The 144,179-nt window shown below is 39.8% G+C and overlaps 2 protein-coding genes across 4 annotated transcripts; one reads left to right on the forward strand and one right to left on the reverse strand.

Moving 5' to 3' along the window:
* Nucleotides 1-2,474: 2,474 nt before the first annotated feature.
* Nucleotides 2,475-40,527, reverse strand: arih2 (ariadne homolog 2 (Drosophila)). Its single transcript, XM_028824234.2, has 15 exons — nt 40,376-40,527; nt 16,465-16,839; nt 15,916-15,983; nt 15,431-15,494; nt 15,124-15,271; nt 14,860-14,981; nt 14,615-14,724; nt 14,406-14,523; nt 13,768-13,818; nt 13,630-13,651; nt 5,589-5,740; nt 5,178-5,321; nt 3,504-3,572; nt 3,205-3,288; nt 2,475-3,086 (listed from the first exon to the last, which is right to left on the reverse strand). The coding sequence occupies exons 2-15, from the start codon at nt 16,708-16,710 to the stop codon at nt 3,015-3,017; spliced, it is 1,470 nt and encodes a 489-aa protein (XP_028680067.1). The 5' UTR covers nt 16,711-16,839; nt 40,376-40,527; the 3' UTR covers nt 2,475-3,014.
* A 7,323-nt stretch (nt 40,528-47,850) lies between these two features.
* LOC114668763 (mitochondrial carnitine/acylcarnitine carrier protein-like) lies at nt 47,851-116,417 on the forward strand. 3 transcript variants are annotated; one of them, XM_028824689.2, is made up of 16 exons: nt 47,857-48,135; nt 52,750-52,842; nt 54,732-54,859; nt 54,943-55,033; nt 55,148-55,265; nt 55,448-55,520; nt 80,577-80,833; nt 99,436-99,471; nt 100,645-100,781; nt 101,141-101,247; nt 112,773-112,926; nt 113,755-113,856; nt 113,936-114,010; nt 114,104-114,169; nt 114,270-114,408; nt 114,671-116,417. In XM_028824689.2, exons 1-16 carry the CDS (start codon nt 48,031-48,033, stop codon nt 114,793-114,795), a joined length of 1,806 nt encoding a protein of 601 aa, XP_028680522.1. In that variant the 5' UTR covers nt 47,857-48,030; the 3' UTR covers nt 114,796-116,417. The 3 variants fall into 3 exon arrangements, with proteins under 3 accessions (XP_028680521.1, XP_028680522.1, XP_028680520.1); XM_028824687.2 differs by lacking the exons at nt 47,857-48,135; nt 52,750-52,842; nt 54,732-54,859; ... (1 more) ...; nt 55,148-55,265; nt 55,448-55,520 and adding an exon at nt 80,083-80,242 and having other exon boundaries at nt 80,534-80,833; XM_028824688.2 differs by lacking the exons at nt 80,577-80,833; nt 99,436-99,471; nt 100,645-100,781; ... (5 more) ...; nt 114,270-114,408; nt 114,671-116,417 and adding exons at nt 57,412-57,521; nt 57,673-57,797; nt 63,041-64,154 and having other exon boundaries at nt 47,851-48,135.
* The last annotated feature ends 27,762 nt before the right edge of the window (nt 116,418-144,179 follow it).

Raw genomic sequence — 144,179 nt, forward strand, 5'->3', positions numbered from 1 at the left:
AGTCAGTGTACAGCTTGTATAACAGTGTAAATTTGCTGTCCCCTCAAAATACTAAACTACTGGCAACAAAAGCGAGTACACCCCTAAGTGAAAAATGTCCAAATTGTGCCCAATTAGTCATTTTCCCTCCCTGGTTTCATGTGACTCGTTAAGTGTTACAAGGTCTCAGGTGTGTTAAATTTGGTGTTATCGCTCTCACACTCTCTCATACTGGTCACTGGAAGTTCAACGTGGCACATAAAGATGGCCTAGGCTATAAGAAGATTGCCAACACCCTGAAACTGAGCTGCAGCACGGTGGCCTAGACCATACTGCGGTTTAACAGGACAGGTTCCACTCAGAACAGGCCTTGCCATGGTCAACCAAAGAAGTTGAGTGCACGTGCTCAGCGTCATATCCAGAGGTTGTCTTTTGAAAATAGACGTACGAATGCTGCCAGCATTGCTGCAGAGGTTGAAGGGGTGGGGGGTCAGCCTGTCACTGCTCAGACCATACGCCGCACACTGCATCAAATTGGTCTGCATGGCTGTCGTCCCAGAAGGAAGTCACTTCTAAAGATGATGCACAAGAAAGCCCGCAAACAGTTTGCTGAAGACAAGCAGACTAAGGACATGGATTACTGGAACCATGTCCTGTGGTCTGATGAGACCAAGATAAAGTTATTTGGTTCAGATGGTGTCAAGAGTGTGTGGCGGCAACCAGGTGAGGAGTACAAAGACAAGTGTGTCTTGCTTCCAGTCAAGCAAGGTGGTGGGAGTGTGATGGTTTGGGGCTGCATGAGTGCTGCCGGTACTGGGGAGCTACAGTTCATTGAGGGATCCATGAATGCCAATATGTACTGTGATGTACTGAAGCAGAGCATGATCCCCTCCCTTTGGAAACTGGACCGCAGGGCAGTATTCCAACATGATGACTGCAAACACACCTCCAAGACAACCACTGCCTTGCTAAATAAACTGAGGGTAAAGGTGATGAATTGGTCAAGCATGTCTTCAGACCTAAACCCTATTGAGCATCTGTGGGGTATCCTCAAATGGAAGGTGGAGGAGCGCAAGGTCTCTAAAATCCATCAGCTCCATGATGTCGTCATGGAGGAGTGGAAGAGGATTCTAGTGGCAACCTGTGAAGCTCTAGTGAACTCCATGCCCAAGAGAGTTAAGGCAGTGCTGGAAAAAAAAATGGTGGCCACACAAAATATTGACACTCTGGGGCACAATTTGGACATTTTTCACTTTTGTTGCCAGCTGTTTAGACATTAATGGCTGTGTGTTGAGTTATTTTGAGGGGACAGCAAATTTACACTGTTATACAAGCTGCACACTGACTACTTTACATTGTATCAAAGTGTCATATCTACAGTGTTGTCCCATGAAAAGATACAATAAAATATTTACAAAAATGTGAGGGGTGTACTCACTTTTGTGAGATACTGTAAATGAAGAGATTTCAGTTTTTGTTTTTAAATCAATTTGCAAGCATTTCTAAAGATATGTGTTTACTTTTCATTATAGGTCATTGAGTGAACTCTGGTAGGCAAAAATGGCAAATTTATCTATTTAAAATTAAATCTACAACAAAATAAAATGTAGAAAGTAAGTGGTTTGCAAATTTGATTTGACTGTGAGGTACAACGCCTAGAACATACAAAACAGAGGCTATGAAGAGTCAGGGACAGAGTACCCCCAATGAAGGCAGAAAAACCAAACAGCCTTGGGACAGGACCTCTATCTAATGAGGTCAACATTTAAAGCAATAATTTTAAACTGTGAATTGTTAGTAACGTGAGTGAAAAAACAGTAGATTTAAGACAAAAAATGTACACAAGAAATGGCACATTTGTAGGAGAAAAAGTTCAAATTTTATTCCTGACTCTGCCAAAGCCCTTGTTGAGAGACAAATGTGAAAACCATGCTGGATGTGAAGTTGCATAAGTAAACAGTGACCACTCATGTTCTGGAGATGAGACCAGTAAAATACAGGCTTAGTGCCTATGTGGCACTGCCATGGGAAGCAATAGGAAAAGACTCCTACCTACACTTCAACCAGCTCAGTTACAGGCAAAAAAACAAGAAAGGACGCTCATATACACTTCAGCCATCGTTAGCCCAGCCGTAGGGACATCCAGAAGAAGACAGGAGTTCAAGTTACACCTCAAACTGATCAGCACGACTTTAGGAGATAATGGAGAAGGAAGGCCTCACAGTTATAACTCAGCCACAATGAATAGCTCAGCTATTGACCAAAAAAAAAAAAAATGTTAATGGCTTTCAGTTAGACTCTGCCCGCATCAAAGCGAATAAATTAGGAAACAAATAATCAACTTGAGAAAGGACTCCTTAAAGACTGGTTCTGCATAGTCCAGACTCCCAAAACCCTCAGGTCATTGTGAATCCGAATAGCTCAAATGCAGGAAGCCTGTAGATTAGCTTACAGCTCAAATGCACCAGTGAAGAAAGCACTCTTGAGTCAAGACGGTCTTAAAAATGTGAATCTGTTATTCTATTTCAGTATTAATGTACAACCTTCAAAAATTACATCATTTTTATTCGATCTATTACTATTAACAGCCATTTCAAATAAGAAAGCAAACTAAGTAAAGCAGGGACCTGAAAATGCAGGAGGAAAGGAGGAGGAAATACGGCATATGGCTGAGTTGGCGTCTCCATGTAGACGAAGACAAAGTCTGAATTCCTTTTGCAGCATAATCTCCCTGCACCAGTGCCAATATAAGGGAAGTCTCTTGCATCCTGGCATATTTTGGGGAAAGACTCCAAACTGTGTTTTCACCAAAAAAAAAAAAAAGGGCGGGGGGGATGGGGGGTGTTTAGGGGGTTTTGAAGTGTTTTCAGGTTGCTACAGCACCTGGTCTCCAAAACTGCTTGAAAGCAGGTGAGGGAAGGGCAACAAGAATGTGCGAAAAGGTGAATAAAACAGTTTGTTTCTAGTATCCCCAGCCTGTCGAGGCTTCTCAGTCCCATCATTCTAAGCCACTCTTATCCTCACTTTTTCCAAGATCAAGTATCATGGAAGTCTTTCAGCAGCGTTCGTCTTCTTTGTTCTGCAATATGCATCTGATTTTCTAGATCCTGCAGAATGAGCAGAAGACAGATTGGAATGATTCAAATGAAGAGTAGGCACCACACTGACCAAAGAATTACCGGTACCAATTGCATTTTACAGAAACTATCTCATGAGAAAGCTTACCCCACGATCATAGCTGTCGGCTCGTTCAACCTTCCAGGATAAGTTTTCTATTTCGGCCTCAAGCTGGGCCTGCTGGTACTCAAACTGAATGAGGCAGACAAATCACAAAATATTAGAACTTCAAGTAAGTGGTAATGCATACTGTAGCTGCAATAGACAGAGAGCTGCTAATATTAATTTGCTGATATAACGTTTGCCAAGTTCAAAGAGCTGTTCTAAAAAACAAAACTAACCCCCTTCTCCCTTGCTGATCACACTGGACAATAACCAGTATGACAGTACACAAACCCTCATCTCACCAGCTTCTTCCTGGGACCAGATTCCATGTAGTAGGCATAGGGATATGTATACTGCAACGTATATCGACACTAGGAAAAAAGTAGAAAAATCAACAAAATAATGTTAGTAAAGGACAGTGCTTTTCCTTATGCATTTCTTCTCTTTTTAATGGTGTTTTGTTATGATACAGTATCTTGCAAAAGTATTAATTTCCTTCACTACACATCACAACTGGGTCACTTTTACACTTTCATGTAAACTCCAGACGAGCTTGCAGATGGATTATTTTGGGCCACTATCCTATAAAGGCCAGGGATACACAAAGCTCTCGATATGGCTGACTAGTCCTCCTCTTACTCCAGTCTTATCTAACAAACTCTGTAGCTCCTTCAAGGGATTGCTGGCCACTTTGAGGCTTCTCTCAGGTCTCCTCCTTGTTTTCACAAAGAGCTTTGAGGGGAAGTGAGTGGGTAGATTGATACACCTTACACTTCCTGACAAGTGTCCGCACTGTGACATCCAACCACTTTTGTGTCCTTTTCCAAATCTATGTTTTTTTATTATTATTTTATCTCTAGCTTCTTTAGAATGCTCTTTAGTTTTCATTTCCACAGTTGTCTTTTAATTTCACTATTATCCCTCTAAAGAAATACGTCACCTAAACATTATATTTTCTTTATATGTTGCTTAGCCTATGTACTTTACAGCTGCGGCCTAGCTAACATTTCATGCAGAACGGAGAGAAAGAAGACTGATATAACAGGAGTCAACCACCAGTATTCTATAATGGCAAACAATGTGAAAAACAACTACGCATAAATGAAAAGAAAAAATAAAGTCACATGATTCACTTACCTGTTATCCAAGCATTTGCTCAAAATGTGCAAAACAAGCGCATTTTTGATACAATATTGTTGAATATTTACTTCTAGAATTATAAACCTTAAACCTAAAGATTCATGGGAAGGACTTGATATGATGGGGAGAGGCGGGACATCAAGTCAGAAAAAGTCACTCCCATGAGTCTTTAGGTTTCTTGTTTATGTTGCCCTTGATTATTCCGGAAGCAACTATTTAACAATATTTTAGCAAAAAAAAGAAATCATTTTGCATGTTTTGAGCAAGTGAATGTGCAAGATTTCTTTTTTCCCTTTAACTTTTTCCCATCGTTTGCCATTGTACAGAACTGGTGACTATTGATTTCTGTTACATCATAAACATGAAATTAAAAAAAACACTACAAGCACATGGGGAAAGTTATGCATAAAAATATGTTTTAATTGTGCAGCTTTTTGCTAGAAAGTATAGCAGTTATGTTAACGGTTCACTGTTAGATGTCAATTGTTAGGCAACTGTGCCTTCTTTAGGTAATTGTTTTCACTTGGTGTCCAGGGTGTCCATAATACATTGAATACTGATGCAAACAAAAGATTTCTTTTTGTTTCCTCTTATGTTTTTTTCTTTAAAAAAAATGTAAATAGAAAAATAGTTTCAGCTTTAGTGCTTTTAAATACAAATATGAGAGAATACATTGTGCGTGTAGGATTTGCTGTTTGTTTGGTAAAATGAAAGAATTGGTTAAACACTTTTGCATGGCACTGTATAGAACTTGACGTTCATTGTGCTCGGTTTGCTCATCCACATTAGCTACTCTTTCGTGACCTGCCTGAACATGTGTCTAGTATTGGTTCTACCTTTGCAAGCAGCTTGGCAGCATTCTGCAGGTATTGCCAGTCAATCCAGGTGCCCAGGTTATTCATTACACGCTCCTGGATCTTCTCCTGGATTCGCTGGTATGTCTGTGCTTCCAACTGTAAGCTTTTATTGTGATTTTCCCACTGCATACAGGACAGAGAGAGGGCAAGAGAAGGAGAAAGAGGAGTGCAAAGTGAGTGAGAAATCTGTTTCAGATTAAACATCATGAGAAGCACAAATCAAAGTTGCACACATTATATTACTTGTTGCATACAGGAAAAAAAAAATCTAACTAAACAATGTGTTAGCCTTCATAAAATTTTCGATTAAGCTGCCAGATGTTCAAGGATAACCTGAAAAAATAGATTTAATCAAGTGTAAAAAGCAAGTGGTAATAAACTACTACCCACCCTTTCAAAGTAGAATAAATATTTCTTGAGTGCTTCACGAGCCTGCGCCTGCTGGCTCTGATTTACGATGTCAGGGTTTTCTTTGTACCGGCTACATTCATAATACTCACTGCCATGTGTCTTCCAATCCCCGAGACACATCCAGCAGAAATCTGGTAGATAAAGGCAGAAATGTAATCCATCAGTGATACAGTAACAACCAGAGCCAGGACCATACAACCTGTTGGCAATCAAATTAAATGTGCTGGGATAGCAGAAAACAAAGATAAAAATTAAGTCACACAAGACAAGTCCAGCTGGAATTAAAGAAACATTACACGAGTCAGCTCAAAAGCATATAATATCAATCAGACTCAAATCTGAGGCAGAATCTGGATTTCAGGCATATAAGACAGGCAAAATTTTAGGGAAAAGGCAGCAATCAGAACCAAAAAACAGGATCACATTTTTGATGTGAATAAAAATTCCTTGGTGCAAATAGAGGAATATAACAATAGTCAGTAGCAACAATACAAAGTATAGAATGTTATCATCCCCTTTAAAAATGTGTAATAGTAATAATACATTTATTTGTAGGCACCTTTCTAAACACTCAAGAATACCGAACAATAGATAAAACACAGACTATAAACAAAACTAAAATACAAAAATTAAAATCAGACAGAACAATTGTAATCAAAGAGAAAAATGAATGACACTCAGAAAATAGACAATTTCATTTAGACTTTTTCATTTTTTTTTTTTTTTAACAAGTGAAAATGGAATATTAAAACATGAAAATTCATATTACGTAAACGAACGCACCCCTTACAGTTGTACCTGTAAACGGCCTAACTTATCACCTTGTAACTCACACAACAAACTAATTAGGTCCCATGTGACTGAATAGTTCAGAATCAAAGCAGCTATTTATAGAAGATTTCACTGTTTGGAAGTGCATTTCAAAATAAAAGTTTGCTATGGTTAGAAATGTGCTTTCAAAACAACTTGAGATAAAGTTTTGGAAAGGCACAGGTCAGATGATGGGTATAAGAAAATCTTAAAGGCTTTAAGTATCCCATGGAACAAAGCCAAGCTCATGACTAAGAAATGGAAGATGAATGGCGCCACCCAGACCTTACTCAGATCAGATTGTCTTTCTAAACTGGGTGAGATAGATAGATAGAGATAGATAGAGAGAGACAGAGATAGATAGACACATAGATAGACACATAGACACTTATGACTGATCAGAGCGGATACTGGGAGGTAAATGCAAACACAAAACACAGTCATTGTGTGAATATGACAATTATCACATCCACTCCACCTATCTGGCCTGTATTGAAGGGTGACAAAAAAGCCACATTAAATTTTGTTTGTCTAGTAGTAAGAAAAAAACACCTTCAAGATTTGTGGCAAGAGATGCTATGGTCAGATGAGGTAAAATCATTTTAGTTACAATCCAATATAGAACGTTTGGTAAAAAAATGAATACATATTATTATTCAAAGACAACCATTCCTACAGTATAGCATGGAGATGGAAGAATCCTGCCATAGAAATCTTTTTTCTTCAACTGGGTACACCTTTCAGGTGAGAAGACGGATTGCTGCAAAATGCAAGAAAACCTGCAGCCCTCAGACAGAACTTGGAAAATGGGAAGATGGCTGACATTTCAACATTACAATGACCCAAACACATCGCCAAAACAATAACAGACTGCCAGAAGACCAGAATTCCTGCCTAAATCCATCCATCCATCCATCCATTTTCCAACCCGCTGAATCCGAACACAGGGTCACGGGGGTCTGCTGGAGCCAATCCCAGCCAACACAGGGCACAAGGCAGGGAACCAATCCCGGGCAGGGTGCCAACCCACCGCAGGACACACACAAACACACCCACACACAAAGCACACACTAGGGCCAATTTAGTATCACCAATCCACCTAACCTGCATGTCTTTGGACTGTGGGAGGAAACCGGAGCGCCCGGAGGAAACCCACGCAGACACGGGGAGAACATGCAAACTCCACGCAGGGTGGACCCGGGAAGCGAACCCGGGTCTCCTAACTGCGAGGCAGCAGCGCTACCACTGCGCCACCGTGCCGCCCTCCTGCCTAAATCCCGGAGGAAATTTTTGAAATTACTTGAAAGAAAAAAAAAAAAAAAACATGAAAATAACCCTCATGTTAGGTCTGCAAAGTAGGTAAAGATGCATTTCAACAGAAACAAGGTTGTAATTCAGGTTAAAAACTGGGTAGGAGTGATCTCATGGCCAATTAATTTACTCATTTGTTCAGAAATTTTGCAAAGTTTTTTTTTTTTTTTTTTTCCAAATAAGCCTGGAAAAAGACTAAATTTTATTTATCTTCTAATGCAAAAAAAGATTAACTTTTGAAAAGGCTTGATGACTTTCTATACCAACACGGATGTGAACTAAACGGCACTACACCACAGATATACAAAGGTGTATACACAAGTGCCTTGAGCATGGGAAAGGTGCTATATAAATAAAATGTATTATTATTATTGTATTTAAGAATAAGGTGGATGTGCAGGACTGCAGTAACTACAGGGGGATAAAATTGATGAGCCACAGCATGAAGTTATGGCAAAGAGTAGTGGAAGCTAGGTTAAGAAGTGAGGTGATGATTAGTGAGCAGTAATATGGTTTCATGCCAAGAAAGACCACCACAGATGCAATGTTTGCTCGGAGGATGTTGATGGAGAAGTTTAGAGAAGGCCAGAAGGGGTTGCATTGCATCTTTGTGGACCTGGAGAAAGCATACGACAGGGTGCCTCGAGAGGAGTTGTGGTATTGTATGAGGAAGTTGGGAGTGGCAGAGAAGTATGTAAGAGTTGTACAGGATATGTACAAGAGAAGTGTGACAGTGGCGAGGTCTGTGGTAGGAGCGACAGATGCATTCAATGTGGAGGTGGGATTACATCAGGGATCGGCTCTGAGCCCTTTCTTATTTGCAATGGTGATGGACAGGTTGACAGACGAGATTAGACAGGAGTCCCCGTGGACTATGATGTTTGCTGATGACATTGTGATCTGTAGTAATAGTAGGGAGCAGGCTGAGGAGACCCTGGAGAGGTGGAGATATGCTCTAAAGAGGAGAGGAATGAAGGTCAGTAGGAACAAGACAGAATACATGTGTGTGAATGAGAGGGAGGTCAGTGGAATGGTGAGGATGCAGGGAGTAGAGTTGGCGAAGGTGGAGGAGTTTAAATACTTGGGATCAACAGTACAGAGTAATGGGAATTGTGGAAGAGAGGTGAAAAAGGTAGTACAGGCAGCGTGGAATGGGTGGAGAAGAGTGTCAGGAGTGATTTGTGACAGACGGATATCAGCAAGAGTGAAAGGGAAGGTCTACAGGACAGTAGTGAGACCAGCTATGTTATATGGGTTGGAGATGGTGGCACTGACCAGAAAGCAGGAGACAGAGCTGGAGGTAGCAGAGTTAAAGATGCTAAGATTTGCACTGGGTGTGACGAGGATGGATAGGATTAGAAATGAGTACATTAGAGGGTCAGCTCAAGTTGGACGATTGGGAGAGAAAGTCAGAGAGACGAGATTGCGTTGGTTTGGACATGTGCAGAAGAGAGATGCTGGGTATATTGGGAGAAGGATGCTAAGGATAGAGCTGCCAGGCAAGAGGAGAAGAAGAAGGCCTAAGAGAAGGTTTACGGATGTGGTGAGAAAGGACATGCAGGTGATGGGTGTGACAGATCAAGATGCAGAAGACAGAAAGATATGGAAGAAAATAATCTGCTGTGGCGACCCCTAACAGGAAAAGCTGAAAGAAGAAGAATTATTATTATAATAAAACTATGATGTCTGTCATGAAAAATTGTACTTAATCAAATTACAATGGCAACTAACTAAAGTCCTCTTGCACTATCAAGCCAAACCGGTAGTAACCAAACATTTTTCCTTGCAGGGTGATTTTATAAAATATACAATAGTATGGAAATCTCAATTCCAATATCACTCATACCACTAGATTTTCAGAAATGTATTTAAAACAAGGAGGCTCAGAATTACTTTTTGGATATTGCGCTCTTTATCAAGGTGTTACTAACGTGAACAGTGCAAGCAACTATAACTTAATTTTGGACAGGGTGCTTCTGTCCATGCACACCTAGATATATGCAGGAATAAAATTATATTTAATAAGTTTCTGCTTGCATGGCTGCTGCTTCCCCCAGACTCCTTGGATCTAATCCCATACTCAGCTAATGGTCATGTTGAGTGTACACATTCTCCCCATTTCTGCATGGGCTTTCGTTCAACATTTTTCCAAGAATGTGCAGGTTAGGTTAATTGTGGATTCCAAATTGTCCCGGTATGATTATGCACGTGTGCAAGTGCTCCCAGCAATGGACTGGTGCCCTTACCCAGAGCTGTTTCCTGCCATATGTTCAAGTGTTGCCAGGGAATGCTTTGTCTCCCCCGTGACACTAAATTGGATTATGCAAACCTAAGAATGCTATGTAATGGCCAAGAAAGGCTACAACTGATCATCTGTGAAGCATCATTTGAAAACTGAAAATGTTTTCATGTTTTACACCTTGTTAGCTAAGCACAATTAGCCAAAATAGATTACTTTTCTCAGTAATTTAGGCATACCAGCATTTCAGAGCAGTAACCCGATCAAAGGCAGAGATCAATTTAAATTGAATACAAACAAAAGGTTCAGTATGGAATGTTCCATACAGTACTTTCATGCAAATTTCACTTTAGAGATACAGTACCACAGGAAACCATTCAATGGAAGATTTTACAATATAATACAATCAATTATACTATACAGTAACATACAAACAAGTACATTGATTTATACTATTTACACAATTGAAGTGTAAAATGTAGAGGAAAGTAAATGAAGTGAACAACTTAAATAATATTTAACTTGAGACTAAACACATTGGGCCAAATGAAGTAAACAAGCTGCACAGATACACAAGTGGTACAGGGATAGCTTAACGCCTCTGTGTATATCGACCTTTACATAATAAGATGTGAGTGCATTTCTTTCTTTTTTTTCATTATCCAGCATGTACTCTGGTATGGCAAACAAAGTGTTAGCTATTTTCACTTATTGATCTCTTTAGTGTGTGAGAGCATGTTGCATGGGTGCGACTGCTTGCATGTACAGGGTGAGCCAAAAAGATGTACCACATTTCAAACATTTATTCTACAAAAATGCTACTAGATAAAATAAAATTTAAATATGACACAAGAAAGGGTATACAAAATAAGATTTTTTTCACAGTGTTTTAAAAACGATGTCTTCAAGGTGGTGGCCATCATTAGCGATACACTCTTTGAGACGATTTCTGAACGGTCGCATGACTCGTTCTGCCATTTCAACAGGAATAGTGGGGAATATCATCCTTGAGGGCTTCGAGGTTTTGAGGTCGGTGTGTGTACACCTTTGACTTGAGATAGCCCCACAAGAAGAAATCGCACGGAGCGAGATCAGGCGAATGTGAAGGCCACCCGACGTCACCATGCGGAGAGATCACCTTCCCTGAGAAATATCTCCCACAAATCTTGCATGGATCTCCGCACCATCCTGTTGAAACCAGGCATCCACCAAATCCATATCTTCCAGTTGGGGCCGCAAAAACGTCACTAGCATTTTAATGTATTTTTCAGAAGTGACAGTGACCGTTGCTCCTCCCCGACCCCCCTCAAAAAAGTAAGGGCCTACAATGCCAAATTCTGCTACGGTGCACCAAACTGTAACACGCTCACTGTGCAGGGGTCTCTGATAAAGATCACAAGGGTTGGTTTCAGCCCAATAGTGAAAGTTTTGCTTATTTACACAACCAGTCAAATGGAAATGTGCCTCATCGCTGCACATGACAATGAACGGTTTGCAGAATGTTCATGCACAACTCTCTACGGCTCTCCCAGTCTCTCTCAGTGAATTCCTGAACTACCATCATTTTGTATGGATGGAAATTAATGTCTTCATGCAAAATCCTCCTCAAAGACATGTTGGAAATGCGAAAGGCAGAAGCATGTATGCGCGCTGAACGTCTAGGAGACGGCAAAATTGATGCCCTTACAGCTTGGATGTTTTCAGGTGTTCATACAATCCGAGGACGGACTGGAGATTTTCAATTCAATGTTGTACCCGTCCGTCTAAATTTAGCCACCCACTGAAGAATTGTTTTCCGATTTGGGAATCACCGTTAGTAGGAATGCTGAAGTGCATTCGAAAGGCGTGTTGCATAGTGATGATGGGTTCGTTGTTTTTGAAGAAAGGCTTTGAAAGCATGGTGCGCACCGGACCAAGGCATATTGACGACTGAAAACTACAAGGGCTAGTGCATCAAAGGAATAGTGCATCAAAGGGCCCCCAACCCACTCGGCTGCCTCTACCTCCCGCAATTATCTTGAGAAATGTGGTACTTCATTTTGGCTCACCCTGTACTTCCATGTGTGCTTTCAAGCATTCACGGTTCAGGAACATCATTAAGGTTTCCAGTAAGGTAAGCAATACCACCCAGAGTAGACAGGACATGCTGTCATAACCTATACCTCCTCCTTCATCCTCAATTCAGAAGCTGAGTGGCCAGATGAAGAATGACCCAGTTCCCGCTGAAAAGCCTTGCTCCTTCCTGGACAGCAATATAAAAATCTCAAGGTCTCTGGTAATTAGGTGTTCAGAAAACGACCAAACATGGAGGACGGAATGATTCCCCAACTCTTTCTTTAAAATGGCTGATGCACTCGCATGTGCATTTTTCTTTCCTTTTAGATTTTAACAATATTACACTGGGGATTACCAGCCGGTACCTCAACCTTTTTCCTGCCTAATGATCATTTTTCTGTTTTTTTTTTCCTCCTAACAATTCGCTCATGTATATTTAAACTAGGGGGTTCCCCCCTGCTCGCTTTGCACCTCTGCCATTCACATTGTGAAGAGGGGGCTGAATGCACCCCCCCCCCCCAAGAAGACACAGTCGCTCCTCTGAAACCCCCTCTTAAACTGTGATACAATGGGAAACAGAGTTTTTTTTTTTTTACCTCCTCTTTGCTCGATCAGCTGCTCGCTTGCTGCTGCTGCCATGCCGCGTGATCTACATCTCATGCGGCACTTTGAACATTTAAAAGCCTGTAAAGCAGCTGTCCTACTCTTTGTGTTTTATTTCCGGCCCCAGGCGTGGTTAAATCTTTTGGCACAAAGTCCCGGTCTTGCGGGACGTGAGTTCTTGATATTTTTTAGTTTACAATTTAAAAATGGAATAAGAATCTGAAAATTTAACAACATCACATTAAAGTTTGATAAACTCTGAAAAGAATGATACCAAACATTTATATGTAGGTTTTAAAATAAGGCCGATTTAAAGCGTAACAAAAAATGTGACATAAAAACGTCACCATTGCACTTTAAGACTTAGGATTTTATATATACAGAGTAGATAATATATCTCAAAAACTATTCATGTAAAACTTTTACAAATCAATGGACCTCATCCAATGACTGCAAAAATTACAGTTAAATTAAACAATTTCTTTGTCCAGTTTTCTCTGGACATTTTTAAAGGATATGGAGAGAAGTACTGGACCAAAAACAATAGACCTGGAGTTTGTAAACGTGTTTGAAAAGGATTGATTTTTTTTTTTTTTGCTGAACATAGGTTACCGCAGACACACACACAGCTCAACTTTTTGGTCATCATAGAAACAGAATCTAAATTTAACTTAACACTGAAATTTTGACCCCCGTCACCAAACTACCACATGGATGTAAAATGTCCTGCAGTGTAAATACAGATTTAAGCATATTTAGCTGTGTGAGCAGTGTGTGGTCCCTTTGGCATTAGTTAACCTATTTTCATAAAAGAGCTGCCAAGGTTAATTACTGCAATTAGGTTGAAATACACATTAACTGCCATTGTAAAAATTGCCCTCATCCGGTTACAATATAGAGAATCTAGAGCAAACACTAAATAGCAAAAGACATGATTCAAAACACCTTAATTAAAATGAAAGTAACTAAAGCATGCACACAGTATTAAGGGAAGCTACTCACCGTGCTTACACTTGGAGCATTGCTGTAATAGAAGACAGGGTAGGGAAGTGGGGAAAAAAAAAAGACCTAATCAGATCTTGAGGATTACAGTAATGAGAGTGATTAAACATATTCCCCAAGCAAGAAACCTTCACTTACCATATGGTTGCAACCTCCATTCTTCTCAATACAAATATTGCACTTTGGACACTGAAACATCAAAATAAATTATTCAAACAGATGCAAAAACTAAAAGATTACCAGCTATGTAGTCAAGAGCCAACCATTTTATGCCTTATATCATATTAAACCTCAACAAAAAAAAAAAAACATTCTGAGGAACACCCTGCTAAACTCAGTTATCCATACACTACAACACTAGTTAAGAAATCACGTACCATTTTTAAACTATCTACACTGCACCTGTCCCATCAAAATCCTCATCTATTTTGCCCTTAATCTGAACTTCACACCAAGCCATGAACCGTTATAACTTTACACTCTGTGTATTAAGAAACAAGACTCCCATTCAAACAAAACAGCTTTAAATGAGCCCTGCTATCTAAGCCAAACTACTTTAAATTTTCACTAGCTGATCAGACGTGGACAGCAATATAAGTTCAGTTATTATTTTAGAACTGACAGAAAAATAAAGAAAAGGCATAGTTAAGCACTTCAGAATTTACAGTGAACACAATTAACATGCAATACACTAAGGTCACCCTCAAACCCTAGACCCTTGCTTTTCCAAGGCATAGGACAGCCCACCCCGAAGCACATGCGCAGTAGGCCCATACATCTTTAGTGTGTGCGCTGATGTAGTTTGCTGTTTCAGAGTCATCTGCACATTTTGTCAGCCACTTCCGTATTGTACCACAGTCTGTGGGTGCGTGATACATCTGTCGGCACTTAAAACTGAAAGACAGACAGAACAAAAGTAGGCTCAGTACAGGGCACCTTGATCCCAATATAAGCAAAACAGACAGGAAAGCTTTTGAATATCTACCAAAAAACTTCACTGCAACGGCTGCACTGTACTCGGCGGGCTCGGGGTTCTTGTACTTGAATGACAATGGGACAGTCAGCACCAGGGCACAGCTGCAACTGGAAATGGCTCTAAGAACACAAATAGTTGGAAAATAGACAAATTCACTTGAAATCACAAATATTTATTATATGGTGACACTTGAATAACCAATTTGATCCATTTTATTAATTAAACAATCGTTCTTATTTAATTTTCTCTCTCACCTCAATATAATCCCTGAAGAGGTAACGGCGGTATTTCTCTCGAAGCTCTTCACTGGGTAACAGTGGTAACACAAAATCTTCAGGCATCCTCAAAGGACACTCCTGAGCCATGCATGAGATTCCTGTATGAGTTGATAACAATCATATTAGATCACAGCACAAAATTGTGCCAGGTGACAAGGGTCCTTTGCCACTTTCAAGTTCCATGGTTTTGCCAGAGTCAGACCCTACAGCACTACATGCCACCCAGTGACCCAAGCTCACCTACGCCTACCCCTTCCTTCACCAATACTGTTGAGTGCTGCTCCCAGCAGGCTTTGCAGAAGAGATGTTGACATGCCAGTGCCAGTAGATTCTCCTTACGAACGAGCTGCAAACACACACCACAGAGCAAGGAGGTGTGAGAGGCAGCCTGTAAAGAGAATATTACAGATTACCATGTTGCAAGCTTACATCTACAGCTTGCAGTATATGTATGCGCTCATAAACAAAAGCACACCCCAACAACAAGCTCCCAGCATAAACATATGAGCCTGAAGAACTAGAGATATGGGAAGAGAATCCTACTCACTGGTTTGCAGTTGCAGGGCTGCACTTTGGCTTCCAATAACAACTGTGACGAGCTGGACTTGTGCCTGAAATGTAGACAAAGTTACTCCAAGAGAGCCTCCAGGATAAAAACAGCATGACATTAGGTATAAGGGAAAGCAGCCAGTCCAGAGGTACCAATAGAGATCAAGGTTACTGTGTAGATGTATTCTGGCACCATGTGCTGAAACGTTCAGAGTAGCCTCAACACTTCAAGGATGTGCCAAACTTTAATGATCATGCCTTCTCAAATGTGTTTGACATAGAAAAACTTGGAGGTTGATGTAGCATTTACAGGCAGACATTTTTTTAAGTAAGCAAGAGTGCTTTCATCAAAAAAAATATCATACCAAATATATTACTGATGAAAGGTTTCCTTGCGACCCTGCCCCTCCATGCCTGCTTAAAACACTCCAACTGAATCATAGGCAAACATAAAGCAATTGGGAAGCAGTGTACTACTCTTACCTTTCCAATATATCTGCCACCTGCCAGTGGAAATGCACCAGTACAAGTTTAGCAACTGCAGGCTGCACCTGGAACAAACAAGTAAAACAAATATTTGAAAAGAGTCTGGTTATACCTACCCAGTAATTTCCATCAGGCTTAATGGATAAAGCAGTAGACTACAAAGACTGTTCCCACTCAAGATCGATATTCTCCCAACACAAACCCGTCAGCTAGAAGGGTAGGTCACTAACCCAAATGAAAATGTCACAGTTTAGATCTTGATACAAGAAAGAAAAAAATAAAGGAAAAATAAAGATTGATATTGTGAAGTTCCTAAACCAGCTAACAGCTCACCACACAGAGTCATTTCCTGAATATTCCTGCTGGGGCTCTACACAGCTTTGCTACATAATGGGGAAACAATGGACCAGACCTTGGGAATTTGAAAAAGGCACCTGCTATCCCCCATAGGGAGGAAGCCATGGATCTAAAATCATCAGGCCACCCTCATTTACTACCCATTCTCTTTCCAGCCTCAATGAACATAGAGAGTGTCATGCACATTACCTTCAACGCTGAAGCCACAATGTTAACTTGTTCATTTAGGACTCGCTGGCTTTCCCTGTAGGTCAAGCAGGTGAACTGATACTCCTCTGGATCAAAAGCATCAGCCCCTTGCTGCTCCACATCACTGGCCACATCTACATAATAATCTTCAATGTCACCAGGGTCTTCCTCCTCTGCGTCATCATAGTTGGGATCCAGGTCTTCCTCATTGCTGTCAGAACCTTGGCTGTTCATGTCCACGGACATGACTTGACGTCTACTCTGCAATCAGTGACAAACTGTACTCCTATAAGGATTTCAGTTTCCAGAGACTCCAGAGTTTTAGTAGACAGCAGCCCTGAGAAGAGTAGCCTTAAAAGTCATTGGGGTAGCAAACTGAAATAGAAACAGCATAAAATATTAAATTACATTTTTTTCCAATTCTAGCACATTTCATAGTGTTCTGAACAAATCAATACTAACTTCCATCTCAGTAGGAATTTCTTGGTGGCAGCAAAGATGTACAATTTTCAAAAAACATACACTGTTCCTACACAACATGAGGGACACAAGTTTAGCTCTGTGTAAGAAACAGTTAACTAAATCCATAAATGTTCAGATATAACTCAGATTTAACCACTCCACATGACACCATGCTCCAGCTAACATCAGACCACCCAACTTTTTACATTCTTCCGTCCCCAGTGATGAGCATCTATCTTTGTTCATATTTCAAATCATGAACTTGCAAGAGCTTCATTCATTGATCTCTTCTGTTGATCCCAATTCAGATCACTCGTCTGAGTTCTGCCTTTGTGACCAGCGTGTTGAACAAATTATCACAATAATCATTGCTAATAGCCTTTAGGTCATTTAAAGAACATATGAATCGCATCTATAAACCAAAGGAAAAGCATCATCTCTCTTCAGTTTTAAGTAAAATTAATTAATTCTTTTAAAGTAATTTGGTACTCGAGGAACAACATTAAAAACAAAAAAAATAACCTTTTGACATTTCTGTCCTAAAACTCACAGGAGCGTTTGTCAAGGAGTTGAAGCACACTCTGAGAGACAATCTCAGCTCAATTTAATTTATTCTTAGTACAAGCTCTTTCAATTATGAGCCAAACATACAATAAATTGAAATTTTAATAACTTTGAAACACTAAAAATAAACCTCATGCAACACATTAAATATAGGGTGCTTTCCATCCAAGTTTGAACTGTTCTGGGTCAGATACATTCTGCAAAGGATTAAGCTACAAGCAACCAATAACAATTTAATTTGGACAGAAGACCTCTAAAAACAACAACACATCTGTTGCAAACCAAGTGCCATAACACACCATAAAAAGGAAAAAAAAATAAAGAATTCATAATGGAAAATCAAGAAACATTACAACTGTTAATTAAGCTGCAATATATGAGTGCAATATCAAATATGCTTAGCAGCTTCTCTAACAATTGTATGCTATTCTAAAATAACTAATCTTCATCCTTGATTTAAATGCTGAGACAGATACTGTACATCTTCTCTAATATTGGACAGATTACTCCAATAGTGCCCATTGCTAAAGTCTCTACATTCTACACTAGCTTTATTTATCCTTGGAAATTGAAGGAAGCCTGTATCTCTTAGGACTGTAATGTACATTGTGGAAGGCATGCATGACTTTCAGGTGCAAGTGGCAAGAGCTAGAAATGTCAATAGCGGAGAAGCTGAACATATACTGTAGTGCAGGCAGCAACTTCTTGAATACAGAAATATGTACACAGAATTTGATGTGAGAATTATGAGCCAATCTTAGGCGTTGTTGAGGTAGTAAAAAGGGAACAATGGCCGTTGCACAACCTTGCAGATGTGTCAGCAATAATAAGATCAACTAAGCAAAACTTACATTTCTATTAAAGCTGTTTTAACTATTGGTTACAACTATGACAGACCCGATTAATAATAATATTTTACTGATTCCAAAAAGTTCAACGTTTTGCTATTAAGTTAATGTAGTCCACTGGACAAAAATGAAGGAAGTAATTTGTGTATGAAACAGGCCTAATATAAATTAAAGTGAAAAGAGATTCACCATGGTTTATTAATAAACATGCATGCTCTTGCATGAGAATAAAAATTAGATTGTTAACAAAAAACAGTAAAAGTGAAAATCAGTCAGTCTGCATGGATTACTCATTAGTATTAAAAAAGACCTCTATAAAGGCCTGTTTTAACTACCACTACAAATTTGCAGATAAATTTACCTGTGACTTCAATTTATAATAACTTGACAAATAAAGAATGATACATGTCTGACACAATTGCACTTACTATTGGTAGCAGTTAGTCTATAGATTACTTCAACAATAAACTATAAAAAATCAGAATGCCAACTGAGCTGTCAGCTTCAATATTTAGTGCTATAGTGCTAGTTGATGAGTTACATGAAAACTCCAATTACACAAGTCATATTGAAGAGAACATTTTCTCTCCGAACAAAATGTGCCAAGACTGTGGTTTGAAATGTAAGAATTACTAGGGGGCTCTGCACCCTGCTCGCTTCGCTCTTCAGAAGAGTATGCGGGGCGCGGGAGGAAAGACGGTTTGGTCCTTGGTTACTACAGATTAAAAACCAGTTACTTGAGTATTTCATTACAACTGTTTATTTTAAATAACAAAGAATAAAAAGCAGTAAAAAGTAGAAGTAAAAAAGTAATAAAAAGTTAAATAATTACATATTATTGGTATTATATTATCCTCTAACTTACATTATATAAATGTTGCTTTTTTGAAATTCTGTTTGCATATCGAACGAGATATTCTTCTCTTTTTCATGTATTGGATGATTCTCTCTGTTGTTGATTTTTATTATATGCACCTTTTTTGTTCATTTTCTATATTTCGACGTTCATTATCAGCTCTTGCCGCTCTTTTCTATCACGATCTAAAATTCATCATTCTTGAATAGATAATTTGCTTTGCCCTTATCACCAACTGCGTTGAAGGGCGAGTTAGCAACACTGAGAGTGTCACAGGGTGGTACGGAGACAGGATGTGTGCAGTAGGAGTAATGATTGGGTGAACGGTGTGGAGGGGAGTGGTCAAGGCTGAATACGGATTACATGACGCCAAACGTTTTTAATATAGTAGAAAGATAAAATTCATTCAGCATTAAATTTGCTACTTTAAGCATTCCTCAGAAACACAAAAGACTGGGTTATCTGTAGCTATGAAGCTGAAAAATTTGGTTATTATTATATGTGGGTTGGTGCCCTGATAGGCCTGTGGAGAATTTTGAGTAAATATGCCATTACTATGCAAAACAAGCAGCAACTACTATTGTGAATAAAAGGACATTAACATTGAAAATATTTTATAAAATACAGGACAGGAAGTAAATAGCTACTGACTACTGCAGTGATTTATTAGGCTGGCCACATTATGCTATTATTGCTCTAAGGTTATTCAAAACACTGTAGCCACTTCTGGAGCTAAACTTAGGATTGTTTCCAAGTTTCTACCATAATGTCTGTTTTCCTTGATACAATGTCATTTTCAAAATGTTCTTTTCAGCATACAGTATTAATGATTACTTTTCTTAGCAATCACACGCCACAAGCCTTCTTAAATATCTCAGGACAAATAAAACTACCGTGGAATGCACTGATTTTAGAATAAATTACTTGCCAAAAACAGATATATTCCATTGGTCTGAGTGTTCAAATCAAGACAGAAGACTCTTATTTTAGCTTAATTTGTTTTTGTGCTACTGATGTAGGGGTATTTAAAATGTTGTGAGCTTGACCCTTTAGGAGAAACACTATTAAAGTTGAATACTGTATGTTTTACTTCTCTGCATGATCCCATGAATATTAATACATGTTACAACATTCACAAAGCTCTTTTTTTGTGCCACTCAAAATAGTTTCGTCTTGCTTCTCTAACAACAATTCTGTCATTGGACTAGCACCTTCACCACTGACCCAATTGTTTGCCACCTTCAAATTGGAGGACAGGTGGCAGTAACACAGCACCCTACCTGAAGAACAATGTGAGTGTGGCATCTCTTTGAATTTAGAGTTTTTGAAGCCTCTCCAGTGTAACTAGAGGACATTATCCTGAAGCAGAAAGGGGACGGTGAAAAGCTTTGCACACCACTATTATATAAGCTAAAGCAAATCAACATAATATTGATCAGTTATTTGGAACTTTTATATTGATCAGTTATTTGGAACTTTTAAAGTATTTTAAATCGGTATAGACTTCAGTCCAAACATCACAAAACATAATGTACATGATCTTGTCGATACTGCCTTGAAACTTGAATTGCTTGCATGCTGAACAATTGCCATACTGCCATTGGTTTTTGTTGTCATATGGACTCTGGGTTACATTGATGTTTCCAGTTCCATCGCTAATTATGAAACACTTCTTAAATTTCTCCCAGATTGAATGTATTAGCTTGAGATTCTTAGACCACTAGATATGATGATGCTCATTTTTGGAGTCAACATTCTCTGCTGAAAAGGAACAGACCTGCCTCGCGATTCAACTGATCAATAACTAATCTTTAAAGATGATTATCTCAGGAATCAATTTTCTATTATAAGCTGCTCCATGGTGGCAACATTTTCATCTGTTGTTTAAGTCAATGGATAGCCAAAGCTTGGGCCATCTTCATGAGACACCCTGCTACAGTGGAGTTCTGCAGCATATTTAGGGGTCTTGTCCTTGCACACTAACTGTAGAGGTTTCAGCCTTCCAAAAGTATGGTTCTGTAGTGTTAGAAATTCAATGATGGCATAATATATGATTATCTGATTTCTGGCATGCTGACTTGGTTCTGAAACAATAAGTATTTAAATCACAAATGCTAGAAACTCATTATTCACACATTTTAGTATACAGGAGCTAATCCTTGGCCACACACAAAAACCACCAGAGTAAAATATCCTTTCCAGATTCGGTCTCAAAACCTTTAATCACCCCTTTAAACTGGGGGCAATGTCTGTAATATGGTGATGTATGGCTTTACTACAAAATCAGTTATGTTGGCCCTTCTGTCCTCAGTAGCAAGACCTCAGAGTGGACAGAGGCAGCATCACACACTCATTATAATCAAACAGAATCTGATCTTAGCATTCAACACAGTAAGCCATGAAATCTCTCTATTATAGAAAAAAATTCTTGGAAGGAGACGAGACATGATTTTCTCAGAGAGACACTTTCACATCCCGCGAGATACTGTCGGACACATTTCTTGTTGAGAGAAATAAACGATATTCACTCACGGTCAGTTATATGTTGCGTTGTCACAATGTAATTCCTAATAGAGAATCAAAATTCAATGTGATATCAATGAAAAGGCAAAAGCGAAAAGAGATTGAATGTATGGACATAGGTGATATAACAGAAGTGCGCTGTTCGAGATGCAGATCACACAGCAGCAGCAAACCAGCAGCTGATCGAGCAAAGTGGAGGTTAAAAAAAAACAAAAAAAAACTGTTTCCCACTGTATCACCGTTTAAAAGGGGGTTTCGGAGGAGCGATTGTGTCTCCTTGGGGTGCATTCAGCCGCCTCTTAACAACGCGAGTGGAAGAGACGCAGGGTGGGCGGGAGGGGTTGGCAAGCAAACCTAGTACTAATAAAGGGATGGTCAGTCATTCGGCATACAACGTTTATTTTTATAACCGTGAAACTGAGAGGTTTAGTAACTTTGGAATCTCCACAGTTGTCATCTGGCTATTGAAAAATGTATTTGTACTTAATAATTTATTTACATCAAAACAATTAGAAGGTTTAACAACCTCATTTATATATATAAGAGCAAGTCAGTTTCTATTTGTTGTATGAACTGCTTGATGTTTTGTGATGTTCCTGAATGATACTTCATGTTTTAAGCATTTTAATTTTAAAAATTTGTACAATGATCTAACCTCATACTGTGTATATATAATGTTACATTCTCCTCCATTCATTCATACAAGGTCAAGAGTCAGCAGTTAAATAAAAATTGTTCTCATACAAGCAAGGACACACGCACACACACACACACACACACCAAGTCTTTGAGGAGTATAAAGAAAACTGGAGACCTATAAGAAACCCTCATTCAGTTATTAAGCAAACATACTAAATGCACTCTTAACAATGACCATGCCGCATTAATATTATCTGTTACGTGAAAACTGTTACTTTTAACTAATATTGGCAAAGTTAACTTCATGTTTCATGGTCATCACTCGCTACAAGAGTAATGAACAACAGCCTCCATCCATCCATCCATTGTCTCCCGCTTATCCGAGGTCGGGTCGCGGGGGCAGCAGCTTGAGCAGAGATGCCCAGACTTCCCTCTCCCCGGCCACTTCTTCTAGCTCTTCCGGGAGAATCCCAAGGCGTTCCCAGGCCAGTCGAGAGACATAGTCCCTCCAGCGTGTCCTGGGTCTTCCCCGGGGCCTCCTCCCAGTTGGACGTGCCCGGAACACCTCACCAGGGAGGCGTCCAGGAGGTATCCTGATCAGATGCCCGAGCCACCTCATCTGACTCCTCTCGATGCGGAGGAGCAGCGGCTCTACTCTGAGCCCCTCCCGGATGACTGAGCTTCTCACCCTATCTTTAAGGGAAAGCCCAGACACCCTGCGGAGGAAACTCATTTCAGCCGCTTGTATTCGCGATCTCGTTCTTTCGGTCACTACCCATAGCTCATGACCATAGGTGAGGGTAGGAACATAGATCGACTGGTAAATTGAGAGCTTCGCCTTGCGGCTCAGCTCCTTTTTCACCACGACAGACCGATGCAATGCCCGCATTACTGCGGATGCCGCACCGATCCGCCTGTCGATCTCACGCTCCATTCTTCCCTCACTCGTGAACAAGACCCCGAGATACTTGAACTCCTCCACTTGAGGCAGGATCTCGCTACCAACCCTGAGAGGGCACTCCACCCTTTTCCGGCTGAGGACCATGGTCTCGGATTTGGAGGTGCTGATTCTCATCCCAGCCGCTTCACACTCGGCTGCGAACCGATCCAGAGAGAGCTGAAGATCACGGCCTGATGAAGCAAACAGGACAACATCATCTGCAAAAAGCAGTGACCCAATCCTGAGCCCACCAAACTGGACCCCCTCAACACCCTGGCTGCGCCTAGAAATTCTGTCCATAAAAGATATGAACAGAATCGGTGACAAAGGGCAGCCCTGGCGGAGTCCAACTCTCACTGGAAACGGGTTCGACTTACTGCCGGCAATGCGGACCAAGCTCTGGCACCGATCGTACAGGGACTGAACAGCCCTTATCACGGGCGCCAGTACCCCATACTTTCGGAGTACCCCCCACAGGATTCCCCGAGGGACACGGTCGAATGCCTTTTCTAAGTCCACAAAACACATGTAGACTGGTTGGGCAAACTCCCATGCACCCTCCAGGACCCTGCTAAGGGTATAGAGCTGGTCCACTGTTCCGCGACCAGGACGAAAACCACACTGTTCCTCCTGAATCCGAGGCTCGACTATCCGACGGACCCTCCTCTCCAGGACCCCTGAATAGACTTTTCCAGGGAGGCTGAGGAGTGTGATCCCTCTGTAGTTGGAACACACCCTCCGATCCCCCTTCTTAAAGAGGGGGACCACCACCCCGGTCTGCCAATCCAGAGGCACTGTCCCTGATGTCCATGCGATGTTGCAGAGGCGTGTCAGCCAAGACAGTCCTACAACATCCAGAGCCTTGAGGAACTCCGGGCGTATCTCATCCACCCCCGGGGCCCTACCACCAAGGAGTTTTTTTGACCACCTCGGTGACCTCAGTCCCAGAGATGGGGGAGCCCACCTCTGAGTCCCCAGGCTCTGCTTCCTCATTGGAAGGCATGTTGATGGGATTGAGGAGGTCTTCGAAGTATTCCCCCCACCGACCCACAACATCCCGAGTCGAGGTCAGCAGCGCACCATCCCCACCATATACAGTGTTGACACTGCACTGCTTCCCCTTCCTGAGACGCCGGATGGTGGACCAGAATCTCCTCGAAGCCGTCCGAAAGTCATTCTCCATGGCCTCCCCAAACTCCTCCCACGCCCGAGTTTTTGCCTCAGCAACCACCAAAGCCGCATTCCGCTTGGCCTGCCGGTACCTATCAGCTGCCTCCGGGGTCCCACAGGACAAAAGGGTCCTGTAGGACTCCTTCTTCAGCTTGACGGCATCCTTCACCGCCGGTGTCCACCAGCGGGTTCGGGGATTGCCGCCACGACAGGCACCGACCACCTTACGGCCACAGCTCCGGTCAGCTGCCTCAACAATAGAGGCACGGAACATGGCCCATTCGGACTCAATGTCCCCCACCTCCCTCGGGAAGTGGTCGAAGTTCTGCCGGAGGTGGGAGTTGAAGCTACTTCTGACAGGGGGCTCTGCCAGACGTTCCCAGCAGACCCTCACAACACGTTTGGGCCTACCACGCCTGACCGGCATCCTCCCCCACCATCGAAGCCAACTCACCACCAGGTGGTGATCAGTTGACAGCTCCGCCCCTCTCTTCACCCGAGTGTCCAAGACATGTGGCCGCAAGTCCGACGACACGACCACAAAGTCGATCATCGAACTGAGGCCTAGGGTGTCCTGGTGCCAAGTGCACATATGAACACCCCTATGCTTGAACATGGTGTTCGTTATGGACAATCCGTGACGAGCACAGAAGTCCAATAACAAAACACCGCTCGGGTTCAGATCAGGGGGGCCATTCCTCCCAATCACGCCCTTCCAGGTCTCACTGTCATTGCCCACGTGAGCATTGAAGTCTCCCAGCAGAACGAGGGAGTCCCCAGAAGGTATGCCCTCTAGCACCCCCTCCAGGGACTCCAAAAAGGGTGGGTACTCCGAACTGCTGTTCGGTGCATACGCACAAACAACAGTTAGGACCCGTCCCCCCACCCGAAGGCGAAGGGAGGCTACCCTCTCGTCCACCGGGGTAAACCCCAATGTACAGGCTCCAAGTTGGGGGGCAATAAGTATACCCACACCTGCTCGGCGCCTCTCACCGGGGGCAACTCCAGAGTGGTAGAGAGTCCAGCCCCTCTCAAGGAGATTGGTTCCAGAGTCCAAGCTGTGCGTCGAGGTGAGTCCGACTATATCTAGCCGGAACCTCTCAACTTCGCGCACTAGCTCAGGCTCCTTCCCCTTCAGAGAGGTGACATTCCACGTCCCAAGAGCCAGTTTCTGTAGCCGAGGATCGGACCGCCAAGGTCCCCGCCTTTGGCCACCACCCAACTCACACTGCACCCGACCTCCTTGGCCCCTCCCATAGGTGGTGAGCCCATGGGAAGGGGGTGAACAACAGCCTAATGTTTCTAAAAGTCCAGTTAAAGAGACAACGATCAATAAAAGCAGCCACGAACAGGAGCTGAAATTCTTACAAGCCACACATGCTGGCACAGCCCCTCCATACCATGTTAATAAAATGTTTGCTTTTTTACATGTGCATCTGCAAATCATGAAGCACTTATGACAATTTTGCAAGGGTCATGTTTGAAGCACTAAATCGGTGTCCTGCACTACAAAAATATTGTGAGATGGGTCTTCATGCTGCAAGGACAGTTGTACGAAATGGGAAGGGTTGAGGTGCTAGGGTGAGGGATAGTGTTTTCATGCCAAACAGGGAAAGGCAGAGTGGTGAGAACAGCAAACAAAATAAATAGTAATAATTCATTTTATTTATATATAAGCACCTTTCAAGGCCACAAGGATACCTTACAAAAGTAAAAGAGCAGACAAGGGTGGAGGAGTGGCTGTGAGGCTAAGGATCTGTGCTGGTACCCAGAAGGTTGCCGGTTCAAATCCCCATCACTGCCAAAAGAGATCCTACTCTACTGGGCCCTTGAGCAAGACCCTTAACCTGTAATTGCTCCAGGGGCGCTGTACAATGGCTGACCCTGCGCTCTGACCCCAAGGGGTATGCGAAAACTAACAAATTCCTAATACAAGAAATTGTATAAGGCGAAATAAATAAAGAACAAAATAAATAAAGGGGCAGGTGTACTTGTTTTATTTTTCTGGAAGTTTTTATTCGGTGGCAGCAGCAGTGTACCAATTATATTGTGCCATTCAAAAAAAAAAAAAAAGCCAGTCAGCACCAATGGAAAAACCTGGAAAAGCGTGATTGTCAGAGTATTAAGTCAGGGACCACACAATCTGTCTACGTTTTTTCTCTCAATTACAGATGCAGGAATATTTTAATAAAAGTTTCCTGAACATTTTTGAACGTCATTGTTTTATGTATTAAACCAGCAGCCACGTAAGATTGAGATTAACTGTGGGACAAGGTGTGCTGATTGACGAGATTCTTTAAAGTGCAGGTTTTAAACAGCAATAAAAGTAAAATCGGGATTATGATAGTTATTTTCCATTTGCTTCAATTGGAAGGTCTTAGTATTTAACAATCTCAGTTTTACGAGTAAATTGGACGGAATCAGATGCAAAATGACACTTTTTGGGCATAGAAGAAGTGTTTGGAAAAACTGCTTCAAGTAAACTTGTAAATCAAAGTACAGAGTAATGGTATTAAAAAAAAAAACCGATATATTGTGATATAGTCTGCCTGCAAGTTTTACTAATGAAGATAAACTAACCATTCAAAATTCTGAAAAGGCTGATCATGGAAGTGAAGTACAAAAGCAGATCTTCAAAATACTGAAGCTCTGCATAGCGCTTCTGGGGTAACACGATGCCAATATTAGTGTGGGTAAAACAAATAGTACTTTTACATTTGAATGTCAGCTTTTGTCTTTGAATGAGACCTTTTTTTTTGTTTTTTGTTTTTTAAATAAATCCAAATTATATTCTAATAGCAACATTCAATGTGACAGTCCTAATACAAGTTCTCATTTAGAATAAATCATATCTAAAGTGTGTTGTGCCTTTGATAATGTTTTACCAAGGGCAGTTTATCACTTTATATCAAATACTAATGGAACAGGTTTTACCTCCCTGGGACAATGGAATGGAATGGAATACGCATGTTATGAAAATGGATTGATAACATTAGACATTCATTTCTGAGACATAAACAGAAAAAACATTTCAAATCTTGCTCTTTTTCACATAACATGCAAAGTATGTGAATTAAATACACTTCAATAGATCCACAATGTCAAATTTACTCTTCTGTGTTGAACTGATTCCATAAGTACACCGTCGCCCACATATCCTATGGCATACCCTGACACTCGCCTTCTCAAAAATGTGACTACATGTTGCGTCGACATGAACCCTGAAAAGACCCCTATGACTCAGGCCAGTTTGTAACTATATACTTTCTGAAAAGCGTTCCCGTTCACTTCCAATTTGAAAGTTGCCAAATACCTGAAAAAGTTAAAAAATGTGAGGGACAAATATCTTGGCGTATGGAAGAAAACATCTAGCAAGAGAAGCAGCAATGCTGGAGGGTAAAAACTGCCTGCATTTCAATGGATTGCATGCTACAAACACTGGCAACTAGTGTTTTGGCATTTACCTGCAGAGTGACGGGATGCTGAAGTATAAACTGCTTCCAATGGCATAGCCCATAGCACATAAATCAGCCTTAATGTAAGTACAAGGGCTATCTAAACCAAAGTAAAATTACATAACATTCTCAAACCCACTTAATCCAATTCAAGGTTGCAGCAGTAATGTGCAGCAATGTAGGAAACAGCTCTGGGACAGCCCATCATAAGGTTCACTCACACACACACACCCAACACTTATACAGGATCAATTTTGAAACACCAGTTTACACAGCATGGACATCCTTGGGGACATGGAAGAAAAATCTACATAGACATGTGGAGAACGTGCAAACTTAATCAGAGCTGCTCAGCATGTAGCCCTCCAAAATAAATTATTTACTTTGATATCCACTCACATATAGAACTAAGAAAGCAGATTGAAGTCCTGCTGAAATTATATTATCCAACCCGCTGAATCCAAACACAGGGTCACGGGGGTCTGCTGGAGCCAATCCCAGCCAACACAGGGCACAAGGCAGGAGCAAATCCGGTAATTCAAAGTAACATCATACTACATAAGTTCAATTTTTTAATTGTTACTAAAGGGCTTCAGTTAATTTTAGAGATGATTTTTAAATACCCTTTTAGAGATATAAAGATGCAACTGGCTTTAACCCCCTTATGAATCCCTGTGCTTGAAAATGTAGACAGCAAAAGCAAGGGGCATGACTTCCTAATATTTCCAGGATAAACGATAATACAGTAGCAGGCAGACCCTGAAATGATTTACACACAAACATTAGTCACTGATTTTAGCATACAAGTAAAGATGTACCATTTAATATCGCAACTACAATTTTAATCACGATATCCTTCTTGGCCTTGGACACTACTCTGGAAGTAATGTGCCAATGACAAATCCAATGTTAGACATTTGTAATATTCTGACACTACCAGTAAAAATATGTAGTACTGTGATTTGTTATGGAGTATCAATACAGTTGTTGCTGACTAACAGTATCAGCTGGAGGAGAATGAAATCTACAGCTATTTGTTTTATCAATTGCTTTCCCTTATGCTTAAAATGCAAATCATTATTTAAAAGGTGCACATTTATATATGTGTGAATATATTTTACATTGTTTTTGGTGCTATAATATACAAACAAATTTTAAAATAGTGTACTGTATAGCACTCCGGGAATTTAAGTGGTGCTGCACTTTATCAGAATAAACTTTAAAGAGTTTAATGTAATTATGCAGGGTCAGTGAAGTCACACCCACATGACTAAAACAGGCAACTAGCATATCCACGCCTTGGTTCCATCCCAAGTGAACTTCCATCTGAAAGAAGTCACTTACACTCACTTCCCACCCGTTCCTCCTGGCAAGGGCAACACAGTGGTGTAGTGGGTAGTGCTGCTGCCTCACAGAACTAGCATCTTGGGTTCAGATTTCACCCCCATTCATTGTCTGTGTGGATTCAGATCCTCTCTTTGTCTAAGACAGTGCACTTGACAACTATGTGTAAAAGTGTTGTTTGGAATGCTGGGATCTTTAGTTACTATTCATAGATTATGACCATGTGTTAATATATTGACATTCATCTGCTGCAATTTCACCAACAATGTCAGGCTGCTTCATTACTCGGGGCACCCAGTGAAGGAATTTAAATGGCAGTTTGCAGTCCTTGTCTTGACAAGTAACTTCTGGGTTTGAGAACTGTGTTTTCAGTTTGGTTCATTTTGATTATTAATTTGTGTACAGCAGAGTGCTCTATGCCGTGCTAAGGTACTTATTTTTAAATTGCATCCAGTTCACATTTCCTTGCTTACTCTAGTGACTGATCTGTGTCTTTTGTTTCTTTGATGACCAATTTCAGTTTCAGTCTTTTTCACAAGTGCTGCCCTCTTGTTTTGTCTTACCATTGCTTCAATACTTATAGCTATGCTCAGTCAGTTGCTCGAAACACCAGTGCTATTCTGCAACAACGCAAAATGACAGCACTCATGTGCATCCCACCTCAAGTAAAGTCCAAGAGTCTACCGAGCAAGTCTGTAGATATTCTTCTCCAAGGAGGTACACTTGTTCTTGACTGTCTTGTTCCTCAACATGTGTTTTCACTACATTCCTGTGATTAATGGAAGACGTCTCTCTTGACTCACTAACCGGAGAGGGCATAATGCAGAAAATGTTGCAACCTCTTTGATAAGCCTCTCCCTTCTCCTTTGGCCTATGGAACTGTCAAACTGCAGTGAACAGAGCAGACTTCATTTTAGCACTTGCCACCCAAAGTAGACTCCAAGTTGTGGCACTGACAGAGACGTTGATCAGATTTGCTAAAAAAACTTCTTCGGCAAGCTACTATCTTCTATTGCTGATTATGGCAGTCCACTTCTAATCCCTAGGGACATGAATATTCACATGGACACTCCTTCTACTTACTTCCTTTCCCTTCGTTCCTTTTTCGGCCTGTCACAGCTCCACACCCCACCAACTCAAAAAGCCGGCAAACTTCTGGAACTCATTCTCTCATGTAACTGAACACCCAAAAATACAACCTGCAGTCCACTACATACATCTGACAACTTTTTCATTCTGTTGTTTCTGGTTCTTCCCTATTTCCTTCTGCCATCACCTCTGCTTTCTTGCTCTCTCTCTCCCACTCATTTCTTTTACCTAGTCTCCTCTGCTCTGCTCTCCCTCCTTCTGACCACTTCACTTGTCTTAACACCAATGCTGCCACTAAAATACTATGCCCAACTCTTGCTTTGGTACTGTCTGCCCTCTCTCCACTAGGCCTGCGAAAAAGAGACTCCTTCTCATGACTTTCTGAAGCTCTACATAGTGTACAAAGCTTAGCGAAGCTGAAAGGAAATCAAGGAAGTCAAATACATAATTATCAATCTCTCCTATCTTCCTTCTCTTCTGCTACTACCAATGCTAAGGAAAATGCCTTTCAAAATAGGATTAGGAACACTTCTGATACTGTTGGCTTGTCCTCTGCTTTCCCCACAACCCTATACTTTATTAACTGTTGATGACTTTGCAACCTTTTTTCAAGAAAAGGCAGCTGTCACCAACAGTCAATGCACATGACCACCACCAGCCAGCTTCTACCTCCTGAAAACACCACAACTTTCCCCTTTTTCTCTCTTCTCAACCACCAGATCCTCTTTGCCACCCTCTCTTCTTGGAAAGATCCTACCATGTGTCCTGGCATGGAGGGATGTCAAAGGTGCACCAGACAAGCACTGGGATAACCCAAGGTTCAGTGTTGGGCCCTCTCCACTTCTCTCTACACCTCCTCACTAGGTCTTATCATCCACTCTCATGTTTATCTTATCTATCATATGCTAATGATTCAGAGCTATATGGTTGTTTTCTCCAGAGGACCAGACAATATCAGCTAGAATCTCTGCAGGTCTTACTGATATTGCGTACTGGATGAAGGAACGCAATCTCCATCTCAACCTGGCATCGACAGACTTTCTTGTTATCTCAGCTTGTCCGTCTATTCAGCACACCATCTCTATTCAGCTTGGCTCACTATTGCTAACACCCACCAAGATGCCATGTAACCAAGGAGTGGTGTCCGATGACCAGCTGCCCTTAGAGACCATGATGCTACAGTCTCTGTGTAAAATATCTGCAAGATCAGAACAAATCTGATGGAATATGCATCAAAACACCTGGTCCAGGCTTTGGTGTTGTCACATCTAGACTTATTGCAACTCTCTGCTGGCAGGAATACCGGCATGTATCAGCAAGCTGCTGGAGACGATTCAAAATGCAGGGGCACGCCTGGTGTTCAACCAACCAAGGCAGGGACATGTCACTCTTCTCTTCAGACCACTACACTGGCTTCCTGTAGCAGCACGTATTAAGTTCAAATCCTTGATGCTTGCCTACACAGCAGTTTGTGGATCTGCACTTAAATATGGAGACAAGGCTCTTCACTTGTGAAGATCAATTTTGTGCCCTTGTCCTGTAACACGTTTCCCCGAACAATCCCCAGACTTTGTTAGCGGCTTTGGATGAAAGTGTCTACTAGACAAATAAATGTAAATGTAAGTATGATTTCCAAAATAAAACCACATCTCTAAAAGTGTGTGCTGGACAGTGATATGATTACCTTTACATTAAAGGATATGTTTGATATTTTTTTAAGTCTAAATTATTTCTTCACAATTATGATATATATTAATTTTGCCACATAAAACTGTGTTCCAAAAATAATTTTTTTTAATAAATTTTAAAAATACCTTGTCTGTTCTTGTAGCTTACAATGGGGCTAAAGAGTACATGGGTCCATAGGCAAATGAAAAAGTCTTAAAATTTACTAAATACATCCATTTCTCAAGCCAAAAATGTTAGAGAGTAATAATCCTCATCTTCAAATTACAAACATATTGCAAAGGAGAAATATGTCATGTTAAGAAAGAAAAAAGACAAAAAAGCAGAACAATGCTGTGACGTGTTCATTTTCAAAGGAGACTGTGCATTCGTCTTCATCTGAAGCATCTTTCAGGGTCAGGGGTGTAGATTCACCTTCGAATATCATCGTCAAGCAAAGCTCAGCTACTAACTTTATTGAGTGTTGATCCCTAGATGTAAACTGTCATCTCTGTTCTGCAGACAACCAGGCAATAATAAGTGAAAAAGTCACACTTATGTTTGCTTATATTCTTTCACTATGGAGAAGCTCATTTCATTATTTCACAAAGTATTTCCAGCTGCCACTGGATGCATGAGCTTCAGTGAGAAAGAATATTTTAATGACAAAGGAGGTGCTAGAGACGCAGGAAAGGAATTAATCACTTTTTGCAGACTGCTGGTGAGGTATCCCTAAAAAGGACTTTCTGGTATTGTTCAGTGGCTTCTTCCACCATGCTCCCAGCTGCTTCATTCCCTTTGTCCGCTCATTCACATCACCTGTCTCCACATCACTCCACTCGCCAGAAGTCAGAGGCAACCCATATGCCACTCTTTCCCCTGGCTCCTCACGCCAGCTACGCATGAGGTCCAATGGACTCTAGCAGCCAAGAGATGCACCCAAGGTGCTCTCTAAATGTTGTGTCTGCATGTGACCAGCAGCCAAACCTCCGTACCACAACCGCCACCACCGCTCCCCAGACCCCAACGTTGCGGCCGACACTGCCACTCCATGAGCTACTTCAATGCCAGCATCTCCAGGGTAGTAGAGAGCTTTCATTCCTGCCTCACACAGAAAGGGTCTGCATGAGTTTTACACGTTCTCCCATTACAGATTAATTGGTATCAATGAACATCAGTGAGTTTACTTACTTAAACACATTGTCCTAAGTTATTTAACTACCACGCCATCAGCAAATGGTGACACATTGTACATTAAAAAAGTCAATAATTGGTTTGAATTGCCTTAATCTGCCCTATCGCACACTCCATCTTTTTCATTTTTTTATTGTGCATGTGCTGAACACGCTACATAAACTGATGCAAAAACTAAGCGCCGCAAAGGAAAAATAGTCATATGATTTGAGCAAGCATCTGTCCGTTATTACAAGCCATTGACAGAACAGAACTGTCTAGAGTCATCAATTACCACTTATCTGCAAAAATAAACCAACTATTTTTTGTGAAATGACGGCATTTGACCAAGCCATTTAATCCTTGCCTGCAAAGTGGGCCTAAGCTCACAATAATATAAGTCCAACAGGACATTATGGACAAACAAAAGAGAGGGAAACAGTTTCTAGGTTCCCTAAACCAGATATTCAACTAGCTCCTCATATGTCATTTCCCACTTCTAGATGTAAGCAGAGCTAATAAGCATAATGACCTTCCCAGCGCATCTCTTTCAAACTGTCTTAATAAAGAAAACTCAGAACTACCACAAACATTTGCCTATGATAGCATTTAGAATGTAGGAAAGGCACCACAACAGACTAGTAGGTAGAAAAGTTGAGATTAAAGTGCATCCAAAAGCACAGACAAATCAAAATCAAAAGTTTAAATTATCAAAAAGGCCAAAAAACCATGGCATGCTTAACAAAAGAAGCTCCATGGATCGAGGTATTGTATTAGTATTCTCTGCTTATTACGTGGAATCATCTCTAGGACAAAACGTCTGTCACTGTGGATTGCAATTTAGTGAAGCATTTAGTGGCGCTCTGTCACAGGAAGCCAATCCTAGCCCTGGTATTCTCTGTGCAGCCTTTGCAAATTGTCCCACATGAACAAGGGTTTTCTTGAATGGCCTCAGACTTCTTTATACATCCTAAAGTGTGCATGTTAGTAGTGGCCTAAAGTTGGCATGTTGTGAGTGAAATTTCAGAAATAAAGCATTACTGCATCCAGTGTTCCAAGGAAAATCTTGAACTTATTAATTCAGTCTGGGACAAATTTAAAATGTCTGCAAACTGGAGATATAACTTGAATACATCACTATAACCCATATTATCAAACAACAAGCAAATAATAGAAGCATTGTAATTCACTAACACCAAAGACCTTCAAATTTCAAACCACTGTTGATAATATTGTTTATATGATGTTGACGATGTAGTCCACATGGTTTACATATATCAAGAGGCTCATTTGCTATTCACAGCAGTTAGCCAAGGAAAAGATGAGGAAAGCTGTTAGTCACTCCACCTGTACTTCACACTAACACAGCAGAAGATGCAAAACAGTTTGAGCAGCCCTCATACAGTCAGTTACGGCTACCATGAATGCACATAGTGTATATGACATTTGTTGTGATCATGAGCACCAGGAATTAAGGCGATAGATAGATAGATAGATAGATAGATAGATAGATAGATAGATAGATAGATAGATAGATAGATAGATAGATAGATAGATAGATAGATAGATAGATAGATAGATAGATAGATAGATAGATAGATAGATAGATAGATAGATAGATAGATAGATAGATAGATAGATAGATAGATAGATAGATAGATAGATAGATAGATAGATAGATAGATAGATAGATAGATAGATAGATAGATAGATAGATAGATAGATAGATAGATAGATAGATAGATAGATAGATAGATAGATAGATAGATAGATAGATAGATAGATAGATAGATAGATAGATAGATAGATAGATAGATAGATAGATAGATAGATAGATAGATAGATAGATAGATAGATAGATAGATAGATAGATAGATAGATAGATAGATAGATAGATAGATAGATAGATAGATAGATAGATAGATAGATAGATAGATAGATAGATATAGATCTTTGTGAATTTCCCCTTGGGATTAATATACTCCAGCAGCAGCATACTGATACAAAAAAAAAAAAAACCATTAAATTAAACAGTAATAAAAATGTAGGTAAAAACAGACAATAACTTTGAATTATGTTAATGTTTAGCCCCCCCACCCCGGGTGGAATTGAAGAGTCGCATGGCCATTTATGTATTGCAAGTGTTCCGGTCGATTCATGGTGAATGGGAAAAAAGGAGAAAGGCCTATTGTTTTCATTTATGAAATAACCAGGAAAGATATAAAGCATGAATAAAATAATAACTAAGCAAACTGCATCTAGGTGTCCTCGCAAAAAAATGAGTACCACCCTGGATATTCACAATATTTTCTTCAATAAATTAAAACTGAAGTACATAAACTCAGTGACATTGTCATCCAGTCAACATTAATGACAGCTCATAGATAAAATGCACACATAACTAGTATCCAGTCGTGAGGATGTGTGCATTTTTATTTGTTGTATTATACAGATTCTACCATGCATAACAAATAGTTTACAGTAAAATATTTACCAACATATACTATTTACTTTCTCCACGCAGAAGACGTGTGTATCTAGCAGTATACTATATCTACATTCATGGAGTTGATTTTGTGAACTGTACTTTTTTATATAAATGTTACTGGTCAATGTTTAGTGATTTTTTGTTCATGTTCTTATGCTCTCCAAATTACCTTTAAATTGCTTATTCCTTGTTAAAATTGTGTGAAATAATTTACATTATGCGAGTATGTTTAAATTAAAGGTAAAGTTTAATGAACACTAACATATAAAACCTTATGAACAACAGGGTGAGCCAAAAAGAAGTACCACGTTTCATAAGTTTATTCTACAAAACCGCTTCAAGATAAAGTAAATTTCATTATGACACAAAAAAGGGCATACAAAATCGATTTTTTTTCACTGTGTTTTAAAAATGATGTCTTCAAGGTGGTGGCCATCAATAGCGATACACTCTTTGAGACCATTTCAAGGGGAATAGCAGCAATTTCGTGGCGAATAGCATCCTTGAGAGCTTCAAGGTTTTGAGGTTGGTGTGTGCATACCTTCAACTTGAGAAGAAATCGCACGGAGCGAGATCAGGAGAACATGAAGGCCACCCGACATCAGCTTCCCTGGCAACATCTCCCACAAAACCTGCATGGATACCCATGCCGTATGAGCTGTTGCTCCATCCTGTTGAAACCAGGTATCCACCACATCCATTTCGCCCTGTTGGGGGCTGCAAAAAGTTCTCTAGCATGTCAATGTAACATTCTGATGTGATGGTGACCGTTGATCCCCTCTCCTCAAAAAGTAAGGGCCTACGATACCAAATTCTGCAACGGCGCACCAAACTGTAACACACTCACTGTGCAGGGGTCTCCGATGAAGTTCACAGGGGTTGGTTTCAGCCCAATAACGAAAGTTTTGCTTACTTATGCAACCATTCAAATGGAAATGTGCCTTGTCACTGCACATGACAAAGACATGTCGATGAACGGATTGCAGGATGTTCGCGCACAACTCTCTACGGCTCTCCCAGTCTCTCTTAGTGAGTTCCTACACTACCATCAACTTTGTATGGATGGAAAATAAGGTCCTCATGAAAAATTCTCCTCAAAGACGTGTTGGAAATGAGTAAAGCAGAAGCATGTGTGCGCACTGAACGTCTGGGAGACAGCCCTGACAGCTTGGATGTTCTCAGGCATTCGTACAGTCCGAGGACGGCCTGGAGATTTCCTGTTCAATGTTGTACCCGTCTATCTAAATTTAGCCAACCACTGAAGAATTTTTTTCCGATTTGGGACGTCACCGTTAGTAGGAATGCTGAAGTGCGTTTGGAAGGCACGTTGTGTAGTGATGGTGGATTAATTGTTTTTGAAGAAAGGTTTCGACAGCAAAAGCACGGTGCACGCCAGACCAAGGCATGTTGCCGACTGAAAACTACAGGGGATCGCCTACCAAAGGACCCCTACCCCAACCCACTTGGCTGCCTGTACCTTGCGCAATGACCATGAGAAATGTGGTACTTCATTTTGGCTAACTCTGCAAAATCTTAATTTATTTTTCAAGCATTTACACATGTACTGAACCCTCCATAAAGCAAGAAATATTTACTTGGCTATTTCAATCTACAGGTTTATCTCTAAAATAAGAATAATAATAATAAACATTGGCTATCTTGTACATTAACTACTAAACAGATTTATTGAAAATAGTTAATTTATTTGTTACCTCTATACTAGAACGGAGTCAAATAAGAAAACTCATTCCACACAATTAGCACACTACATTACTGTAACAAGTGTTGTACTATGACATACACCTTCGGAGTTTATAATAGGCCGTTAGTTTTTATTCTTTCCCCACAAATGTGCATCTTTTGACTTGCAAACAACAGATGTGTGTCAGTGTGGTGCCTGCATGCAACTGCTCCGTGCAATGATTCCCTTCTGATCCCTGACATGCATTAATGTCCTTACAATCACTGATTCAATCAATTTTTATTTGCTTTGCCATTTTTTCATTCCTGTGTGACATTTAAAATGCAATCCATAAAAAATCCAGGGGTGAGAGCAATAACACAATAGAATGGCTGTAGTTTTGAAATGCCTAATATAATATTAGAATGGAACAGCTCTTAATATGCAGATCAATGATAAAACATACAAGCATCTCGACAAAAATTATTAAGCTTGAAACATACAAACTTAATATATGGTCAGTGTGTCTGTCACCCTTTCATCTCCACCAGTAGAACTCGCTCGTTAATACATAGCATTTATACATTCGGCAAGACAAACATTTCAAAAATGTGTTGCTAATGGTTTGATGCTCCTACAACCCAAAAGTAATTAAAATGAGAAGTCTGCTAAGTTTTACCTGAATGGCATGTCTCTTACTTATTCCGTAAAGCAACACAACAAAATGGAGTAAATTACTAAGCAGACATAGGCATCTTCAAAAAGTGTGATGCAGAAAAGAACTCTCTATAAGGCCAATTATTCATTGGTATTTAGACCACCAACCCCAGCTCCTGGTCAAAAGGCCGAAGCCTATACAGCAACATAAGATGCATGGAAGAAATTAACTCTCAACTGGGCACCTATCAAGTATGGTGCACAACAATTTAAAATCATTAATTAATCGAAAATAAATGAAATGTGGGTAGAAAAACCGCCTCAAAGAGAACACTCAAACTCCACGCAGACAATGCCTGGGATGAAATCTGAATCCACAATTCCGAAGTTGAGAAGTAACTAAGTTAACAACTGCACCAATATGTCATCCCCTTGAAAAGCAGGCATTGTTTGTACTGCACATCAAACAAATGTAGACTGAAGAAAGATGGGTAAGAAATTCAGCTGAACACTGTGTGCTGGTGACCACATTAAAGTGACAATGCTCTAGTTGTAGAAGGCACTTTGTCAATCACTTTGCATAAAATCACAAAATATACACATTAAATGTTCACATGTAGCACTGTCAAAATAAACTGTACAGTATTAAGTAACAGCAGGTGAACACTTTAATTTTTTTATTTGAGATACTTTGTTAATCCCTGAGAGGAAGTTGTCATTTCGCGTGATGAGTGTGCAGTGTTACACGTTTTGTCCTTGTTAAATACTGAAATTCTATTCACTATGATACATGGAACGCAAGTTAAGAAATACAAATGGGACAGAGGAAAAATATGAGTCATTCTAGTTAAAACATTATTTTTAATAAAAGGCTTGCTATAATTCTACCCAACTGTAACTTAATTTTCCAGAGTAAATAAGACGACTGAATGACTAAACCATGAAAGGAAAGGATGAAGCACGTCCAAGCCACATGATTAAAGTCTTAAGAACATACGTTTGTTTTCTATATGACTTGTTAGCTGCCTGGGAGTTTGATGCAAGGACCAATGAAGCATATGCTCCATAAAAAGAACAACAGGTGCATTAGACATTCAATGGCATTTTACAGATTCTAGGGGTAAGAGAGCACCTAAATCTAGTCAGTATGTTTCCACGGCCATAATAATGGTAAGTTACATTATTCAGAATGTTGTTCTTTGGTTATTTTGTCTCTTCGCTATTTGGCTTCTTGCCCTGCCTTTACATGTTAGTGGTAGTTCTTAACTCCTGTATGCTTATAAACACAGGTGCTGAAAGACCATTTACATTTTTGGTATTTTCCAATACAATCTACATGGAAGTACTGTGCCCATGCGTTAACTAAGCTGCATTTGGTACATGCCTTTTTATTTTTTGTGTGCCCTGCTATAACTTGGACAGTGTCATGTTTAAGGTTTTCATTTTGGTACTTTTTTTTTCCAAAACGCACTGTAAAGGTTTAAAAAGGTTATGACAGGAAAGACTTTCTAATTCAAAGTAAGAAGGGGAAGTTGTTGTCCAAAAAAAAGGAACCCTGGACCACATGACCTGTTTTTATCAATCGTTCTTGACAGAGACTCAAGAGAAAGCCATGCTCCCATTTTTCGCACTGCTGTACTAGCAATAAGGTCACATCCGTCACAGAAATTGCATGACCTTCCACTTCTGTCGAGTTCCCTCCCCTCTAGAGATTTTGCTCCAAAGATCTCACACGTCTAACCACCCAAAGCTCACTCAGTCCATGGCATCACTTCGAACACACTATCATTTGAACTCTGCATTTCATAGCTCTCTAGTCCCTATCAGCTTCTCACATGCCGTCATTCATACCGTCTCGGTACTTCTACATGTACACAGGTTTAATCTCCGAGACGAGTAGCCCTCTAGTGCAAAACTGAGCCCATTTTAAACTTTATCTCAATCTCAACTGCACAGCTCCATTACTATTTCGGCCCACCTCTCGTTATTTGGACTAAATTCCCTGTGGACAGGTTTATAACATTTTCTCTCCTTCAAATTCAGCATTCGTACCTGTAATCGCTAGGTTCCTCTGATTGATCACCAAGGCTAAACGCCGCTGACCCCACTTTTATACACAAGTGACAAAATCAGCACTGTTCTAGTTTCCGGCTGAAAGGACTTCTACTAGCCTAATCTTCGGTCCTTTCTTCCTCAGCCAGGAGAGCTGAGAGCAGACGCCAGGGCCATCCCCCACTTAAGTCTCCCGGTCTGGCACGTAAACAAGGCCGCCCGATACCATTCGCCTCCTACATCTGCTGCCCGCTTGTCTCTGGCCAGGAGCCTGACCTGCGGGCTGAACGGGACTTAGCACTCACCGCTGCTGTCTGTCGGCGGCGGACAAGCGTTCACTTGATCCCAGCTCAACGCGTTGAGCTCTCCTCGGTCTGGCAGCCGATCCGCCGCAGAGGGAATACCGGAACTCGGCACTACTGCCGTTCGTCACATCCGGAGGGCGGGGTGTCCAATGGAGAAGGCGGGTTTTCGAAGGCAGGCGACGTTTACGTGAATTTCTAGCAGTGGAATAAGGAAATCAGCCATACGGAACACGTGCGTAAAGCAACTTTACGGTCTTATTCAAGGCTATTCCAATTCAGCAGCGCTGGGAGCAAGAAATATGCTTGGACTGAACATCAGACTCTGTATATGTAACAATAATGACATTAAACAGCAGCACATCGCAGGACCCCTCACAATGGACCAATTTATAATCGCTAGTTAAAATATACAGGTCCTTTTTGGGGATGTCGGAGGTCATAACCGAAATGCCTAAGGAAAACCTACCTTGGCTTTGGGAGAGCATGCAAAATCCACACCGCCAGGCACAGAATTCACATCCAGGGCACTGGAGCTGTTAGGGAGTGGTACTACCTACTGCACTGCTGTGTTGCCATACTGCACACATGTAATACACAGTTAATAAACTATCCATAGTTCAGTAAAAGGCTGAGCAGAGCTGGAGACAATTGTGCTAATGCGAATAAAGACTGAGCACCAGTCATTTTCACTACTCATTCACAAAGTTAAGAGGACTCAATCTGGCAAAAAGGTATTTGAAAGAAAGAAAAGTGCAGTAACTGAAGAAAAAAAACACACACAGGGTGTGAACAAACACACTCCACACAGATAGAGAATGACAACTTAATCCATTCCAAACACAGTGACATAAATTCACTGCAGTCCACACTAAGATGGGGTGAATGAGCATATTCATCACAGAGAATGACAACTCCATTAACTCCAAACACACTGACAGTCGTCCAATAGATTTTACATTTTCAGGTGCATATTTAGATTAGTCAGTTAATCTAACATTTACAATTTTGATGTATGCAAGGAAACTGGAATTTCTTCAGAAAATCAATGCAGACGTAAGATTAAATTCTCAGCTTCAACAAAGACAGTGACTACGTTGGATCATGAACCCAGGAAACCCAAATCAGATAACCTTATGTGACATAACTTGATTGTCGTCAACATACTTTATCAGCCGTACCACCTGCACTTCAGAAGAGGTAATCCGCCTGAAGCTAAACATGTTTGCGCCTGGCCAGTACATGATTGGGAGACCATCTAGGAAAAGCTTGGGATGCCGCTGCAAGAGTTATTGATGAGACCAACGGGGGGCTCTTATCCTGTGGTCTGTGGGTGGATCCTAATGACGGGGACACTATGCTGTAAAAATTGATGCCATCCTTTGCATGAGATGTAAAACGAGGTTCTGAATCTCTGTGGTCATAAAAGGTCCCTGGGCATCTTTCAGAAAGATTTAGGTGTACCCCAATGTCTTGGCTAAATTGCCCATTACAGCCTTGTCCATTCAGACCCCCTAATCATCCCCTGTCCCTTATTAGTTAACTGTCTCTCTCACCCTTCACCTCTTAATAGCTAATGTGTGATGAGAAAACTGGCGCAAAATGGGTGCCATCACATCATCCAGGTGAGTGCTACACATTGGTGGTGGTTGAAGTGGCTCCCCACTCTCTATATAAAGCACTTGGAGTAATAAGAAAGTACAGTACTAAATAAATGTAATGAATTATTAACTACTATTATTGTTAACCAACTCAGGGTAATAGGTGACCAAAGACTATCCTGGCTGCAGTACATTACAGGACCAACACAGAATCAATTCAGAACAACCAATTATCCCAACATAGACGTCTTATGGAATGGGTAGGGCTCTAAAGTACCTGGAGGAACAACTCCCCACCCAAACACTCCCCCAGGGAAAATGTGCCAACCCCACGCAATGTATTTAAACCTAGTACAATGGATCTGTGAGGAAACACAGCAAACTATTATTCCACTTTGCCAAACATAATGAATTGAATTAAGGGGGTTGATAATAGATAGATGGAATAAATTTAAGTGGAATTTTTGTTAAACTTCACTATTCCATACTTTATTATGGGGGAAATAGCCAGCATATAAAATGTAACTGTCAATGATTTGCTTATCTGAAATACATATATAATATATAAAGCTGAATGTGTGGTTGTGTGTTTGTCTGATATGCACAAAATACAATAAAACCATTTGACTTGACATGCTGTTGAACCTATCTCTGCCAAACTATGCATAGATTCTCCACTTTTACAGGAGAAATCGCAGGTTATGCTTTAGTTCAATATTTAACCTGTTCCCCAACCTCAGGCAGCACTGCGTATCCCCCACCTGTGTTTGTCCAGAATGCAAATCCACATCATTGAACTTATCTCCTGCAAATTTTGCACAGATTGCCAATTTGTACCCACACCCTGGGTAATGTTGGTACCCTAAATACAACTCCTTTTCTAAAAAAGATGAGACAGAGTGTAAAATGCAAGTAAAAACAGAAATCAGTGATTTGTAAATGCTCTTTTACTCATATTTATTGAAAATGGGACAAATACAAAATATGTAAATAAAGTTTAAACTAATAAATGTAATGAATTTTGGTAAATAAACACTAATTATAAATGTGATGCCTCATAACACATTCAAAAAAAGTTGGGGCAGAAATGCGTTTACCACTGTTATATCAGGTTGGGTACTGAAGACTCTAATTGCTGTAATGTTGAAAGTGGATTTTTTCCCATTTTTTTTCTTGATATAAGACTTCAGTTGCTCAACAGTCCAGAGTCCTCATTGGCATATTTTGTGCTTCAGAACACACCACATGCTTTCTATAGGATGCAGGTCTAGACTGCAGACAGACCACACTCTCCAACTGTGAAGCCACATTGTTGTAATAGGCGCTAAATGTGACTTGGCATTGTCTTGCTGAAAAAAAGATGTCATCTAGATGATAGCACAAGTTGCTCCTAAATGTGTATGTAGCCTTGAGCCTTACTGGTGCCTTCACAGATGTGCATGTTTACCCTGCCATGACCACTAATGCTCACATATACAATGACAGAAGCTAGTTTTTGAAATTGGTGGTGGAAAAAAAGGAATATCTGTCTTCTCTTTGGCCTGGAGAACATGATGTCCATTTTTTCCACATATTTCCTCTTTGTGTCCAAAGCAGTCACAAACATTTCTTGATGCTGAATGATGTATGGCTTCTGCTTTACATAGCATAGCTTCCTTTCATAGATGGTGCAACAAAATGTGTTTAGTAACAATGCACTCCTGAGCCCATGTGTTTGCATCCGTTAAAGAAGAATGAAGGTGTTTTTATGCCGTGCCTTCTGAGGGCTTAAAGATCAAAGACACTCAATACTGGGTTTACGCACAAAAATGTCCAGTTTACACGAAACTGTAAAGATGCAAAGATTTGCATTGGGTGTGACAAGGATGGATAGGATTAGAAATGAGTACATTAGAGGGTCAGCTCAAGTTGGACGGTTGGGAGACAAAGTCAGAGAGGCAAGATTGCGTTGGTTTGGACATGTGCAGAGGAGAGATGCTGAGTATATTGGGAGAAGGGTGCTAAGGATAGAGCTGCCAGGGAAGAGAAAAAGAGGAAGGCCTATGAGAAGGGATATGGATGTGGTGAGAGAAGACATGCAGGTGATGGGTGTGACAGAACAAGATGGAGAGGACAGAAAGATATGGAACAACATGATCCGCTGTGGCAAACCCTAACAAGAGCAGCCAAAAGAAGAAGATTAATACATATTGAGAAAAAATAAAATTATACAGAAAAAATATGTTGGCTAATTTTCTTTTTTCTATTGAAAACTTCCAATCAAGTCAATCAAAGCATTTTTCAGATTTGGGATATTTACATTTTCCATTATAAACTAAACTAAAAGGGAATTTGTGTTTATGTTGATGAGTGAGTCATTGAGTAAATCAGTCAACTGTGCCTTTTATATATATATAGGTAGGAGAGAAAGAAAGCAGGTTAGATTTATGCTCTGTAATTTTCAATAATCCTTGTATCTTGAAAAAATTATATTTTTTAGTTTAATGTAGCAAGTGCATTTGAGTTTTAATGCATAACTTTGCCAACTTATAAACCTTGTTTATAAACTGAAATTCATCTCTCCCTCCAAATAATTCTGAAAACTCTGCCTGTAGGCAAACAAGAAGCATCAACCCTCTGTTCACAAATTGTCTTTCACTGTGGTTAGCACATTTGTGCAGTCGTTTGTGGTATGACCCATAGATTCATAATCCTGGGTTCAAAATCAGGGCAGGGCACTACTTGAGTATAAATTGCACTTCTTTCCTTGACTACTCGGATTTACCTCCAAGTACTCCACCTTCCCTCTCACATCACAAAAGCATTTATGTTAGGTTTTCTGATAACTCTAAAATAACCCACTTTTTTCATTAATGTGATCTGAGATGAATCAATGCCCGCTATGTACCCAATGCTGCCAAGACAGCCATTGACTTCTTGCAACCAATATTGGAAAAAATGGTACATAAGATTGATGGATATGTGTATTTTATAAGTGATTCATATTGAGCCCTGGATTCAATTCCTGAACTGACTGTCATGTCTGTAGTTTGCATTTTCTCCACGTGTATATAAGGAATTTTTGTATGCAGTCAGGTTTTATCCCGCATCCCAAGATCAGATTGACTATCAGCTTTAATTTGTCCAGGTGTCAGTGTGTGCCTTGGGGTGGGCACACTGTTCAGAGATCGCTCATACCTGATGCTGCTGGGATATGCACTGTCACTCTGTGACTCTACATTAAATAATGAATGTAGTTACTATAATTATACTTAGGTTAAATATTCAGCAAGCCAAAATGTACAAAAGTATGCAAGTATTTAAGAAATGTAAATATGAAAGATGTAGCCTTAAGCAAGAAAGTGGCTCACATTACTTTGCTAAAACCATTCTGGTTGGGAAGCTAAAGTGTTTAAGAGTGAAGACTGCATAAGACATACACAGCCTACAAGATGAATACTATATTAGTTCAAACACATTGCAATTTATTGTTATTTATGCAGTGGGGGACTTGTCTCTAACCAAAGATTTCTGGCTTGTGCCTGGTAGTGCTGTCTTAAGGTCTTCTCTGAAGATAAGTAGAACAGGTCAAACTAACGGCGAGGAGACGACTGTTTAATAATGATAATGCTAGAACAGTGACTCACTCGCTTATCCAGATAATCACTTTACCTATCCAGTTTCCAAAAAACAAATGCATGGACTGAGTGGACTTGTAAAAATGGAAAAAAATGCACACACTTTTCTTCACCTATTCACCTTCTTCTATATTTCAGAAAATACAGCAAGTACTGCTTGGTCCATAACAGCCCATTTAGAAGGAGTGTCAAATTCAGATCCTGGCAGACACAGTGGCTGGTCATTTTCATTCCAGGCACTTTTTATATTTGAATTAGAATTACTGCTGCCAATTGAACATACTCCTTTTTCTATAATTTTAAATTGACTTGCATTTTAAAATTAATTTTAAAACCTTAACTCATTTTTTTCCTGAACTAATAGCCAAACAATAATGAGATGGAAAATGACACAATAGACAACAACCTAACTCAGAGGTCTCACGCCTCCTAACTTGAAACTAATTTTAACCGTTAATGAACCGTTATTTAATTCCATGACTTGTTAGCGTTCTCATTCTGGCACACCATATATTCGCAAAACTGCTTTTATTTTTTCTGAGAGTAAGTCAAACATCTTGTGGACCAGAACAGTTCAGTATTTCCCGGACACTCAATATTTTTCTTTTCAAATATTTTATTGAAATACATGGAATAAAGTTGGCTCTGTTATTATGTTATTTTTTTCTGCTGATTAAAAAAAAAAACTAACGATTATAAATTTAAAAAAAGTATAAAAATCTTATTTACTGTATTCTTGTATGATCACCTCAAAGCAAAAGGTGGGAGAGTCCCCTGTGAACTCCTGATCACGCTGCACTTTGCACTGCCTATCCAACTTAACAAAAGGATAACTGTCTGTGTGTCCATTTAGCTGCTATGTCTCTATGCATCACAAACATTTTTAGTAATAAAATGCATTTCACTTGTCATTCGAATACATGGCGCATCACAAACATTAACACTGCTTTTACAAATCCCATACCAAATGGCTTAAATCAGAAATATATGTGCATCGCATGGTGCACTACAAACGTTAATTCTGAGGTCTACAGTGATTACTTACATTTCAACCCATCTTAGACAGGTAGAACAGCTAGCTTTGCATAAAGGTTACAGTTCTCGTTGTGTGATCGGAATGCAACACACGAAAATGGCCATGGACCACAAATGGCCCAGGACCTACATCCTGCATGAACTCATTGGTTCCTGAAAGCAAAGTTCCTGCAGTGGGAAAACGCCCAGTGTTGAGGTGACATTATTCTGGCCTCTTTTCATGAATACTGATGCACACTTGTAGTTATTCAGATATAACATTTACACTTCAGTCAATATAACATAATGTTCAAAGAATTTAAGATTACACATTTCAAAAATCACAAAATATACTGCGAGTAAATCTTAGGTGTATTTTGAGTATAATGAACAGATTTCCTTACAGAACCGTTTCCTGTCTTGCATCCTACCTTCACCTCTTCACAACATTGTGTTGCAACTAGAAACTGGATGGATGGATGGAATCTATACAACACGCTACAAAGTGTTAAGACTCTTGATCGTCTTTGCAACGCAATAAAGTAATAAAAGATTACTATTGCACGTCAAACAAACAAATGCACCAGAAAAAATTGGCAAGATAAAGGATAGCTTTAGATGACTATACCAAAATGTCGCCTGTACGAAGCAAGTGAAGAAAAGTCCTTGCTTATCCATCCATTTTCCAAACCCGCTATTCCCCGAGTAGGGCCGAGGGGAAGCTGGAGCCTATCCCAGCCAGCTTATCTTCTTCAATAACCTTTGTCCTGCAAAAGGCACACGGAAGGCTTGACAAACATGTTTTCGATTACCGAGTTAGATTTCTACAGTCAACAATAAACCTCCGGTTACAAAAGGATGCTAAGCTTTCCACGTAACAGAAAAGTCCGTGTCGAAGCAAGCAAAACTAAGAAGAAAAACACTTTTTCACTACGTGGTGCATGCGGTTCTTTAACTTCCCCATACTATTACTTTGACTGAAACTAAGAAAGAGTATGCTGGAAACCCACTAAACAAATTCATAATCATCATTTATCTAGTAATCTTACATCATAATTGTATTTCTTTTAAAATGAAAATACAATGGAATTCGTTATAAATTTTAAAAGTCGATAGCAACTCAGTTACTTCACAGAGCTGCCAATTGTCGATATTATAATACGGGTTGACATTTAGAATTCCCAGCATACAATGCGAGCGCAGGAGTTCCTGCGTCGGTGGCGGCAATCAGACTAGGGGAAAGGTGAGCGGAAGTGACATCAGGCGGTGGGTGTAACGTGATCTGCAGCGCTACTGGACTCTTGGACGCTCTGGATTTTTACCGGGAGCAAGGAACGTCCTTCCTGTCCAGTGCAGTCCCGAAGCACGCCGTGACCGTTCAGATCTGTTTCTTCTATCTAGAATCTTGAAACCAACTGTCTGCAGAATGGCGAAGCAACCTCAGCACATCAGTCCCCTCAAGAACTTCTTTGCCGGTGGCTTCGGGGGTGTATGCTTAGTGTTCGCAGGTCACCCGCTGGACACTATCAAGGTGGGCATGGAGTTAAGCTGAAGACTTTCGAGCGCGGCGAAGTTTTGCTCGTGAGAAAAATGCGTTTAATATGAGCAGTTTATATGTGCTGTAGACAGACGTGTCTTTGCATTGACTAATTCTGTAATATAAACACTGACGAGTCATGAAAGTGGGAGGGTTTTCGTAAGGTATCTGTCATCGCCAGGAATATATGTATTTATTTTGCAATCCAGTTAGTGCTTTATTTATTATCGAAAACAATAGGAGCTATAGGTAACTGATTTGTATGTCATAAGCTGCATTGTCTATTAAAGACATGGTATTTAAATAATTTACATAAACAATTTTACACGTCATTGATTTTTTAGCGCTCTTATTTTTACCATTTAGAACGATTTTATAGTTGCATTTTTGTTTTAAATGTGTTAATATTAGGAGTGGACTTCATCCATCTCACTGCATGGCACTTGTATCTCCCATAATTAATAATAGATTTATTATACCGTCTTAGCCGTACTTTACTGTACTCGGTTCAGATGCATGAAATGGTTGTAAACAATAAATAAATTGAGGCTTGTATTTATGCTGCGAAATAGCATTACATGAATAAAAACAATAACAGCTGGCACATAGGCAGTGGCGTGCGGTGAGGTTCATGGCTGGTGAGGCACTGACTCCTTCAGAGTCAGATTTACAAATATATGAACCCTAAAGAGTAGCTTATTCACTATTCGATTGGCAGCATGCACATTGACTACTGGTTATGTTTCATATCTCATCAGCATTCTTTACAAACACATAGGTAAGGTACATATTTGGATAAGAAAGAACGTTACATTTATAGCGGAGAGAGCGCATTTGCTCTGCACCCTCCATGTGTTCTAAATTTGCCGTTGCACTTTCACAATTCATACTCATTCAATACAAATGAAAGCTTAGAGTGGTGTACAAACAAAAAACTTTCAGTTTTGACCTTAATTGAAATATTTAGTTGTTTTTAATTCTGACGTTTTATTCGTTTTTTTTGTTCAACATAAGGATAACAAGAAAAACAAAAGAATATTTTATTTAAGGTCAAAATTTACCTTTTAAATACTGGATTTTTTTTTTCTTAGTCAGATCCCATTATTTATAAAATTGAAAACCGTTTATGGTCTCACCTTTATTTGTAAAGGAAGTCCATGCGCCTATCCTTCTCCTCGAAAATCTCTGTCAATTTCTTGTAAAAGTCCTCCTTATTTTCCATTAGTTTTAAAAATCTTAATCTTCCATTTTGGCAGTTAGTCAGAACAAAAATGAAAAATAAACGCACTACACTTGACTTTCTGATATCGCTAACTTATTGGCGCCTCTGGGTAGAACAACAGCAGCAACGAGCACCTGTTTGGGTCACATGCGCCCCCTTCACTGCAGCACGGTACTGTCTGCCTCACCTTGTGCCTTTTCAGTGTGGTTTTATGTCCGATAAGCAAACACTAAATATGTCGCACACATTCATTAAAGATATTAGCCAGGGTGTGTAATAAATGTGTTTGTAAAAATTATATTGGCGACGTATAGAGAGACAGCAACAGGCAGGCGCTAATTGCAGGCATCAACCCAATGTGTGTGAGGAATAGCGCAGTCTGAGGTGAGGTGAGGCAGGTCGCTGCCGCACTTCATGTTTCTCCTGTGTATTTGAACAGGAAATGTGCAAACTCAACTATTTTGACTATAAAAATGAACAAAGTTATTGGAATCATACAGAAAACAAATTTATAGCACAAACCAGTGGACAGATTTATTTTATGTTCTCAGTGTTAGTTTTTTTACTTTTCATGATGACAGGTGAGGCTCTGACTGCACGTCCCTGCACATAAGTTTGTTTTGTTTTTTTTAAAGTCCTTTTTAATAAAAATATACATCATTTTTATTTAGTCATTAATGATTTGTTTGTCATTTCAATCTTAGCTGTTCTAGATTGTTACTAGTAATCATTGTCATATATCTTCATATCAAATGTTGAAATTTCTTTATGCATTTTTCCTTTAGTACTTTTCATGTTCATATCCGTCACATATGTGGTTGCAGCTTTCAAAGTGAAATGCTTTCAAATGCTTCTTAGCATGAATGAAGCTATTTAAAATAAAAATTGGACAGACCTTTACAAAGAAATAAAAATTGCAGCACATTATTTGTGAAATTGAGTGCATTATACTGTATCACAAATATGCCGTGGAGCGGACTCTGCATTAAAAATCCTGTGAGAATAATTAAAAAAAATAATAAAAATGAAAATTAAAGAACCAGAGAGAATAATTTAAAAAAATAATAAAAATGAAAACATTTCCTTTCAAATGCCTTTGGGAAAACTGTAACAGGAACTCACTTAATTATAAATATTGAGACAAGGGGAACTTTACTTGTATATCCCTGGTTGAATTTTGCACTGTGAGCATAATATAGTTAAATGTATGTTTCTTTTATGGTATGCTTTTGAGCCGGCTTCTAGGTCTGTTTTGAGTTTTAGATAAATCGGGTTTTGCTGGTTGATGTAAACACTATCTAAAATATTGTACTTAAACAGGCTGATATTATAATTTGGAGGACTATATTTTTTCTGTACCATCTTTTAGTTGTTTTGGCTTAACTCAATAACCAGTTTTATGAAAAGCAAACAACACAATGTATTAAGCAATTGAAATTTAGCAAAGTTAAAGTGGAAATGGCAAATAAGGTTTTCCCAAAATTGTTGCACTTTGGAATCTACTTTTTTGCCTCAGATGTGAACAGTATTAGTGATAATTGCAAAATAATATATAGTTGATTTTGTCCATTATCAATAAACACTAATTCATAGTCTACATAAACACATAAAGGTTTAATGTGACCTATCATAAACGGCAACAATTACTGATAATGCCTTTATGTTCTGAAATATTGCCAAAGGATTATGTTTTTACTCACAAATCCTACAATTGTATGCTGGGGTACAGTATATTATTCTGAACGTACTGACTTCAGCAGGATTAATTTATTAAAATACAGAATAAGTTATAATTTAGTGTTGATGCCAGTGTCCACTGGGTGCAGAACCAACATAATAAGATTCTGTCAGGGCAGGAAGATCATTTTTCAGTTCTTCCTTGTATTTAAAATAAGTTGCAAAAATGCCCTTTTTCTAGGCATCAAAATGCTTCTTTGATTACGTTAAAAAACGTGCACTGCAAAGTGTGATTCAGAAAGTTAAATGTATAAAGAATTTTGAAAACTACAGTGTTTCTAAAAATCACAGGGGTGAGGTAATATTTATTATGTGTATATGCCTACCCATTTCCAAGCTGTTGGAAAATAATCTGTTAAACTATTAATTTCCACTTGTGGTTAAATAGTGTCTTTATGTGTAAAACGTGAACAATTAAAGATCTCATTACTGCATGAGTATTTAATGTGTTCTGTTTATTTTGTTCAGTTTTATGATAAACAAGAAAATCAAGCATGTTGTGAATATAGATCTCTAGTTATTTCTTGTTATATCTATTTCTAGGCCTATAACCCTCTACGTGTATTATTCAACTTGTAATATGCATTAGTGTCTACATGTTTGATTTCTGTTTTAACATTTCCAAAAAGTCACATCATTTGCTTTCTGACCAGTGGGTGATTTCTGCTTTAACATTTACCAGAAACCGTGTCATTTGCTTTCTGATCAGCAGTACACTTGATATACCTTATTAACTAGATGTCATCTGTGCAACTTTACAATTTATATAGTCTTACCCAAGTCTGGTAATGTGCTGCCTAGAGTAAAATATTTTGCTGCAAGGATCATGTTACTGTTTGCTTATCACTGCTAATTACAAAACTGTTAAAAAAAGGATACAGTAGATATAAGCTGCGCAAACACCTGTGGTTCTGGCTATTCATATTACCAGCAGCAAATACTATGTAATTGCTCATCTTTGGAAGTATTGTAGCATGCAGCCTCCTAACCCAGCACTCTTTGTATTGCTAGTTTTATAATCAGATCATCAGTAGAACTGGAGCCTTCTCTGGGACTGCAGCAAATTTATAGTATAGTCTTAAACAGCTTTACTTCCTTGGTGTATGGTGAATACCCTGGTTTTTAATCATCCGCATTGGTTGAGTTTTATGACCAGTTTCCTGGATAACCCTTGTTGGCCTTTTTACCCCCAATTTCTCTTCTATCATCCTCTATTTTAAATTGGTGATGGTTGACGTCGGGAAGTTCATTCAATTATAAAAGTCTGCTCCAGTCCACCCTGGTTTTCAATCCACGTGTTTTATTTACAGTCTATATTAACCTAATTGTTTAACTTGTGCATGAGTACTATGTTTCTCAAAGTTTGCATAATGTACAGACGCTCCAATTCCAGTGCTTAAAGGATACGGTGACTAACTTGTGTAAAAGAGTTTTGTCTAGTAAAAGCAGTGTTGCCATGTTTTATTTTCGTGACCTTTTGGAAGTCTTTGATTTATCATTATGCCCCTGTAGATCAGCAATCAAACACCACAAGGCATGGCCTGTAAAACCAGATTAGTATAAAATATAGCAGAAGATGTTAAACTTTACATTAGTATATAATAATAAAATAAACCATAACAGTCATTTTAATGGTGGGCTCTTTCTAGGTTCGTCTGCAGACACAGCCAAAGGCAGGCCCTGGACAGCAGCAGCTGTACTCTGGAACATTTGACTGTTTCCGAAAGACCTTGATGAAAGAGGCAAGTTAATTAATTAAGCTTAAAGGCAAAATATAAGAAATCATTTCATGTTTCATTCTCTATTTTTATATATATATATATATATATATATATATATATATATATATATATACAGGTGCTGGTCATAAAATTAGAATATCATGACAAAGTTGATTTATTTCAGTAATTCCATTCAAAAAGTGAAACTTGTATATTAGATTCATTTATTACACACAGACTGATGTATTTCAAATGTTTATTTCTTTTAATGTTGATGATTATAACTGACAACTAATGAAAGTCCCAAATTCAGTATCTCGGAAAATTAGAATATTGTGAAAAGGTTCAATATTGAAGACACCTGGTGCCACACTCTAATCAGCTAATTAACTCAAAACACCTGCAAAAGCCTTTAAATGGTCTCTCAGTCGAGTTCTGTAGGCTACACAATCATGGGGAAGACTGCTGACTTGACAGTTGTCCAAAAGACGACCATTGACACCTTGCACAAGGAGGGCAAGACACAAAAGGTCATTGCTAAAGAGGCTGGCTGTTCACAGAGCTCTGTGTCCAAGCACATTAATAGAGAGGTGAAGGGAAGGACAAGATGTGGTAGAAAAAAGTGTACAAGCAATAGGGATAACCGCACCCTGGAGAGGATTGTGAAACAAAACCCATTCAAAAATGTGGGGGAGATTCACAAAGAGTGGACTGCAGCTGGAGTCAGTGCTTCAAGAACCACCACGCACAGACGTATGCAATACATGGGTTTCAGCTGTCGCATTCCTTGTGTCAAGCCACTCTTGAACAAGAGACAGCATCAGAAGCGTTTTGCCTTTGGACTGCTGCTGAGTGGTCCAAAGTTATGTTCTCTGATGAAAGTAAATTTTGCATTTCCTTTGGAAATCAAGGTCTCAGAGTCTGGAGGAAGAGAGGAGAGGCACAGAATCCATGTTGCGTGAGGTCCAGTGTAAAGTTTCCACAGTCAGTGATGGTTTGGGGTGCCATGTCATCTGCTGGTGTTGGTCCATTGTGTTTTCTGAGGTCCAAGGTCAACGCAGCCGTCTACCAGGAAGTTTAAGAGCACTTCATGCTTCCTGCTGCTGACAAACTTTATGGAGATGCAGATTTCATTTTCCAACAGGACCTGGCACCTGCACACAGTGCCAAAGCTACCAGTACCTGGTTTAAGGACCATGGTATCCCTGTTCTTGATTAGCCAGCAAACTCACCTGACCTTAACTATGGGGTATTGTGAAGAGGAAGATGCAATACGCCAGACCCAACAATTCAGAAGAGCTGAAGGCCACTATCAGAGCAACATGGGCTCTCATAACACCTGAGCAGTGCCACAGACTGATCGACTCCATGCCACGCCGCATTGCTGCAATAATCCAGGCCAGAGGAGCCCCAACTAAATATTGAGTGCTGTACATGCTCATACTTTTCATGTTCATACCTTTCAGTTGGCCAACATTTCTAAAAATCCTTTTTTTGCATTGGTCTTAATTGATATTCTAATTTTCCGAGATACTGAATTTGGGACTTTCATTAGTTGTCAGTTATAATCATCAACATTAAAAGAAATAAACATTTGAAATACATCAGTCTGTGTGTAATGAATGAATCTAATATACAACTTTCACTTTTTGAATGGAATTACTTTGTCATGATATTCTAATTTTATGACCAGCACCTGTATATATATATATATATATATGTGTATGTATGTATGTATGTGTGTACTGTATGTGTATATATGTATGTATGTGTGTACTGTATGTGTATATATGTATATGTATGTATGTATGTGTAATATATATATATATATATATATATATATATATATATATATATATATATATAAAAATACATTTTTAATTTTTTTTTTTTTTTTGTCATTTCTTCAGGGATTGAAGGGACTGTATAAAGGAATGGCTGCCCCAATCGTGGGAGTCACACCAATGTTTGCTGTTTGTTTCTTTGGATTTGGTCTTGGCAAAAAATTACAGCAGAAATCCCCGGATGATATTCTGTCGTATGTATCTTGTAAAGTATATTTAGGTGGCCTTCACATACTTCCCAAATTTTTTCTATCTCTTGAATCACTCTCTGTTCCAGGTACCCTCAGCTCTTTGCAGCTGGTATGCTTTCTGGTGTGTTCACAACAGCCATAATGGCTCCAGGTGAGCGGATAAAGTGCCTTCTTCAGGTAAGGGGTTGCGGGAAGGTGAGCTACAGCTCATGGTTACACTGAATTTTTGTTGGGGGTGGGGAGTCCTGTTCACATGGAGCTAATGACAGAACTTTGATCTGAAATTTGCAGATTCAGGCTGCTTCAGGTGAGGTGAAATATGCTGGACCAGTGGACTGTGTAAAGCAGCTATATAGAGAATCTGGAATGCGGGGTATCTATAAAGGAACTGTGCTTACATTAATGAGAGGTGAGTCGGTATAGTTAATATATTCAGATAAGTGATGAGTATGCCTAGGGTGCATGATTGTAAAATGTCTAAGATAAATGATTAAGCTATTTAATATTAAAGTGAAATTAACTTATGAAAAATACATTAACCAGTATATTTAGTAGATTAAAACAAATCCAATATTTTCTTATCTCTTTTAGATGTACCGGCAAGTGGAATGTACTTCATGACCTATGAGTGGCTCAAAAATATTCTTACTCCTGAAGGCAGAAGGTCAGTCCTGGTTTTCCCCTTGGTCTGTCTTGGTTGTGTTCACTTTGAATTTTGAGTATGGTAGTGACATCTCAGAAATTTAATAAAATATTCAGTTTTGGGGAAGACTAGAACAAAATAATCTGCTAGACATTTTCAAGACATGGTGCTTAGCCAGCTGCTCTGATGATCATATTGTGTAGCATAGAATTGACAAGGCCAAATCAACATTTCTAGTGTATTACAAAGTTTGAATTCCATATTTTCCTTGGCTTTTTAGTGACATACAAGGCCAGTTGAGACGGGAGATTTAACAGGGATACAGAAATTCTGCAGCATACACCACCACAAGCACCAACACCCCCAAACTACATTTATGACTGAATGGTTGAACTGCAGCTCAATCCCACACTTTGGTCAGCTTTATACACCTAATAACAAGGTATAAATCAGAGTTGAGCTGACACCTCTGCAGAGACTGCTTCAGACAACAAGGCAACCAGGTGATCATTAGTCTTGGAATCACTAACTGAACTCTGCCTAGATGTGATGGACAAAATAACACATCTATAAGCAGGCACTGGATATGTAACTGGAAGGGACCTTGATACAATCACCAGAGGTTAGTCCTTCCTTTAAAGCTTGTTGCATTCATCTCTTTGGAATTTTTGGGGGCCTGAAAGCTTAAAAGATGTTTTCTCTTTGGGAGTTGATAGCTGACAGTCTATTCTGTTTGTGAGCTGACATCTTGTGATGTGCTCTGTTTGGGGTGGGAAGCCATCCACTCTCTGTGAGCAAAGAGCTCACAAACTTTCTTTGGCCTGGAAACTACTCTCCATAGAGCCTTTGAGATGGATACCTTGAACTAGATCTAGGATCCAGTCTGTCAAGCCAAGCTCTGCCAGTGACTAGGCCAGTCTGAGAATCAGCATTACTTCAGGAAGGGAACTTCAGTACCTATCTTGCGTAGGGCTTTTTTTGCAGAGGGCACAGTAAGGATTCTAACGTTGAGCTGAGGAAAACCACATCATACCACAAACAAAGGACCATGTAGCAAAGAAAGAGTGCGCTTCAACACAGAGTCCTCCACTTCAACCCAGAGCAACAACACTCAACTCCACACAGTATCGGATATCATCCTTAGGACCTTTGTATCGTAAAACTTTTTTTATCTGTGCCAAGAATAATTAGAAGTCTGAGTAGCCAGTAAATGGACAGCCTCTTCTGTGTTACAGTATATGTTTGTATGTGTTGTCTATCTGTGTAATGTCTTCTATATTGATATATGCATTTATCACATTTCCCTAATCCTTGTGTTTTACCAATAAATTGTATTATTGTGTTTCGTTAAATGAGTGTGCTTCCATTACCATGATGTATCCTCCTACATAGATACCAAGGAAAATAAAGTGTAAGACTCTTGTTAAATTATTTTATTAACTAGCTATGTTACCTGTCTAAAATGGGATGCAATCTAAGCAGTCAACATAGACCTCAGTGTTAATGTTTGCAGTGCACCAGGCAATGCATATGTATCTGCTATATGCCATTTGGTATGGGATTTGTAAAACTAGTATAATGTCTGTGAGGCGCCATCTATTGGAATGACAAATGCCATGCATTTTATTACTAAAAATGTTTGTGATGTGCAATCTTTTAGAATGACAGAGACATAGCAACCAGACGGACATACAAACACCCTTTTATTAAGTGGGATTACTGGAATTGACAAATGCAAAACTAATATTTAATTAACTGATTTAATAACATGAATTAATCTTTTATTTTTTCTCACATCATGTACAATTTCCTACATTCATTTGGCATCCCTGATAAAGATCCTTCATTTCCTACACTAGCATGCACTGTCCCCAGTTAAGGAAGACTTTCTAACTTATGGTCTCTTTTGCAGTCCCAATGAACTTAGTGTTCCCAGTATCCTATTTGCGGGTGGTATGGCTGGCATTTTTAACTGGGCAGTAGCCATCCCTCCTGATGTATTGAAGTCCCGATTTCAGACAGGTAAGTGAGTTGTTTGCAGACAAGATTGGTTGGATGAGAGTAGAAGTGCTTTTCTGATGATGAATTTTGGGAAGTAATGTATTAAAAACGTTTTCTCTGATTATTGCTCCCTTATATGCTGATTATTTATTTATTTATTTGTTCTTTAAAGCACCTGAAGGAAAGTATCCCAATGGATTTAGGGATGTTCTGCGAGAACTTATACGTGAGGAGGGTATCGGCTCTTTATACAAAGGGTTTACAGCTGTAATGTTGAGAGCCTTCCCTGCTAATGCTGTAAGTATTAACCTGCAATAAAGCAATTGATCCAAGAGTATTTATAAAAAAAAAAAAAAAAAAAAGTTAAGCAGTACTTCTGTCTCATGCAAGTGCAGTGATCCCTCGCTATATTGCGCTTCGCCTTTCGCGGCTTCACTCTATCGCGGATTTTATATGTAAACATATTTAAATATATATCGCGGATTTTTTGCTGGTTCGCGGATTTCTGAGGACAATGGGTCTTTTAATTTCTGGTACATGCTTCCTCAGTTGGTTTGCCCAGTTGATTTCATACAAGGGATGCTATTGGCAGATGGCTGAGAAGAAACCCAACTTACTTTCTCTCTCTCTCTCTCTTGTGCTGCCTTTCTCTGATCCTGACGTAGGGGGTGTGAGCAGGGGGGCTGTTCGCACACCTAGACGATACGGACGCTCGTCTAAAAATGCTGAAAGATTATCTTCACGTTGCTACCTTCTGTGCAGCTGCTTAGTGAAGCGACATGCTGCACGGTGCTTCACATACTTAAAAGCTCAAAGGGCACGTATTGATTTTTGACTGTTTTTCTCTGTCTCTCTCTCTCTCTCCCTCCCTGCTCCTGACGGAGGGGGTGTGAGCTGCTGCCTTCAACAGCTTTGTGCCGCAGTGCTTCGCATACTTAAAAGCCAAACAGTCCTATTGATTTGTTTGCTAGAGATTGTTTTCTCTATCTATGTGACATTCTATGCTCCTGACACGCACTCCTTTGAAGAGGAAGATATGTTTGCATTCTTTTAATTGTGAGACAGAACTGTCATCTCTGTCTTGTCATGGAGCACAGTTTAAACTTTTGAAAAAGAGACAAATGTTTGTTTGCAGTGTTTGAATAACGTTCCTGTCTCTCTACAACCTCCTGTGTTTCTGCGCAAATCTGTGACCCAAGCATGACAATATAAAAATAACCATATAAACATATGGTTTCTACTTCGCGGATTTTCTTATTTCGCGGGTGGCTCTGGAATGCAACCCCCGCGATGGAGGAGGGATTACTGTAATACCCATAGAACTAATGTTGATATAGGGCCCTCCATTTTCTTAAAACTGCTATATCAGAAGTGTTTAACTGATACCTCTTTTCTATTGACCATCTTTAGAAGTTGTTTTTTTTTCTCTCTTGAACTGAATTGAATAGCTTTTCTAATACATTTTATATGTGTAATATAATGCCTGTCCCATTTTCCTCTGTTTTATTTATATATATATATATATATATATATATATATATATATATAATATACATACAATGGAACCTCCGATCACGAACGTCTCAGAACACATACAAATCGGTTTACGACCAAAAAGTTCGCCAAACTTTTGCATCTGTTCACTACCACACACTCTGTATACGAACAAGCCAGTTTCCCTTTCGGTTTGTACGTGTTCAGTCTCTCCCTGTGCAGTGAGCAAGAGAGAGAGGCACACACACACACACAGGCAGTGCGAAAGAGAGAGAGAGACACACACACACACACACACAGGCAGTGCGAAAGAGAGAGAGAGACACACACACACACAGGCAGTGCGAAAGAGAGAGAGAGACACACACACAGGCAGCGTGAGAGAGAGAGAGACACACACACACACAGGCAGCGAGAGAGAGAGACGCACACACACACAGGCAGCGCGAGAGAGAGAGAGAGACACACACACACACAGGCAGCGCGAGAGAGAGGGGGCTGGACGCATAAGGTAGGAAGGCAGTTAAAGAATGCACTGGGCTTGATTTTGTTTTCACTTCTGTTTACAGCGATCAGTTTGTAGCGTGCATTGTTGCAATGTTAATTTTCTTGGTGGTTTATTAAATTACGGATTTTTTCAAATGTTCATGTTTTTCCCTGTGCTTAAAACTCATTAAAAAAAAGTGTTTTTAGCCAGCGTTTGGTAGCGCTATAGTGCGAACTATTGCAGTGTTAGTTTTCTCTGTTGTTCAAGGATTTCTCAGTGTTATTCAATGTTTTACATTTAGTTTACTATTGTGCTGTGCATTCTATGGTTTAATTAACTATATTTGTACTTACAACTAATATCAAATAAGACCATGGGCAGTAAAACACTCAATCGTGTAAAGGCTTTGAGCACACACAGATCCAGGGTTCTCAGCGCATATAAAGCGTATAAGGACAATACGACTAAGCAAAGAAGAAAGAGCAGCGTGGAGAAAAGAGACTCAAAAGCGTTGAAAAGAAATAAATGCAAAAAAGAGAAAAAGAATAATCTAGGTGCAAATTCAGAAAATAAGGAAAGTAATTATCAGCCCGGAACAAGTGGAATTGAAAAAAAGCACATCCAATCAGGCTCAGAATTTAAAGACAAAGAGTAAAAGGCAAAGTAGAACTTCATAAAGACGTTCAAAAACGTTGGCGCTATACACATGCAGAGCAGGTTAGAGATTATGAAATCAGTGGAATTCAAAAGGTTAAAAAAAAAAACGGCGCGATACACATGTAGAGAAAGTTAAAGAATATGAAAGCAGGAAAATTAGAAAGTATATAAAAAAAAAAGAAAGTAAAGATCGCAGTAGCGCAAACAAACAGAAATTATTACTCGAAAAAAGGGAAAATTAATCACTACGAACCAGGTGTCATTGGGGAAAAAAAAAAGCAGGACAAAGCGAGGTCAGAAATAAAAGACAGAGTAGAAAACAAAGTAAAATGTCATAAAGAGGTTAAAAAACAAGGGGGCCAAACACATGCAGAGCAAGTTATAGATAATGAAAACAGTGAAATTCAAAAAACTTAAAAAAAAAAAAAAAAAAAAAGTAGGCGCGAAACACATGCAGAGCAAGATACAGAATATGAAAGCAGACAAAAATGAAAGTGTCAAAGCAAAGAAAGTAAACATCGCATTAGCGCAAACCAAGAGAAATTATTACTTGGAGAAATAACGAAAGGGCATATAGAGATCGAATATATGGATATAGGTGATACGTCAGAAGTATGTAAATATTATAAGGCTTTGAAGTTTAAGTCAGAGAATTTCCAAAATGTGGTTTACCTCACATGCATTTATTGGTTACTTTGCAAAAAAAATTATTAACTTCTGATGATGTTGATTGTTTTGTCTGTGCTGAAATTTCAAACAGAGAAACCTATCCTGAATTATGGTACAAAGGCATTAAACACATATTTCACGGACCTCATTTAAAAGATTCAGCATGTTGGGACACGAAAGATTCCATATATTGTTTTTAACGAAGTTCTGAAATAAAAGTGAAACTAATGTAATAGCAACAATTCAAAGAAAAAAAAATCTTATAAGTGTGTATCCGGAAAAACCAAACACGGGGGTTGGCAAGCAAAGTGAGAGAGAGAGAGACATGAGATATATATATACCTAATGTGAAAGGGAGTTTGGTGTGAGAAAGAATATATTTAGACTCATTGTCTCTCACAGTTCATCATTGTGAAAATAGTAGTGCCAGATTTAAAAACCACAAACAAAATCCCTGCATTTAAGTATTTGTATGACAAAGCAACATTTTTAATAGTAATTAAATGAATATGTCTGATTTATGCTTTGTAGGTACTGAATCTATGTTACAGTCAGAATGTGGAGATTCACCTTGTCAGCCCTCCAACCTCAAACTCTTACTGAATAAAAAAAAAAAAAAAAAAAACACACGCACACACATATGAATTTAGTTGGTCATTTTCGGCTTAAACAAGTGAGATGCAATTGGCAATGAACAGATGATCAGCCCTCTACTGGTTGAAGCCAGTATTTATTAGCAGAAATGTGTCATATTTGCTTATGTACAATCAACCAAACAAAACAATTCTTACCTCCAACAACTTTGTTCCAAAGCTTCTGACATAACACCTGTTTGGCATAAAGGAACGTGAGTGGTTTTAAGCCCGTCCAGAAAGACTGGTACAGATTTTATTTGTAATTCTATTTTTAAAAAGGTATTCATTACTAATGAATGTCTTGTGTGCCCATAATTGAAATTTGAATGTTTCATAATAAAAATCAGTAATTAAATGTGGATTCATTCTGGAGGTTTCAAGTATGTACCAGTATGAGTTGTACTTAACTTGCATTACTTTTCTGTTTTCATAGTAGTGCTAATTATTTATCAAACTTTCATATGTTATTTAAAGCAAAGAAATAAATTTGTTGCAGCTCAGGCTGGAATGCCTTTACATTTTATATATAGAATAACATTTTTTGGTTAAAGCAGGGCAAAATCCGTGCATGTAAATCACGATGTGCTTATTGCTTCTGTGTTGTTGCTTAAAGGACATGTGTCCATTAAGCGAATGCTTTAGGTGCTTCTTAAAAGCACACTTCTTTCCAATCCATTTTGGGAGTTCCCTAGATTACTGTCCTAACTCTCCTTCTAGTTTACAGCTGCACTGATCTTATCAGCTAGTTTTGTTAGGATGGAACTTCTGTCTTGGGCTTGAGTCTAATGGAAGTACTAAACATTTTAATACTATTTTACAAGTCAACTCTCTGCTATTTATCTTCCTAGTTTTCTGCTAATCCGTCTCCTTGGATAAAAACATCTGCACAAAAAAAAACAAACTCTAACATAATTTATACTAAAGAAAGAATGCTATTGTATCCTTTGGCAGCACCCGGAGAAATAGCTATTAATGTATTTTGGTTGAAAAGACCTGTGTGTATTGTGATTAACTAATCAAGAACAAATTCAGTTGGGTCTCTTCTGTGTTAAATTCCCACAGAGGCTTAGTACCAAGTGTACATAACCTAGGTTTTCTTTTGATTAAATTATTCTTTATACAAAGAGTATACAAAAATCATTTTGCAATGAAGCATGAATCAGCCTTTAAATGCCACCTCCTCTGTATTGAATATAAGATGGTAATGTAAAAAAAAAGTGACATAGTAAAGATTGAACTTGCATTAAGAGATGAAAACTGAACTTTTCGGTTCAATTTTGAATACTGAAGATATCATAAAGATTTGGATGTATTCAAAATTTTTGATATAAATGTGCCATCCCTCTAGATGTATTTTTTTTTTCTTTTAACTTTCTGCAGTTTTTATGACTTTCATCATCTGAGTGGCCACCACAACTGCACTCAGTATTTCCACTGATGTCTTATCAATGTGTAAAACATGTTCACCATTTATGTTTATGTTTCTTACCACGTGCTGTACTATAATCCTGTCGGTTGGATTTTGAGGCTTGGAGTGCAGCTATGTAGCATCTTGTCTATCCTTTGTTCACTTACATTTTTTTTTTTTTTTTTTGTAGGCCTGTTTCCTTGGGTTTGAAGTTGCCATGAAATTCTTGAATTGGATTGCACCAAACTTGTGATTGATCTTGGCTTATTGTAGGACGAAAAGCTCATAAATATTAATAATAAATTCCTAAGAGTTTTATTCTTTAGACAAAAAAAAAAAAACTGAAATTTTAATAAGTTTTTGTTGAGCCTGTGAACTGCTGTGATCTAATCAAGGCATTTTAGAGCAGTCAACTTTTCAGCTTGAGAATAATAATCATACCTCTACTGTCCGATGCTGGCTCGGAGAATGGAATGAGATTTTATCAACAAAACCAAATGTGAAGATACCTTTGCCACATTAATAATTTCAAGGTGCTACTTAGGTGTGCCTTCTGCGAAAAATTATCTGCAGTTCAGAGCAGAGTGGCTGGTCCTCTCTCTCAGAAGCTGGGTTCTTTTGCCTCATGAACCTTAATTCCTACAGTTTGAGGGTCTCATTAGCCTTTTGACTGGAGATCCAGCATTGGTAGAGAATAATGGTCTTCTACCTGATTATAGCTTCTGAACCCATTATCATGTGTGGACTCTTAACTTCAAAGACTGCATGGGATTTTGGTACCTTCAGATGGGATTTGAATTCTTAGATGGCTCTGGTTTAGTTGTCAGTAAGCTGTAATGGGATTGGTTGTTTTTTGTTTTGTTTTTTGTTTTTTTTCCCTTTTTGTCCAACAATCCAGTTCAAGGGTCCCAGTGCACTAATTTTTTTATTTGTAAACAACTGCCAGCATTGGAAAATGAGAGAAAAGCTATGTGTTTAGCAGAACTTGCCACAAGCCCACCTTGGCTTGGATTTTGTTCATAGTGTAGCGCACTTAATTTTTCTACCTCAGTCGCTAACGAGACCTTTAGACATGCTGAACCAGTCCATTGTTTTAATTCCATCCAGCAGATGTCCAAACATACCAATGGTGCCAGTTTAAACTTGCCAGCCTTATAATGCATGTACAAGCTGACGAGTACTGTATGTATTTTTGAAGCGAAGGGTCACAATATTGGAAGAATCCAGCTAAAAATGCATTTTAATGTAATTTCTAAAATCTAATTTCTTCAGATGGATTGCTAAATAAAACATGTTCTGTAGAATGTGTGTTGTTCTTTTAAAGATATGTGAGAAATTCCTACCTTGCGATCAAAGGAGATAGTTAGAATTTTAAATTGAGAACCTAACATTTTTCATAGATCCTAGCAGTCCAAAGATAGTCACATTTGGTCTGCTATAACTAGAAAAGAAAAAGTAACCAATGGATGCTATGCTGGGCAGGCGTTGATACTATATTGTTACTACTGTTACTGTAGTACTAGGGTGTTGTACCGTGTTAGCCATTATGAATGTAGAGAAAAGCCAAGCAAAATGACACCATTTATTGGCTAACTAAAAAGATTACAATATGCAAGCTTTCGAGGCAACTCAGGCCCCTTCTTCAGGCAAGATGTAAGCTTGCATATTGTAATCTTTTTAGTTAGCCAATAAAAGGTGTCATTTTGCTTGGCTTTTCTCTACTGTTACTGTGAAAAACATTTTGTTTTTCCCCATCTAGTGGCATACTCTTTCCACACAAAGTTTAAAGGTTGTGTCTACTTACATGGCAAAGCAAATCTGATATATGTAAAATTTCCAGCAGGAGCATATCACACTTCACATGTGTTTGAATGTAATATCACTTACTTTACACTGTGTTCAGCAACTCAATATTTTCATTGTTTTCAATTATTTAAATTCATAATTGTGATTTAGTTGATATGTTGCCATAGTTTTCCGCAGCGGGTAGACTAAACCTCTCCCCCTTCCTTTATCATTTTTTTGAGAAGAGGGAGCGGAAAGGAGCGGTCGGATCTTTAAAGAGGAATGAACTTCTTTAATGCAGTTTTAGGCATTGAATTAGTTTAATATCTTACAGAATATTTTTCTAAGTTGCCAATTATTTTCTGTCAAGGGGAATATTCTCTTTTTTGGAGTATTTTCATGAACCAAATGAAATTTCATTTACTTGGAGTCCTAAACTACAGACTGTGAAAGTTTTATGTTACTTGACCAGACAGTTCCAGTCCTGTACAAGCCTTTTTAATTTCTGTAATACAATGGCAGTCCTGCCTTTGAGATCCTGTATAGTACAGTACAATATAACTTATTTTTGTGTAGTGTTCTTCACTGAGTGCATGTGCCGCTTTGACCAAATTATCAGGTAAAATGCAAGTATAGTATACTAACTACTAAATATAGAGTTAGTACATGTAAAGGTACGGATTTGTTAAAGCAGACAGAAAACAAAGTTGAAACTAATTAACATACTGTAAATATCTGTCCTTTCATTAATTGTTGAGCTGTGGTTGGTTGACAATGGAAGAATAGTGCAATGACAAACCATTGTTACTATCACATTCTGTTATTAATATGGAACATATTGTGTAATGTGAAGTATAACAGCAGGCTGGTATATAGACTGAAGTCACTGTATATGGAGTTAAAGCTACAAGAGTGAATATCTATACACCGAAGAGAGCAAGGCTGTTTCACTCACTTTAAGGTCTACTGTGTGGATGTCAGAGTAACTGAAATGTTGTAGTTGACCACAGGAAAAATGGAATACAGAAAATTCCTTCTGCTTCAGGTTGAAAAATGTTATTTGTTTTTAAACAAAAGGAAAAAAAAAATTCACAGTGCCTTAAAAAAGTAGTTATCCCCTTCCAGATTCCCTCTATTATTGCCAGTTTTTGAAACTGATTCCTTTCAAGTTGTCAACCAAAATCTGATATTAAATAATGAACACCTGAGCAAACAAATACCTTTAACTATTTACTACATTTATTTATCCAAATTGCTCCATCATACTTAACTAGCTTTGCTACCCATCTAAGACAGTTTTAAATCTAAGTAATCAACATAGTCTTCAGCATTAACTATGCAATGCACGATGCAAAGCACATGTCTCTGTAATATGCCACACATCCACTTATCTTTTTATTAAAATGAGTAACTGGTTGTGTCACTTTTAACTTTTATGACTCCAAACATGTTTCCTGTAATTCAAAATCCATCTTTCAAATTGACTACTCTTCCTTGCCAAACTACTTTAACCTTCATTGATAGGTTTTCAAGCAAAAACTGATCATACCAGGTTTCCTCATGGTCTCTGTACTCTGTGTTTATATGCGGACATTAATGAAGCCAGTCCTAAAACTAAAGTTTTCTTTTCAGTGATTCTAATATGGACTTGCTTTTCTATTTTGGATTATTGATCCAAAGTAGCTTCACCTGATGAATAAATTACATTCTTCTAAAAAATATTCTGATACGAAGCAGAATTCATTATGGGAAGTCATCTCTAGGTTTCCAAAGCAGCAAAGCCTTCTTCGCCATTGTGCTGCCATCACCATGTTTGATTGGTGGTATGATATTCTTACCATTTAAAGGTCAGTTTACTTTATACTGGACATAATGAGACTCGTATGGTCCAAAATGTTTTACTTTTGTCTCATGTGTTCATAGAACATTGTCTTAAAATGCTTGGGAATCATCCAGAGGATTCCTTCCAAATGAGAGATGAAAATTAGTTTTTTGGTTAGCAGTGGTTCCAAAGTTGATACTTTCCATTTTTGCATACATGTCCGGATGTACAGTTGTGAACACTGATTTTTGCAGCGTCATTGGGCTTTGTAGCCCTCTTCAGACTAAGATACTTGATCAAAAACTGTCTTCAGGAATATTCAGTTTTGTGGCTTTATGTGCTTATTGATTCTTTGTGCTCTCAACTCCACTCTGAAGGTTAAAGTGAAAATAAGTGATTTTTATATTGAACATGTTTTGCTGTAATTAAACCTGACTGTGTTTAGTCAGTCGACATTGGTTTAATTGAGTTAATTTACAGTGCATCCGGAAAGTATTCACAGCACATTACTTTTTCCACATTTTGTTATGTTACAGCCTTATTCCAGAATGGATTAAATTCATTTTTTTCCTCAGAATTCTGCACACAACACCCCATAATGACAATGTGAAAAAAGTTTACTTGAGATTTTTGCAAATTTATTAAAAATAAAAAAATTGAGAAAGCACATGTACATAAGTATTCACAGCCTTTGCTCAATACTTTGTCGATGCACCTTTGGCAGCAATTACAGCCTCAGGTCTTGTTGAATATGATGCCACAAGCTTGGCACACCTATCCTTGGCCAGTTTCGCCCATTCCTCTTTGCAGCACCTCTCAAGCTCCATCAGGTTGGATGGGAAGCGTTGGAGCACAGCCATTTAGACAAGGATGATCAGGGGAAACAGGATGCACCTGAGCTCAATTTTGAGCTTCATGGCAAAGGCTGTGAATACTTATGTACATGTGTTTTCTCAATTTTTTTATTTTTAATAAATCTGCAAAAACCTCAAGTAAACTTTTTTCACGTTGTCATTATGGGGTGTTGTGTGTAGAATTCTGAGGAAAAAAATGAATTTAATCCATTTTGGAATAAGGCTGTAACACAACAAAATGTGGAAAAAGTGATGCGCTGTGAATACTTTCCGGATGCACTGTAACTAGGAGCAATTAGTTTTCACACTGTGTCACATGGTGTTGGATATTTGTTCTTGATAGATAAATTGAATAAAAATTGTTGTTTTCATTCAAGTGCCCTTTAATAGTAGAATTTTTTATAGGTCTGAAAACTTTCAATATCATGTATCTGCAAATCAGAGCACTGTAATTGTTTTGTTTTTTTGATCAGTTATTTATTAAATGCAGATATGTCAGTTTAAAGGGAATTTTATTTTACTTTTTAGTCACATATCGATTTTATAATAATGCCTACTGACATGAAAATTTAGTAAAACGATTAAGAAGAATAAGTAGAAATCAACTTTGGAGACATAGCATTGATGACAGAACCCAATATTAAATAAGTAAACAGTGGCTATAATAAGTTTGGAAGTCTTTCATAAAGCATATCACAAACAAAGACGACTTGAGGCTGAGTTTACTGTAATTGGCCATTTCTTTTCAGAAACAACTGATTATGTTTTACAATATCTGTGAACACGGGACATCTAGTGAATCATGTTGTCCAAAAGAAGTATTAAGATACTGGAAAACAATTATAAAATACAGGGAGGAACTGCACACCTAAAACTTTGTACACAGTATGGTGAAATTTCAATGCAGAACAGTACATTATGATTGGACTATTAATTAGGAATAATAAGATTTTTGTCTCGCCTAATATTTTTAAAACCAGTTAGATATTTGAAGATGCTACTGCCAACATTAGCTGGAATTTTGCTCTATATAGGTTTGGTTCACTACATGAAAAAAATGCTTAACATTTGTCTGAAATATTTATTATACAATTGTTTGCATATATTTTCTACATGTGAAGCACAGGCATGTTAAACTACTCAGGGTCACACAGTGAATTGCAGGTGAAAATTGAACTGGCAGTCTTGTCATTTAAATGCCAATGCCTTCACCAAAAACTTGTCTGTGCCCTTCCCACTCTTAACCTTTCTCCATCCATTTCCTGTTTATTTTCATTGAGCTATATATATATATATATATATATATATATAGCTCAATGAAATATATAAAATGTGTATATGTGTGTGTATATATACTGTATGAGGTATATATATATATATATATATATATCTTAATCACATTTTTACATATGGAATGTTTGCTAATTTCCGGCCTACATACATTTTATATAAAAGCAGTTTGTACAGTAACAAAACTCTTGGACAAATGTGGTAAGAGCCTATTGATTTGTTTTTAATCTTTTGTACAACAATAGTATCTATCATTTTACGGTCTCTGCATACCCAGAATAATATTAAAAACGTGCTAAGCAATAAAATTAGATATGACCAAGCATCCTGCTGCCACCCAGGAATTAGCTTCACAGGCTCTTCACCATTTATCTAGCCTACTTGTCCAACTCTCAAATATCTCTTTTCTCATTCAGCACTTTACCAGAGTCGATACTGGGTCAAAAATAGAATCCGTATGCCTTCAGGTTAACAGCGCCAGCTCTCCCACAATGACATGCTACAAAGTACTTTTGATACCCATTTAACTTTTTTTTTTTTATCCATTTTAGGCCATTTCCCTTTCTTTTGTCAACCTGCGTCACTTTCATTCTTGGTAAAACTTCACAGCCAGCAAGTCCTCCATACTTTTAAACCATGAAGCACTTTTTTCATAGATAATATCCAAATCTTTTCAAAGTTCTTTAATATTCTCAATAGCAACTAGCATTTTACTGATCTCTTCACAAATGCACACTTCAAACTGAATGTAAATTAAGCCATTTCAGTTCCTGTATTTTTAATGTCACTTTACCATTCTTAATGTACTGTACTTCTCTCCCTATGTTTTAAACGTTTCTTTCATGGCTGTCCTATTGTCGAACTGGCATTGAACCTAACCTTCACCTTTTGACCACTTCATTGCACTGCCAGGATAAACAGAATGCAAATGATGGTGGCATTGCTGCCATGTGCTTGTAAAGCTCTAGAGTTCGCATTGGTGGAGTTTTTTGTGTAGGCATTATAGCACTGTCTTCTCTTCTCCTTACTAATTTACTGAGGAAATCTTTCTAACATGAACTAATAGTTCATGTTTCTCTGTAGCTGTTTAATTTCCATGACAGAGCTGTACTGTTGTTACACAGAGCTAACATTAAGGCAATTCCATTACTTTAAACTTATAGGGGCTGGAGCTGAATATTCTGTTATTTTCCAATTGCTATTAATATTTAGCATAAAATTGTCTTGCATTATATGAAGTATCCTCCTAAATATGCTCCATTATTCTTCAGTCATCTCGACTTTTGAATTGTCAGTTTTTTTCTTTTTGCAAAATGCCTTTGGAAATATAAATTTAATAGTTTTGATTTGTACCTATCTGTTTTGTCAAGTCAGTACACTTTGAAACCTAATATTTTATAGTCACTGGATTCTAAGAGCTAAATGAATTCTAAATTCTGAATTTATTCTGATTAAGTACAAAAATATTATAGTTAAAACAGAATTTCTCTGTCTCATTCATAATCTAAAGTCCTTTAGGTTTTTTTTCCATCTGAGAATTGTTATGCTATCACTACTTTCTGTGTTTATATTTGTTGCTGCCTTGCTCAATAACACCCTTATTTACCTTCCTTTTTAAGTTTATAAATGTTAATTAAACACACACACGTTATGCACTTTACAAAGAAAATTAAGCAGCTTCCTCCATGCTTATAAATATGCAGCTAAATGTACTGTGGAACGTGACAATAAAAACACATAAATAATTACATGCGTATTGAAATGCTTTTTGTTGCTTATTTCCTGATGTATTTATTTATCTCTTATTTATTTCAGTGACAGCACACACAACATGAAATATGCAATTAAATGAAAACTGTCATTTTCATCGGTGAAAGTTGAGAGGGTGGGCGCTAGCAAATACTGTGTTGTGATTGGTGAATCGTTGGTAGATGGGATGCTAACAGTCACAACTTTGCTCAAGGCAAGCAAAGAGTCCGTTCTAAGTTGTGACTGTGCGTCGGTAGCACACAAGTGGAAGAAAAAGTCGACTAGAATTACTACACGAAGTAGCTACTTTAATTTAAGAAGCACGGAATTCATTATCCTCTCAGGTGTCTGCATCTGACATGTGGTGTCAGCCTATAAATGTAGTACTTAATGGCCAAAGGTTTATGTGCATTCAACGGATGATTTAACAATTAAAACACAATACTAGCTAGAGCCCACACTCTCAACTTTGACAAATGGAAATGACAGTTTTCATTTCATTGCATATTTCATGTTGTGTGTGCTGTCACTGAGATAAATAAATTTAAGAAATAGATGAGTTCTTAAAGGATTAAGCAACAAAAAACATATTTCATGACACGTTTAATTATGCATGCTCACATATCATTATTTCTTTCCACATTTCACAATACATTTATTTGCATATTTATTTAACTTTGTTTGAAATATTCCTGCATACAGTGCATTAGAACCCATCCCTTCATACCACATATTATTAAGTGTTTCCTGTATTATATCATTAAATTTAAAGTAACTGAATAGTGTCTGGATTTTGAGAGGCCGAGGCTTGTGTTTTGAACTGTTCCTGCCATTTCTGCATTGTTTTAATCTGTTCACGCTTTTTGTTCTGTGTTTTGGCATTTGGACAAGAGGTGAAGTTGCTAGGAAGTGAAGTTGTTGCAGACATGCAAAACAGTGCCATTGCTGTAAATGTAAGTGACAAACACAGAACTCTACTTGGAGAACAGTGTCACTGAAACATAAAACGAAAAGGTATACAAAACAAGAAAATAATAATGAAGAACTTTAAATGGGGACAATAAGAGTATCTGTTTTTGGCTTTGTTTGTTCTCTTATTTGTTTTGTCAGTGTAACCTACCAGATAAACTGAATAAGGTAGGAGTTCCCAGAAGAATCTTGATTATGGCTTTTTGTGTATGTTACTAAGCTGGCCTGGGCTCATGGAGTGTCAGCTACACTCACTGAGCAAATTACTACAGTAGAAACACTACGCTAATATTGGGAATGGCCTACTTTTGCTCTCAAAACAGCCTCAGTACTTTGTGGTCATGGCATGGATTCCAGAAGATGTTGGACACATTCCATTGAGATTGACACAAGTTCTGCAGATTTGTCCGCTGCATATTCATGCTGCGTTTCTCCCCTTCTGCTACATTCTAAAGGTATTCTGTTGGATTCAGATCTGGTGACTGTGAAGGCCATTGAAGAACACTGAACTCATTGTCACATTCATGAAACTTTTGGTTTGTGACATAGTGATATTATCATACTGTAGGTAGCCATTAGAAGATGGGTAAATTGTGGCCATGAGTGAAGGCCATTGAAGAACACTGAACTCATTGTCACATTCATGAAACTTTTGGTTTGTGACATAGTGATATTATCATACTGTAGGTAGCCATTAGAAGATGGGTAAATTGTGGCCATGAAGGGATGTACATTGTCAGCAACAATACTCCGATAGGCATGGCATTCAAGCAATGGCTCATTGGTACTAACGGGTCCAAAGTGTGCTGAAAAAACGTTCTCCACACCATTGCACCTCTACCACCAGCCTGGACTGTTGACATAGGGCATGTTGGGTGCATGGATCTGTGCTGTTATTGCTAATTTCTTACCCTACCATCTGTTTGCCTCAGCAGAAATCAAGGTTTATAAGACCACACTACATTTTTCCAGTCTTCAGCTATCCAGTTTGGTGAGCCTGTGCCTACTGTAGCCTCCGCTTGGCTGACAGGAGTGTTTTTTTTGCCGTTGTAATTCAACCTCCTCAACATTCAATGTGTTGTGCATTGTGGGATGTTTTACTGCACACCACAGTTGTACTGAGTGGCTATTTGAGTTAATGTAGGCTTTCTGTCAAACCAATCTGGTCATTCTCCTCTAACTTCTCTCATCAATAACATGTTCCTGGTCACAGAACTGCCACTCATTGGATGTTTTTTTGTTTTTCATATGGTTCTGAGTAAACTTTACAGACAATTGTGTTTGAAAATCCCAAGAAATCAGCAGTTATAGAAATACTCAAACCAGCCCATCTGGCACCAACAGTCATACCACAGTCCCCTCATTCTGCTATTTGGTGTGAACATTAACTGAAGCTTCTGACCTGTAACTGCATGATTTTATGCATTGCGCTACTGCCACATGATTGGCCGATGAGATAGTTGCATGGTTAAGCAGGTGTTCCTAATAATTTGCACAGTGAGAGTATATTCAGCCCAATTAAGCTATCCGCTCCGTGAGCAGTGGTAATCTGATTTTGAGGAGTCAGCTGGATGTTGCTAAATGGCAGTTGTTTAGTGCTGTTGAGCCGGCCATTTCAATTCTCCTGGCACTGTGTCCCAATTAAGTCAAACCAGCCAATCACCAGGTGGCATTTTTGTTTCCATTCAGCCACTTATACAGCAAGGTGACTGTGGTCTTGTGCTTCACACTGTCCGTCAACTCTAAATCCCTAAACAAATGTGCTTTTTGCTATTTGTGCACCTGACTCTCCGCCTAAGCACCATCTACTTGCCTTTCTCTTAGCTGTGTAGTGTGACAGTCCACCTCTGGGCAGTAACTTGTTCTTTGCATGGTGTTTACAGGCAGTCTGTCTTGCATAGAAAAGCAACTGTCTCGTCTATATGGCCAGCCATTCCTAACAGAGTCTTGTTTCTGTTTACGGTTTGTCTGCCGCCCTGCATGGTTAGTAACTGACTGTCAGTACAGCCCTCTTCAGACAGCTATGCAAATGCAAATGTGTAGCAGGGAGGAGATACCTCACCTTGTAGGAGGACGTACTAGCTAGCTTCCTAGCTTAAATGTTTGAAATAATGGAAGAATCTGAGTCCCTAACCCCCAATTTATTTAGTCTCAGCACCTGCATGGATGGGTATGCTTGTGTCTGTCCTGGTGTGTGAAGTGGCCAACATGGGACCCTGATCTACTGTATGTATAAAGGCTAAGCCACTACAAAGCAAGACTGCTAATATCAAATTGTATATGGGAACACTCTTTCTGTACATACACTTTGAAAGGTTGCTTTAACACTATGAAACTTGACTAAACACTGGTGATTTTGCTGTGTACTACATGGTAAGGTGGGCTTCAGCAGTTCTGACACGATGGCAGTCTCAGGTTATAAACAGGTGCTGTGTACAAGTTCAAACCTGATAGTTTCTCCCTTCCCTTCCAGACATAACTGGATAAGCGAGATGTCTTCACTCCAGGATAGTATGCAGGTGATAAATGCAGTAAACAAACAAACTTGACACCAACTTATAAAGAAAATGAACAGTGGTATTTATTTTGTTAAGAAATAATTACTTTGTAAGAATATTCTTTACAGCAAGCTTTGTTCAAAATATAGAATATGTTTTTTTTTTTTTTAGTTTTTCATTACCAACATACCTACCAACTTAAACCAATTACTTTACGCAGATGGCTTGTTTAATACGTTCTTAATGTGAATCTGTCCAATATTTAAAGAGAACTGGTATAATTGTCTATGTACAGTAATTTAACTTGGCCTTTTAGAGTAAAAGAGAAATGATTTGTTCATACTTTCCATTTACAAATGAGAAGAGTCACTGGAGTGATGTCATCTGGTTGACAGGGTAACGTTTAGAGGCAAACTCTAATGCAATCCACAATGAAGCAGAAGCACTCAATGCTCACTCAAGCTTTCATCTCCAATATACAGCCCAGTCCATCAATGGAACAAACAATGAAGATCCTTATCTTACTGTGACAAACACTTATTGAGTCTCTAACAACTATGTAAACATTCCTTTAAAGCAGATAACTAGTGTGTTCAGTTCAGTTCAGTTCTTGCACATGTAAACCATTTCAAACCGTTCCATCTTCAGCAAAACCCTCTGAAGTTCGCATACCAGGAGAAGGTGGGAGTGGAGGATGCCATCATCTATATGTTACACCAATCCCTCTCCCACTTGGACAGAGGCAGTGATGCTGTAAGAATTATGTTTCTAGACTTCTCTAGCGCCTCCAACACGATCCAACGTCTGCTCCTTAGGGACAAGCTGACAGAGATGGGATTAGATTCATACCTGGTGGCGTGGATCGTGGACTATCTTAAAGACAGACCTCAGCATGTGCGTCTCAGGAACTGCAGGTCTGACATTGTGGTCAGCAACACAGGAGCGCTGCAGGGGACTGTACTTACTCCGGTCCTGTTCAGCCTATATGCATCGGACTTCCAATACAACTCGGAGACCTGCCACGTGCAAAAGTTCGCTGACGACACTGCTATCGTGGACTGCAGGAGGAGGAGTATAGGAACCTCATCAAGGACTTTGTTAAATGGTGCAACTCAAACCACCTACAACTGAACACCAGCAAAACCAAGGAGCTGGTGGTGGATTTTAGGAGGACCAGGCCCCTCATGGAACCCGTGATCATCAGAGGTGACTGTGTGCAGAGGGTGCAGACCTATAAATACCTGGGAGTGCAGCTGGATGATAAATTAGACTGGACTGCCAATACTGATGCTCTGTGTAAGAAAGGACAGAGCCGACTATACTTCCTTAGAAGGCTGGCGTCCTTCAACATCTGCAATAAGATGCTGCAGATGTTCTATCAGACGGTTGTGGCGAACGCCCTCTTCTATGCGGTGGTGTGCTGGGGAAGCAGCATAAAGAAGAGGGACGCCTCACGCCTGGACAAACTGGTGAGGAAGGCAGGCTCTATTGTAGGCATGGAGCTGGACAGTTTGACATCTGTGGCAGAGCGACGGGCACTGAGCAGGCTCCTGTCAATAATGGAGAATCCACTGCATCCACTGAACAGTGTCATCTCCAGACAGAGGAGCAGCTTCAGCGACAGACTGCTGTCACTGTCCTGCTCCACTGACAGACTGAGAAGATCGTTCCTCCCCCACACTATGCAACTCTTCAATTCCATTCTCCACACACATTGCTCCCACAAGTTCCTCAATCCAATTGAACATGTAAATCACAGACTCTGACTGAGCACCACAGTAGACCAGCTCAGCTCCCTTGTTTCCAAAATACTACACTTAAATATTCATAAAAGAATACAGTTGAGCAAATATACTTACAGAAGTTTCACATGACCATTCGTTTCAGAACCTGGCATATCTCTGGCATTCTGTTTTTTTCACCTGGATTAAGACATGTAAATAAAGTCCTGCTTTTGTCTGTATGTTCTCTGAGGCTGAGTTCTTGTTAATCCCATTTAGAAAGAAAAAATAAAGCTGAATGATTATTAGGTTATAACATCTTACTGTGAATATTTCCATGCTTTGTCTAGTATTTAAATGTGCATCTTTTTCATTCAAAAACAAAATAATTGAATAAGCATAAAGAATTTTTTTTAGTATTTCTTTCACCAAGCAGGACTTTCCAATATACAGTATATATACACATAATAACCAACTACTGTGTTTCAGGCTCTCCTTCAAATGTTGTCTGCTTAGGTAGAGATGGGTTAATGTATGTAGTCCACAATACACCTCTGGTCACTCCTTAGAGACAGACATGAGTTCCTGTATGGTGGCTGTAAGACTTCATGAGGTGTCTAAGAGTGTTAAAACATTCAAAGTAAAAAAAAATAGTTTTAAGGATGTGTATAATGTGCCTGAAGAGAACCTGAGATAAATATCTCATGCTATACATTTGTCTTTTGGACTGAAAGTAAGCAGAATTAAATGAAATTTTGTTAGATAGATAGATAGATAGATAGATAGATAGATAGATAGATAGATAGAGATACTTTATTAATCCCAAGGGGAAATTCACAATTGTTATTCTGTACCTACAGTTTAAATGAGTATTAATCAGAATCAAAAACAGCTCCCAGTCAAATTCAAAACAAGAAACAATACAAAAATGCAATTAAGCTTTTCAAATCAAGGTTATGGTCCACAGCTCCTCTTTGTTCCTCAATGCCTTTATGTAGATATGCTGTACAGATCAAAAGAGGAAATACTTATATTCACTCAACTATTTGGCTGCTTGGCCTTGAAAATCTGAAGTCAAAACTGTCTAATCATATCTATGTGCTGCACTGACAGAGTGAGAGAGCAGGAGAACAAGGTCATTCGCAACATTTCAGCCATTGAAAATGAAGCTTCAAGCCAAGGAATCTGGGTAGCAAGGGCAAATGACAACTCCAAGCCAATTCTAGCAAGAAATCTCTGCAGCTGCATGTGTCCCTGTGTTTCCCTAAACATTGTGCTTCATTTCCAGTTAAATGTATTACAAATCATACTTCCATGTTACTCAGTGTGAAACTCTTTACTGAACCTTTCACGGCATATCTAGATTGACATCCTGCAGAGATCAGGCTTACACAGCATGAAAGTCTTCATTAAAGCTCTTGCTATATCTTTATATACCTGCTGCTTGGAGTCTGCTCCACATATGCTCTGTTTGTCTTACTTTACTAAACCTCTCGCTCTCTTGATCCATGCCCTGCAGTGATCACTCCCAAACTGCAATTGGACTTTTTCATGAAATCATGCATTACTTTTCTAGATGCATACTTCTTGAAGATAACCTTCACAAAAGCTCAGTGTGCTTAACTCGGTGCCTTCCAGGGATTTAGTTCTCCACAGCACTCGGCGTGAAGATCTCCACTAAAACTGTTAAGTCTCCAGAAGCATGTCTCTTAGAATCTACTTCACAGCAATCACTAAATGGCCTTGACTGATCAATCTTCCAGTATTCTTACAGTGAAGATTTTCAATGACGCTCATAAACCATCTCACTATCTAACACAATGCAGCAATCAGTCCTTACAGTACAAAAATATAAAAACACTTCAGTAAAACTCAGAGTGCATATGCACTGATCATTTCTTGTCCCACACCACAGGAGCATTAGTTTTTCACTAAATTTCATTGCATTCCCAGATGCATTCCCTGTTATCCTGCTCCTCCATGACACACAGTCTGCTAACACAGCTTTGTACATATTTCACTGCAACTTCAAATTCATACTCTGCAGTGCTAATTCCTCCACAGCATAGTGTGCCTCAGTAAGTTAAATGCTTCACTGTGTCTCTAGATCCAGACCATGTAGATATCAGACTCCAAGGAGCAAATCTCCCATGATATAATTTACATCAGTAACATTTCACTTAAGATTGTAATGCCTCATCCTGCATCCTAACATCAATGCATTGTAGACATGGGGTCTTAATAGGACACGTCTTTCCATTACAATCACTTTGGATTCAGATTTTCACTAAGCAGAAGACATTCCTCTCCAGCACAGTGTATGTCAGTTCATTAATCGGTCCCACTGTTTTCAGTTGTATGCAAGTTCTCATCCCAGTCACCACTGGTCTCTGCTTCTTCACTACACACATCTCACATATACAAGACACGTCAGTATATACTCACTGAGAATATTATTAGGGATACTATACTAACACTGGGTAGGGCCCCCTTATGCTCTCAAAACACCCTCAGTTCTTCACAGCATGGATTCCACAAGATGGTGGAAACATTCCCCCAAGATTCTGGTCAATGCAGCCATGATTGTGTCATGGTGTTTCTGTGGATTTGTCAGCTGCACATTTATGCTGCACATCTCTCCTTCTACCTCATCCCAAAGACATTCTCTTGGATTCAGATCCAGTGACAGGGAAGGCCATTGAACACTGAACTCATTACTATGTTCATGAAACATGGGACATTATCATGCTGAAAGTAGCCATTAGACAAGGAGTAAATTGTGACCATGAAGGGATGCACATGGTCAGCAACAATACTCAAGATAGGCCTGGGCATTCAAGGCGATGATTAGTTCATATTAACAGGCCCAAAGTGTACCAAGAAAACATTCTCCACACTACTACACCACTACTACCAGCTTGGACTGTTGACCCAATACAGGTTGGGTTCATGGATTCCTGCTGTTGGCACCAAATTCTGACTCTGCTGTCTGTGTGCCTCGGCAGAAACTGAGATTCATCAGACCAGGCAACATTTTTTTCAGCCTTCAAATGTCCAATTTGGGTGAACCTGTGCCCAATGGAGCCTCAACCTTCTATTCTTGGCTGACAGGAGTGGAACCGGATGATTGTCTTCTGTTGTTGTAGCCCGTCCAACTCAAGGTTTGAGGTGTTGTGCATTCCGAGATGCTTTTCTGCACACCACAGTTGTACAGAGTTGGTTATCTGAATTTCTGTCAAACCAGTCTGGCCATTCTCCTCCGACCTCTCGTGTCAACAAGGTGTTTCTGTCCGCTGAACTGCCAATTCACTGGATGTTTTGTGTTTCTCTCATCATTGTGAGTAAATACAGTCAAGTCACCGACATTACATTTTTTTCTATTCTGGTGTCTGATGGGCTGGCGCCCTGCCCGGGGTTTGTTTCCTGCCTTGCGCCCTGTGTTGGCTGGGATTGGCTCCAGCAGACCCCTGTAGTTAGGATATAGCGGGTTGGATAATAGATGGATGGTGTCTGATGTGAACATTAACTGAAGTGCGTGACTTGAATCTGTAGAATTGTATGCATTGTACTGCTGTCACATGACTGGCAGAGTAGATCATTGAATGGGTAAGCAGGTGTACAGGTGTTTCTAATAATTATCTCAGTGAGTGTACATCCTCCTGCAGCTCCACATATCCAAGCCCATTACTGCCCATTGTCCAGAAGTAATGCAGTGGCTAAGAACAATATGCGTGGCCACTGAGATTAAGTGTCTTCCGTATTTTCTTTGCCTTGCCTTTACAGTATATAACACTTGAAACATATGCAGTTAAGAAAGCTGTTGTATGATTCTAACATCCATCCATCCATCCATTTTCCAACCCGCTGAATCCGAACACAGGGTCACGGGGGTCTGCTGGAGCCAATCCCAGCCAACACAGGGCACAAGGCAGGAACCAACCCACCGCAGTGATTCTAACATTTAAGGTAATAAATAACTATACTACCTATAAAAAGTCACTTACTAAATTTTCCAAATCCTTAATTATACACTTTTTTTCACTACCGGAGAGATATTATACATAGCATATGTATGTGCACATATCGTATATGCAGCAGTCTTTTATCATGGTAATTGAAATCTCATCTTCCCTTTTGGCTCAGAAAGCTCTTGCGGTGATCACAGCTCCGTTACCCAGCGTGCAACTCGCTGCTGATTTCAACGACAGTTTAAATCTCGTAAAGCGGGCATATTTCGCCCACGCTTTTTGTGGCAGTTACAGCTTGGATGAAATGTCACGAATGGCACTAATTCAGAATTGTTTAATAAAACAAAATTCGTTGCAAGCACTGCCGCTTTAAGATGTGCTAGAGTTATCCAAAAAAGCACATGGCGAACGATGTTGCTAGCATAAACGGGTTATAAAAGCGGCACCCGTAGCGTCACTTTTGTCGCCTATCGTTCAGTCCCGCCCTCTTCAGGGTCCCCCCGAAGTGTCAGAGTCATGAAGACGATTGGCGGGTTTCCTTTTAACGTGCGACGGTGCCCCACCCCCGCGTCGTTGGAGAACGCCGTGGCGAGCTTTGAGCGAGGCGAACCGAAGTTGAACCGAGTGATTCCGAAGCTTAACGAGCGAACAATCAGAGGCTGCAGAGCGGGCGTACCAGCTGCCGAACTCCCGCCTCCGCGTCCACAGAACTCAAGTCCCAAATCGGATCCGCGGGGTGAGACCGGGGCGTGGGGGGGGTTCACTAAGTGTCAGCTAGGAGGGTGAGGGGCGAGCGGGGAAGAAAGCGTAAAGCCAGGAGTGGTCGGAGTGGACCCTTAGAGAAGCAGAGCGAGAGAGAGAGAGAACGCGGGGCGCCGGGCCGCCACTGGGGGGAGAAAGGCACGAGGGAGCGGCTAAGAGAGCGGCCCGTGCAGGCAGCTGCCCGGTCGAGCACTGCTTCTGCTTTTTGTTGCACAGGAGGCCTTCGTACTTTGCAGGCCGATAAGCTGCCGTTCTCCTTTTCTAGGGGCGAGGAAGGAGTTTGCGACGGTGCGCCGCGGGTCTGGGAGGATGAGCATCGAGATCCCGCCGGGGTTGACGGAGCTCCTACAGGGCTACACTGTAGAGGTGCTCCGCCAGCGCCCCCCTGATCTGGTGCAGTTCGCCATTCAGTACTTCACTCGGCTGAAGGAGGCGCGCACCCACGACGACTCCAGCTCGGGCGTCAAGAGCCATGTGAAAGGGGTCGTTTTTGATGGGGAGCCCATGCAGACTGAATCCAATGGCGATGAGGAGGACGAAGAAGACGATGATTCGGACTTTGAGCGTGAGTATAGTTTAGTGTCCTGTCTTCCTTTCCACCTTCCGCGGCAGTACTCCCACTCTTGGGTTTCCTAAAACTGTGAAATGATTGCCAGTCGCAGCCTTTTCGTACAGAATATATATGCTACTGTTCAGTGTTCTGCCTTTCTCAAATCACTGTCCCATCACTATTACTCTCTTCTACCAGAACTTGAACACTGGCTGACAATACCATCCTTGCCGTTTCAACGTCCGTATCATTTTTTTTGTATTTCTAGTGGTAGCCCCATTCATCCTTTCTGGTCATCTGTTTTTAACTAAGTCCTGCATCATTCTGTCCGGTTCTGCCCCCCCCTGCTCTTGAACTTTAACCACACCCCCTTCATCCACCTAAGTACTTTTTGTCAACTGTCCTTGACCTTTGAACCCTGCTTCTGCTTCCAACCACACCCATCTCTGTCTCCTGATCCTCTCTTTTCATCAAGATTTCCACACAATTTAATGACTCCAAATGGTCAGGGTAGTTCAGTTTTGGGCAAGACACCTTCTAAGCGTGTGCACGCTTGAGTAGTCGGTGCAACCTAAATTTTTCCCACTCTTCTCACATTCTAGTGAAAAATGCATTGAATGCAGCTGCACTCCTCTCAAAAAGCTGTTTTTATTGTTTTTTATTTTGCAAGTCTTCTTGTGTGTCCAGCTTTACAATTCAAAGGTGTCCATTTGTTCCAGTTTTTGCATTACTGTAGTATGTCCCTTGCATGTTTCCATTGTGCTCAGTTATTAGTTAATTCCACTTTGCTCACTGTGTGGTGTCTTTTTATTATGTACATTTTGCAAGGCAAAGTTAATCAATTAGCCATTTCAGCCTGTTGTGGCCTAAAGGACCAGATAATCAAATTGAGAGACAGTAAGGCCCTTCATCTTGACCTTTTGGCTGGTAGTTTTTTTTTAAAAAATACTATTACAGTAAATCCTCTCTGTGGCTTTTTAGTGAATTTGTTTCCGTGTTCACTCGCAGAGGAGCAGGGGGTGTGGCTTTATGCGCTTCAAAGGCTATGTGCACAAATGTTCAGGCATGTGATAATTCAATGTTTAATACAGTTTCTGAAATTCTAGTTGGTGTGGTGAGACTGCCTGTGATGTGTTGCCTATGGCATATTTTAATTGTGCAAGGTGTTAAGGAATATAGCAGTGGAAAAGAACTGAAGACACAAAAGTGAAAAAAATTCCGTCATTCTGGTTAGCCTATCGAAGGGAAAGGCAAGAGGTGTATCTCCTCTCACTCTCTTGGCACACCTTCAGAGAGATGCTAAGTAATTTAAATGTGGGAATACCCTGTTAAACTTTCACATTATGTATGAGTTGCTTAGAAACATATGAGCTCTTGTGTTGCGGCCTCCCCCCCCCAACGGTAGTCACCCACCCATCTTAAAAATGTGTCTGTCTGCAAATCAGAATTGAAGAAGTGACGTCGTAAAGTAGAGAGGTGGGGCTCTGGCAAAGATCTAAAGAATAATACAAAAAAAAAAAGGGTGAAGTGATTAATGTTTTCCACAAGCATGTATTGTGAAGCAAGGGATCTTGGAATGTGTCAGGTTCAGGTCCTCTGCAGAAGCAGTATGATGTATATTCATTTTTGAAAGTCTAATTTACTTTTGAGGGCCTGGCTTATTTACTGTACTGCTCTAACTGGTGTGTAGACAGTCTTCTTTTTAGTCTTTTTATACAGTGCTCTGTGCTTTGCTGTGTTTCTAATTTTCTTAGAATGTTTGATGCAAATTTTTAATGTTAACTGTGTATTTGGCAGGCTTCTTTACCCAACAATTAATATATAATTATATTATTTTTAGTGTACAGGAAGGTCAAGTGAGTTGCTCGTGGCCAAACCGTGAGTCAGAGGTTATGGCTGAAACAACAGTCTTGTGATTTTAAAGTCCAGTCTCGTGGCCGTTATGCTTATCTACAATAATTTGTTTGCAGCTGTTTTCTTTTTTTCTTGAGACCCCAAAGGTTTACTTCAAATTGTTTTCTTAACTGTATAATATATTAGGGATGATTAAAAACAAGAATTTTGCACTCTGCACACTATAGTTTCCCAGTCCTGGGGGAGTTATAATTTTCGAATTTGGTTGTCCATAGTTTAGTGGTAAATGAGCAAGAGCAAGTTTATTGAATAAATATGTTGTGTTTTCGTAACCCAAGCCAGAAAATAGACAGATCCAGGTATTATAGATTACGCTCCACCTAGACCTAATAAATGATCTGGTGATTTAGTATACCTTCCATGGCAGCATGTGAAACCTGGTTTTATTTCTGGTTAGCTTCTTTGTTTCACTATAATATTAATATTAATAATCCCAGGAACGGAATGTTCATATCACTGGGCTGAATTCTTTTTTTTTTTTTCTTTTCTAAACTAAATTGGTAAATGTAGTGGCAGAATAAAGGGTTTTCCTCACCTTATTAAAGGATTATGTTGCTTTTGACTTTGCAGTGCAGTCTGTCTAGATACTGATATGTAGTCAGATGTCAATTATATTTGCTGAAAATGATAGAAATTAAAAATTGCATTTTTTTTCTAACTAAGATGAATCCTCAAACTCCCACTAAGCAAAGTGATATCTGAATCAGGGTGAAGGATTTGGTTGGTGTCTCCATTTCAAATGAAGCTTTCTAAGAAGTATTGGAGTTGCATTAATGAAGCTTAGTAAACATTTTTAGAAGTGCCGGATTGTTCGTATTTTGCTGTAGCACCGGTTAATGCAACGATACAGACTGCCACCTGTATGGGTTGCCCAAGTTTTTGTAGCCTTGGTGGCATGCTTTGTTTAAGTTCTACATTTTACATATCCTGCCTTTGTTTTTCAGTTATTTTTTAGCACTGTGTTACTTTGACTGCTTCCCGTTTACATCTTGAAAGAAATACTCGCTTACCTCTCAGAAGAGACCCAACCCCTTCACCCCACCTCCTTTAAATTTCCTGTGAACTTCCTGTTTCCCATGCATCTTTTCCAAATTTAGAAAAGTTAATTGGTATGGTGGGCATATGGTGCCAATCAGCACAGAATTGGCAGGGTGACAGTTGGAAAAGGTGCATTTGTCTGCATCTGAGCTTATCACATTATTGTTAATGGCAAGGCCCAGGAATTCTAAAAGATAATCAGGTAGGCTGCTGGGCAACAGCGCAGCTCCCTGTAGTCAAAGCTTAAGTTTTGTTAGCTTGGGTATCTATGCAAAGTGCAAGGGGTTACGCACATGAGTAGAATTCCTTTGTTCAGCCATTTATGGAGTTTTTCTAGGAATGAAGAAATAGCATTATTGTCGGCATTAAAAAAAAAAAAGTGGCTGCAGGGAACCAATCAGTTAAATCTGTTCCATTTTTACCTGCTCCAGCACTTAGACCGATTGGTGTAAAATGAAATGGGCCAGACGAGATTGAGTTCTGTGTTGAATTTCATCAGGCTAGTTACTGACCACCACATTCCCACTGAATACTTATTAGCCTTGAGCACAGTATAAAAAGAAAGTTACTTTTTCTTAAACAGACTATACAGGTCAGAACAAGTTTGTGGTGTACAGCTCATGGAGATTAAGCCTGCATCGGACAATGCATGTTTCCGCCTGCAAAGTAGCATTAATTATTTGATTAACATTGCCTAATATTGGTGAAAGGTAAACACTGTATGATTGCCCATATGTTTTCCTTGTACTTGTGTTTTTGCCATATCTATAATTTCCACACTTTTAATCTATCTTAACTTTCTTTGATACAAGTAAATCTGTTAAAATGTAACATTATACCATCTTCCTGGATCAGTAATGGAAAGCCAATGCATTTGGCCATTTCTTGTGTGGTCTGTTCTGTCTTGGTGTAGTTATTTTTTTGCATTACGTTCAATGGGTCAAAGGTTTAAATTCATATTTAATACCATATTTACACAAAATATTGCTGAACATAAATATTATAATGTTGTAAGTAAAGGCGAAGGAATGAGTTAAATAACAAACGGGCACTGAATAAATATTCAAAAGTCACATGCAGTAGTTAGCATGTTTTCATATCTTTGTCCTTCACCTTGTCACTGACCACTTTTCATTGCTCTTCTGGCTGTGATATGCCTGAGCAAGCTGGTTAGCTAGTTTCCCTGCTTCCTCCTCCTCCTCCCTTAGAGTGATCTGAATCACTCCATGTGTATCTGCCTTGCTTACATTTGTATTGAGTGATCCTTATCCCTATTAGTAAAATGTCATCTCTTATCGATTGTTTGGTGTAGGCAACCACTGTTCATTGGCCATACTGTATGTATGGAAAATGAAAGACAATAATGAGAACATGGGCGGCACGGTGGCGCAGTGGTAGCGCTGCTGCCTCGCAGTTAGGAGACCCGGGTTCGCTTCCCGGGTCCACCCTGCGTGGAGTTTGCATGTTCTCCCCGTGTCTGCATGGGTTTCCTACGGGCGCTCCGGTTTCCAAAAACATGCAGGTTAGGTGGATTGGCGATTCTAAATTGGCCTTAGTGTGTGCTTGGTGTGTTTGTGTGTGTCCTGCGGTGGGTTGGCACCCTGCCCAGGATTGTTTCCTGCCTTGTGCCCTGTGTTGGCTGGGATTGGCTCCAGCAGACCCCCGTGACCCTGTGTTCAGATTCAGCAGGTTAGAAAATGGATGGATGGATGGATAATGAGAACATGTAAAAAAAAAATTGCTGGTTCCTTTTGCTTTCTATGCTGTTTTTTATTGAATTACTTTTCTGCCATCTTAATATGTGTGTCTGTCAATATGGATGAAGACTTTGTCATTTCCTAAGTTCATTTGACTCATAGATTCTTAGTTTTCTTGCAATACTATTAAGCCTGGACAATATTTTCGATTAAATCACTTAATTTGAATGAATGTGATAAATTGATATTCAAGTACAGTAATCACAAATTTTATATTTTTCACCAAATGATATAGTTCTATAATCAAGCAAAAATCCTAGTTTGATCAGCTGGTCATGTGTGCACAGCCAAAACATATTAATGCAAAGAATATGATGGTCTGGTCATAATTCCAAATAAATGCTGTAAAGTTAAGTTTGCTGTCTAGAATTGGTTTGGATATGAAAGAATGTAAAATGCAAAGATTGCAAAAAAGCGATAGCAGTTAAAAGTGACGGCCCGTCCAGTGCAGAAAACCACGTGACAAAGGTAAATCCTGTCCACAACCAGCAACTCTGGAGTACACTACACCCTGCTTCAGCATGGACCGCACAACACTCCTCTCAGTTACATATCTCGTTAGATTAGCAGCAGAGCGTACCTTGTCTGGTGCCTGGGGACGAATACATTGGAGGTGTCCATCATGCCTTCTTGCCCTGAAATAGTGGCTAGGCTATGCTGGAGAGAAGACCGAGCAGGCTATCAGAGAGCACCGTTGAAGGAAGTGACTCCTGTACAGGCAGATCACTCCGGAGATGTGTAATTATAGTAGAGGGAAGAAGCTGACAGGTGTGCTCTGCAAGCTAAACTGTTGGTTTGGGGGGAAAAATAGAAAAAGAAATGTCAGCTGTGGTATAGCAGAAGGTGTGCGTAAGATAAAAAGAAGGGCTGTTAAAAAAAAAAAAATAAAAAGTTACAAAAATACTCTGCAGTTTTCTTTACAAGGGTGCTTTTGAACTATCAAAAAAAAAAAAAGGTAATGCAATAAGCATCCTGTACAGTTGCATTTGAAGATAAAGCGGTACAGCATTAAATCACATGAGGAGCTAAGAACTGTGAGCTTCATATACTGTATATTTTGTGTATGCTAATCGATTGACATTGCCTTCTAAGAGCTCCCAGAGTCAATCTTATGACCAATCCCCTTAAAATGTTGACTTTTCTATGTATCCTTGATGATAATATTAAAATGGAAAATATTCCTTAGTAAACTTAACATTTATTTTCTGTTTTAAACGTAAACTTTAGTTTTGCATGTATTACTGAATTTTATCCAAACTTTAGTTTAGCTCATTTGAATATTTTGCCCAATTTAGAATGCATGATCTTCTTCTTTCAGCTGCTCCCATTAGGGGTTGTCACAGCGGATCATATTGTAATAATAATAAATAATAATAATAATTCTTTGCATTTATATAGCGCTTTTCTCACTACTCAAAGCGCTCAGCAATTGCAGGTTAAAGGCCTTACTCAAGGGCCCAACAGAGCAGAGTCTCTTGGCATTTATGGGATTTGAACCGGCAACCTTCCAATTGCAAGTGCAGATCTCTAGCCTCAGAGCTACCACTCCGCCAGCATATAAATTTAGCAAAATTTTACACCGGATTCCCTTCCTGACGTAACCCTCCCCATTTATCCGGGCTTGGGACCAGCACTGGTTTGTGCATCCCCTGTGGCTGGGTTAATTTAGAATGCATGATAATACATGAGATTCCAGACAGATAGGCCTGCATAGGCAATTTTTTATTCCACCACTTACTTGCTCTAACATCACAGTTATGGTTATGCAGCTTGCTTGTGTGCAAAAGAATATTTAGTTTTCAGTCTCACTGATATTACTGCAATTCCACAAAAAATAAACTTTTAGGTGTGTTCTTTAAAAAATATGTATGTCCATAATTTTTTGTTCAGTGTTTAATTTTCATGGAACAATCTATAGTCTCCTAATAAAAGACATGAAGAGTATTACACAGATCAAAAATTCATGGTTATGTCTGCAATGCTGAAATTAATTCTGTTTTATACTGTAATGACAAGTTGTTTCTTCTAAGCTTGAGGGCTGTACTGTAGTGATAATTCATTTAAAATTTTTTCTCAAGCATCCTTGGTCACGATTGAGGTTACTTGCAACTTTCTAGTGTTTGCTTCATTTTCCAAACTTTTCTTTACCAGTATAACGGATAAAATGGCCTGGCATGTTATTAATGTTTTTTTTTTCTTTGCCCTTTATGTCACATCTTGGATTGTATAATCAAATTGGAATGTTGATTAGCTTTTTATGTCACTTCCCTAAAAACAATTTCAACCGTAATTCTGCTGTCCTTCCTCTCTTTTATCTGGCTGAGATGAAGATTTCTTTGTTTTCCACATTTCTTCCTCTTCTGAAATTACATAGATGAATCTAAAGAAGATTTCCTGTGATCTGCTGTTACTCATCATTGCTTTTTTACTTTTTTTTGTCAACTTAGAATGTCAGTTTAGTCCCCAGTACTACTTGTATCTTTATTTGCCTGATAATTAAACCAAAAGAGTGGAAAATCAACACCGTTTTCCTCCAGTGTTCTGTCTTATCTGACAAACTGGCATTTAAGAAAGCTGAACTCCACAGAAGCTTAATCCCACATTTCTGATTGTAGCTCCAAGGAAATCCATTTGGTGTGTTCGCCAAAATAGTTATTTTTTTTTCCATCAGTCTATCTGTAAAAATAACTTTTTTATTTAACTTTTTTTTCTTTTTTATTAATTGTTTAATTTCTGTACTTGTTTGGTCATATTTAAGGAATACAAATTTTTAACCAAAATGGGAAAGAAGAGTGGATTAAAAAATGTTGTAACCACTTAGATATACAGAAATATTAACATTTTTGAGTTCTTTCTCTCTCTGTCTCTCTAGCTTATTTTATTTCTTGTAAAAGGATGAGATATTTGGAGAAAAGGCTTTTGGTAGCATCCTGATGTTTGTCCTTGAAATGTATGCCAAGAGTTACCTGCACAAAAAAATGTTAGTCTTTTCACAGTAGTCCCAGAACAGGGCACATACCTTTTACTGAAGACACTCACTGCACGTTATGCTATACAAAGAACAGAGGATAGCATCTGTGCCTGATTTTGGAGGATCAGAAAAATAGTTATTCTTTTCTTCAGTTATCACTTTCTGCTTTGCAGCAAATTAAATTCGTTTTATATAAACTATAAGGATTTTACAATTTTCAAGCATGACTGCATTGATACTTTTTATTGTCCTTTTTTTATCTAGTTAATTTCTTTAAATATTTATTTTATTTTTGGTTTCTTTAGAGTTTATGCATGTACATATTTTCTGCTTGAAACACAATCCATCAGTGTTTTTGCGTAGAGCTTTCCATGTTCTGTTCTGTACACAGTACCAAAACCTTCAAAATTTTTTATTGCTGCTTAATGTTTGTAAAGAGACATTTTTTATACAGTTGGGGGATTTGGAAATTGATAACTGAGTTAAAGAAGATCACAGTTATTGTGGGGGGTTTGAATATGTGGTGAAAAGTTGCAGGATTGGGTTGTGTATGTACTGTATTTGTCTGACACGGCAGAATTTTTTTTTATTATTGGTTATAGTCTCCGTACCCCTACTTTGAAATAGTGAACCTGCAGTTTTCTCTTTTTGTTTTCCTAAGCAGGTCATACCCATCTATAGCCTGTCTTTTTAAATGAGAAGCAGGGTAGAGTTAACCTTCATTGTCCCATGCCTATTTGGATGTTAAAAGGCTGCATTATTATTCTCTCTACACTGTCCTCATAATTGATGATAGCAAGAGGTCCCACAGAGACATGGACAGCTGCACATCTGATTTGTGGGCTGGCCGGGTCTAAGAATCTGTCACTCACTGTCTTATTTCCGTGTCTAAAATGTCAGTGAGGGACATCAAGCAGCTGGAATGGTTAGACTTGGCATCAGAAGTCAGGAAAGGGGTGGAGAGAAGCAGAAAAAGAGCCAAACCAAGAAAGCTTACAGATTAATGGATAATTGATCCTCACAACTGAAAATGTTTAACTAAAGCTGATATTCTAAAAAGTATCTGTGCATAATATGCTTTAAAAACATATTTCTGTTTTCAGGTTGGAACAGCACAGTACACATATATAAATAATAATTACCTTAACCAGCTGGGACCTTTGGAGAATCAAAATAGCAATATTTGATTTTTTTTTTTTTTTTTTTGTGAAGCAGCAACGGACACTTTGAATAGTTCAGATCAGCTTCAGGGCCCAGAAGCGGAAGCCCTACGCAGCTTCCAGTGTGTGTCTAGCAGCATGGTGCCTGGCTCCCAGCAGGCATCCCCAGGGTGTCTGCTAAATGAACAGGGAAAGCAAGACCTGGGGACAGCAGCTAAATCACTAGGCCAGAAAAGTGAGAACTGGTGGCAGATTTTAATGGATATCATTTGAGAAGCCTGCTGTGTGACTAAAGTCACAGTTGGTCCTATGCAAAGCCTGGTGATTTTTTTTTTTCCCCTGTCTCTTTATTTTAATCTTGTATTCTTATTAAACATTTCTTATAAAACTACCTGTCACAGTCAGTCCTTGGTTCATCTGGTTTCAAAGGTGATTGAACAACACTGGTGGTTAAAGGAACAGCCTCATGCTTAATGTGTCTTACAGTTTTTAATGCTATCATTCCAAATGTCAGGGCAGTGAAATTCTGTGCATTTTTCCCCCTTGAATTTGGAACAAGCGAAGGCCTGCTACATACAAGATGAAGTGTGAGCGATTAATGGGCAATGCAAGTTTAATGAATGGCTTAAATATAACAGATTGAGTCTGCTTCTGGTAGGGGTACTGGTTTTTGGAAAGTTAAACATTATGTTTCTGGCAATTGTGCTGAAGCTGTTTTAAGAAGTTAAAATACATATACTGTGTCTATTGGCTGAGCACAGGTGGTATTGCCTCCAATCACAGCATCACGGTTTCGACATTCTTTGAGTTATTTTAAATTTGACTTCATCAAGAGTGTGCTCCTGCTCATGATTTTGTTTGACAGGATAACCAAGGCCAGTTGAGGTTAAGAAAGCATCATGCTCAGGGATTTTGCAGAAACCTTGTTGCTGTCTGTGTGCAATGTTGTCCTAGATGCCTCAGCTGCAGTATATATTGTCTTTGTCATAGCCATCAATGATTTTGCTACCAGGCGAGATACAACTGGGGCAAGAGTTGCACCTTAGAATTTTCAGAAATGGTCTTAAGAATCTTATGGACCAATTCTCAGCTGTGTGCAGGAAGCATAGCCAGTTGAGGTGGTATGGGCATCTACCAAGGATGTCTCTAGGCATCTTCTACTTAAAGCACAGGAGGGTGGGGAGAAATGCATGGGAAAGAAATTGAAAACTTCAACCAAACAGAAACAAGACTGAGTAACCATGTCTTTGGAGCAATAAGGCAAGAGTGCTAAGGTCATTTTCCAATTTTTAGGAGGAGTTTGCTACCTTCTATAGCAGGTGTTTTTCCTGTCATAGTTAATTTTTAAGAATCATAAAGTTACACCCTTGTAAAAGGCATGTCACATTTGATTACTTTTCCAGCGATTTTCAGTTGCAGCGTTTATTTACATAATCTTAGCAAGCTGGAGGCATTTGGCGTCGTGCTCCCATGAAGACAGTGACCTAATGTGGCATGTCCATGACTTTCTTTGGAAAAAATGAAACATGTTTGATTTTGTCTTTAGTTATAGGGACAGGCTTCGGTGCATGAGAACTGACAGCCAATGAATGCTCATCTGGAAGCACAATTCGTATAATGCTGTGACACAAAATAAGGAATGTGGTATTTTGTACCTCAAAAAACAGAATGATTTGTTGATGTTTCATATTACACATAGTCTGCATCATTAGATAGCTGTTGACTTGAAACATCATGACTAAAATAAACCCGTAATGAAAATTATGAATTAAGATTTACTGTACCTGTATTATATTTTTTTCTGCACCTGTCCGTTTAGTTTAATCCCATATGTTATTCCATGACCGACTTGTGTTCCCACCTACAAACCTATTAAATTGTTCTGTACACTCATGTTTCAGCACCTTTTTAATACTAACTATAACATAAGATCTACTTCTTGTGATTTGTTATCAGTGTTTATGTTACTGTGTATAAAAGAATTTGGTAAGTAATAATTAGAATAAGGGGAAAATACTTAAAAGATCATTACATTGCAACATTTAGTTCATTTAGTTACTTCATTTGTGAGACAGGAATAGACTCACAGTTTATATAAAACAGACACGAGACAGTGACCAAAATGCAACCTAGTTGGTTGAGTTACGGTTTTAAAATATTGACTGTGTTTAACATGTTTAAGCAATTGTGAGGGATTTTGTCTAGTTTTTGTATTTGCAGCAGGTACTGCGAAATGTGCCGTCGCTACACTTTTCTCTTTGTATGCATTTTCAAGTGTCACTTTTGAAGGCTGCACTTTTTGTGTACGAGTATGTTTTAAATGCAGCATCTAACAATAATAATAAATGTACATGTAGCACTTAAAACACTTTAACCAATATTTGAATATATTTAAATATTTACATATTTTTAATCTGAATATTGGACAGCCCTGTATTACATATTACATTCTGTAATCATGTGACTTTTTCTCTCTAAGGTGCTAAGGACACCAACTCCATGTGCTGTCAGTAGTGAGTGCTGTGATTCAGTTGATGGGTCTACAACAACGGTTCCTGAAGTTCAGTCCTGGGTGCCACAGTGGGTTTTTGGTCTAACCCAATTGCTTAATTAAAAATCAATTCTTGTTAGTAACAGAAGTAATTCAATTTTATAGTGTGTTAGTGTTTTCATTCTACCACTTCATCTTATTTTTATACTGTGATTTTTTTTTTTTTCTTTTCTTTTCTGAGAATATCATCCAGGTGATTTGTGAACTGGAATAAATTAGTAATTCTCAGTCCTTCACTTCTTTTCTCTTCCATTTCTTTCCAGGCATTTCATTGAAACAGATAGAGATACTTTATCATCATCATCATCATCACACACAATTGCAAATTAGCCCAGATTAGAAGGAGAATTGCTGGTCCCTTTGTCATTCACATATCATTGTTAATTGGCAGGCAATTTAGAAAATAAAGAGAAAACAAAACCAAATAATATTTTTATGAGCCTAAAAGAAGCCATTATGAACTGGAAATTTTAACACGAGAGTTAAGTAAAATGAAATAAAAAATGTTGCTTGAGCAGCATTGGCCTTAAGTCAAGATACTGTGTTGGAACAAAAACCTGTAGCCACTTTGGCCTTCTAGGACTGAACTTGATGACCCCGGTGTACAACATTATTAACAGAGGGTAACTAAGCTTAAAATCGATCCCTATCCCCATATTTAAAACCAAAGCAAAAGTACTAAATGGCTAAAATCATACCAATTCAGCTGTAAGAAACTGACTTCAGGGCAGATTGAGTAGTTGTTGGAAAAGTGTAATGATCTAGGACAGGGGTTGGCAACGTCGGTCCTGGAGTGCCACAGTATGTGCAGGTTTTTGTTCCAACCCAGTTCCTTAACGAGAACTCAATTATTGCTGATGAAGCACATATTGCTTAAGTGACATTTTAATGCTTCATTTTAGTGGTCTCGCTTGTTAAGGTTCTCACAACCTTAATTGCTTATTTCAATCTTAAACTGCTGCATTCAGTGTTTTAATTGCTCCATATTAGCAATAAGATGTAAACCAGGGTAGGCAATGTCGGTCCTGGTGAGCCGCAGTGGCTACAGGTTTTCATTCCAACCCAATTGCTTAATTAGAAACCAATCATTGCCAATCTCAGACCTTATTTAATTTTATGGCTTGTTAGTCTGTGCAATGTAAGGCTTTTATATCGTAGATTTTTTTCCTTTCCAAGGATATCATCCAAATGATTTGAAGCCTAAAACAGATCATTTTCAGTCTGTCACATTTTTCTATTAAGTGTTTTATTAAATCAAACCGTGCATGATGAACACACAACAGATGTAATTGGAAAAAAGCTAGCTGGAGAACTGCTGGCTGCTTTGTCTTTTACATCTTATTGCTAATAAGGAGCAATTAAAACACTGAATTTAGCAGTTTAAGATTGAAATAAGCAATTAAGGTTGGAGAACCTTAACAAGCGAGACCACTAAAATGAAGCATTAAAATGTCACTTAAGCAATATGTGCTTCATCAGCAATAATTGAGTTCTCGTTAAGGAACTGGGTTGGAACAAAAACCTGCACATACTGTGGCACTCCAGGACCGACGTTGCCTACCCCTGATCTAGGAGATAAACGTACTACAGGATGGTGCATCATGGAAATGATAGGCAGTAGTAATTGTAAAATCTGTAATTGGACCACCATTGTCCTTTTTTTTTTTTTATTAAATATAAAAATCTTTGAGTATAGGACCAGGCCTGTAAAACAACTGATCTTTCTGATTAATTATTTCAGGCATTTAGCATTCCCTAGCTGGTATTTTATAGCCAACTAGTGTTGTAAAACAAATTGATTTTTCAGTGTATATCAATTGTGAAATCTTGAGGTTTTACCAACACTTGATTTCCATAGTATCAATTTTAGCCATATCAGATGCACTTTTCTGCTCACTCTTACTTTTTACCGAGAGTTCACATACATAGGCCATCATACACACATGTACAGCTGTCAACATGGTGTAGTAGCCCCAGCTCCTCTCATTCAATATGTTGTTCAGGATGATTTTGCTAAAGGTGACAACTGCAGCAGACTTGGTGCCTTTGTGACTGATGTTGGTTGATAAGTTCAACAGCATGAGTTTTGTATGAAAGTACTGTAGTTAGACTTCAAGACATATGTGAGCACTAGCAAACCTACATGCAAACACACTTATAGCACCTTTTGCTGGTATTGTTCTAAAACAGAAAATTTGACAGCACCTAAAAGACCAACACACTGACTTCTACAAAGAATTTCGAAAGGTTAGTAAAAACCCCCAGGGGCATTTGCTTTGGCAAACTATTTTAGTGCCAAATGTGTGTAGTTGGGCCAATAATGGCCTTGACATTTAGTAGATTCAAAAATTGAATGCACCTGGTGTTTATTAAAAATGAAGCCTTAGACTTAGTCTTCACTAACATGGATACATTTGAAAGCGAAGCTTTTGTCCCAGAGGTTTTTTGTCTAACAACCACTGAAATGACAAAAATGAGTATATCTTTTTAATTGGGTAAGCGTATTTTGTCAGTCAAGAGTGATATTTTTTTCGTGGGGCACAAGAAAATGCTAAAAGCAAAATGAAAAAGCACCTGATGAATTAACTAAGGCAAACTTCTTTGTGTGGACAAATGATGTAGAGTTACTTTTAAAGGTTACAAATGAGTATAAGATTATGTGCACATGACAATTGTGTGTCAGCATTTTTGAAATGTTCTGTTTTCCCCATCTATACTGCTATGTAAGACCTGGCGTTTTCAAACTTGTAAACTTTAGAGAGCTTTTTCGTTAGTGGAAAGCACTGTGTCAGTCTGTGTGGTAGGCCTAAACGAATGAAAAGAGATGCATTTTCAAATGTTATCCATGTTAGTGTGGATTAAGCCTTAGGCTATTAAGGGTGTTGACTCAACGTTATATTGCTATTTTTCTTCATGCTCCTTTGTTTGCACTTGACTTTGCCTGTGTGAATATGAGCCTCATTTTAGTTTCGCCCTAAAAAGACACACAGAAGGACAGGGCTCACGTGAGCTGCAGAATGAGTTACTGTAGAACTACTGTATACTGTATAATGGCCAGCACCATCACTTTTAAATTCATGTTGCTTGTGCATGAACCTTTTCATAAAATTGCATTTTATGAGAACAGTCATTGTTAATATAAAACTTATTTTGTCTTAAAACTTGTTGTGAAACTGTTTGGCCACTATTTGAACTTTTAAATTTGCCCCTCAAACCTGATAGGCCCAAGAAATCAGAACAGAGACGGCAGAGTTTTAATTTATAGCATGCAAGGAAAATATTTTAACTGTAATCTATGGTTGTGCAGTATTCTATTACTGGAAAATTACTGAAACCCCCAAAATTTAATGTGGTACAGTACCAGCTTTTCAGGATTGGGAGTAAATGTCAGCTTTCCTTTGAATTCCTACCCCATTTCCCTCCACACTCAGTACTGTATATTTGGAAAAACTGGGGTCTAACAAAACATAAATACTTGCTTTGACGTGTTTCAAACTTCAAGGGGACCAGTACCCCCCACTCATTGCTTCAACATGATCAGGATTTCATGGGACTTCCCAAATCCGTTGTTGCTTCGATAATTGCATATTTCATACTTTCAAGAGGAAAGTGGTGCATAGTGCGCCACAATGGTGTTTCACACAAGGGAGGGTAGATTAATAACTGTTGTTTGGAGTTCTCTGTTATTTGCTTCATTACTGTTTTGGTACTGGTACTGAGGTCTGAAACCTGGTATCGACACTGATGTCAAAATTGTAGGAAATTAATGTTGATGCTGTTGTGTCTTACAAACACAGTGTACACCTCTATAATAAAACATAAGATGGTGACAGATTTTATTGTGCTGAAGATTAGTTAATTAAATGTGTTTTTTCTTTTAAGGAAGGCCTGATTTAACAAGAGAAATGAAACAAATATTTCTAAAAAGTATGATAGTTGAAAAGAAATCCTTAGGCTACAGTAATGTTTACAGAAGATTGTACATTTTATTTACTTCTAAATGTGCAATAGTGTAAGAAGCTTTTGAGCTAGTATACTAAAAAATAATATTTTATTATTTAATAATGTGCAATTTATAAACTGGTGTTAATATTTAATGAAGTTTGCACTACTGTGTGGGTGTCTTTTTTCGCCATTTTATTAAGTTTAGAATGTGTGGTGATCTCGGAGGCTTTGTGTCTCTCATCCACCTAAACTAGTGCCATTGAAAGTGGTAACAAAAATGGATACTTTTCAAATTATTGTATTGAAGTTGGGAATTTCAGTATTGTGACAGCCTTACACCCAACAGAATGTTTCCCAGAACACAGCACATTTTCCACAATGGATAAGTATAACATCCCAATCGGGTTGTCACAAACATTAAAGGAACTGAGCCTACTCAAAATAAGTGCTTCCTTTGGCCCTATTTGTACATTAGCTCTGAGTCGATCTCAGAGGCTTACTAGCACACTAGAAAAAGAGACCACAATGTGTTTAAGTGTAAAGAAAAATGGCTAAAATACAATAAGGAAACTTTTTTTGGTTTGGGCAGCTGTCAACATAGTGCTTTTATTTGTCTACTGCTGAGTGACCAGCCAGTTCACTTGAACCATATAGCATTGGTTTTTTCATGAACTAGGAGAGGCTGCTTAAAAATGTTAGCTGATGAAGTAGTAGCCATAAATTACACCTATTACATAGTGTACTATGAAATGCAAACAACTGATAAGCATTTTTTTCCTCTTCTAAAGAGTGATGTGGAGCTTCCACTGGCTTAAAGTCATGCTTACAAATTTCCATTACTGAGTGTTTCTTCTATACTCAGATCACGACATTCTCATTTATATGTTTGTAAAGACAGCTTCCTCTCACATTAACACTAATTCCTTATATGTACACAGTCACACAGCCAATTTAGGGCATCCATCCAAGGAAGTGCAGCCATGAGAACTGTTGTCAAACACAGATTCTCTTCTTGGCAAAGACCTAGGTGTGAAGCAGATTATGTCAAGGCCTTGCTGAGTAGTATTGGGCCACTACACAAGGCAGTACAATCCTTGTAAATTCTCTATCTTGTCTACATTTTATTCAGCATAATTAGCAAACTGGAGTTTACACCCCCTGAAAATATTGGAACACTTCACTCTTAGAACATGAGCAAAATCTCTGCAGTGTGTGGATATTTGCTCATACATATACTGTAGGGAAGTGGGAATGACCATTCATCTTCTTGACTTTGAGAACACTCTTAACCAGTAGTAGCTGCTCTGTCTCATTCCCGTTTGCTATTAGAGCACAAAACTGGTCACCCTCCATTTATAACTCAGAATTCATTGAAGAATATACAGTATATAATACAGCTGTGACACTACTGTATTTATATGTTGCCTGCACACTCCTGTCCCCTGTTTGTCCTCCCTGGGAACCTGTTGGGTTCTTCCATATCCTGGTACACACTTTAAAACAGAAACCACATCCAGTGTGTTCCATTTGTGTGTTGGTTAAAGCGCAGGGAACATGAATGTGATAAAACAGGAAGGTAGGGGCTATAAAAGTTTATTTTTAATGAATAACCACATATCAAAGCTTTGTCAGTAGGCAAACATCCTCTGATGCTTTAGATTTATGGACACCTACAAAGCATTGATTCCTAATCTTGATGTGTGAGGTAGTTCCCTGGTTTGCCTTATAATGTGTTGAAAGCTGTAAACTATAAAGCCACTGATGTTCTTGAAATTAAAGCAACTCACTCTTAGTTTTTTTTTTTTTCTCCAAAACCGAGTTTTCTTTTAGGACAGACAGGTGCACAGAACTTCTGCCTCTATGTATTGTCATGCCCCCAGCCACAGACCAGTTGTTCATTTTTGATTGTACTTACTACATTTTAAACATATTTAGAATTAGTGTTTTCATTGTGTGGGTGGAGTAAAGATCTGTACTACTTTGGATTCAGAGAAACCAAGTGAACGTCTTAACGCATTGCTCCAAATTTTTATGTTAAGTTTCTTTTTTTTTTTTTTTTTCTTTTTTTCTTTTTTTAAATAATGGTGTCTGTGACTTGTCATTTTGATCTGATTCAATGATTTGTAACTTGGCTGACAGCTTTATCCAAGGTGACTTGCAACGTACAATTGGTTATATTTTTGGTTTTCCAAATGGAGCACAGGCAGGTCAAGTAACTTGCTCAGGGTCTAACAATGTCAGTAGCAAGATTTGAACCCACAGCTTCAGGGTTTGAAGTCCTTAACCTCTACACCATGTTCAGTGGTGTCATGACAAATAAATAAACACGATAAAGCTATATATATATATATATATATATATATATATATATATATATATATATATATATATATATATATATATATATATATATATATATATATATATAATATGTGTGTGTATTTATAGTGTTCTCCGTTGCTTTTGGCTGCACTGACTCAAGCTGTAGCTTTGTTTGTCGCTATCGCATTCCTCACACCCTTCTACACATATGTCGTATTGGAGTTGTTTTTACAGAGCCTTGAATGATTGGAAGTAATAGTTCTGTATTCAGAAGCCACCTCCTCAGATGTTAAATACCAACCACTGTCGCTTGCCCTCTCTGTGTGGGGGTAGCAGTATACAAACCTTGCCTTCAGTGAGTTCACACTGAAGAACTATCTAGCAGCTGCATGACAAGTAGCATGTTTGTCTGAGGAAGCAGTGGGGGCATAATTGGGATATCTAGGATTGTAACAGATGCTGAGACAGAGAAAGTGTTTTGCAGGCAGGCTCTTCAGCTTGCTCCTCTATCTCAAACCCAATGAAATTGCTAATGAGCTCTCTATAAAAGTCCATCCTCTCTATTTAGTTATTTATTTAATTTTGTCATACAGTGTTGCTATGGTGACAGGAGATTCATGCGGTCAAAGCAGGCGATAGCCCATGTTGCTATAGCAGCATTCTGCTCCCACGCCCACAGTTTTCCATGGCAACCCGCTACAACTTGTTCATTGTTCTGGCCATATTGACCTATGGTCCTCCTTCTTTTTTGCTTCTTTCATTTATTTCTTAAGAAAAAATGTAATAAATGCTTGATATCCGTTATCTTGGATGGGCACAAGGTCTAACTTGAAAGCCAGCAGTAGCCTGCAATAAAGAAGAGAAACTACTAAGTGCATAAGAGAGGGGAGGCTAGACCTATTTTTGTCATTTCATAAAATAATATACTGATAATTTTTTTTCTCTCTTTTTCTCAACAGCACCCATCCCTCAAAGGTTTGGCAGGAGAGTGTCGGGTAGGTTCAGCCACTATTTGTGATTTTGTTAGTTTGTTTTTGGAGATGGAAGAGTGTGACTGACGGCTGTGCTTTAAGTTCCATTGTGTTTCACTTTGGATGGTCATTTAGTTGTGGTGACAATGTGAATGTTATTGTGCGTGTCTTAGCAAGAAGCTCCTAATGATTTTCCTGTGCTCCATAGCAACAGCCAACATTGCACTGACCTGTGTATATGTGGTGTGAGGGAGGAGAGGGTTTTTCTTAACAATAGTAAAGTGTTGTTATGAATTAGAAAAGGGAGAGAAGAAATTAATGTATTTCTGACACAAAAGCCACATTAAGTGAGTGAGTTGTGCTAGAGAAATCTGTTCAGTTTTAATACTCACTGATAAACATTCTTTAATGATTTTACGTCTTAAAAAAAAAAAAAAAAAAAAAACAGCAAGTAAAAAGTTTTTAAATTCTCCAGTTGAGCATTATTCATTAACTTCACATTTAAATAAAAAACAGAAATAATGAAAGGAGATGTGTTGGTCATTGTAAATAATCTTTAATATTCTGCCTTTCAAGAAGAACATTTTAACAATACATTTGCCCAAACACTATTGGCAGAATAAATTAGAAATGCTCCACAAGGAGAGATGGCAATTAATTAAATCCTCAACATTTGGTTGGCAAATCCACATGCTTAGCCTCATAATTTCTCTGTTTTAAATGAATGGGCAGAAGTGCTAAAAAGCAAATATGCTCTCAGAAGATTTTCAGCAGCGGTATAGCATAAGGCAAATTATTATTATTATTATTTTTTTTATATAAATTTACCCAGAAGATTAAAAAGTCAAGGTCCAAGTGCCTCCAGGGAAGTCTCGCCAGATAACTGGTCCATGATGTACTGGAGAATCAGAGGTCTGCAAACCTTTACGTTCTTCTGAGACTTTATTGCTGGACTGCAGACAAAAGGGAAATGCTGGCGGCCCCTTGGCAGCACTTGTTTATCTCCACTTTACTCTCTGTGTAAACATAGCTTGGCGCCTCCGAATTTATGCCTGGGATCTGCTCTTCTCAACTGTTTTTAATGTTGGGCCTCACTAGTCTGGTGTTTATGAGCACTGCTGAACTTGAAATAAAAACTAGAAATGGGTCTTAGAGACACGTTACAATCTTAAAGGCTTATGTTTGTTATTCTAACAGTGTGTGCTGAAGCATTCAACCCTGATGAAGATGAGGAGGACAGTGAGCCCCGAGTTGTTCATCCAAAGACAGATGAGCAGCGTAGCCGACTTCAGGAAGCATGTAGAGACATATTACTGTTTAAAACTCTTGATCAGGTACTCTCTGGTGATAAACTCATAAAATTCAACTCTTACATTGTGCAGTAAGGAGAGAAATGAGGCCACCTCATGCAGTCTAATCCACGGGCACTAATCTAATGCAAAGGGAATTAGCTGTGGGATTTTGGAGCCAGCAAGCAAGCTATAGGTCAATGGAGGTCATCTCTTAGATTAGTTGGTGCTCAAATTTAATTCTTTTTCAAAAAGAGTACATTTTGAAATATATATGATCCTAGCTTATTTAAGTATAAGTCAAATAGCACATGTGCCGTTTTATACATGGATCAAACTTGTGGAAAGCAGAATCATAAATGTATACTTACGACTACTTTGGCTGCCCTTTTTTCCCCCCACAGGAGCAGATATCTCAAGTCCTAGATGCCATGTTTGAGAGGAGAGTGCAAACAGGAGAGCACGTTATTGACCAGGGTGATGATGGAGATAACTTCTATGTGATAGAAAGGTGGGTCCTTTTGGTCCACCTGGAACTGCCCGCATTTTTTTAAGAACTCAACATGTGATGTCTGTGTATAGATGCTTATTTCTCTCCCGTATTTTTTTTCTGTTATGCTTCTCTTATGCAAAAATGGAAGTAAATTTCTCACCCATATAGTCCACTGAAGAAAAAATTGCAATTGGCAAATGTGGGCAGCACTAGGATTTCTGCAGATGCCTTTATACAGTGATATACTGTGACTAAAATATAAGGCACATTCAGCAATTCTCTCCCTTTACTGAAGGGCCAAGAGCAACAGAGCAGGGAGGATCTGTTCTGCTTGGTAGTTTTGCAATCTCTCTCTCTCTCACAGTGCATGGCTATTTCTGCCCTTTATTGTAACAGTTTACTAATGTCTTGGAGAAGTATAGTATTTGGCAAGGAAGGGTGTTTGAGTTGCCTCTTTATGACATTTAAGAACAAAAATTCCAAATGACTTAGATTCTTGTAAACAACTTAGAATAAAACCTTTCCATTTTGGAATATGAAATTCCTTGCCAGTTAATTGCTTACTCCAGAGGTTCAGGCAGGTGGTTGTATGATGCTAAAATGACAGCAGTAGAATTAGCTAGGTTTCTGTTAATCCAGTCAAGAGATAAGCAACACTTTACCACTCAGACAGATGTCACTGACAGCTGATTTTTAAAGTCTTTTGAATTTTTTTTTTTCGGAAAATGAAATAGGCTGGGAATATATCATGTGAACAAGTCTGTTAAATAAGATCAACTAATAGATGGAAGTCTGGCACTTAAAACAGACAAAATTATTATTATAGACCCTCCTCAGACTCAGGAATTTGATTTAATACTTTATATTTAAGGGATAATTATATGAAATTAAGGTGGCACTATGCCATTTTTTTCCCTGATACTGTTTTAAAATTTTTAATGTCATCTCCCAATACTGATACCAATCTGATATTTTTTTCACTTTTTACAATTAATAATCTCTAAATAAGATATTCATATCACTGGACTTCGTTTAAGATAACTAACCATTCGGCATGTTGTTCATGTCATATTACAGAGGAATGTAAAAACAACAGCCATAAGTATATTTTTGAATGTAGTTTAAAATTTTTAGGTGCAACACGTAAGTTTGTGCTGTTACTAATATTTTAGTTTGTTTTCTAAGATTGCACTTATAAAGCACAATGTTCTTAAGCACTGTTGTTTAAAAGAAGCAAAGGAAAAGTCAAATGAATGTGACACTTAATACAGTCCTTTACGAACACAGGATTGTTATGAGATCAAAGAGAAGTTGAATGGGGCATACTTAACATTACCTATAATGCATATATGAAATCCAGACTGCCACTAGTGATTGCTCAAATACATTAAATGCATATCATACTGTATTTTTGCTCCTTGAGGTCAGAAGATGTGGTGTGACAGCCTATCTCTCTTTTGTATAAAGCGAGACACCATAAGTCTATATGTGTTTCGCAAATGAAAACAATTGAATTTGTTGAAGAAATTTTTTTTTTTTTCTGATGACCAATACATCATTTTTTGCCAATAACTTATACTATGCATCAGGTAGTAGATACTTGAAATGATATTTTCTACTGTAACTATATAATTCACACTGAATCTCTCTCTGGTCTTTTTGACAAGGTTAGATGTTGCTGTTTGTCCTCGACTGGAGATTTCTAATGCCATCTGGAGAGTGATGCTGTGTTGTGGTGACTGAGTTTCTTTCACTTGTAATGACGGTGTTTTTCTTCTAATTAAGGAAGCAACAATAATAGTAAATGTCTTAAAATAGTGAAATCTTCCCTAAAGTTGTAAGGAAGGCACAGGATGCAGGCCATGACTTCTAGTGATACCCTGTATAGTTCTAGGACACCCCATAATTAGGTGATAGATGAAGCTCAGACAAAACAGTTAAATTTTATTCATTAAATTTTCAACTCCATTTTCTACTTTTCCACCAAGATGTATTCTTCATGCTTCCTTCAGCTCTCCACACTTTTGCATACTTCAGACACAGATATTTTATGATATTTTACTTGTTTGGGGTTAACTGATCAAGCCATGTAGATGCTTCAGCCATACAGTAAACAATGGTTGTGCCAGTCTACCCTCAAACACACCCTACCCATCTTACTGCAAAGGTTGCTTACTGTTTGCTTAATATAGTGGTTCTTACTTGCAGTAATAGTTGCACAGTCTTACCTAGGCAAACTCTTGGTATAAAATTGAAATAAAGTATAACGAGGAAGCAACTGTGTCGCTCAGTAGTAGTTTCTTTTGTAGTAGGCACAATAATATTTAATGACTTCACAAACTTGGAGAGTGAATTATGGGGAATTTTGCTTACTCTTTCAATTTGTTACACACAATCTGTATTACAGATTTATTTTTTTTGTTCTTTATTTCGCCTTATACAATTTCTTGTATTAGGAATTTGGAAGTTTTCGCATACCCCTTGGGGTCAGAGCGCAGGTTAAGCCATTGTACAGCGCCCCTGGAGCAATTACAGGTTAAGGGCCTTGCTCACTGGCCCAGCAGAGTAGGATCTCTTTTGGCAGTAACAGGGATTCAAACCGGCAACCTTCGGGATACCAGCACAGATCCTTAGCCTCAGACCCACCACTCCGCCTGAATACTCCAAAATATTGTTTATTTTACTTGTCCTCACCTGTCATGCGAGTTAAACATTAGTTTTGAGGCATCACCTGCTGAGTGCTCAATAAAATTGTTCAAAATATTCAAAGAAAATACTGCGTGTCAGGATTGTAGGTCAGTCACTTAATTCTAACAAGCTTTTCTTTGCTAGGTGTATGATTTCCAGTTCCGGAAATTTAGAAATATTTTTTTCAGTTCTTAACTTGTTTTCTTTCCCTATTAATTCGCTTTTTTTCTTTGGATTTGTGTTCTCTTTTTTTTTTGTTTCCTAATACTGACGAGCAGAGCAGACACCATGACAAATTACTTTGAATGCTGAAAGTCTTCAGCTACTTCAGAGTCAGATCCATTAGCCTAATCATTAGAAAGTTATGGTTTAAATAACCAGGACACCTGAGAAAGTAAGATGAAAGTCATGGTGATGATTATGAAGAAAATAGAGAGAGTGATCGGCCACCAATCTAATTCAAGCCATTTTCATTAAAAAAAAATCTATCCATCCATCCATCCTCTTCCGCTTATCCGAGGTCGGGTCGCGGGGGCAGCAGCTTGAGCAGAGATACCCAGACTTGCCTCTCCCCAGCCACTTCTTCTAGTTCTTCCGGGAGAATCCCGAGGTGTTCCCAGGCCAGCCGGGAGACATAGTCCCTCCAGCATGTCCTGGGTCTTCCCCGGGGCCTCCTCCCGGTTGGACGTGCCCGGAACACCTCACCAGGGAGGCGTCCAGGAGGCATCCTGATCAGATGCCCAAGCCACCTCATCTGACTCCTCTCGATGCGGAGGAGCAGCGGCTCTACTCTGAGCCCCTCCCGGATGACTGAGCTTCTCACCCTATCTTTAAGGGAGAGCCCAGACACCCTGCGGAGGAAACTCATTTCAGCTGCTTGTATTCGCGATCTTGTTCTTTTGGTCACTACCCATAGCTCATGACCATAGGTGAGGGTAGGAACATAGATCGACTGGTAAATTGAGAGCTTTGCCTTACGGCTCAGCTCCTTTTTCACCACAACAGACCAATGCAGAGCCCGCATCACTGTGGACGCCGCACCGATCCGCCTGTCGATCTCGCGCTCCATTCTTCCCTCAGTCGTGAACAAGTCCCCGAAATACTTGAACTCCTCCACTTGAGGCAGGATCTCGCTCCCAACCCTGAGAGGGCACTCCACCCTTTTCCAGCTGAGGACCATGGTCTCGGATTTGGAGGTGCTGATTCCCATCCCAGCCGCTTCACACTCAGCTGCGAACCGATCCAGAGAGAGCTCAAGATCACGGCCTGATGAAGCAAACAGGACAACATCATCTGCAAAAAGCAGTGACCCAATCCTGAGTCCACCAAGCCGGACCCCCCTCAATACCCTGGCTGCGCCTAGAAATTCTGTCCATAAAAGTTATGAACAGATCGGTGACAAAGGGCAGCCCTGGCGGAGTCCAACTCTCACTGGAAACGGGTTCGACTTACTGCCGGCAATGCGGACCAAGCTCTGACACCGGTTGTACAGGGACCGAACAGCCCTTATCAGGGGGTCCGGTACCCCATACTCCCGTAGCACCCCCCACAGGATTCCCCGAGGGACATGATCGAACGCCTTTTCCAAGTCCACAAAACACATGTAGACTGGTTGGGCGAACTCCCATGCACCCTCCAGGATTCTGCTAAGGGTGTAGAGCTGGTCCACTGTTCCGCGACCAGGACGAAAACCACATTGTTCCTCCTGAATCCGAGGTTCAACTATCCGACGGACCCTCCTCTCCAGAACCCCCCGAATAGACTTTTCCAGGGAGGCTGAGGAGTGTGATCCCTCTGTAGTTGGAACACACCCTCCGGTCCCCCTTTCTTAAAGAGGGGAACCACCACCCCGGTCTGCCAATCCAGAGGCACTGTCCCTGATGTCCATGCGATGTTGCAGAGACGTGTCAACCAAGACAGCCCTACAACATCCAGAGCCTTGAGGAACTCCGGGCATATCTCATCCACCCCCAGGGCCCTGCCACCAAGGAGTTTTTTGACCACCTTGGTGACCTCAGTCCCAGAGATGGGGGAGCCCACCTCCGAGTCCCCAGGCTCTGCTTCCTCATTGGAAGGCATGTTAGTGGGATTGAGGAGGTCTTCGAAGTACTCCCCCCCCACCGACCCACAACGTCCCGAGTCGAGGTCAGCAGCGCACCATCCCCACCATATACAGTGTTGACACTGCACTGCTTCCCCCTCCTGAGACGCCGGACGGTAGACCAGAATCTCCTCGAAGCCATCCGAAAGTCGTTCTCCATGGCCTCCCCAAACTCCTCCCATGCCCGAGTTTTTGCCTCCGCAACCACCGAAGCTGCATTCCGCTTGGCCTGCCGGTACCTATCAGCTGCCTCCAGAGTCCCACAGGAAAAAAAAAATCTTAATCTGTAAATTGGCTGATCACAAAATCTGATCGTTCTTAACCCCTGCTTTTCTTAGCTTTACAGTAATTTAGTTGCAGTGCTCCTTTACACAAGGTATTATGATAGTTGATTTTTTTTTGCAGTGTAAACAAACAACAGCCAAGGCTTGTTTTATTGGAGAGCTTAACCTTTACTTACATGCTATTAGACAAACGGCAAGAAAAACTCCGTAAATGAGATCAGACCTTTTTATTTTGTCCTTTACATTAAATCGGACACCATTTCAGTTTGGACAGCGAGATTGTTTTAAGTATAGCAGCTTACATTTTTAATTGGAAAAAGAAAATATAGGCATGTTAGCTAAACAACAAAATGTATCTTTTACTTAGAAACCTGTTAAGCATGTTAGTCTTGTGTCTTCTTGATAAACAACTTAGGAATATTTGATACATTTGCTGCTTTTTAAAGATTTTGTATTGTTTATTTATTTCTGTGTGTCATACAGTATACATTTTGTTAATAAACAAGTACTACATATTTAAAGTGGTAATCCATATTTTATAATTACACCTCTAAAATTCTGAATGTCTAGCTGATACACTGAAGAAAAAAAACACCTTTATAAATATAGTAAACTAGTTGATTACCCAGTGGCTTTGCTCAATGAGTGCAAGGGAAAAATAAAATGTAGTCTATAAGTTATTAAACAGTAAAACATTAACATTTAAGAAATAAAGATACATTGAGCACTACTGGAGTGGTTTCAGGTAAACTACATTTTAACGGCGCTATAACACAACAGGTAAGTAGTAGATCCCTTGTGAAAGGCGCTACACGACCGCTGTGGTATAGAAATTACATTTTCTATGTGATCGTTTCAAATTTTTTGCCTGACAACCTTGCACTACATGCCTGTGATTTACTTGTTAAAATAATTAATCACAAAAGCAACCTGGAATGTTGTGGGGTTTTAGTGACCCGAACTTACCTTAAGGGACAGTAAGTAGTTGTGCAGGTCAATTTACAAACAGAGTCCTGCTTCTATGGCGGCGATTACACCCATTCGCAAAGATTTCCACTCTCCCAGGAGCCAACGGGGGACTTGAAGTGTCACAAACACTGCGAGAAGAGAGGACGCTGCCCGAAACTGCGAAGTTCTCGACTTGGCGGAGCAGCCCAACATTCCGCGCCTCACAGCATCCACTTTGTTCTCATGACCCCTCGCAGCTGAAGGCAGTCTCGTCTTCACATTGTTTACAGCTCGGCGCAGTTAAAAAGTAGAAAGACACAAAGCTGTTTTCCTCATCTCTTCTACTATCAAGTACTGCCAACTAAAAAAAGTTACAATGTGGCAGTTTCAGCGACAGTCATGTGGACGAATAAATAAAAATTCTGTGTCAGAACGTGCCTGTCAGCGGACGGCTCAGCACTGTAGTCCAGACAGGAAGGGTGGGAGAGGGCGCACACCAATAATAACAATTCGTAAAGATGATATAAAAATGGCGTCCACAAACGAAGTGATTAGTTCCTGTATTATAATCTGTTCTGTGGTCATAGGTAATTTCCATATTGTGTGGTCATACGTAATTTCCGTTTCATACGTAATTTCCATATCACGTGGTCATACGTAATTTCCGTTTCAAACACAAAAACAATTTTATATATATAGGTGTATATGTTAACACCAAAAAAAAGCTGGAGTGCAATTAATGATGAAAAATTATTAAAACCTGTAAGTTCATATATATTTACATTTAAACCATTTATAATTGTTAGTAGTAATTAATTGATTGTGGGAGAATATATTTATATGTAATATATGGTGAAAAGTGCTTTATTTTTTTTATTAAGCCTTGTAGATAGATAGATGCATTATAAAAAAATCGACAATGTGACAGCTTGCGATTATAAGAAAGGATTTTATTTTCTTTTATGCCATATGTGTTATGGATATATATTTTTGTATATATTAGCTAAAGTATTTCTTTTAAGAAAAATTGATTTAGTATTTTTATGGTCACTGAACAATATTTTTGTTATCTAAAATGAACAGGTAACACCTGGGATCTACAGTTTAATTATAAAAATACTAAAGGTAACACTTTAATATAGAGCATAAGGCTTCTAGGTGTCTGGTTATGCAGGAGCTTAGTGTAAAAGATAAGCCACAAAGATAGCTTAGCGACAAAGAGAAGAAAAATAAAATTCGAATCGGTAATCCGAATTGGACGATCAAGCAACATGAAATTGCTATGGGCTTTAAGAAAATCTGATCGAAGCATCCCAAGAAGAAAATATTTATTTATTTTTAAATCTCTATATAACAAAAATAAATGCTGTGTACATTCTAATAAAATTTAGAAAACCCAGTTTTGAAATTAGTGGTGTCAATACTTTTGGCCAGGACTCAATTTTGTTCGTTGTTACTTATTATTTATTTATTTATTATTAGGATGCAACTAAGGGGGGAAACTTGACATAAAAAGGTAAATTAATAGGAAAATGAAAAGAGTTAAGAACTAAAACAATGAAAAAATTTAAATATTTCTAAATTTCTTATAAACATAAATATCATACCTACTGCTCTTTCCAAAATGCAGATTATGTGAAGAAATAAAAAAAGAAATGGGCTATTTAAAAGAGATAAAATAACTAATCAAGTTTGAAACTGGTTGGAGTTAGAAGTAACTGGCCTAGACCATAATGTTGTGATTTTCCACTGTCTGCATCACAAAATACCTCTCTTTTTGAGTAAATCTCTTAACTCGATTCTGCCTTAACTACAATCATGAACATCTCTGTAATTGTCCAGTCTTTTTGGCTATGAAATAAGGTTTCTTTTGCTTTGTTCTATAGAAAATAAATGTTCTTTGATTTTTATCCTTCTGTTTGTATATAGAGTAGAGCAGTACATCCACGCCCTACTTCACCCCCACCCCCCCAGATTTTGATGGATTTAAATAACAATGTAACATATTAAAAACTTTGTGACTGACTGTTTATTGTGAAACCGATCTAAATAAAAAACAAAATTACAGTGTCTCGGTCGCTTAGAGACATAAGGGAAATCTGTAATTAGGCTGGGTCGTTTAGTCCATCACAACTGAAGTATCATTTCACCTAGTGCTGCAAAACATTACCCACCTACTTGTGTCCACTCTGCTAGGCAACCATTCTTTGTAGCCTTTTTTTTTTCTTTAACATCTTTATGAGAGTTCTGTATCTTCATTATAAAAACCTAGTTTAAAGTCACAGCTGACATAAAGTATACATTTATGATATTGGGTCACTTCTTTGTGTAAGTACATTTAAACTAAAAAGATTTAACTCCTTGTAACCTTTAGTTAATCTAATAGTAGTTGTATGGTCTCCTATAAAAGGCTATGATGAAAGTGTTAAATGTGAAACAATTGTAATATAGGCAAATTAGTAGTTGGATTTTACCACTGGCAGTCTAAATTAGTAATGATGCATGAAAAAACAGTGAAAGACCTGTGGAAACATCTTAATGAAAGGAATACATGTGGGTCTTTGTTCTTGATTTTAAATGTTTTAGTTTAGTTGTGTATTTTAACAGTCTATATGCTAACTGCTTAGGTGCATTGCTTATTGTCATGGTCAAATGTAAATAACTTGTTATTTGATGTTTTTGTAATGACTTGCACACAGTTGTATCAAATATTGGTAGCTGCAAGAATCATTTAGGGATGTTTGGTATTGCTCATTGGCATCTCGTCCATACATCACAAATTATTTTAAACATTCAGTTAATATTTATGTAGTATAAAGTATACTTGCCAGTCTATAGTTTTGTCATGGACTAAAGGAAAGGAAACACCAGTTTCGTCATTGGTAGCCAAAGTACACTTGCCGCTTTGATTACTGGCATGATTTTCAATTTCAAACAGTAAAGTACAGTGCTGCCTTCATAAAGAACAGTACTTGGAGCTCTCATTTCAGCATATAATTAAGTGACCTTTACCTTAAATTGCTGAATAGAAGCATAACTGATGAAGTCTAATTTGCCATTGGCCATGCTTTTTAACTAAGGCAGGAGAAAGGCAATTCTAATCATTTATTGAGCAATAAAGGAGGGGAGAAGTTAAAAATTAAAAAAACAAAGTTTGGTGCCATGTGAAACTCTTGAGCATAGAAAATGAGTCCATTACTGAACGTATTAGCAGGAGTATGGTTTAATAGAATTGAAACAAAATGTAATACTGCTGTCTGGAATGGTATATTAAGCATCATATTTTGAGGAGAGTGAAAGCATAAGATGCATCAATCTCAATATTTTAGTCTGATGTTGATTATCAATTTGGTATGTTATTCCAAATTCATGTTGCTGAATTTCTACCATTAAAATAGGTTAAATGAACCATTCATACAGGGCCTGTAACTATTTAAAGCATAATATTTTACATATTAAGTAGTTCTCAAAGTAATCAACAAATAAATTGAAACAGTGACATGTCAGCGACTGATACCCAGTTGCTTAGAACTATGAGGTGGCAACGCTAAGTACTGAAAAATCCACCTGCCCCACAGTGAAACTATAAATGACGGTTTATTTTCTTTTAAAAGGCACTGTTCTAAGATACTTAAATTTGTGACTGTTCAATAACTTTGAATCTGTGATGGCCCTAAAGCTCCAAAAGCAAGTTAAAAAGAAACAACTCAAAACAAAGTGTGCTGTCCCAAACAAACAGTGTGATTTGAAATTGGGCTGTGATTTTAAGATGAGGTGCAATATAATCCAATACAAGATAGCACAATCCCTTTTTAACATTAGGATTCTGTGATTAAATTGCAAAAACTTCACAGAATATCTGTGTTTTTGGAGATTCAGCTTAAGAACACAGTGCTGTATTATTATGAAGATGGATTAAAAACAGGTAGACCTCTGCTAAAATGTTTCATCCAAATTCAGAGTGATGTGCGATTTAGAAACAAGTGCACAATTTACATAAAATGACCCTAAAAATCAAGGTTTTTCACTATTTAGGAGGGAATACAGTATTTATAAAGTTACCTGTGCATACATTATTTTGATAACAGGGCACTGTTTACATGTTGTGTTCAAGCAATGTGTCCGTCTATTTAGTGAGAATGTGCCTAAAATATATGTAGGTCTTAGTTTCAATAGTGATACAGTTTTGACGTACTTAGTACTGTTGCTCCATACCTTCAGTTGTGGGCACTTCATATGTAGTTCACTACATTAAGGAAGGATTATACTTAAAATGACTAACAAAATAGGTTAAAATAAGAGCAGCTAATCGGCAGCTCTAGTCAGGGTATGCTAGAATAAAGCAACAAATTTTCACCCTGGACTTAAAAGGTGACACAGAAGGGGCATCTCTTATACAAGCAGAGAGGTCATTCTAGGGCCCTGCAACTATCAGCTCATTGACCTACTTAATTTATTAATCTTTGAAATCTTCAGAAGGCTGGCATCTTGAGATTGTAATGTGCACTCTGGTTTATATGTAATAATGGGTTCAGATAAGTAAGTACGTCCTAAGCCATTCAAAGTTTTATAGGTAAGAAGAAGGATTTTTAAATCTATCCTAAGCTTAACTGGAAGCCCACGTAAAGACTTGCAAGCAGGAGTTACTGTATGTGGTCATGTTTCCGAGTTCTAGTAATGATTGTTATAGTAGGATTTTGAGTTCTGTAAATGAAAGCTGTAACAGAAAAAATTGAACAGCCTGTGAATAATGCTTTACTGTCATCAGTGGTAGTCTTGCACATTTAGAAACCATCTCTTAATTTGCCTGTATTTCTTAGCTAGAAAAAAGAAGCTTTAGATAGGGTTGTTGTGTAAGCTTGTGGTCCACTGGAGGGTTTTGGAGGAATAAAGGTTAAGAACCACTGGACTAGAGGATATGCTGTCTTATCCAGCTACTAGTAGACACTATAATTAAGTAATTGAATCCTTATGTTGGTATTTAAAATTTATTAATTTGAAAAAGTAGACTCTCCCGTAAGTTCTCATCATTTTCACCTCAGAAAATGTCACTTGCCTCCTGTTCTACCAATGTATTAAATTTGACAGCACATGACCTTGAGGGTTTAATAGAATTTAGCTTGTGTTGGGAGCTCTTAAAGTGATTTGTTTCAATTGAGCATGTTTAAAAGTGCTGAGGCAAATGACTTGCGTAATTACAAAACCACCCACTTCCCCCAACATACAGCATACCTTTTTTGACTTCCTCTTGTTAAAGCTGTTAATTGGTTCATGAGTGCTATAGTTGAAATAAATTAATAAATATGCTTTAATTATCAGTATATTGAAAAATTAAATGTGAAAAAATCCAGAGAGACATGTGGGAAAAATACTAAACCTGGCCCTGTATGCCATTTGTAACCTTTTCTCTTGCCACGCTCTAGTAATCATTAATCCCACTTACACAAATGTTATGTGCTGGCTATTTGCATCTACTTTCTCATAGATAAGAGTATATGAAATAGCCATTTTTCTTTTTGCAGGGGTGTGTATGATATATTCGTGAAGAGGGATGATAAGAACAACTGTGTTGGAAAATATGACAATCATGGAAGTTTTGGAGAGCTGGCCCTTATGTACAACACCCCACGTGCTGCAACCATCGTGGCAACAACTGAGGGGGCTCTTTGGGGTTTGGTGAGTTATAAGTCCAGGCGAGCGAGCCATTAGTGAAACTTTCAAGAATGAAGTCTTATAAGCTACAGCTGTACTTATTTGTTATCTGCTTCCTTGTGTGGTATCATTTGGCACAATCTCAGTGAAAGAGTGAATTGTAGCTAGATCACCTTCTGTTTCAGGGCCCTATTTTCTCACTTTGCGGGAACAGTATTATACCACACAATTCACTTTCAGATATACTTTATTCAAATATTTCAATTGTTAGAAGAATTTAAATGCCTGTGTATTTTTTTCTGAAGATGTGCTGTTTTTTCTGCATGTTTAGACTCTTTCATGTTTTCCCCATTAATATTCATCACGTTGTATAGATTTTATTTCAGTTTTCTGAAATACTGACTTAGAACAATGAGTGCACAAAAAAAATAATTTATCACTAGCAGTTTAATGATTTTGCAATGTACACTGCCCCAGTATAAGATAAAGTCAAGTGTTCAGCATACCTCATCTCCCCATTTAAGGCACATGAACTTGAACTTGAACTTGAACTTGAACATGATGGCTCCAAGTAAATTACCCAGTGATGATTTCTGCAGTTGTCTTCACTCCAACATGGTGGAGGCAAACATTTACTTACACCTGAGTTAGCAATACTTACAATATTTGGTAAACTAGTAATACAAATATCTGTTTTTTTTCTGCTCCATATCACTGTGGATATTTGGTTAACTTTTAGATTACTTTTTCTTGAAAAATTTGAGCTTACACAAAGTGTAGCATTGCTATTTGGTGCCCTCTAGTGTTGCATGGTGTAAATTGCTTGATCAAGACTTGTGTACTGTTTTCTAGGATCGGGTAACTTTTAGAAGACTCGTTCTTAAAAACAATGCCAAGAAGAGGAGGATGTATGAAACATTCATTGAGTCCGTACCTCTGTTAAAATCACTGGAGGTTGGTGGATCAGCTTGAACTCTTTAATGGCCTAGTGTTCATTCTTCTTCCAAATGACTCTTCCTCCTTCTCTCAACAGGTGTCTGAAAGAATGAAGATAGTGGATGTTATCGGCATGAAGGCTTACCAGGATGGTGAACGCATCATTACCCAAGTAAGTTGGATGCCCCAGTAGTTAGGTAACTTACTTTTAGGAAGCTCTGTAAGGGGTTTCTTCTTACAATCATACATTTTTCTCCCCAAACAGGGCGACAAAGCCGATTGTTTTTACATTGTAGAATCTGGCGAGGTTAAAATTATGATGAAGAGCAAGGTATGTAATAAATGTTTTCCACTATTTCTTTGTGATTTAAAAAAAAAAAAAAAAAAATAGTGAACATCAATTATTCTTATTTTGTTTTTTTAACATATAGACGAAAGCGGACCAACAGGATAACCACGAAGTAGAGATTGCACGCTGTATCTGCGGACAGTATTTTGGAGAGCTAGCACTTGTCACCAATAAACCTAGAGCAGCCTCTGCCTATGCTGTCGGCGAAGTCAAGTGCTTGAGTAAGAGAGATAGCATGGCAGCTTATCTTTGGGCTGACGTGTCATTGTTTTTTGTGGGGAGTATTTCTTGGTTTTTGGAGTTGGTGGGAAATTAGAGAATACAACTTAATTTTCTTTCTTCGCAAAACTATTTGTTGAACATGCAGAAGGTCCTTATCATTTTCCTCTTTTTTGATTGACACTTTTCCCATTAACTTGATGCAGTAAGGAACAGTGTTTCTTATTTGATTCTAATTGTTATGTCTTTTTATGTTTACTTCAGTAATGGACATCCAGGCTTTTGAAAGGTTGCTTGGTCCTTGTAAAGAGATAATGAAGCGCAACATCGCACACTATGAGGAGCAGCTGGTGGCATTGTTTGGATCGAGTATGGACCTGCGAGATTAGGCACCTTGCTGCCTCCATGTGCCTTCTCTTCCCACAGAGCCAAGAATGAAAGAGTGTGCCTGCCTTCAAACTGCTCCCAAAATCCTCCTTCCTCGTGAAAAAGTTCCTTGACACACATCTGTGATCATGCAGAGCCTACAGAACCGAGGTCAAAATTCGGACACTCTTGTTATGCCCCTTCATTGTCAAAGAAGGTCTTCTTCCAAAGCTCAATTTAAAAATAAAAAAGAAAGGTGGTGGGGGGCTGCCTTTGGACCCTATTTGATACCCTTTTACTGCATAGGCTGAGAGTTCCTCTTGACCCTCCTCTTACACTCCTGAGCACTCTAGAGTGCTGTCTCCAGACTTGCCTCATCAGCACTTTGGAGAAGGGCCGAATGTCTTTCTGAAAACCGATTTAAGTGCGTTCCTTGCTGGTGATCAAGGACTGGGAGCGAATCTCTCCTTGCCTCAAACATGACCACCAGGCACTGCTATGTCTTCAGAACAGGCCAGGGAAGAGGACAGGATACATTTTGCTGCAGAATGTGCTGTTGGGACCCTGGTTGCTAAAGTTGCAGTGATATCTATTAGATTATTTGTAAGTTACCCACTCAGAGTATACCATACAGAAGTGTGCCACGCCTGGATGGGGGAACATTTGATGCCGGAACCTTCCCTCATTTTGACCACAGCTTTACAGTGTGGAAAGTCCTGCTGTACAACACTCTGTGAATTCAACAGTCTGACTGAAAGAGATATGCTTTATCAGACATGTTTGTTTTGCAGGACCTCTAAAACTGAATTGACTTTGGCAATGGTATTACACATTTGATGAAAATGGGTGCTGCTCCTCCAGTTCAGATTCGGAGTGCAGCAAAGATGCAGAGCAATAGCTGGGGAAAGCCAGTGGCCTGACTAGATTTTTTTTAGATCATTTAATTGTGTGTATTTTGGCTATTGAAGACAGTTGGCAGGTGCTGCCTACTTTACCAAACCTCAGTGCAGGGATGCTCTGATATTATTGCTGCAACCCCCTTAACCAGTGAGCTGTTGGTCCATCTTTATGGCCTGCACTAGTAACTTGAGCACTTCCTAAGCCAGTTTGTTGGATGTATTGTGGCCACAAAGTGACCCTACAAATGTTTTTCCATCCTGGGAGTGCAGGACTGCAGCTCCTAGAAACTATCTGCCTTTTGGTACAGGCTGTGTTACTGGCAGCTAAGAGTGGACGATCCCAAATGCAAGTTGTTTTCTGGTTTTTTTTTCTTTTTTTTTTTTTTTTTTAGCCTGGTCATTTCAGGTCGCAACCTTCCCTCCCCATTTCTTACTTGTGGTGCAGGGTGGGTGGGGTGGTGGGGTTGGTACAGCGTCTCCTAGAGGTCGCTCCCAGTTTGATAAAGCCAAGGACACACTGAATCTCTGTGCATTGAAGCTGTCCACTCAAATGCTTGCCATTTTGCCATGTTTTATGGGAAAATAAAAAGGACAAAATTAAAACTGTTCACTCTGTTGGGAATTTAAAAGCAAAGATTGAAATCTGCTATTGTTGATCAGTTTGTGCTGGTGATATTTTTGTGTTGGAGTTTAATTATATTCTTTACACTTTTGGACAATAAAAATTATTGCTTATTTCTCTTAGATTTACTTCTGTTTGTTATCATTCCTTGCGTATCTGTTAGTGCTTGAAGAGGTGCCCCCTCTGTTCTGGCTGTGATTGTGTTGGGGTTGTTGTTAAGGTTCTAGGTGTGCTGGAGATGATTATCAGCTTTACACTGGTGCAATGTTAAGTTAAGATTGGTGAAGGAATGAAGCAAGTACCTTTTTTCTGTTTTTAGCTCCTGTATCTTTGTGTAGTGCAAGTGCCCTTATACTGCTGTCAGGCCTCCTGAGAGTCATTTTCATATAGGAGGAAGTAACAGAAGGAGGGAAGAAAGATACTCAGCACTAGTGGCAGGCAGAGTTTGGTCTGAGGGCCTCATTAGCTGTAAATCTTCATTGTTGTAAGTTTGGCAGTACCACTTTTACAGACTACCTCGGGACTCCTTCCTGAGTTCTACTTTTTATTCAGCCATTCCCAAATTAAGGAATGTTCAGAGAGATTTTCGTTTCTCCTTTATAGTAGCAAAAAAATACATTTGTGCTTTTGGCAGTATAGAACCTAGTGTACTGTGCTCCGTTTGACTTGTTTGCTTTTAGGATGGTCTCATCTGATGAGTGCACACAGGTGTGTCTACAACACATGGCAAGTTTCTTATTCAGACTCCTGTCCTCATTAGAAATTTACCACCTTGCAGTTAGTTGGTAAAAGGAGTCAATTGCTATACCTAAAAAAAAATACCTTGATCTCAGAAAGGAAAATTCTAATGGGAATAATGCTGTGTTCACATGCTATCAGAGTATTGCAAGCTTTGAGTTGTGACATTTCACTTTCTGCTTCACTGCATTCACATGAATATTCAGACCAGTGCCGGGTTGCTTTTGATTTCTTACTTGGTCTGAAAAAAATCAATTTAGTATTTTTCTGTAAAAATGACGTACAAATTTAATGAATTAAACGTGTATCATTTTGCTCAATTTGCAATTCAAGCACAAAAAAGGCATTTCTGGCTGTCCAGTTTATATGTTTTGTACAGTTGACTAAGGTAAAGGGTCAGCATTACGCCACAACTTAGAGAATTCGAGTAGGTTTGTTTTGTCCACGTTTTCTGACTTGAGTTCCAAGTTCGTAGGAAGTTCACATGAAATTTCCAATTCGGAAACTCTTCTTTACTGTCTGCCCAATACCACGTGAACCCAGCTTCTAGCAAAACCAGATGATACAGTTGTCTGGTTTAGGAACATTTGCAAGTGTGGTCAGATTTTCAAATGCCCTTCTACTATAGCCCTCCAACTCAGCATGGAAACCCTCTATAAATGTATATCCAGTAATAAACCTCCACACCTAATCTTTCAAACTTGAAACTTACTTTGAGCCCTGTTTGAATCTGCTTTGATACACAACATATTCTGTGACACCCTCGCCGTTTTTTCCTAATTGTGTTTATTTATTTATTTTATTAAGTGGCAGAATACTTCGTAACCCTAATTTGAATGAGCCCAGGTCACATAACTTCTTTTACCAAGGCAAGCTACAATTTGTTTCATTGGAACTAGAACATCAATGTCAAGGCTCCCTATTAAATCTTCCACATTTCTGTCACCAACAAAAAAAACACCCTTAGTCTTATTAGATAACGTATAAATCTGTAAAGGTATACTGAAGAAAGAAACTCACATTTACCCGTCCCACCAGAACCTAACCTCCACCTAAAATAGTTTTGTCCACAATGTTTCCCCGGTACAGGCTCACACATATGTACACATATATGTACATAAGTCGACCAACAAAACCAAATATAATGAGTGTATTCCAGGGATCAAACACAGCCCAACAGCAGTGATGTTGTCATTGGTGGTGTATCTTCCGATTTGGATTCACTTTTCTAAACAATATAAAGGTAGGCTGCACTCTTTTCGGATGGACTGCTCTTTAAAACCACAGGTCCTTGTCGCCAGACAATTCCACCTTATACTTCTGTACTCCAAAACCAGACCCACCCCTACCACCGCCTGCTATAAAGAGACACCCTTTTACCGTATCCATCTGCTAATCCGGGTTTACGTCGAGGCTCCGAAATCACCTAAGACTATAAAGGGTAGAAATACCATTTAAAGGGACCCTGAACATCTAAAAGACCATCGAGAATTTCTTCCCCCCCCAAAAAAAAAATATACATAAAACCATTATGCTACATTCAATGACCTCATTTTCATCTTAACATTAACTGAGATTCAAACCTTAAAATATGACGTGGGACACTTCAGGACATCCATGCTAACTGCTGCTTGGAACGGAAGGTCAGTGGCTGCTTTGTGATTTTTTTCAGATTTGTTATTTCTATATAACAATTTTTCAGTCTGCTTTTCTGATGCAGATCACAGTGTGTTGAAGTAAAGTACAAATGGCCTTCAAGTTACAAATGAGCTTTATTTCTGCCGACATTCATAACCTGGTTTTGTGTTTGGAAATGAACCTGAAAATCTTGGTTAATAAAAATATTGTCAAAAATGCAATTGCTTATTTTACAGAAAACATTTTCAGATGGGCGGCATGGTGGCGCAGTGGTAGCGCTGCTGCCTCGCAGTAAGGAGACCTGGGTTCGCTTCCCGGGTCCTCCCTGCGTGGAGTTTGCATGTTCCCCCCAGTCTGCTCCGGTTTCCTCCATGTACTCCGGTTTCCTCCCACAGTCCAAAGACATGCAGGTTAGGTGCATTGGGAATCCTAAAATTGTCTCTAGTGTGTGTGCTTGGTGTGTGTATGTGTGTGCTCTGCCCAGGATTTGTTCTTGCGTTGTGCCCCGTGCTGGCTGGGATTGGCTCCAGCAGACACCCATGACCCTGTGTTAGGATATAGTAGGTTGGACGATGACTGATGACTGACATTTTCAGACTTACAAATTCAATTACAATGAAGCAATATTACTTTAAAATTAAGCAGATATATGTTCAGTATATTGACCTTATGTCTAAATACTATACGTGATAGTTTTTGATGGTGACACAGTGCCTCATAGAGTCGACACAAACACCCACCACTAAGTGATGATTGATCCCTCAGCAGAGATGTGTTGTGTTTGCTGAGGCATTCCTCAGAGTGTCCCCTCCACATTCTAGCAGCTGGCACACATACTTAGGGATGCTGAGAATTGCAAGCAGCAACTTCTACCACTTGGTTAAACAGCTGGCTGCCCACCTAAGACTGAACTTACGCTGCGGCTGCCAGTTTCATTCAGCGACACCTGCACATGTCAGCACAGAATGACTGAAAGAGGTGGCAAACCGTGCAACCCTGTTCTTTGCCATTAATGATAACTTTATGTATTCATCTAAACTAATTTGCTTCATTTGCAAGTAAGAACTGGATCTTTAAAGGTGAAAATTAATTGAATTTCAGGTGGAAATAAATATTTGGGAGTTTTATGTGCTTGTTTGCATCAGCAGACTTGCTGTAACCTGAGAGATGCCTGTGTATGGTTCGGTGTTAGGAAGCTGACTGCCCCCTGTTTTTAAATATGTTTGATTTCACGTCTTCCTTGTGCCTGTAGGCAGGACCCCAGTCAGTTGCTTCACACAGTTCCATGCAGTGATTTGTGCAACGTATATTTTATCTTTCAAAATGTTTAAATTAACAGACCAGATTTGGTGACTTCTTTGGAATTTTTCCATCAGTGTGTGGCTCTGTATGGTCCAATAACACCTTCAGTCATCTCTTCAGGTGTGCCCCCTGTGTATTGAAAGTTAATGCTTGTCTACTTGCTTATGTATCAGTGTCTCGCAATAACCACTTCAGTGTGTAAAGCAAGGCATTCTAAATATGTCCAGGGCGGGTGATTGAGATGACAAGCTCATGTTTTCAAAGTCTAACCAGAATGTTACAGCGTTTTGATATCCTGGTGCATCACACAAGTGTACTTGGTGACCAGTCCTCATTTCCACCAGCCCTCTATCTTTGAATCTTTATACAAATGTGAAGAGAGCATCAATGCTTCTTAGCAGATCCCCACCTCGGTAATTTTGAGTTCTGAACAACAGAGGGCAGTAGCGCTCTAAAAATATTTTGTTCAAGGACAGAGTTGTATTCCGTAGCAGATTTCTCTTGAGCTGCGGTCTGGATTTTAAAGCTAAGACTTCTTCTGCATGCAGGTCCTAAACCAGCAGCTTTATGCTGTAGTAAAAAGTAAATAAATCATTTCACAACTTAAATAGGGAATGCAGTAAAAGCACAAGGCCAGCAAAACCAAGCTGCTTATGCCATGGTTACAATGTCTACGTTGCCCCTTTGACTAGCACAACTGCAGACCTGGCTACTTACATTTGGTATGATGATCCTTCTGGCTTGCTAAATGAGAGCTCCATACAATGGAGAAAATGTCCACTTGTTCAAGGTTCTCTTTTTATTTTCCTTCCCCCGGTCCCAGTTATGCAGTCTTTCCACATGCACTTCCTAGGCTGTCCAGTGGTAATCCGTTCTTTTGTTGCAGTGGTCCATGTGCGAAGCAGCAGTCAGCGGTCAGTTTGTCCAGCAGTAACCCTCTAACATGTCTCGTCCACAACTGCTCCAGTGATTTTTTTTCAGTTGTCTCCTTCATTTATATAGTGGCAGAGTACGCCCGTGACCTTTACTCATGTAGTGGAACATCCCCAACTGTCTGGGCACAGCGGGCTGTGACACACCGCAACATTTTGTCTCAAGTCAGTAAAGTTGGTCTTTGTACGTGAGGCTGGAAGTAAAAAGCATACAGTGTGGCGTAGTGGCAAGTCCAGATTAAGAACCCCCAGGCCTGTGGGTGACTTAATAATTAGAGCTCCTTTAGAGGACACACAGTCATTTTTAATGCAGTGTCATAATTCCCACTCTTGCTTTTGGCATATGGACACAAGCTTTGTCCCCCTTGGTGATTTTGTCACTTGAACAGGGTTTAGTTTCATCAAGCAGTACAGGGGATTTGGGAGTGCACCCAGAAAGCCCCTCATGGTTGATCCACCCCTGCATAGTAGTTAAGGCATTGGAACTCCAACCCTGAAGCTGTGGGTTCAAATCCTTCAACTGACTCTGTGTGACTGTGTGAGCACATCACTTCAGAGTCGGGGGGTAACCTATTGTATCTCAAATGTTGTAGCAAGTCACCATATATAAAGGTGTCAGCCAAATAAATAAAACATACAGCTTGGCTACAAGGAAAGCTGAAAAATGGCCCTTTTAGACCATGCAAACAGAACCTTCTCGTCTGTCTGACGTCTCATGTTTTTTTATACTGTGACAGGATGGAGAACAAAAGATGGGTTGTGGCTGAACACGCCATACCTTCAAAACACTTCAATAGAATGTAGAGTGGCTGTCAAAATGCGGCGACCTTGGGAAATTTGTAACTGTGCTAAGACGTCAGGAGGGAGTCGTGTACTGGACATGCGTTTCCCAGTCATGTAGTCAGACTTACTCAAGCCAACGAGACCCAGCAATTCCTTTTTTTTGAGTGTGACGTGCTCTCTGACTCCAAAGTTGTGCAGCGTGACACCCAAACTGAATTGTAAATCACGTAGTACTTCCATTTTCCGTCTTGTCCATTTATAATCCGGCCATTCCTCAAGTGGTCTTTTCTCGTCGCGGCAGTCAGGTCATCTGGCAGGGTCTGCAGCCTTTGAATACTCGCTAGTCAGGCTCCTTTTCCAATGCCACTTGATATGCCTGTGCGTAAGCCTGACAGATCTTAAGCAGACAAAGTCGGATGATGTTGAACACGTGCCAGGTGGTCTCCAAGCCAGCTGACCAGTTCTCGCCTCTGTCTTCTATTTTTGAAAGTTTACAAACACGAAAGGGGGAAACTGCCTTCTCAGCTTTCTAAACATTCAGGCTGGCCGACTGCCTGTAGAAGTGGCAGTCATCTCGCTGCAGAAGGTGATCGTGACAGCTGCCGATGACGACTGTGCCAGGGACACATGGCTGATTGTGAGTGTGGTCGACTCCTCCAAGGAGCAGAGCACTAGATCTGAAAGTGTCTGCGGCTTTTTCTTGGTTAACATGAAGTGACGGGACAGGCAGCAAATATACACAACTACAACATGAGAACTGTCCTTCACTTGGGCAGCGTACAAATGCAGCTGGTCTCCATTGAAGCACACGTCACTACACTGGTATGACTAACAGCGAGACATCACCATCTTTGGCCGTCCTGTAACCATCCTTGATGCAGGTGCATGGCCAGGTCTGGATGATCTGCTTTTTCCAGAGGTGATCAGTACTAAGATGGCCGCTGAAAATGAGATGACTACAGTTGACACCCTGAGGCTGGCCAGCCGTGAAAGAAGAAAAACTGTTTCTCCTTTCAGTGGTAAGTTGTCGACATCAACTTTGGTTCCTTCTCCGCACTGCTCAGGCTGTCTATTTGCAGTTCCATTCATCCTTGCACCAGTCAGGCTGACTAATTTTTAAACAGGTAGCACACTGGCTCTCCGAAAAAATACTTTATTTAGTCCTTAATTAAGTTTAATAAAAATATTAATTCATTCCATTTACAGTATGTAGTGCTTTTCTAAACTACTCCGAGCACTTTGTATAGATGGTGGGACCACCACCAATGTGGATGATGCAATAGCAGCCATTCCTGTGCCAGTCGGCTCACCACTCATTAGCTGTTGGGTGATGAAAGGGTGAAACGGCCATAAGGAGGCAGGGGATGATTAGGGGGCTTGATTGACCAGCCTATGGTGGGCAATTTTATCCATTACATCGAGGGACACCCTACTCTTTTTCAAAAGATGTCCAGGAATCTTTAATAACCCCAGACAATCAGGACCTTGGTTCTGAACATCTCATCCCAAAGACCAGTTTTTGTAGCACTGCACTGGGATGCACACACAGACCACAGGGGAATGCTCCCTCCGAGAGTCTCACCAACACCCAATGCCAACAGCAACCCAAACTTTTCCTAGTTGGTCTCCCATCCATGTTTTTCTGAAGTGCCGCTGGCTGGACAGGCCCATTTTGCTTATGTTGGTCAGATTGTCCAGCTAAAACATGGTCATTCCTCACACTGGTCAAGTTACTTACTTGGAACTCTGTCCCACCTCACAGAGGTCACCCCATCCATTTATAAAATAGTCAGTTTACTTGCTTTTCATGCTGTCTGGATGTAACCTCTTGTCCTTATACTGGTCAGAGTGTCCACCTCCATCTCAGTCTAGATGTATGTCAGGTCATCACCTGGTCACTATTCACATTATTTGGGGCTCCGTGCAATGGTCAGACTTTCCAGTTGTTACTTAGAATTCTGGTCAAGCTGGTCAGTTGTAGCCCAGTCCTTCCCTGCGCTGGTCAGGCAGTTTGCTCCTTGACGCGTGTGTCTCTTTACTCTGACCAGGCTGTCTCATGTCTGGTCACAATTTCCTTTTTTGGAGCAGTTTTCATGATGTCAAAATGTGACCTTCAGGCTGTGATTTGGTTAGCCGTTACGCCAGTGGATCTACATGGGCCCTTGGGTCTTGAGGCTCAAAAGACACCCCTACCCCACCAGACACACTCACACACACTCTAAACGGTCCCATACTTTACATCAGGCCACCTTCACCTTCTGTATTTGTTCATTTGTGTACTTCAGTGAATGTGACAAACTTGATGAGTGCAACGCATTTGCATCTGAGGTTCACCTTCCCAGCTCATCAGAAATAAGTACTACAACTCTGGGACACAAGATGGTGCTGTTGCTGACGCTATCGTGCCTTTTTACTGTCTCGTAATCGAAGTACAGTCGACCCTTGATATACGACTGGCCTGACATGCGAACAACTTGATTTACGAGCAAAATTTTTGTTTTGAATTACGACCAACATCTTGCGTTACGACCCGAATGCGATCACGTGTATCCGCTTGTGCGATTGTAAACAAACAGCCGAGAGCGTTTGTAATCATCAGTCGGAGCCCAGATACATGTGTTTGTGGACGTAATTTCGGTCAGTGCAGTGATTTATATAATTTATTTCGATAATTGCTAAGGAAGGAAGCAAAGGTAAAGAAAGCGATCACAATCGAAACGAAGAAGGAAATTGTGTGGAAATATGAGAGTGGCGTTCATGTGACCGATCTCGCTAATATGTACAGCATGTTGAAATCCACCATCTCGACAATTTTACAAAGAAAAGATTTGTATAAGGAAACTCCTTCCAAACAATAACCACCTTCCATTTCACTCTCCTCCTCCTTCCTTCCTGCAAGCCAAAGATGTCAACTTAAATGGTGAGTACAGTATGAAATTGTTGTTTCTGGTAGGCTAGGCACTTTTTATAACTTTTTGGTTAGTACATTAGAAATATTATTGGTATTTTTGGTAAATTACGCACATTATACAACCCTTTTCTATTAAAAAAAGTTAAGTAAGTGTTGCTGTGGGCGGGTCGGAACATTTCCATTATTTCTTATGGGAAAAATAGTCTTGACTTACAACCAACTTGAGTTACAACCAGCCCTCGCGAACGAATTGAGTTCGTAAGACAAGGGTCCACTGTATAGGGAAAGTGTTGTAATCGTCGGAAGATTCGATGTCGAGATTTTGATGAATCTCGATGTTTTAGACCTCCCTGACTTTCTCGTATACGAAGTATAGGGCAAGTACTGGAATCGTCCAAAAATTCAGTTTTCGAGATTTTGACCTCCCTGAGTCCAAAACTACCATTTTTGGAATTATGTCTGTGTGTGTGTGTGTGTATGTAAACATGATAACTTGAGTACACTTTCACTTAGGTCAACCAAATTTTGTATACAAGTATTTGTACAAAACATCGATTTTTGTCAACTTGTGGGCTATTTCCGCTAACTGGAAGTGGTGCTTTATCGTTTATTCATGCAGCAGCAGAGTCTGGTTTATTCAACTTTACTTTTATAATAATTGCTCAATGTATTATTAATTTGATTTGATTTGTTGTTGATGGTTTTTTAATGTACATATTATTGTCTTGTGGTTTACTCCTCAAATCTATCTGAGTATACGAGAAAGTCGAGGGGAGACCACTCCCGATTATTTAATTTTTTTTCTGTCGCATCCTTGAGAAACCGCCCACCGAGGGCAATTGACTCCGCCCCTTCTGGTCCCTCCACTATAAAGGCGAGGGACTCCCGGCAAAGGTTGTCTCACTCTGGATAGAGCAGACTGAGGAACGGAGCTGAAAACGAACCTCACTAGAAAGTCAGGAATGCGCTTGTTGATTTCCATTTTTGCATTGCTTTATGTTTTTTTCATTATTCGACGCGCCATCAAGCACTTTGTGTGCTTTTGGATGTTGTAAATCTAAAAAGGGGCGACCCGATTGGTGCCCCAACATTTCCTCTGTGACCAATGTGTTCCCTTGAACACAACTTCTTTACGAACATCAGATAAACATTTCAAAGGGTCTGTGGTCACCTTGAGGCAAGAAGGTGATGTGTAAGTTAAGTAAGGGGTGGGGGGGGGGTCCACATATTTGTACAAATCAAAATTAAAGTCCATCTCGGGGGGTACTTTTGTTCTTTGTTTGGTGTTGTTGTCCACCACACTGCAGTTCACGCCTGTGTAGATGTATTGGGGATCCACAGAATCGTGACCATATCAGGGCCGTCTTTAATGGGGGTCCACGATGTTTCTGATGCCTATGTGTGTTTCTGTTTTGCTGTCAAAACAGGGGACTTTGTCCAGGAGCCTATGATGCCGTTGAGATGGCCCTGACCATATTAGCCTTTTCCAAGACCATCTGTAAGGTCAGTTGCATTTTTTCTCGACAGCCGTATTTGTGGTGTGTTCACATTGGCAGCTTTTTAAAAAAAAATAAGAAAGTCAGGTATGTTTTTCAACATGACGCCGTCTTTGGCTTCTTTTTTCGTTGCACCACTGGGCTCTCGTTTTGAATGACTTTTTTTTTTCTCTCTTTGCAGCACGGTAACACATCTCATATAAGTGAACCACGAGACTGACGCTTTTACCCAAGGGGACTTGTGACGTTTGTGCTACAGTTGCTACTTGATTATGGTTAACTCTTCTGTAACTCACTTTGGATTAAAGTGTCTGCCAATGAAATAAACGTAAAGGTAAAGGGTTACAATTCTTTTGTTTCTAAAGGCGCAGCACAGGCTGGTGACGTCACTTACTCGTCGTCACACAGTGTCCGTAGTGGGATTTGAACCCACAACCTCGGGTCTGAGGTCCAGATCCTGCGCCACTCTGCCCGCCTAGACTGATTGTGCCCCCACTGGAGCAGCCGAGCCAGACTCGTATTTGTCAGTTAGACTTTTTTATTCGGGTCTGGTTGGACAGGTTTATAAAAGAGGGTGGTCAGGAGTGTGCGTTGGATGGCAGGTTGCTGTGAGTGCCGGTACTGTTTTTTACACATTTATTAGACATATTCGGCTCCTTTGTGGAAGCAGGACCCCACAGGGTGCACACCTAAGTTACCCTGATGGCAGACCCACCATGAGTGGACTCCTTCATGACTCGCACTGGGCAGGCCCCTTAACCGTAATCGCCAGGCTGTCCTTTCTCACATTCTTCCCATGTGAGTGTCACCAGTGGCGTTCCGTGCATGTCGTGGGTGGGGTGGGCTTGCCCACCCTCTCCCCCTGCTTCCTATTGTACATGCTAATCTTCTTCTTTTCACACGGCTCAAAATTCCAGAGAAGTCAGGAAAACCTTTTTCGCTGATTCATGCTTGCAAATCATTTCATTTCTAGCCGACATTAACTCTCCGAGCCCGCTGTAGCTGAAGCCCCTCCCTGTCGCTCTCCCATGCGTAAAGTCAGGGTGGGTGCTCATTCTCTGAGTGAATTAGGATGCCTGCTCCACCTCTCCATGTGTCAGACCACCGTGTGCTTAATAAGCCCAAAGATCAGTGTTGTAACCGGGCAGCATGGCCATCTGCTCCGAGATCCCAAAAAAGGTGTGTGTGTGTGGAAGAGGGCCAAGCTGAATCAGCGTCCTTAACCACACAGAGTATCCCTTCAGGTAATGTGGAAACTTCAATTAGAGTAAAGCCTGCGTATTTGCTGACTGGGCCCCCCTGCTGAAGTCTGCTCCACTTCGGAGTCCCCTGCAGAGCTCTGCCCGGCCTGTCTGAACTCACCTGTCAGCCACAGAGCTTGTGGTCAGCTTTCTCATTTCCCAAGAATGCTCAGCTGGCCAGCTGAGAGGTGTGACCGGCTTAACAGGTAGCCACTTAGATGCACTTGATTGGGTGGGCTTGGAGCTAGGACCTGTCCAATGGGGGTACTGCTTGTGGTGGGCCGAGAATATACAGTCTGGACATACCCAGAAATGTTCACGTTTTCTTTAGACATTGATTTTGTTTCTATTGAAGATTTCATAGCCACGCCAAGTGTCGTCTGCAACAGAGAAAAGACGACTCCGTGCTGCTGACCGTGGTAACGCTTTTCCTGTCATCTTCTGACCAATGCCTGTGCTCTTTCAGCCATTTTAGTTTTTTTGTTTTCATTTGCAGGTTCAGTTTTGGCTTTGTTTGGTTTTGTTTTTTGACATTCTACCTCTGAAGCCAGCGTCCCAGATGTGTCTTTTCACTGTCGCACATGACACAGGTATTGGGTGTGTATTTAAGGAAAAACCCAAGTGAGGACCTGTAGGGCGTTTCTTTCTCAAACTACACACTCTGATACAACAACATTTATTTCCATAGCACATTTTCCTACAAACAATGAACCTCAAAGTGCCTTACAAGACGTCAAGGAGAAAGTTACATGAAAAGAAAACTGTTAAGGTAATCTCTCTCTGTGAAATCCAACGTCTGCCTGTCTGTCAGCTTTCCACGAGAGAACTACTTAACAGATTTAGATCCGGCTTTTTTTTTATAATTTGCATGAACATTCCGGTTGATTTTGTGACTTCTCTCACTTGCGGTAATGATTTATTCACGAGAATCCGAAAGACACGCAGCGGGCTGAGGGGAGGGGGAAGTGTTACGTCACGAGTGGGGAGCCGGGCAGAGCCCACCTCACTCACACTCCAGCCTTGGTGCGTATCTTACCTCTGTTTAGCTAGCGAATGAGAGAACCACTTTTTCTAGAATTTGCTTGAACATTCTGGTTGATTTTGCGACTTCTCTCATTGCGCTAAGTATCATAGTTCGCTTGCGGTGCTGATATATTGGCGCAAATCTGAGAGAGATGCAGCAGGCTAAGGCCCTCCTCACTCGCGCGCCAGCCTTGGGGCGTATCTTACCTCTGCTTACTTTGGGAATGAGAGAACTACTTAACGGATTTAGATTGGGTTTTCATCTGAAATTTGCTTGAACATTCTGGTTGATTTTGCGACTTCTCTCATCGCGCTAAGAATCGTAGTTTGCTTGCGGTACTGATTTATTGGCATACATCTGAGAGAGATGCAGCAGGCCGAGGCACTCCTCACTCACGCGCCAGCCTTGAGGCGTATCTTACCTCTGCTTACTTTGGTAATGAGAGAACTACTTAACGGATTTAGATCGGGTTTTTTTTTCTAGAATTTGCTTGAACGTTCTGGTTGATTTTGCGACTTCTCTCATTGCGCTAAGTATCATAGTTCGCTTGCGGTGCTGATATATTGGCGCAAATCTGAGAGAGATGCAGCAGGCCGAGGCCCTCCTCACTCACGCGCCAGCCTTGGGGCGTATCTTACCTCTGCTTACTTTGGTAATGAGAGAACTACTTAACGGATTTAGATTGGGTTTTCATCTGAAATTTGCTTGAACATTCTGGTTGATTTTGCGACTTCTCTCATCGTAGTTTGCTTGCGGTACTGATTTATTGGCATAAATCTGAGAGAGATAAAGCAGGTCAAGGCCCTCCTCACTTGTGTGCCACTCTCGGGGTGTATCTTGCCTCCACTTAGCTAGCGAACAAGAGAACTACTTAACAGTGATGGGTCGTTCTTGAACGATTCGTTCATTTTGAACGAATCTTTAATGTGACTCGGGAAGAACGAGTCGTCTCGTGGGAGTGATTCGTTCAGTCGCGCAATGCAAAATCATAGTGACAGAAATTGACAGACCTTTTTTATTTATAAGAAAATGCGTTTTAGATATTTTTGATAATTTTATGATAATTTCTAAATATGATCCAACATACAACAAATGGAATTTTACGTTAGTATTTGACTGAGGTACTGAGCCGGTAAGTGGTCACGTGACAAAAGAACGAACGACTCGAAAGACTCGAGGAATGAACTAATCAATTCTCTTTCCGGCTCAGACTGCATAGGTTAACCTTATGGGGCTGTCACGTGATGAACGAACGACTCAAACCCGAAGACTCAAGGAATGAACTAATCAATTCTCTTTCCGGCTCAGACTGCATAGGTTAAGCTTATGGGGCTGTCACGTGATGAACGAACGACTCAAACCCGAAAACTTGTCAGATAAGAGGCGAGGTGAGCGAATCATAGACTAAAGACCCAGGTAAACAATGAATTAATATTTTCTGTTTCTTATAGCATTATAGTTTTGTCTTGTTTGTAGTGTGATCAACATTTGTGTAAGCAGTAGATGTGTTAGGGAGGTAACAGGTAACATTTTAATTATATTTTGCTAAAATGAACGAAATGATTCGAAAAAGGATTCGTTCATTTTACTGAACGAGACTCAAAGGTCCGAGTCGGTAAAATAATCCGAAATTCCCATCACTACTACTTAACGGATTTAGATTGGGTTTTCATCCGGAATGTGCTTGAACATTCTGGTTGATTTTGCGACTTCTCTCATCGCACTATGTATCATAGTTCACTTGCGGTCCCGATTTATTTGAGTGAATCCGAGAGAGACGGGGTGGGGCCTCTCCTCACTCACGCGCCACCCTCGGGGCATGTACCTTACATCCGCTTAGCTAGCGAACGAGAGAACTACTTTTTCTAGAATTTGCTTGAACAACCTGGTTGATCTTGCGACTTCTCTCATTGCACTAAGTATCATAGTTTGCTTGTGGGAGCGATTTATTCTCGCTAATCTGAGAGAGAGGCTGCAGTCCGAGGGGAGGTGGAAGCGTGACGTCAGGAGTGGGGAGTCAGTGTACCTCTTTGTTTTGGAGTGTGACTTGCTTCCACTTATGTAGTTGATACCTTTTTGTTTATTGATTTTTAAAGATTGTCCCGTTTCACTACTACATGGGCGGAGCCACAGGGAACGGCTAGTAAAGAATAAAGAACAAAAGAAAAAGGGTAAGGTCAGGTAGCCGGGAGGACATCAGACCTGGAGGTTGTGCAGTTGTCCATCTGTTCCTTTCCCTTCTTTATCTATCCTCGTTTGATTCAGTGTGCCCTCATCTCTCAAGACAGCGATGGACACCTTAGTATGACAGTCTGTCACTTGGAGTTACCTTCGTTTGGCAAAAAAAAGCGACGGCCTGACATGCTTTATGGGAACGCTGGCCATTTCTGAACCCAGAGCTGACCTTTAGGAAGGCCAGTGCCTTGTGACCCCAGTTTCAATCACAAAGGTTCCTCTAATAACCAATTAGCATTTAAAATGACTGATTAAGGAGAAGCTAAGGGAGGACACTGAAGGAATGGCTGCTGAAAATGTTTCTTGGCTGTCACATGTGAAAAATGGGGAACACTGTAGTTTAGTTACTGCAGAAATTACGTCTGTTACTCATTTACTGTTCTGTAAGAAGACCTTAACAAACACACATTTGGGGTCTTCATAACACTTACAAAGCAGAAGTAAAGTGTTTATTCGTCTCTGTAACGTGACCTTCACTTTGGAGGTAGCTAAACTGAGACATGTCGGTCTTGATATTACAAATTTAGTGCAACAAATGAGAATCCTTCATATTTACAAGTCATTTTACCCTCCTGTGAATATGCCACACTACACAGAGATGAATAACCCGTCTACTGTTACTCCATAAGTGTTATGAACACCCAGAGAAGCTTTTGTTGAGGTCCTGTTACACAAGACTAAATGAACAGTTGACACATTTCTGCACTGCCCAAAGTGTTACCGACAGATATCTTAAAGATCAGTCCTTTCAAGCCATGAGAAACGCTTGTAATGTCTTTGCTGTAATTTAAACTTCATTTCATCTTGATAATAAAACACAAGTATCAATTTCAATCCAAAACATTACACATCTCTGGATGTGCCCCGACTTTTGTCAGTCCTCCAAAGGCCTTTGAGTGACTGGAGAGACCTGCTCCGCCAAGGGGTGGCGGCCGAGCTGGACTTGTGGTCCGCGCGAGTCCTCAGGTCACTTGTTATGGCCGTCCTCTTCTGTTTTCTGCACTCCTGCTTGTTTTTTTTTATTTTTATTTCTCCCAGGCCGACCTGCACAGCTGTGTTTTTGGTGGCTCAGGCCAACCATCACGTCCTCCAAATTGGCAGCCAGTTGTTGTGTCACCCTTTCTGACCCTTTGAAGACAAATAAACATGGTGTCAGATTAACCTATGATTTATGAAAATGAAATACTTGCTTCAATATTCATTTTTTTTTTTTTTGCTTACAGTTCTGCTGTGACGCCCTTTCATTTTGTTTTTTTTGTGTGCTATTTTGATAACTCTCTAAAGAACACCACCCAGCATTATTCAGCTCTACAAATACCTGCTCCCAGTTTTCTTATTATTTTGGATGACTCAGCCCAGTCCTTTTTAATATTTTTCCAATTATAAGACCTTCTCTTATTTTCATGTCAAAGTGTTCTCTTCACCTCTGCAGGCCCAGCCAGTCCCTGTTATTTTCAAGCTGAGACGCTTTCCCTCGCTGCTAATAACATAAAGTGGATTCAGAACGTATTCAGGCCCCATCACTTTACCGCGTCGGAGATTTCATTTTACACGGATACATTTGCCGTTTTTGTCCATCAGTCTACACTCGATAACCCATCATGACAAAGTGAAAATATGTTTTCAGAAAGGTTTGTAAATGTATTAAATATCAAAAATGGAAACCTCTCATTCACATAAGTATTCCGATCCTTAACTCGGTCCCTTCGACAGCAATTACGTCTTCGAGTCTTCTCGGTAGGTTGGTACAAGCTTTGCACACCTGGATTTGGATAGGTGAACCCTTTATTCCTGGCAGATCCTCTCCAGCTCCATTAGATTGGGTGGAAAGCATCTGTGAACTGCCGTCTTCTGGTATCTCCACAGATGGTGTATGGGGTTGACCTTTAGGCTTTGGCTGGGCCACTCAAGCACAGTCAGAAACTTGTCCCAATGCCACTCCAGCATTGTAATGGCTGTATGCTTTGGGTCATTGTGAACTTTCACCGCAGCCTGAAGTGGAGTGCACTCTGGAGCAGGTCTTCGTCAAGGACCTCTCTGTATTTGGCTGCATTCATCCTTCTCTCAATTCTGACCAGTCCTCCCTGGCTCTTCTTCTGAGAAGCAACCCCATAACATGATGCTGCCCCCACTATGCTTCACTGTCGGGATGGTATGAGGCAGGTGATGAGCAGACAGATGCAATGCTTGGAGTTTAATCTTTGCCTCATCAGACCAGAGAGTCATTTTCCTTGTGCTCTCAGAGTCCAAGTGGGCTGTCATATGTATCTTACTCGAGCAGCTTCCATAAACACCATCTGAGTGCTGCTGAGAGGGTCATCCTTCTGACAGGTTCTCCAATCTCAGTAGCAGACTTCTGAAGTGCAGTTAGTGACAACTGGGCTTTTGGTTACCTACCTGACCAAAGCCCATCTTACTGAGTTACTCAGTTTGGCTGGATGACCAATTCTAGGAAGAGTCCTGGTGGTTCCAAACTCAAACTTCTTCCATTTCACAATTATTGAGGCACCTGCACTCCTGGAAACACTCAAAGCTTCAGAAACGGTTTCATACTCTATGCCTCAACACCAGTGGGTCGTGGAGGTCTACAGAGAGCTCCTTGGACTTCATTTTTTGGTTTTTGTCCTGACCTGCGGTGTGACTTGTGGGTCTTTTATATACACCGACGTGGTCCTTTTTAAGTGATGTCCTATCAATTCAGTGTGCCACTAGTTGTAGACACGTCTCAAGGAGAGTTACAGCAAACAGGATGCACCTGACCACACTCTAGAGTGTGGCGTAGCTCGAGTTCGTGCCACTCGGGACGGTGCTTCAATGTGCCACCCTCCAACATATCTGAATATGTTAACTTATTTAAATAGAAAATCAAAATGACGTACAGTAATCCCTCCTCCATCGCGGGGGTTGCGTTCCAGAGCCACCCGCGAAATAAGAAAATCCGCGAACTAGAAACCATATGTTCATGTGGTTATTTTTATATATTTTAAGCCCTTATAAACTCTCCCACACTATTATAAACATTTCATGCACAATTATACAGCATAAACCCTTTGTATTCTCTTAGATATTAGGTAAGATTCGTTGAAATTATGTATGTAAACACAGTAAAACCTAAATATTATTTTAAAGATATATGATATCGGAGACGCTCGATATGTTACAGCCATTACGACAGATAGGCCACCATCAATAAATATGTACAATGCAAGAAAAATTGTATACAATAAAATGTGTGTACAGTGACACTAAACTATGTACATGTAATAAGTACTGTACGTAAATAATTAATTATGGTTACTCACCAACAATGACACGACGACTTGTCCGATAACGATGAGTTTAATTTTACTGCACAACAAAGGATAGCGTTACAGCTCTTCTAAAGGAGCCTCTTCAGGCGACTGTTTAGCACCGCCGTTGTTCTTCTTCCAGCACTCTTCAATCCAAATCCCTAAAGCAGATTCCATCCAGACTACTGCGTTATCACGTCCAATTGCAACTCATTTTGCGCCCTGGTTAAAGGACACTGCGGCCGTAGATCTTATATGCTTTTCCTCCTTTAAAATAAAAAGAATCGTGGACTCATTTATGCTGTAATGGTGTCCTGCAGCGGTGTAGCTGTTTCCTTCCTTCAACATATCCAAAACTTTTACCTTTTCTGCAATCATTGTTGGCGCTTGTGCACGTTAATGCTGAATGAGTGAGATTAGTACTTTCTGGTTAATGCAGCGCTCCATCGCTGAGCCAATCAGCAGCACACAGGAACTTAACCGCATGCTCTGATTGGGTAGCTTCTCAGCCATCCACCAATAGAGTCCCTTGTTTCAATTCAAATGCGTCCCTTGTTTGAATTCAAATGGGCAAATCAACTGAGGAAGCACACGTACTGTAGACCGCAGACATCCGCGAAGCAGTGAAAAATCCGCGATATATATTCACATATGCTTACATTTAAAATCCGCGATGGAGTGAAGCCACGAAAGACGAAGCGCGATATAGCGAGCGATCACTGTATAGAGAAAAATTCAGATACATTTTGCATAGATTTACTCATACAGTATATAGAGAAACAGCAATAATTTTTTACATATATTTATAAGCATCAACTAGACAAGAATATAGTATAGACGCACTGATAAGCCGTGTTCTATAATTACACTGTGAAAACCAGAACCAGTGTAGTGTACAAGTGATAGGTGGGGATGTTTTCTGCGCAGAGTAAGAACGCGTTCGGATTGATAACAAAATGCAATTATAAATTGTAAATAAGTTGTTTATCTTCCTAGAAATTATTCTCGTTTTAATGTTTATGTTTATTTTTGTTATTGCATCATAAATTTCAACTGCTGTGTCTGATGCCGTCACAGAAGGACAAACTGAAAATTATTTTTCAAGCATTTGTGGATAAAAATCGGAGAATTTGACTTTTTTGATTCATGAGTAATATTTTTCCGAACCCTGCTGCTTACACACGAATTGTATTGAGCCTTTTGGCCAATAATACCACCCCCAAAAATGTGGTGCCCCCTCCACCTGCCACCAAGCTACGCCACTGGGGACTGAATCCTTCTATGAAGGACATATTTCAGTTTTTGACTTTTAATAAATTGGCAGACATTTCTGAAAACCTTTGCCCGTTGTCAGGATGGGCATTTGAGTGTAGATTGATGGGGGGAAAAAATGGAAAGTGTACCCTCTGTAATAAAGACACAAAGTCATATAAAGGTTTGGGGTTTCCGGCCCCGTATACTGTATAGATTCTGCAAAAAAGACAAATAATATGGTCAGAGTTATGACTTCCTTTCATTACAACAGACAGCCATGCATATGGTGATGGGACCGGAAACTGATGAATGGAATGCTGGGAAGGAACCGAAGTGCTGTATGGGAGCCATGACATCATCAGGAGGGGACCAGAGGAAGGGATGGAATGCGGAAGTGGTAGCGTGTGGTTTAGTGAATCCGGGCAAAGTTATGGCGGCGTTGTTTCTGTCTTTCTGTGGAAATAAAAGAAAGAAAGGTTAGTACCCCGCTTTTGTCCCCTGGCATGATATGTTATGTTGCTTGTTGGGTCTTTACGTGGCTCCCTATGTGCGCATGCGTGACACCTCTTAAAATGAAATCTACGCCACAATTAAGTGTACAGAAAGTGAAGGGGTCTGAATACTTTCTGAATCCCCCTGTGTATTCATCTATTTCCTAACCATCAGGCTTCAGGGCCTGTTCTGGCCCCCGTTAGGTACAGGGTGGGAGCCATCCATTCCCATCAGCAGGCACACCCACCTAATGTAGAGATGTCGGAGAACCTGCAGAGCACATCTTTGAAACGTTAGTTGGCCCTTACCTTTCATTATTATTATTATTCAAATACTTCTCACTTTTCTGTCAATGTAAAGTCAGCAGGCCTGCCTTTCGTTTAGTTCTGGGGTGTTGCACTCAGATCCTGGTTGGGGGGCCACAGCCCCTTTTTCCCTTACTTACTACAGCTACTTGAACAGACTGCTTTTGGTTCATTTTTAATTGACTTACTTTTTAAAACTCCGATTTATTAATTGTTTCTTATTTTATTAATTAGCAGCTAACCACAAATGAGGTGCAAAACGAACCATAATGCGACCAGCTAAGATGGGGGAACCTTCACCCGTTTCTTGTTTAGAAGCCAATTCTTGTCGTTAGTAACACCAGCGATTTCATTCCTGGCTGGTTGGTGGTCACATTCTGCCACAAGCAGACATTTTCAAAACTTTTCATTTTTCTGAGGACACCATCAATATGTTTAGTGGACCTGAGCAGAGTGACATTTCTCAGACTTTTGCCTTTCGCTGCAAATCAGGTCCGTGCGTATGAATCGAGTGCCTCAGAATTACTTGTAGGAACTGCACTAGAGGTCTCTGACTAGGATAAGGACTTGTCATACCCCAGAGGAGGACATAAAAAGTAGTTATGAAGTGCTACTCCTGACGAGAACTAGGAGTTCAAGTTCGAGAATGAATGATGGAACAGTTTCACAGCCACAAAATGTCACTCATGGTGATGCGTTGTAGTTTCCCTGGAAATCATGATGACGCTTTGTAGTTTCCTGATACTAACGTGAAGGCTTGACCACAAAGTTAATAATAATAATATTCAAAGGTTTGCAATCACATTCAAATAAAAGGTTTACGCCACTGTCATGGAGTCTCCAGAGTCATGTGTTGAACCAGGCCACTTCACACTAACATGAAGAACCAAGGTGAAGAGATTGAGACACACACATCCAATGAGAGTTAAGTCAAGAATGGACTTGTGAATGACTCACAGCCGTACTTCCCAAAGAATCGCCTCCTCTCTGTTGTGGCCACGTGAAATGCCTCAGAAAGTCACCGTTACTCCGCTGTTCACTCTACCAGTGTTCCCAGTCATCTTCCAAAGCTGTGTATTTACCGTGTTCCTCATTGCTATGTTCTGCGAGATGCAATTTATCCAATGTTCCCGGGGATTTCCATCTACTGTACCTTCTGGAACCTTCTCAGGCCAGTAAATTGTCACGTGAATGTTCCAAAGGTTTGTGGAATGCAGAGCTGTGCTGTCAATCACCCATCCAGCCCCGCCTACCTTCAGGGTGATGCGCTGGCTACTACTGCACAGCTTGTACCCATGAGCCTCTGTGTGTTGATGCTGTGACATCGCTTGCTATTCACATACTGCATGTGCGTGCTCACCCACACTTGGAGCAATGATCTTTATGTGCGTGCCGTCAGTCACACCAACAACTCCAGCAAAACTAACGATTGACACGAATGCATCTTGCTTTAACATTACCTCACGTGGAGTGGTGGGGAATTGTAGAACTCTGCATTATTACCTCATGCGTTATAAAGTTTAGTTCAAAATTAGAGAAATGATTGGTTGTGACCTATCCAAATCATCGCTAATGCAAAGCTGAATTTCCCCTGTGGCTAACAAATGTAACCTTACCAACAGTTTAATTTCCGCTGACAGCGTGTAGATAGAGTGAACACGTGACACACAAGATTTGTTGCAAATGATAATCCATCTCGGGCAAATCGATATCTTTTGAAGAGTTCATTGTGGTCCATCATTTGCAAAATATTCAGTTAGGACAATTCGTGAGCTCTCCTAAACCCTGGTGAAGTTAGAAGTTTCGTAAATTAGGAAATTGATAATATGTTCTTACTCCAAATCCTAAGAGTAGGACCAATTTTGCGTCACTCTGAGATTTTCGAGCCAGTTAGGTTTATTTCCTACTCTGAGACGCTTGATAAATGCGGGCACTGGTCAATATTTCTCAGACCTTCACCTGATGGACACATACGGGTACTGTAGGTAGGTAGGTAGGTGCCAGTCAGATCAGGTCAGTTTGTTACGTTGGCTCACTTAGCACATCATTATTGTGTGATTGTAGATTAAGGAAAAGACGAATAACAGTTCTGGGTCTTAACAAGCAAGTCCAATAAAGTGAAGGTAGGAGAAGTGTGCTACATTATGAAAAGTAATTGGCTAGAAATTAATAAAGTTGCTGGAATGAAAACCTGCGGCCACTGCCGCCCTCCAGGACCTGAGTTTGACACCCACCCCGGGTTTAATTTTCTGCATTGCCTCCATGCTTTTATAATCACAGCAGGAATTTTTGTGATTATTTTTGATGTCGTTGGAGTAGTTTGATTGTCATGTGAACAGAACACATGGAAATGACCTGCATGTCGAGCCAGCGCCATGATAAACAAGAATGAATTCAAATGAAGCCAACTCTGTAAGAGGGGGAGCTGCTGGCCAGGACCGCCACACTTGAGGTTTTTTTTGCAAATGACTACCAAACCTGAGCTTCAGAATGGACATCCACAGTGAGCTAGACTAACAAAGACTGTAATGCTAAAGGCGATGCATTCTGTGGGGTCGTTCTGCTTTTTGTTACTTTCATGCTTCCCCTTCTGTGATGTTTGAGGTAAAGAAGTTCCCCTTCCCGCATTTCCGGTTCACCCGCTTGCTGTTCTTTTTATAATGGGTGGGCCTCTTTATTATTTTCAGTTTTAAACGAGTCTGGGGTTTTCAGGCCAGAGTGTTCTCATTATTGCTTTCCAGGCCTCCTCACCTTCTGTTCATTTTCTTGTTCAGTCACTCACTCTCATCTTACTTCCAGAACTGGAGGATCTCATGCTTTTCTTGTCTTGAGGTTTAACATCATCATCTTCTTCTTCTTCTTTTGGCCGCTCCCATTAGAGGTTGCCACAGCAGATCATCATCTTCCTTATCTTTCTGTCCTCTGCATCTTGCTCTGTTACACCCATCACCTGCATGTCCTCTCTCACCACGTCCATAAACCTTCTCTTAGGCCTTCCTCTTTTCCTCTTGCCTGGCAGCTCTATCCTTAGCACCCTTCTCTTATTATACTCAGCATCTCTCCTCTGCACATGTCCAAACCAACTCAATCTCGCCTCTCTGACTTTGTCTCCCAACCGTCCAACTTGAGCGGACCCTCTAATGTCCTCATTTCTAATCCTGTCCATCCTCATCACACCCAATGCAAATAAGGTTTAACATCTTCTGTTACAATAAATTAAAATTACGCAGGTATTGGTTTTGTAATATTTAAAATACAAAAATCACTTTCATATTTTAGTGGTAGCACGGCTGCCTTGCAATAAGGAGACTGGGGTTCACGTCCCAGTTCCTCCTGTCTGTGTGGGTTTCCTCCCAATGTCCAAAGACATTCATGTTAGGTGAACTGGCCCATGTGTGCGTCCCTCTCCAGGGTTTGTTCCTGTCTTGCACCCTATGCTAGCTGGTATAGGCTCCGGCTCCCCTGCAACAACTGGTCTGGATTAAGTGGGTTAGAAATGACGTTCATATTTTGTACAGTTATGGCCACTTCTCTTGTTTTTCAGATTTCTTCCTTATTAATTTCCAGGGTTGCCCAGCCACCCTTCCTTTCAAGCCAAGTCAGCTCAGTTTTTTCTTCTTTTCAGAACAGAAAGTTTTAACATTTTACAGGTTGGACTGATTAGCTCTTTTCACACTTATGCGTCATCCACGGACAAACTTGAGTTTTGAAAGTCCCCAGTGTCTTACTGTCTACCACACTACTTGGTGGCTTATTCCAAGTGTCTATCGTTCTTTGTGTAAAGAAAAACTTCCTATTGTTTGTGCAAAATTTACCTTTAACAAGTTTCCAACTGTGTCCCCGTGTTCATGATGAACTTATTTTAAAATAACCATCTCGATCCACTGTACTAATTTCCTTAATAATTTTAAACACTTCAATCATGTCACTTCTTAATCTTCTTTTGCTTAAACTGTAAAGGCTCAGCTCTTTTAATCTTTCCTCATAATTCAACCCCTGTAGCCCTGGAATCAGCCTTGTCGCTCTTCTCTGGACCTTTTCTAGCGCTGCTATGTCCTTTTTGTAGCCTGGAGACCAAAACTGCACACAGGACTCCAGATGAGGCCTCACCAGTGTGTTATAAAGGTTGAGCAGAACCTCCTGTGACTTGTATTCCACACATCAAGGCGCTATATAACCTGACATTCTGTTAGCCTTCTTAATGGCTTGTGAACACTGTTCGGAAGTCGATAGCTTAGAGTCCACGATGACTCCTAAATCCTTCTCATAAGGTGTACTCTTGATTTTCCGACCGCCCATTGTGTATTCAAACCTCACATTTTTACTTCCTATGTGTAATACTTCACATTTACTGACATTAAATTTCATTGTTCACAAGTCTGCCCAAGCCTGTATGCTATCCAAGTCCTTCTGTAATGATATAACGGATTCCAAATGATCTGCTAATCCACCTATCTTGGTATCATCTGCTAACTATATGTAAAACGTAGACAAATTAATTTCAAAAAAGAGATCATTTTGATTAATTAATATTGAAGTTTTGTCAAATTACCTCAATATATAAATTAAGCAGCACTTGTCAAGCGCTTTGCGAGTTGGACATTTTTTACGTTTCGGTGCATTTTTGAATAAATCGTGTGACTTTAAAATCTTTTTTTTTTTTTGTGTACTTTTTAATCCCGTGAAATGGAGACTTTTGAAAACGCTGTCCACGGCCGTGTACTTCTGAAAGCACAGCCTCAGTGTTGCAGTGTGGAAGCGCAGACTTTTGAAAGCGCAGACGCTGATCGCACCCTAAGTGGCCCTTTCCTGATTTGATCGTGCTCAGTACATTTTCTCAGCTGCTTTGCTCGTCTTATCCTCGTGTGTTACCTTCAATAACATGTCTGCCTCATCGTCCGTTCAAACCAAACAAGTAGGCGTGTTTTGGTTTTCATATCCATTCACCGTTTCTGCACTGTGTGTGGATGCAAGCTGCAAATGAGTGTCTAGACCGGAGGACACTTCCTCCTGCTGTTTTTGCTGACGCACACACGATGCACGCATGTCCATTGTAGTGGAACGTCTCCATCGTATGCATTTTCAGTCGTTTTACTGTGGATGGATTTACTTTGGTAAGCGATATCAACACGCTAGTGTGGGCAACCAGGTTTTCATTTAAAAACACTGATTTTAAAGGAAAACGTGGCAGTGTGGAAGTTGGTTGACCTTTCTAAGTGTCACTTCCCAATTTTGAGATAAGGCCTCACTCCTCTTGTATTATCCTCATTGGGACTGTCCAGGTTTCCTTACCTTTGATTATTTTCAGGATTGGTGAGTCACTCTGATATTTTCAAGAAGTGTTATACTTTTTAATTCAAGAGTTCCTTTAATTCTTTTTTTTGGCTCACCATCTCTTAATTTTAGGTTTGAATGGTCACCCTTTTTCTTTTCAAAATTGGAAGATCTCCATACTGTCGAGCCTTGTCGTATTTTCAGATCTGAATGTTCTTTATTACTTTCCAGGCCCACCCAGCTTCTGTTATTGTCAGGCCAGGCTAGTCCAAATTCTCTAATTTTTTTAAAAAACAGAAACAGGGAGGGCCTTTGTTGTCTTTTCTCAGTTTGGACCGATTCTTGCATTTTTCATCTTGTGCTGTTCTCATTTTTGCTTTCCAAGTTTTTCCAGCTTCTATTTCAAGTATTTCACCCTTTCACTATTTTCAAGATGTCAAGGTTTGCCTACCATCTGGGTTTTTTTTTTTTTTTAATTGAGGTGGGCCTCTCTTTTCTTATATTTAAAGCTAAATAATTTCTTTTTTTTTAAAATAAATTTCAAATCCCCTTTTATTTTTAGGTCTGGAATTTCACAATGCTGCTGTCTATGTCTCTGGTTCTTTTATTATTTTCAAGGACTGGTCTGTCACGCTTCTTAAATTTTTAAGGTGAAGGGGTGTCATACTTTCTAAATCACTTCGTTCTCCTTACTAATTCTACCGAGTCCATGAATTCCTTACTCCAAATCGTACTCAGTAGTTTGTATGGACCCCCCACACGTGCTTGTATGCATGCCTGACAATGTCCTAATGAGACGATGGATGGTGTCCTGAGGGATCTCCTCCCAGATCTTGACCAGGGCATCACTGAGCTCCTGGACAATCTGAGGTGCAACCTAGCGGTGTCGGATGGACCGAAACATAATGTCACACCCAGAGGTGTTCTATTGGATTGAGGTCAGGCGAGTGAGCGTGGGGGTCAGTCAATGGTATCAATCCCTTCATCCTCCAGGAACTGCCTGCATACTCTCGCCACATGAGGCCGGGCATTGTTGTGCACCCGGAGGAACCCAGGACCCACTGCACCAGCATAGGGTCTGACAATGGGTCCAAGGATTTCATCCCGATACCTAATGGCAGTCAAGGTGCTGTTGTCTAGCCTGTAGAGGTCTGTGTGTCCCTCCATGGATATGCCTCCCCAGACCATCACTGACCCACCACCAAACCATCCATCCATCCATCCATCCATCCATTTTCCAACCCGCTGAATCCGAACACAGGGTCACGGGGGTCTGCTGGAGCCAATCCCAGCCAACACAGGGCACAAGGCAGGAAACAATCCTGGGCAGGGTGCCAACCCACCGCAGACCACCAAACCAATCATGCTGAATGATGTTACAGACAGCATAATGTTCTCCATGGCTTCTCCAGACACTTTCACGTCTGTCACATGTGCTCAGGGTGAACCTGCTCTCATCTGTGAAAAAAAAATATGAAGCGCCAGTGGTGGACCTGCCAATTCTGGTCTTCTATGGCAAATGCCAATTGAGCTCCACGATGCCAGGCAGTGAGCACAGGGCCCACTAGAGGACGTCGGGTCCTCAGGCCACCCTCATGAAGTCTGTTTGTGATTGTTTGGTCAGAGACATTCACACCAGTGGCCTGTCTGCTGGAGGTCATTTTGTACACTCTGGCAGTGCTCATCCTGTTCCTCCTTGCCCAGAGGAGCAAATACTGGTCATTCCTGCTGATGGGTTAAGGACCTTCTATGGTCCTGTCCAACTCTCCTAGAGTAACTGCCTGTCTCCTGGAATCTCCTCCATGCCCTTGAGACTGAGGTTGGAGACACAGCAAACCTTCTGGCAATGGCACGTATTGATGTGCCATCCTGGAGAAGTTGGACTACCTGTGCCAGCTCAGTAGGGTCCAGGTATCGCCTCAGGCTATCAGTAGTGACACTGACTGTAGCCAAATGCAAAACTAGTGAAAAAACAGACGAGGAGGGAAAAATGTCAGTGGCCTCCACCTGTTCCTGTTTTGGGGGTCGTCTCATTGTTGCCCCTCTAGTGCACCACAGCAGCTGAAACTGACTAACAACCCCCTCTGCTACTTAACTGGCCAGATCAATAGCACAGAAGTTTCATTGACTTGATGCTATAATCTGATTAAAAAGGGTTCATTTCATTTTTTGAGCAGTGTAGTTTGTCCTCTAACATTTTCTGTTCAGGTCTGGGGTTTCTCAATATCACTTTCTACGCCTGCCCAGCTTATTCTTTTCAGTTTAGGTCCATCTCCCTTCTGCTGTTTTGTAACAATTAGGGGCAAGAGGAATCTCTCCTGTTTTCAGATTTTTCCCTTTCTGTTATTTTCTGGCTAACCATTTTGCTTTTAGCTGCTATGTTGCTGGCAAAGAATGTTGAACATACAATGGACCGCCAAAAGAACAAACAGATCTGTGTTGGAGGAAGTTCAACCAGAATGCTCGTTAGAGGCGAGGATGGCGAAACTACGGCTGACATTCTTTTCACGCATTGTCAGCAGGGAGCAATTTCTGGAAAAGGACATCATGTTCAGTAAAGTCGATGGAAAACAGAAGAGAGGAAGGCCCTGCACGAGGTGGAATGACACAGCGGCTGGAGCAACAGGTTTGGAAGAAAGGGTGAGGATGGCTTTGGTTCGGACTGTGTTTCGCTCTGTTGTACACAGGGTCGCTATGAATTGGAACCGAATCGAAGGCACCTAACAACAACCAGGGCTGTCTTAACAGCATCATAGGCCCTGGGGCAAAGTACAGCACTGGGGCCCCTGTTTTGATAGCAGAATAGAAACATACTTAAGCATCAGAAAAAAAGTGAGCCCCTATACTCATGGGGCCCCCGGACAACTGCCCAGCGTGCCCATGCATTAAGACGGCCCTGCCAACAACAACATTCTGTTATTTCTTATTAGAGGTTCTCTTTGTTCCTTTCCAGGCCTGCTTCTCCCTAACC

Source organism: Erpetoichthys calabaricus, chromosome 18 (assembly GCF_900747795.2).
Source record: "Erpetoichthys calabaricus chromosome 18, fErpCal1.3, whole genome shotgun sequence".
NCBI lineage: Eukaryota > Metazoa > Chordata > Cladistia > Polypteriformes > Polypteridae > Erpetoichthys > Erpetoichthys calabaricus.

Excerpts from the sequence above, each read along its gene's own strand:
- arih2 (XM_028824234.2), bottom strand. The coding sequence starts at position 16,710 with ATGTCCGTGGACATGAACAGCCAAGGTTCTGACAGCAATGAGGAAGAC. Across the intron at positions 15,272-15,430 it reads AGCCCTGCAACTGCAAACCA|GCTGCCTCTCACACCTCCTT; the intron begins GTGAGTAGGATT and ends TTCTCTTTACAG. Across the intron at positions 14,524-14,614 it reads CGTTGCAGTGAAGTTTTTTG|TTTTAAGTGCCGACAGATGT; the intron begins GTAGATATTCAA and ends TCTGTCTTTCAG.
- LOC114668763 (XM_028824689.2), top strand. The coding sequence starts at position 48,031 with ATGGCGAAGCAACCTCAGCACATCAGTCCCCTCAAGAACTTCTTTGCC. Across the intron at positions 52,843-54,731 it reads GAAAGACCTTGATGAAAGAG|GGATTGAAGGGACTGTATAA; the intron begins GCAAGTTAATTA and ends TCATTTCTTCAG. Across the intron at positions 101,248-112,772 it reads AACTTCTATGTGATAGAAAG|GGGTGTGTATGATATATTCG; the intron begins GTGGGTCCTTTT and ends TTCTTTTTGCAG.